Source organism: Malaclemys terrapin, chromosome 17 (genome assembly GCF_027887155.1).
Source record: "Malaclemys terrapin pileata isolate rMalTer1 chromosome 17, rMalTer1.hap1, whole genome shotgun sequence".
NCBI lineage: Eukaryota > Metazoa > Chordata > Testudines > Emydidae > Malaclemys > Malaclemys terrapin.
This window is the reverse complement of record NC_071521.1, coordinates 5,997,929-6,142,107: the sequence shown is the minus strand read 5'-3', so window position 1 is coordinate 6,142,107 and position 144,179 is coordinate 5,997,929. Positions and strand designations below refer to the sequence as shown.

The window sequence follows — 144,179 nt, the reverse complement described above, 5'->3', positions numbered from 1 at the left end:
CCCTAGGACATTATATTTATGAGGACACTCATTCGTTTAAACAGCAAAGTGGCCAAAATACCACAAGCAGAAAAGTGGATCCTACTGTCTGCTTTTTGTAACTGAGACCTGAAACATAAAAAGTGGCATTTAAAATACATCACTGATGTGGCTGCTGCCAGGAGTTACCCCTTCTGCTTTCATTCCATTTTGGTTCCTGTAGTTGCTCAGTAGAACTGGCTGAGGACTGGACATTTCTAGAACTTATCAAAGGCATTTCTTAATCAGTCAGAGGGGCTGCTATCTCCCACCCCCCTTACAGTACCCGGATTCAGCAGCAGCCCCAGCATTTTCCAAATCAGAAGATGGGAAACCAAGACTGGGATGGGACAAATCTATTTTCATCATTTTGTTGTTATGCACTAGCTTGACTGAATTTTACTTCTCTCGTTCCCTCACTGTGGGCTCCAGTTCCTGAGAGTTAATTCCAGGGAATGACCGAGGGAGATAAATTGAAGGCTGCTGTCTTGCAAATCTTAGTCATTGAGCAGATGTTTCCAGTTTTGTGCTATTGGGAAAATCTATGGACTTTTCACCTCCTCTTCTCCCTCCCACCAGAAGGTATGTGGGAGAAATAGAAAGGGCAATTTGCTAAGAGTATAAGGCTGTCCTATTACCCTTGCTATAATTTTCTCCACAGCATACATCAGGAAGCCTTCTCTCTCTTCCTATATGCAGAATAAAAATACTCTCCAGTGCAGACATAAGCTAGAGAGAATATTGCAATAACCCATAAGACAGTATGTGCATTAGTAAGTTATTGTACACTGCTACAAAGGGTACAGTCCTGTGCTTTCAAAGCCCATGTAGTGTGGCTGTAACCTCTGATGACTGGCCTGGCTTATTGGTATTATCGGGTGGCTCAAACTTTTCTTGTTCTTTGCCTTGTCCCATTAATTGGGGTCAGTGGCCGTTGTTCTTTGTCTCCAGATGTTCTTGTTGTGTGTATCTTCCAAGCTGACACCAACCTTCTTCATGTACTCCTTCACCATCTCAAACCACCTTTTTCTTGGTCTTCCCATGACTACTAGATCTTGTACTCTCTGGCCAACATGTCTGCATCTCATTGTCTCACGTGACCCGGCCATCTTACTGGAAAGTAGTTCCTTTTTCAAGACTAGAGAAAATAGTAGGAAAGACATTTCCTTTTCCTACTGTTTTTAATATAGAAACTTCTTCTGAGCATTCCAATTGCATACAGACACCATGTGGAACCAGGCCAAGGCACAGCCCTACTTCTGAAGGCCTTCTTCCAGGCCACAGCACGTTGGTCAGTTCTTGAAATCACAGAATGAACTGTACTGAATCTGTGCTTAAATGTATTGTGGTTTAGGGTAGGTCAAATCTTGGGCCTAATCTACTAGAAAATGGCTTTTCAATCATGATCTTTGTAATGCTTGACCTTTCTGAGTGGCTCTATATGCTAGGACAACTTAAGCAGTAGCATCCTACTTAATATTCTATCTAGTTTGCTCCTGATAGAACTGTGCTTGGTGGTTGTTACAAGGAGGAGGGAGAAAAACTGTTCTCCTTAATCTCTGAGGATAGGACAAGAAGCAATGGGCTTAAATTGCAGCAAAGGCAGTTTAGGTTGGACATTAGGAAAAACCTCCTAACTGTCAGGGTGGTTAAGCACTGGAATAAATTGCCTAGGGAAATTACGGAATCTCCATCATTGGAGATTTTTAAGAGCAGGTTAGACAAACACCTGTCAGGGATGGTCTAGATCAGGGGTCGGCAACGTTCGGCACGCGGCTCGCCAGGGTAAGCACCCTAGCGGGCCGGTCCAGTTTATTTACCTGCTGACGTGGTAGGTTCGGCCGATCGTGGCCCCCACTCGCCGCGGTTCGCCGTCCCGGGCCAATGGGGGCAGCAGGAAGCCGCGGCCAGCACATCCCTCGGCCCGCGCCGCTTCCTGCCGTCCCCATTGGACCGGGACGGCCAACCACGGCGAGTGGGGGCCACGATCGGCCGAACCTGCCGCGTCAGCAGGTAAATAAACTGGCCCGGCCCGCTAGGGTGCTTACCCTGGCGAGCCGCGTGCTGAACGTTGCCGACCCCTGGTCTAGATAATACTTAGTATTGCTATGAGTGCAGGGGACTAGACTAGATGACCTCTCAAAGTCCCTTCCAGTCCTATGATTCGAAGGGGCCAGGCGAATATCAATTCACTGGAAAGGTTACACCTATTGCTCTCTTTGAACGTGGGCAATTCCCCCTCTGCCCCTTCTCCCTCCGACAGCACTACATGTTAGAAACTCCATTCATTTAAATTTGAGTTATCTGTTGCCTCTTACGGGTTGTCACAGGGCACATCATGTCTACATTTTCCCCCCTAAAAATGTCATGGGGTTGCTACCACTGGTACAGAATCATCCAAGACAGCAACAGTGGGAGTGCTAATGTATTATTATTACAGTACTACTATTTATTTGTATTGCAGTAACACCTAGTAGCTCCAGTCATGAACCAAGACCCCACTGTGCTGGGTGCTGTACAAACACAGACAATGAGATGATCCCTGCCCCAAAGCATTGGCATCCACTATCATTTTAACCACCATGTTGTGCAGACATGCACTGAGCAGCTTGAACACAACACATTGCTTAAAATGGCAGCAGTCTACGGAGCATTGCCTACAGTAGCACTCCCACCACTGTTATGGCAGCAATAGTAACTGTAGCAACATTGTGAAACTTTAATTTAAAAAATATTGTGGCATAGACAGCTGAAGAGCATGATCTGGCCCTTTCATACTAAGAGGAGGAATGTGTTTTCCCCATTTCCATACATTAATTTTAAAACTCCTAATTGTAAGAAGTGTTATACAGTGGGGGAGGGAAAGGGGGGGGGACTTATAGCAGGCACCCTTTGGCCCTCTACAAGTTGTATTGTGAATACAAAGACCTATTTGTGAGAGTATGAAAGGTCAGAATAGAGCCCATAGGACAGAGTTCCACCAGTCTTTGAAAAATCAAATCTACCTGTTTTGGTTGGGTAGGAATATATTTTTGCTATCATGCTGTGGTATTGTATGTTTTAAGAAATTACATTTTATTTAATCTAAATTTAGCCAAATATGTTGTCCAGTGGAACCACTCTAGAAAAAAATGTTTTGCTGTTGTTTGACAAATACAATAAATCTGATGAAGTGGGTTTTAGCCCACAAAAGCTTATGTCCAAATAAATCTGTTAGTCTCTAAGGTGCCACAAGTACTCCTGTTCTTTTTGCTGATACAGACTAACACGGCTGCTACTCTGAAACAAACTTTACTTTTTTTCTTGTCCCTGCTCCACCAAACGCCTACACAAACACATGAGAAATGCAAGCATGATAAGGAAAGATCCTGGGAAGCCAAAATACATTTTATTCTAGTAGTCACTGATGAGGTACATACTTTTATCTATGCCAGAATGGGGTCTGAAAGAGCATTGCATATATCTTGTTTTGAGCAGGAGTCTGGGTATTTTTATTTAAAAGAACTTCCAAATTAACACTGCACACAAATCCATACTAGGAAACATATTATAATTATTGTTGAAATTTCATTTAACAATTTTCCACAGTATGGTTTTGACTAAATAAGAATTTAGTAATGAAACATTTCAAATGTGAATGTATAGAAAACTGAAAGTTCATTTCAAATTGTTCACTGAATGAGGTGGAAAGGCTGGGGTGTATGAAACTGAAAAAAGGTAACGAGCTAAATGCATCCCTGGTGTAACTTCACTGATTTAAATGGGAAAAATGCAGCTCATTATTTTTGTATATATGTATTTGTAAATATATGTATATATTTATGAAAATACAAAAACTAACAAACAATTCCAAAGATTGGGAAAAGTCCGCTTTCTCTGCGGATTTCTAAAAAGACCACTAAATTAGTGACTTCACCTACTGACTCTTTCCTTGTAAGGTGTCAAGTATCAGGGGGTAGCCCTGTTAGTCTGTGTATCTTCGGATGTTAGTTGCATCCGAAGAAGTGAGGTTTTTACTCACGAAAGCTTATGCCCAAATAAATCTGTTAGTCTTTAAGGTGCCACCAGACTCCTTGTTGTTTTTCCTTGTAAGCGGTGCCATTCCAGTTCTTACAAATGGGAATTTACAAAACATGAACACCGCTTGTACGTTTCAAACGGTTCTGTTCCTGTAACAACTGCGCCAGGCTTGGAGAGGATGCAGTGCGCTGTGGGGGGGCCCAGCAGGTGGTGCCGACGAGCTTCCCAGGCGCTGTCCCCCAACGGGAAGAGAGCCCGGGAAAAGGGAGGCGAGCCTGGCTGGGCTGCGCTTTGCTCGCTCGGTCGGTCCAGGGTGCAGCCCGAAACGCTGCAGCTCTGGGCGGCCGTTCATTAACCCTCGCCTGCTGTGGAGGGAACCAACTGTGCTCTGCCCAGGGGAAACGGAGGGGCAGCCCCGGAATCAGATAGCGAGAAACGGGGGGCAATAGAACTAGCACCCCCGCTGGCGCCAGCACTGCCCCCACTTCCCTTGTTCCCCCAATTCTTACCCTCCCCTCGTTATTGCCCCCCATTCCCCTCACTCTTACCCCCTCCCCATTGCCCCCAGCCCCCTCGTTATTGCCCCCATTCCCCTCGCTCTTACCCCCTCCCCATTGCCCCCAGCCCCCTCGTTATTGCCCCCACTCCCCTCGCTCTTACCCCCTCCCCATTGCCCCCAGCCCCCTCGTTATTGCCCCCACTCCCCTCGCTCTTACCCCCTCCCCATTGCCCCCAGCCCCCTCGTTATTGCCCCCACTCCCCTCGCTCTTACCCCCTCCCCATTGCCCCCAGCCCCCTCGTTATTGCCCCCACTCCCCTCGCTCTTACCCCCTCCCCTCCCCATTGCCCCCAGCCCCCTCGTTATTGCCCCCACTCCCCTCGCTCTTACCCCCTCCCCATTGTCCCCCAGCCCCCTCGTTATTGCCCCCACTCCCCTCGCTCTTACCCCCTCCCCATTGCCCCCCAGCCCCCTCGTTATTGCCCCCACTCCCCTCGCTCTTACCCCCTCCCCTCCCCATTGCCCCCAGCCCCCTCGTTATTGCCCCCACTCTCCTCGCTCTTACCCCCTCCCCTCCCCATTGCCCCCAGCCCCCTCGTTATTGCCCCCACTCCCCTCGCTCTTACCCCCTCCCCATTGCCCCCAGCCCCCTCGTTATTGCCCCCACTCCCCTCGCTCTTACCCCCTCCCCATTGCCCCCAGCCCCCTCGTTATTGCCCCCACTCCCCTCGCTCTTACCCCCTCCCCATTGCCCCCAGCCCCCTCGTTATTGCCCCCATTCCCCTCGCTCTTACCCCCTCCCCATTGTCCCCAGCCCCCTCGTTATTGCCCCCACTCCCCTCGCTCTTACCCCCTCCCCATTGCCCCCAGCCCCCTCGTTATTGCCCCCACTCCCCTCGCTCTTACCCACTCCCCTCCCCATTGCCCCCCAGCCCCCTCGCTCTTACCCATTCTCCTCCCCCCTCCCCTGCCTGAAACCCCCTCGCCGCCTGTTCTTGTCCCTCCCCCGTTACCCGGGCGACAGGCTCCTCCCACCCTCGCGGCTCCTCTTTTGCTGTCTCAGGGGAGGCGAGGCGCTCGATGATGACATCATCATTCCGCGCCCACCCCCACCCCCTCCTCAGTCGCTTCTGCCGGTACCGGTTGGAGCCCGAGCGCCGCTGGCCCGCACATGCGCATAGCAGCGCTTGACCTCAGGCCCGGGCCCCTCCCGGGCCCGGGACACCTAGCGGCGGCCACTCGGCCCGGGACCATGGGCAGCGCGGTGAGTGTCAGCCCCGGTGGGCGGCTGCTGGCGGGGGGGGGGGCGAGCGCTGTGGCCGGTGCCCCCGAGGGAGGGAAGAGGGTGATCGCCCAGTGACCCACCCCCTGCCCCGCTTGGCTAATAGCCCCGGATGGGCCTTGGCAGTGTTGTTAACTGACCACTCCGCCTTGAACGGCCCGTGGAGTGTGCGTTACCCCTAACGCGAAACCGCCTCGTCCGCCGGGGTTGAGCTGGGACAGGCCCAGGACCTTCCCCAGACCCGAAGAAGAGCTCTGCGTGTCTCTGTCACCAAGGGAAGTTGGGCCCATAAAAGATATTATCTCACCTACCTTGTGTCTCATTTGTGGACCAGTCCTCTATGCATGCAGTGTTGTTGTAGCTGTGTCCGGCTCAGGATATCAGCGAGACACAGTGGGGGAAGTAATCTCTCTTATTGGCCCAACCGCTCATAGCCCTGGTCTACACTGGGGGGGATCGATCTAAGTTACGTAACTTCCGCTGAATAATGTAGCGGAAGTCAACGTACTTAGATCGACTTACCTTCACCACGGTGAGTCGACTGCTGCCGCTCCCCCGTCGACTCTGCTTGCGCCTCTCGCGGCGGTGGAGTACAGGAGTCAAAGGGAGAGGGCTCGGGGGTCGATCCGGCAGGTAGTGTAGACATACCCTTAGTCAGAGAGGTAGGCTCTCAAGCTACACACAACTCCCTTTCATTAATTTATCAAATTCTCTTTTTGAACCCAGTTATGCTTTTGGCCTTCACAATGTCCCCTGGCAGGGAGTTCCACAGGTTGACTGTGCATTGTGTAAAGAAGTACTTCCTTATGTTTGTTTTAAACCTGTGGCCTCTTAATTTCATCTGGTTCTTATGTTACGTGAAGGGGTAAATAATACTTCCCTATTCACTTTCTCCACCCCACTCACAGTTTTATAGACCTCAGTCATATCTCCCCATAGTTGGGAGGAGGGCAAGGGCCACAGAAAGAATGGAAAAGAGTGGGGAGGAAGGTAATGGGTAGGGCCTTGAGGTAGTAAATTTGGCAAGGTGTGTGGGGGGGAGGAGAGGTATTGTGTGTTAACCTTCTCTAAGGGAGGTGGCCCTGCCCACATCTGCTTGTTCTCTGGATGGATATCGCAGTAGCTTATTGCTCCTGTGCCACTCTGATATCAGGCTACTGCTAGGAAATGTCGTTCTGTCCAGTGCTATGTTGTGGTTTGTGGCTGCACCAAACTGTTTGCTCATCTCGCAAAACCTTCTTTGATGGTGTGAGTGTGCTCTGCCAAATATGTGTGTGCGTATAACGTGTTCTTTGGTGTCCGTGTGTACATAGAATGGTGTATGTCTGTATATGTATATATTTATAGGACTATACGCATTGCCAGACTGGATCACCCACAGCCCATCTAGTCTAGTATCCTATCTGATAGTGGCCAGCAGCAGTTGCTTCAGAGGAAGGTGCAAGAAACCTCATATTAGGTACATGTGGGAATATCTGCCCCTCCCCTGCCATTAGATCTCCTAATCTCTTAAATTAGAAAAAGCATGAGGTTTAATTTCTCTGCAAAATGTTGTTAACTCCTGATCTACCGTCATTATTTTATACAGTTTTATCATGTCCCCTCTTTATTTGTAAGGTACATAATCCAAGTCTTGTTAATCTCTTTTCAGTTGAGAGTTTTTCCAGGCCACTGATCATTCTCATCACTCTTATCTGAACTCCTTCCAATTCTGGATTAGCCCCCTTTTTTTTTTTTTTTTTTTTTTGCGGGGGATGTTACCAATACTGCACATGGTATTATAGATGAGACCACATCATTGATTTACAGAATGACATTGTAATACTCTCTGGATTCTCCATCTCAATCCTTATGCATCCTAACATAGTGTTTGATTTTTTTGGCCATAGCTGCACACCGAGCCAAGGTCTTCATTGGCCACAGTGTCACCCAGATCTCTTTCCTGAATTGATGGTCTAATTTAGAATCTTGCAAGGTGTATGAGGAGTATAATTTTTCCCTCCAATGTGCATTACTTTTCATTTATCTACATTGAACTTTGTTTGCCGTTGTGTTGCCCATTCACCAAGCTTGTTTGGGTCCCTCCTAAGTCCCTCACAAGCCTCTCTGGACCTGACTAACTTAAATAATTGTGTGTCGTCTGCAAATTTTGCTATCTCATTGTTTACCTCCCTTTCCAGATCACAAATAAATATATTAAACAACACTGGACCTAATCTAGTGTGATTCTAGTAGAATTGGTGTTATAGGAGGTAATTACAGCATTTTCATCATGAGCACCCTTTATATAGAGAGAGAATAAAATGTGCCAGCTTGATTGCCTTGGAGACTGATGCCTCCATTTACCCACAGAATGGGATCATCATGGGCAGCACTTTATATATGTGCACATGCATTCCCCCATCTACCTTAGCTAGCAGGGAAATGTCTGAAAGGGACTCAATTTTCAATGACATTCAGATCTTTAGCCTGACACCATGCTAAAGGGTGCCAATGGTGGTGAGGGTTTTTGTGTTGTGAGAGCCTGGATCCAGACTGGCACTGAGCCAGCCAGATGGGATGGTCTTCTAAGCCTCTGAGTTGAAATTCCTAGAACCACGGTATCAAATCCAGAAAGGGTTGACTCAGCTTTTCATCCTTCCTTGCAGCAACAGATCCTTTTTTTTTGTTTTTGTTAAAGGCCAAAATCTTCAAAATACGGTGCATAAAGTTAGGTATCCAAATTCATAGTTAGGAACTTAAACTTTCAGGTGAAGGTGCCTAAATACAGATTTAAGTGCTTAGCATTAAACACTGAGATTAACAATTTTCACTCTATGTCCTGTAGGGTCTGTAATGTGTAATAAACGTACTATAGTAAGAGGGGGAAGTTGCCTAACAGTTCCTGGGGAAAATTTCCATTCTCCCTCTTTTGTGCAAGGTACTGTGCATCAGCTGGTTGATCGTTTCTGTCCCTGTGGCAGTTGTAATTTCTGGAGGTGGATGAATTTAGGCCCATATTAGTTAGATCCGTGTGAATAGAACCTTGCACCTGTTCTGAACTTTAATGATTTCAGTGGGCCTTCCTCCACACAGATCCAGCACCTTTTGGGAAGAAAGGTGCTATAGATATGTGAAACATAATTTGTTATATCCTTGCGGAAAACTAGCATTAATACCATGTTAAGGCTGAGGCCAGGTCTCCACTATAAACTTACATCTTTATAACTATGTCATTCAGGGATGAGAAAAATCTAAACCATGGTGTAGACAGTGCTATGTTGACGGGAGGGCTTCTCCCGTTGACATAGCTACAGCCTCTTGCACAGGTTGATAGACTATGGCGACGGGAGACGCTCTCCCACTGGCATAGTAGTGTCTTCACTGAAGCGCTACAGCAGCACAGCTGCACCATTGCCGTGTTTTAAGTGTAGACCTTCCCTGAGAGATCAAGCACCTAAAACTCTACAATTTCAGAGTTAGGCCCTAGTCATGAAATCACTTATGCACTTGCTGAACTTTAAGAGTGAGTAGTTCCTTTGAAGCTACAGCTGGAAGCCTGACATTAACTCCGTTCCTTGAGCTTATACCTTAATAGAGGTCTCTTCATAACATTATAAATTATTTTTCAAATTGCTACCATGTACAGTATAATATAAGACAGCCATGTATGCAATAAACTACAATATATATGTGCTTCAGACTTGGCTTGATATTTTTTGAAGTCTCAGTGAGATAAATAAAAAGATAGTTGTTTCAGTAGTTTGGAAGTTTCAGGTCAGAAAGATGAAACTTATTTTTTTATTTTTTAGATCAGCTCAAACCTAGAAAGTTGTGGAGCTGTAAAACACCCTCGCAACCTTTTTCACTGTACCTAGCAAGTTAGGTGGCACTGGAAAATATCAAATATTGTTTCATTGCAAGAGTTAAATGGCATCCAGAAAAACCAACGGATTATCGACCTTTTGCTGAATGGATGGTTATGCCATTAAAAATGTAATACTCTTAAAAGTTTACATTTCATCTTACAACACCCCCTCCCACAGCTGCTCCAGTGTCAGTGTTAATCTTATCTAAGAGCATAGACCCATTAAAAGTCATTTATGTTTACATGATGGGCACAGCAGCATGCAAATGAGAACAAGCTGTTGCTGTTAAATGACCCAGTCAGCTCAGCTGTTGAAGCATATCTCAGATTAACCTGCTGATTGTTTCATGGGAGAGGATAACAACTCTTCCTCTATGACAAGGCTCAGACATAAAGCCAGTATCTTAATTACACCCCAGCATAATACCATGAAAAGGGAGAGTATTCATGGGCAGGGCAGGGTAGAGTAGATTCAGAAATCAGGTTTTAATGCTCTGACACTTAAACTTACGAATGTACTTACTCTTAAGTAGGTAAAAAGAACAGGAGTACTTGTGGCACCTTAGAGACTAACACATTTATTTGAGCATAAACTTTCGTGGGCTACAGCCCACTTCATCGGATGCATGTAGTGGAAAATACAGTAGGAAGATATAGTTCAGTAGGTAAGTAGTTCAGTTGACTTCAGTGGGGCTACTCCTCTGATTAAAATTAAGTAGGTGCATAAGAGTTTGCAGGAACAGGGCCTTCGGGAAAGATTTTAGAATATTCAGTAATGTTCTAATTCAAGATATTCAAGAAGAGATCGTATTTTTAAAAATGCAATCAAAAATAATATATAGAATGTTGTTGATACTGCAGTATCTAATACATGGATATACCAAGTTCTATGTTTTGTAATTTGTCCATTCACAATATTTTTATTTAAAAAAATCACTTAAAAGCAGTATAGTATGTGGAAGCACATTGTTACATATACTGCCATGTGTATGTATGTATCTAGAACTTCATCTGTTAGAAAGATACTTCATTTTCTTAATCACAAGATTAAGACTAATTCATAATAAGATTAGAATAATAATGCTTTGCATCTATGTATTGTCTTTCACCCAAGGATCTCAAAGCACTTTAGAAACTTGAATTAATTGTATATAGGCTTTTTCTGTAATGTTTGTCATGATAGTACCTGAGTACTTTACTAAATTTGTTCCTATAACACTCTTGTGAAGTAGGGAATTATTATTCCCATTTTACAGATGGGAAGCTATAGCAAAGACTGGGGAGGTGACTTGTTTAGGGTCAGATAGGATGCCCCTGATAGACCCAGGAGCAGACCCCCAGGTCTCTCAAATAACTTAATCACAACACCATTAATTTTCCTCTCTGTTAAGCCTCTGGGTCATCCTGTGCATTGGTTATTGGGCAGAATTTACTTGGGGATTTCACCTTAAACAGTGCACCAATACATGGCCCTATGCAATAGATCAGGATTATTATCTCTACACAGTTAACTGAGACAGAGAGTGGTTGTAACTTGCCCAAAGTCACACATTGAGTTAATGAGGCTGTTGTGAGGTTTGTAAAGTACTTTAATATCCTGGCATATAAAGTATTATAACCTTATAATTAACTAATAGTAGCCTTAGTAATAATAGGAATTAGTTTCAAAGAATGCTCTAATAATAAAGTGAAATTTCTTGTTAGTCCTAGCAATGATAGTATTTCTCCTTCAGCAAAAGAAAGAACTTTCCAGGCCTGTGTGCCTGAACTTTCTCCAGCTGTGAGATGCAAAGTAATAACAAGAAGCAATGTTATGGGGTGTGGAAGGAGGCTAGGGAAGTTCCCCATTATTTAATAGCATTGTCTGATTAGTGTATTGTCATCTGATAATTCCTGGAAGTTGGCACATTAGAAGCATGAGGTGAAACAGAAAGTAGCTAACAGACTAATGCTCATCACTGTCAAATAATAACAAAGGTTACATGGAAACATGTTAAGATTATAAATCATAAACACTGTGTAAGACTAAGGATATTTCATTTATCTTTGTAGAAAATGAAGGGAGAAATAAGGTAGGTAAATACCTTTAAAACTATGGAGCACAGGGAATTGTGATGACAGTGAGCCCTCAAGGCTCATCCAAGTGAAGGGAGGTACATCCTGTACAGTGTGAAAAAAACACATTGCTTTGTTTTTCTTGCAAAATGTTCCATTGTTTTCATTTTGTTTGTTGGAAACATCATTCTGGGATGTATTAGCAGGAGTTTTGTAAGCAAGACACAAGAAGTAATTCCTCCATTCTACTCCACGTTGATTAGGGCTCATCTGGAGTATTGTGTCCAGTTCTGGACACCACATTGCGGGAAAGATATGGACGAATTGGAGAGAATACAGAGAAAAGCAACAAAAATGATTAAAGCGCTAGTAAACATGACCTGTGAGGGAAGATTGGGGGGGAAAAAAAGGGGGGGGGGTTGTTTAGTTTGGAGAAGAGAAGACCTAGGGGGGCATGATAACAGTTTTCAAGTACATAAAAGATTGTTATAAGGAGTAGGGAGAAAAACTGTTCTCATTAACCTCTGAGGATAAGCCAAGAAGCAATGGGCTTAAATTGCAGCAAGTTTAGCAGTTTAGGTTGGACATTAGGAGAAACTTCCTAATTGTCAGGGTAGTTAAGCACTGAAATAAATTGCCTAGGGATGTTGTGGAATCTCCATCATTGGAGATTTTTAAGAGCAGGTTAGACAAACACCTGTCAGGGATGGTCTAGAGAATATTTAGTCTTCCCTTGAATGCAGGGGACTGGACTAGAAAACATCTCGAGGTCCCTTCTAGTCCTTCAATTCTGTGATTCTGTGATGCTTAGCAAAGTTTAAAAATTAGCAGGAGCCCAGAATTGCTATTGTCTGTATTATGCCCTGTATTTATTTGCACAGTACATTGAAAGCCTCACTTGAATAGAGTGTTACTTATAAGTGAATAAGGATCAAATGAAAACCCATGCATCAGTGGGATTACTGACATGGGTAAGGACTGCTCATTTTGCAGTATCATGCCCTGTTGATTAAGGGGATGTGCTATATGTTAATCAACCTTGCAAAATTATCATGAAAATATACCAGCTCAGAGACACAGTCCTCTTGTTTCCACTCCATTACCATAGTGAGATTGATGATAGGTTAATATTATAACCTAGATACCACGCTGATTGGGTGTTTTGTAATCATCTAGTTAGGCAGCAATGGAAAAAAATATATTTTACTTGCCCATCAAAAAATACATTACTCCAAGCAAGTGAGTGAGTAGAGTTTTGCAAGGTGGCTGTAAATAGCAGCCAGGTTGGAATAGATCCACCAGACTCTCTTTATCTCCCTCTGGAGTTTTTTAAACGTGTTTTCCTTCTGTTCCTTCCTGCAGGCCTGTTCCTTCCTGGAAATTCAGCAGAAAGTTTGCATTCATAGGTTGCTGAATCTTTTCCATATTAATGGATGACATTTGGTATGCGCACTGCAAATCCTGCTTTGGGACTCTGTGAACTGTGGGGTGCCTGATGCCTGTAATCCCCATTCCCCGCCGTGTCCGTTCTTTCCACGGCCCCCACACAACATGTCTGCATTCAGCCTGTGGCCCAGTAAGGACCACTCACTTGGTGCGCACCAAGTACAACAACTTCGACATCTATCTGAAATCCCGATGGATGTACGGATTCATTCGTTTCCTGCTGTACTTCAGCTGCAGCCTGTTTACCTCCATCCTCTGGGTGGCGCTCTCTATCTTGTTTTGCCTTCAGTACCTGGGCATCCGGATCTTTCTGCGTTTCCAGTACAAACTCTCCATCATCCTCCTCTTGTTGGGGCGAAGGCGGGTGGACTTCAGCCTCATGAATGAACTGCTCATCTATGGAATTCACGTGACCATGCTGCTAGTGGGGGGGCTGGGCTGGTGTTTCATGGTGTTTGTGGATATGTAAATAAAGTGAGTGCATGTGGGCTCAGGAGGCGACTTACTCTACCCCAAAACCTATGGATATCTCCTTTGCCTTTTTTTTAAATATAAATTTATTTATCAGTGCTAGTATTTTGATAAATTCATGTACCTGTCTCTGGAATTGGGTTTATTTTTATTTTTTTGAGGGCTGGGGTGCTGCTTAATTCCAATCCCTGATTGCAAGTGGGCTACATTCAATTTTTGTTTGCAGAGTGAAAGCTACATAAATTTCCTTTCAGTCCATAGGAGTCTAGCCTGCTGAACTATTCCAGTGGGCATGGAAAGGGCAGTGATTTAACTGGAGGAGGGAAGCCAAATAATTTGCACCCAGCCCCTTTAATCCATCTGTATCCTCTTTCCAAAATGTTCAGTGATGTCCTACGCAAGTAATATATTCCTATCTACCCAGTCTTCTCCCTCTGTGTATTCTGGATTTGCATTATCCTTTGCTAAACATATTGGGCCAAATTCATCAATGATTTCCGTAGACTTACACCAGCGATGTGTTTGGACCATTTTGATATTGTATTTACCACAGTTTGCAGTTTTGATAGCTTTGAATGGCTTACCCCTCTTTAGGCATTTAGGGTGGGATCTTCCAGGATCACTTGGCATTGACATATCATTCCCATTTGAAGTAATGGAAGCAGAGTTAGGCCCAGTGCTAAGTGCTTTTGAAAATTCCACCCTCAGCAAATAAACCACTGGAAAATGATAGGCCTAGAGTAACTCATCTCCATCTCTTCCTTAATGCCTAACCTATCTGGACCTGATTCTGATCTTTCTTACTTTGAGTTTACTCTAGTGCAGGGGAAGGCAACCTATGGCACGCGTGCCGAAGGCGGCACACGAGCTGATTTTCAGTGGCACTTGCACTGCCTGGGTCCTGGCCACCAGTCCGGGGGGCTCTGCATTTTAATTTAATTTTAAAAGAAGCTTCTTAAACATTTTTAAAACCTTATTTACTTTACATACAACAATAGTTTTGTCAAGGTTCCTTCTCCACTCTGAACTTTAGGGTACAGATGTGGGGATCTGCATGAAAACTTCTAAGCTTAACTACCAGCTTAGATCTGGTTTTGCTGCCACCACTCCCAAGTGCTAACTTTCCCTTTCCTGGGTAGCCTTGAGAGACTCCTCCTCCTCCAATTCCCTGGTGAACACCGATCCAAACTCCTTGGATCTTAAAATAAGGAGGAATTAATCATCTCCCCCCCCCACCCTTTCCCCCCAACAATTCCTGGTGAGTCCAGATCCAATCCCCTTGGATCTTAAAACAAGGAAGAATCAATAAGGTTCTTAAAAAGACGGCTTTTAATTAAAGAAAGAAAGAGGTAAAAATCATCTCTGTAAAATCAGGATGTAAAATAACTTTACAGGGTAATCAAATTCAAAGAGCCCAGAGGAATCCCCTCTAGCCTTAGGTTCAAAGTTACAGCAAACAGAGGTAAACACTCTAGCAAAAGGAACATTTACAAGTTGAGAAAACAAAGACAAAACTAACACGCCTTGCCTGGCTGTTACTTACAAGTTTGAAATATGAGAGACTTGTTCAGAAAGATTTGGAGAGCATGGATTGATGTCTGTTCGCTCTTGGGACTAAGAGGGACCAGACAACGCCCAAAACAAAGAGCACAAACAAAAGCCTTCCCCCCACCAAGATTTGAAAGTATCTTGTCCCCTTATTGGTCCTTTGGGTCAGGTGTCAGCCAGGTTACCTGAGTTTCTTAACCCTATACAGGTAAAAGGATTTTGGTGTCTCTGGCCAGGAGGGATTTTATAGTATTGTTACCCTTCCCTTTATAGTTATGACAAGTTTAGTTATATATTATAGACTTACATTTTAACGTTTTTAGAAGGTCTCTTTCTATATTACTGGCACGCGAAACCTTAAATTAGAGTGAATAAAGGAAGACTCGGCACATCACTTCTGAAAGGTTGCCGACCCCTGCTCTAGTGTCTTCACGGAAGTTACTCCTGAATTGCACCAGTGCAAGTGAGATCAGACTATGGTGTCCTTCATCTAGGGGAACTTGAAAACTAACCAAAATCGGAAAGTGCAGCATTGTGAATTCTTAAATATTATAGAGGAAATATTCTGGCTTTGCCACCAGTTGTGGTAGAGGAAGATCAAGTCATTAGAAACTTTTTCTGATGATTTAATAACCGAGACACAAGTTCTGATCTCAGTCACACCAATCTTAATCTGGGGTGATTCCCCTGAAATCAATTTACGCATAACTGCAACTGAGTTCAGAGCCTGGCCCAAAGTGTCTGTTCAGAGTTACCAGCATTTACTCAAAACAAACTTAGAATGTTGTCCCTTTCCCCATTTTTCTGTAAGGAATTGCAGATTGATTTCTTACAAGAAGGTTGGCTACAAAGACCAAGACCTGTTTCTGTTTTCAAACCATTGTAATTCAGTCCACTGAAGTCAATGGAGTCATGCTGATATAAAGTTAGTGTAAGTGAGATGAGAATTAGGTCACTAATGTATTGAAAACATTTTTGTGGTCCAGTATTTGTATTGCCTTCAGTAGGGTTACTTCATAGGGTCCAATACATACTCATATGGAGAGGGAAAGGGTGCTTTTACATTGCAGCTTGTGGGGACAGTACCTTTTGGTGGTAGACATTTGGTTTTGCAGATGCAGAGGGGGGATGCTTCTGGCTGAAGCCTTAATCTAGAGCAAAACCAGAAATTATCTATACAGTCTGATAATCCAATAATACAGACTGACCACAGGTGCTGATTAAGGCAGGATCCTGGCAGAATAAATCTTAGATCAGCACTGCAGGAGCTGAGAGATGTTTCTATGGGAGCAAAGTGGTTTATCGGTGTTGTGCCATGAGCCATGTTCTCTTGATGCTCCTTGGTAGTTGCCAGAACTCTGCATGTAACTGCTCCCCTTGGGCTTTGTTCTAGAAGAGTTCACCCAGCTGCTCTGTTTATTACATCTGCCTACCCAACCTTCACTCATCACCCTTGCGTCTGAGCACCTTACACATTCTTACTTTGTTTTACCTAATATCTTAGGTTTAAGGCTAAGATTTTGTCATGAGTATTTTTAGTAAAAGTCACAGAAGGCCACGACACACAATGCTGTTGGGATTTGTAGCTGCTCCAGCTCTGCCACTGCTCTTGGGGGGCTGACCCAACTCCGGCTGGCTGCCGGTCAGCTGTTCCGGCGGCCCTGGGGTTAGCCACTGGTCAACTGTTCCTGCAGCTGCGGTTTGAGCAGCCCCAAGGCTCACAGCTGCTCCAGCCCTGCCCCAGAAGAAGTCCTAGAGGTCCCGGAAAGTAATGGAATCTGTGACCTCCATGACAGTATCACTGCCTTACTTATGTTTCTTATAGACGAGTTTCCAGAATTGCTGGGAGGGAGGGAGATCCTCTGTGATACTTCCATTCCCCAATCTTCCCACCCAAAACTGTGAGGCCCAGATTCTGGGCTCCAGTGCGCAGACCCTTTCTAGCAAAGCTCCATTGGGTCTCTGGGGAGGGTGGTTCCCCAAATGAGAGAACAATGCCGTTATCTCCATTCTCCATGCAGCTCCCAGCCTAAGGGAGTAGGAAGGATTAGAGATGGAGCACTCTGGGCACTGACTATCCTAGCCTCCCTGACAATTCATAGGGAGCCACTGCAGGCAATGTAAGTTACAGCAGTCATGGAGCTGCTCTGATTTGCAGCAGCCCCCAAACCATCCAAAATCCCAGAGGTGCAAAAGTCAGGTAAAGCCACTTGTGCTCCTCCCCACTATGCCTGCTGACACATCACAGAATCTGGCTTTAAGTCAGGTGGAAACTCTTGGCAGAGGGGATCTCTTTCAGTGCTTATTTAAATAACAGCCAAAAGAGGGGTCAATGGAGAGTGTGGTGGTGTGCGCTCTCGATTTCCCCTCACCTGTTCCAACTTCCGCATGAGCTATCTACAGCGGTCCCAGTCCTTGTTGATCCAGGGAGTCAGGCACCAAACATGCACCCCTGTGTTTCAGTGCATTGCAGTGTTCCTAAAGCACCACGCTGGCCCTCTGTGACCAAAATTGGATATTACGTATCAAGTGAATGTCCTTCTAAAGTCAAGTAAAAAGGTAATGTTTATCAAATCAAGGAAAGGAACAGGCCAACCAAGGATAAAAGGTCACATAAAAGATTAAATGTAGATGAAAATGGTGCCCTATATATAAAAATGATCCCCCAAATTGTTTCCTACACCCAAATGTCTGCTGTCACAATGCACTAAAGCTTCACTTACCAAGACCTGACTTCAGGACTCTGTGATTCTCCTGGAAAGGTGGATCACTTGGAAGGCTGTAAATGCATGGTGTGATTACAGCAGGCGAACAAGTAGCAAGATTCCTAGGTTCTGTTCCCAGATGTGTCACTGTATTGCTGTGAGCTTGGGTAAGTCACTTAAACCGACTCATTTTCCATATCTGTAAAATGGGGATAATACCCACCTTCCTTTGTAAAGTGCTAGTGATCTTTGGTTGAAAGGTACGAAATACACAAAGGGAAAAATATTATGTCACAGGCACTAAGCCAGTGCAAGACTTTGTATTCCTTACAATGCATAGGTGATAGTGACGTTATCAGCTGCAGCTGGGGAAGCAATGACCTTTGAACACCAATGTTGGCAGGTAAGAGGAAGAGGGAGTGGTTTTCAAATAATTTGTTTTAAAATGTGTCAATTTGAACATTTTAGGTGTACATGAATAGAATAATATTTAGCACCTATATAGCACTTTTCATCTTCAAAGTGTTTTACAAACACTAGCTAATTAATCCTCACAACATCCCTAGGAGGTTGCTGAATAAGTAAGATCTTGATAACGATTTGGGATTGTAATCCGTTTTTTTTAATACAGGAATTTTGTTTTTTAGCATTTAAGTTTACTTTTAATTAAAGGTTTTTCTCAAGGAGTTGAGATGTTCAAGGTGACCTACAAGTTCAAGGAGGTGAAGGCGGGCTGTGAGGGAGAAACCTGTTAACCAAGCCAGAGCTATATGATGGACAGAGTAAATGACACAGTAAAGCAATTTTTTTTCATAAAGCTTTCTTCATTGCAAAAGTCCTTTTAAAAAAAAAAAAAAAAATTGTCAGAACAGACCAAATAATGAAACGGGTAAAAGCTGGAATTTATTCATATGTCTTTAGGAGGGTCAGACAAATAGCCAATTAATGTTAGTTGCCAGAAATATTTTAGCCTGAGCAGGTATGTGCAAATCCTACTCCACTGTGGAAATCAATTTTCCCTTGGATTTATTCCCATTTCCCAAACTCACTCAGACATGAGAGAGACGTGGTCAGATTAAAAATAATTAGACAAAAATAGTTCATCATTATATTACAAATAACACTATAGATAATTAAAACTGAAATGATTTGAAAAATTTAATCAACTTTTCACCATTGGTGCTGTTTGCTTCACTTTTCCAATTTCATCTTGAACAATGAGAATAAACTGGTCACTTTCACTTTTGTTTTTAGTTAGTTTTTTGTTAATCCTGTCATGCTGCTGCTTTGGGCTATAAATACTGCAGATTAATGTTTATTTGGTTTTAAAAATGCTTCCAGGGGAATTTTAAAAGAAACCATAGAAGAAAGACGAATAGAAATAAGTTTTGAGAGAGATTATTTTTACCAGACCTACACATTGGGCTGTATTTGATCTGACAATGTCCCTTTGGGGCCCAATCCTGCAGTCTTTGCACATCCCAAACTCCCTTTGATATCTCCTTTTCAGGTCATTGAAGGTTTCAGATATGCAGGGAATGGAAGACCTTTATGTTTTTGAAGCAAGAACTCCCAATCTGTTACAATCATCCTTGCCCTTAAGTCTGCTGTATGTGTGGTAACAAAGTCGCATTAGCTCTGCCCTTTAACTAATGAATGTACAAACTACAATGCAAAGTGTTTGATTTGCACCATGTTAACCTTTTGAAACATGGATACAACTCAGTGTCTTGAGTGCCTGTTGAGTTCTTTATGAAACATGCCACCTTCATTAAACATTTTTTCTAAATGTCTGAACGGATTGGTTGTTTAAACCAATGGGAAAATGTTAGAGATACCGTTTTACAAAGATGCTACCACTCTGCTCTGGTATTGTTTGACACCCACATTGCACAGATGTAAATTATTACAGCAGGTGCGAGCTGTAGAGAATCAGGCCCAATGTAATTAAGCCTCATAGACATCCTTGTGCGGTGAGTGTAATTATATTGATTTTTATAGCTGGGTAAATTAACGATTAGGAAGGTTAGTCACCAAGGAGTTCCTGGGAGAGCCAGGAGCCTTGACTCCCAGTCCCTTGCTCTAACATGACATGTCTTGCCATATCCCCTTGCAGGTGTGGAGCTGTCTGCTGTCCCTCTCCTGTGTGGAGATGAGACTGCACTGCAGCATTGTGATCATGATTCAGCAGTCAGTGAAGGCCGTGACCAATTGTGGGGTTAATCTCAGTTGATGCAAAAAGTGAGAAGTGCCAGAGACTCGATATCATCTACTAGGGATGTTGTTATTGCTACTGATTTTACATAGAAGGTACTCAGATGGTAGGGTGATTGCCAGCAGCATACACAGATCCAAAATAGATGCTGAACATGATTTGTCTTGGTCTACACTGATTGGTCCGTTTTGTGGAATGTTTTATAGCCAATGAAGCCATGGGCTCCAGAGAGGCCAAGCATGGAGAGAGCAATTGCAAGCAGGAAAAGATAAACTTCTGAAGCAGCATTTATGTGGCTCCAGAAACCCAAAACCTTCCCATAAGAGGCACAAAGAGGCCATAGCCACTGCTACTGCCCAAAGGCTAGAATATCAGCCACAGACTTGGGGGAGAGGAGGTTTCCGACGCAAAGCCAGATTACTTAGGTTTAGTGCAAGGATGAGTGGATTTTACCCTTAATAATAAATTAAACTACAAAAACAGCCTTGCATGCATGACTATTTGACTCATTGCCGTACACCTACTTCGCAGAATGGTAAACGAGTACACCAGCTGCAAGACCTAGAGAATGTGGCCAAAAGGTTGTAAAGGGCTTTGAAAGCTACTGTATTAAGTGCAAGTCATGGATTTTTTTTATTTTATTTATTTTGAGCCTCTCTTATTTCAAGAGGCGGTAGGAACTCATTTGCCCCACTCCCAAAACCAGCTCAAGCCACCCCACCAATTTTGGCTACAAGAACATAGGTTTGGAGAAACTGAATGAGAATGATGGAAGCAAAATGGTGTACTGGCATCAGAGTGGTGTGTGTGAGCGTGACCCATTCCGAGTCATGTACTGTGCAGGAAGACTAATTTAAGCAAAATTAACGTGTGCTCTCTGAGCATATACCATGAAGCTGAGCATTTCACTTCTCAATTGGTACATTTTTAGAGTCATGCTGCTTTAATCGGCGATAATGTGCTATTTGTGTAAGAGAGCAAGCTCAGGCCAGATTCGGGTTGAGTTACACCAGTGGAAATCCACAGTAACTCCACTGAAGGCATTGGAAATATACCAGTGGAAGTAAAATCAGTATATGAGCCCTTTGTTAAGTGCATTAGTTGGTGAAAAGCTAATTTAATTCTGCCCCATGTTCTTAGACAAGTCATAACTTGTGTTTATACAGCATCTATCATCCTAAAGCATTTGACAAACTTAACTAGTTGATATTCAAACTGTACACAGGGGACCATGTCCTCTGCTGGTGTAAATTGGTGTAGCTCAAATGAAGTAAGTGGAGCTAAACCAATTTGCACCAGTGGAGGATCTAGCCCTGGGATTACTTCAATCATCTCCTTGCTGTATCCAGCTGCTACATTGTATTAAAAGACAGCTAAAAATACATGAACTATTTTCCTAATGTTATTCATCTATGCAAGCAAGCGGTGTAGTTGCCATAGCTTAGTTACATGATGACAGATGGAAGAGCGGGTGTCCTGCCCAGTCATTAATGGCTGGGGAGGTGCCACAGTGGCTTCTATTGAGACATGGTCCACACTGTGAAAAAGTTTGAGAATCCCTTCTCTGAAGCATCAGGTGTTGGCCACTTCTGGAGGCAGGATACTGGAGTTGGTGGATCTTGTGTCTGATTTGGTACAGTAAATCCTTTCGTTTCTAGTTAGTAGATAGGGCAAGATGTAGTGTGGTGCAAGCCATACAATGGGATAGATAAAAGGAGGCATTTGATCGACTAATGAGTTTGGAGCCCTGTGGGTGTGCTATATTTATAAGACTACCTGTGCTTGAAAGCATGTTACCCATGGTCTTGTGACTCCCAAAGCACTTGAGAGATGCAACAGTCTTAGTAACAACCCACTCCTTGTCATGTGGGATTGCTTACAAAAGCCCCGTATATGCTAAGGAAATTCAAACCATTGCAACCATGTTGATGTTAAGTTTACATGTTGCAAGATCAAGCAGCACTTGTGCAAGCCGTGCCTTGCAATAGTGTCTACATTACGGATTTGCACTGGGGTAATTACATCAGTGTATGAATTTCCTTTTTGTAGACTCAGCCCGAGAGCCAGATTTATCTTTTAGGCCTATACCCGAGTCAGGGGCTGAGTTGATCCATGCCAATCAAGCAGAAGCACTAGGAGGTATTGCCACAACTGCTTCTGGAGCGATTCAGCATGTAGTCGGGGGGGAGCGGAAGGGGGTGTTTCTATTGCACATTCCCTTAGAAAGGTGCAGTGTGGATGGTGCACGGCAAAGCTCTGCTTTCTCCCTGCCATGTTATGGGTGGTGGAGCCCTTGGGAGTGCTAACAGGGAACAGGCCCTGTGCTTAGAAGAGCTGTGATTGGGGTTGACCCCTGTGCCAGGAAATGCAAGGGGGATAAGGTTCCTTGTGCTCTCTCCTACTTGTTCATCCCAAGCAGGGACAGTCTGGCCTGTAGCTCACCTCTGAGCTATCATTCCCAATGCAATTAACCCCTGGGGAGCTGCAAGGTTTTGGGGTATTTTTTTCCTGGAAGCTGTTAAAAGTAACAAAGTGTGTTTACTCCCAGGAAAGCTTTTAGGGAGGCTTTTGCACACTGAGGCAGCAGTTAGAGTGAAGACACTGCTGGGAAAAATGAAGCCTTGTTATCTTTTAACATCTTTGTTTAGCCAAACAAAGTTTCCATAACCCCTGGACAGCTATGTTGCCAGGGGGAAAAAAACCCTCTCATCTCATTTCTTCACCAGCCAACTCACCGTGTTAATTTTCTCTTCCTGCATCAAAGCAGTCCTCATTCCCAGAAAATGTCAGTTCAAAGCAAAGTTTTTGTCCAGTAATAAGCCAATGAAAATTGCGAAATACAAGATATTTATTCAGCTACTAAAAACTGTGCTTAAGGGATATCAAGGGCTGGGGTTGTCAGGGTTTGCTCTGAATTTTTGCTGCTTTGGTGGCTCTAAATCAGAGTTTAATCCCCGATGCACACTAATTTGGGGCTCATCTCCATGCAAAATTGTACCAATTTAACTAAAGGTGTGGTTTTAAAGTAATTTAGATAAACTGGTGCAAACCCCTGTGCGGACACTCTTAAATCAATATAAATCTGACATGTCAATTTATCTTAAATTCTACCCAGGGGTTTATCAACTAAATTGATTTAAAAACCGTTTTAACTTAAACTAGTGCAGCTTTCTTGAGTAGAGAAGGCATGAGTCAAACCAATGCAACCTCTGCATGTAAACAAGGCCTTATCTCCGAGTTTGTCTAGTGTCTGACAGAGTAGGGGTGGCCTCTCAATGTTTAACTTGTAACCTTCCTTCCGTTCTAAACAGTCATGGTGCTACTACTCTGGAATCCTCAGACAAGACCTTTGTGGTGAAGGGAGCAGGGGAGAAGTGGGGGTGATTCAGAGCGGATAAGGAGAGCCGAATAAATAGTTGAACTGAACTAGCCTGGATAGATACCACATAAACCACTGGAGACAAGTACTGAAGTCTTTGCCCAGTTCTTACTCAGGCAAATCTCCCATTGGCTCCAGTGAGAGTTTTTCCTGAGGAAGGTTGTCAAGGTTGTACATGTTAATGAAATGAACCACTCTGCCCTTCAGATTTCCTGCTCTTTTTGGGAATGTTCCTACTGAGTAAATTGCTCTCAAGGAGTGAAGACATTTTTATGAAAATTTTGCCAAAAATTAAGAAATTGAAGAAAATCACAATCTGTTTGCGGCCATCTAAAAACGAGGTGACGGTTATGAAATAAATGATTTGTTACAAATTAGTTGCTCAGCAAGAGGGAAAATTTGCAGTTAGGTGGGCAGGGGCTTCCTTGTTATTTGCCAAAAGCAAAAGAACAAAATCAGTACAAAATGGAATTTTATTTCCAAGCTTCTAAAACTATTTAAAAAAAGCTTTACGGTGCCCCTCAAATATGGTATCACAATCATTTATTCCAATATCAAAAATACATGAAACCTCATCGGAGGAGACAGTAGTTACACACTCGGGCCCTTAAAGGATCCATCATTGCTTCTATCCTAAGCCTATATTTTGCCCCTTTGTATCTAGCAATTGCAGCATATATACACCTTCAATCCTGCTCCCGTTGAAGTTTATGGCAAAACTCCTGCTGATGTCCGTATAAGCGAGATCGGGTCTATGCTGGTCTTGGACCCGTGCTGTAGGAAAGCACACAGGCACCAACCAATAGCAGAGGTGGAAAATGAGACTTGTAGAGCCTATGGATGAAATCCTAGTTCTGTTGAAGTCAATGGCAAAACTCTCTCCGACTTCAATGAACCCAGGATTTCATCCTATGTTTCTCTCCAACAAAACGCTTGTTCTCTGGAAAATGAAACTGCTCACAAGGTCAGATTACAGCATGCATATATTCATAGCCATCTCTTTTCGTCAGTATATAGCATAAAAAAAGAAATATTGGGCCAAATCTTGGAGTCCTTACTCCATTTTTACCCAGGCCAAACTCCCACTGACTTCACCACTGGTATTACTTGCAAATTATTTCAGTGCACCCTGGTGATTCTTCATGTGTTTGGGGCAGAAAAGCCAGTGGTGTTGTCCTTTATACACTCTCGCAAATGGACGCTGGAAGGGCTGGACAAAAACATTAGAAAGACGCTTTAATCTGAGATGGAAACGTTATTGGGAGACATCTAGGGGACTGGATAATCTGCTGCACATACACTGGGCCTTCAGTGGGGAAACAGTTTTGCTATTCAAAGTGAAAAATGAACCCACAGGGTTGAATTCAACTCTTGTGTACACAAATGCAATTCCACTGTGGAGACCAAAGGCAAGATGTAATAAAAGGCAGGTGTGACCCAAACCTTCAAGAATCAGCCCCAGTGCCCCACCATGGAGAAATGAAAAGTAAAGCTCCCATCTTCTCCTCCCCTTTATTATTTGGCACAATATAAGGAAGTTACTGAGGAGAGAGAGAGAGATGGGGAAATGTAGGGCTCATTCACAATTTGATGTTGATGCATTTGTGACCTTAAGCATCTTTTGTGTCCCTTGTAGCACATGTTCCAGGGGAGTAAGTAGGAGATGGTTCAGTATTTAAATGTTTATTCAGCATTTGCCGCAGAGAGAAAACTTGCTTCAATCTGCAGAGATGCCAATTGATTTTTTTTTTATATATTTTATTTTGGAAGCAAGCCAAATACTGGATGTTATGAAGTCTTTGGTGGCTGCTGACTGCTTGTTCCATACCAAGCATAACTTTGTATATATTTTTATCATCAAACTCGGTCCCATGCATCTGAATGTGCAAACAGGGACTGTGGCTACAGTGCTACTCCTCCAAGGGGAAACTTGTTCATTTTCCTTGGCCATTTTGTTTTACAGATTTTCACAAGCTAAGATGCCCTTGCAGTGAGAACGAGACAGCAAGGCATGCAGTCAGCTCATAACAAGAATAACAAGTTTATTTGATGGGAACGGCAAAGTGGAACAAATTCAGGCTCCTTTAGTCCCTAATAATGGATCTTAACATAACAGTATTTGTCTATCTTAAAAGGTTACGATGAATATGGGATATTAAATTAGTTTTTCTTCTTTTGTGGCCATGGGACACATTGAATATTTGTCAGTGAAAGGGTTAACGCACTTCCCAGCACAACAGAAAGCCATTGGGCATGAATGTCTATCACAAGTGTAACTCCATTGACTTTAATGGGATTGCTCCTGATTTAAGCCCTGCTACAGAAAACTCTATTCAAGAAAGCACTTCAGTGCATGTTGTACTTCTGTTGAAGTCAATTGGAGTTAACCATGTGTTTAAATGATTTCCTGAATAGGGATGCACTTAACTCAGTGCTTTAGTGCTTGTCTGAATTGAGGCCTTATGCTAGTGCAAGTGAGAGGAGAATCAGGCCCATTATCTCGGTTTAACTGCTACCCTCACAAAGCCAAGGATCAGTGCTAAAGAAAAGGAAGATATCTTAGGAATATCTGACAAATATATGTACATTTGGGGACTGCAAGCCTTGAATTCATAATATGGTGCAATGTATTGAACATGACAGCGCTCTGTGGAGGATAGAATAGATTAACTACCCTTGCTGAGTCAGCAGATAGGACAAGGATTGAGTGGATGGCAAAGGCCAAACTAGCCTTCCAGGTCAGGAAAGCAGCCAATTGGTGGAGCTATTTGCATGTGTGGGTAGGAGAAACTTGTTCTGCAGCTGTGAATTCAGTACATTCAAATCGCAATCAATGGACTTGGAAAATGAAAAGAAAAAAAAATATAGGTTGAGATTTTCAATGCAAGCTCCTGTCAATTTCATGAGGGGCTATGTGGCTAAATCCCTTTGCCAGCATTGCAAATTTGAACCACAGGATTTGGCTTCATGTAGGTTCAGCCAAAAGCACGATATACAGTAGTAGTAATAATTAATGTGGGTACAGTGTCTTCCACTGAAGGGTCTCAAAATGCTTCACCCTCAATTATTATTGAATTGAACCTCACGACTTCCCATTTGAAATAGGTATTGTTAGCCTCATTTTACAGATGGGGAAGAGAGGCACGAGGAAGAAGGTGATTGATTGGTTAAGGCTTTAGCCTGGGGCATAAGACACCTGGATGTAATTCATGGCTCTGCCGCAGACAACTTGGATGGATAAGAATATTTCCTGTGCTCCACCCTTAGTCTGTCTTGTCTATTTACACTGTTAGCTCTTCAGGGCAGGGGCTGTCTCTTACTATGTGGTTGTACAATGCTGAGCACAATGGGCTCCAAATATCAGGTATGGTCTCTAGGTGCTACTGTAATAAAAATAAATAACTAAATGACTTGGCTAAGGTCACACAGGAAATCCTTGGCAGAGCTGGGAATAAAATTCAGACATCCTAGTTCCCAGCCCTGTGCCCTAACCACAAGAGATTCTAGTTGTGTAGTGACCGGGAAGGCAAAATCACCAGTCGTTGTGCATGTAGGAGTAGCAAATTCCTATCTTTTTCAGTTCCAAATTTTGCTCTCTTTCTGCATCCCGGTTTCTTCTTTTCTTTGTTTCTAATAAAAGCATCAAAAGTGACTATGGATGTCTTTTTAAATGTTTATGGTCATGTTATCCATCAGATACATATTTACAATCATTCATTAAATTAGGATGTACGTTTCATTCCTCTTTCTTAGAATATTAATGCCTACTCGTGGCTGAAATACCATATGAATATTCATTAACAAATCAATCAATTCCTCTGCCAGGAATGATGTCATCTGAGCAATAACTGGAGCAGTAATCGAGCGCACTATGAAAAAGCAATGAATGCCATCAGATCTAATGTTTATTGAACTGCTTGTGGGTAAATCACAGTAGGGTTTTTGTCTGCTTTTCTGTGTATTAACTGGTACTCTAATTCCTAACTATCCACAGCTACGGCATGCCCGTTCCATCCTTACTAGGAGCATGTAACACTGTGGAGCTGCCAGGTGTTAAGGATTTGCTCAGCTACAATGAATTGATCTGCAATGATTCCAGGGACTACTTGGCTAAAAATCTACCTTACAACAACATGGGCACTAAAGGAGAACTTGCATTGCTATCAAAGCTGTTATATAGTAGGAAAGGGTTAGCATTTTCTTGAAATTAAATGGGCCTATGTATCCTTACACTGGCATAACTCCATGCATTTCTTTGGACTTGCTCGTGGTTTATAATAAAAAGAGAATCAGGCCCAGCGCCACCTTAGTGTTCTCTTGTCTCTTCTCGAGAGTAAAACTGTTGTGTCAAATACAGAATGAATACAACAAAGTCATGTGCTTTGACTGGACATTGTTATTCAAAATTTTATTGTAACAGAGTCATAATCAGGACGCTAGTGTAAATATGCAGAATGCCTTTGGCCACAGCCTACAGTGGAGTTATGCCACTAATCGGCTGAGGATATGGCCCTAAATAATTAAAAGCATCCCCCTGCTCATGTTGAAATCAATGAGAGTTTTTCCTTGACTTTGAAGTCAGCAGGGTTGGAAACTAAAATTATGTGTGTCAGGGATCCCTTTAGAAACCTTTTCTTTTAAGGGTTTTTGAATCAATTTTTAAAAAGAAATGTTATCCTTAATATCTTCCTCTTGACCAGTGCATTTAAAATCCCTCAGTTCCATAAAACCAAACAGAAAAAGTGAGTCTGATTTTAGCTAAATGTTTTTTCTGAAATGATTTTGATATGAAAGTTTTTCATTGAAAAGGGCTATTTTTTTCCTGGACAAAGTACAAGGTCACAAGAGGGAAATCAAAATGAATCTTTAGTATTTTGGCTTTTTTTTTTTAAAGATTTCCTTTTTTATTTTCCTCTTGTTTTCTGCTTGTTGAAAGAAACAAATAACCTGACTTTAAAAATGAACAAAACTTTGGCTGGTATTGCATGTGCCACATACATCTGGTCTTATTGGTTTTCCTGTATTGAGAAAAACACTTTTAGCCTGACTGAGAAAGTAGTATTTTAAAAAGACTGCATTCTGATCATTCTTTTCTGGGGTGCTCAGATACTGTAGGGATGGGGATTGGGAACAATATAGGATCCATCCTAAATAGAAGGGCATTCTTAGAATGTTTTTATCAAAGACGCTAAAGTCAATAGAGGCTTGACTGGATTTGTTATCAGCTTGATGGGATCCCACTTTTACAAAGGAATAGGACTCAGGAGAGAGAGAACTCTCACGGCTGAATTTCTTATATAGGAGGGTCCATTCCATGCATCTAGATTAGCTTCTTTGGAATTGTATTTGGGTGTTTCTAATTTGAAGACACATTAGCTTGAACCAAGTCTTTACTGCTACCAATATTAAATCTTAGCCTTTTATATCTTTAGAGCACTGTACAAATGTTAACAAATTCTCACAATACTCCTTCTCTAAGGTATCACAGAAACTAGGGAAACTGAGGCAGCAAGGCAAATCACTTCCCCAAAACTACACGAAAATTAACTGCCAGAGACCAGATAGGAGTTAGGAACTTCCTGGCTCCCAGACCCAGGTTCATTCCTGTAGCGATCATGCTGTCTTTCTGTGTTCAATGCACCTCTAGTGTTGTTTCAATGTGCTTGGTACACCACAACCTTCCCTTATGATTTCAATGGGACACTGAAACAGGAAGTTAGGCAGAAGCGATGTTGTCTCAGCCCAATAGGTGGTCTTGGAGCACAACAGCTGAATAAAAACACGAGCAATGAAATGACTGGCGGCACTTGTTATTTTCTGAACATTAGAGGGTCTGTGTCAGATCCAAATGTTAATTAAATGTGGCTTTTTGCAAAATACATTGTTTATCAGAGTACAGACAGAACAGGAATGTGAATTGATTGTACTGTTTGTTTTTCTAAACTGAACAATGTAACCCTGTCAGTTCCCTCAGATATCTCTATGCATAAACGCCTCCTTAATGAATATGATTGTCTTTGTTAACGCTTCTGAGCACAGCCACAAAGAGCTGCAGAAGCGAGAGCCGGCCCCTGCGGAAAGCCATCTACCTGTATCATTACACAAAGCTAGGGAAGGCGCTCTTTTTCCCACTGATCATTTCTTTGTACTGGTTGTCTCGCTACTAAAATATATCTATTTGGCCTGATCTTGTGAATTGCAGAGCACCCTTAGTCTCCCATAAAGTCAGTGGGAATTGAGGGTGCTTTTGGAGAGACAAGGTGGGTGATATATCATCTTTTATTGGATCTTTTTGTTGGGGAAAGAGACAAACTTTTGTGCTTACACAGAGCTCTTCTTCAGGTCTCTTGGAGGCAGTCTTTACCTTATGTGATCAGGCTCTCTGTTTCCTTGGCTTTTTGCAGCTATTTAGGAACCAGGGAAAGAATGCTTGTTTTTAAACAAATATTTCTCCCCAATGTACAGACTGGTTAGGCTAGATAGGCCCTGTTGAAATGGATTAACTTGGACAGAAGCTTGTTGTTCTTTGAATTGTGTCCATTGGAGTAAATGGACTTGCACATACTTAAATCAGGTCTGAATCTGACCCATTAACTAATTAAGCCTCACAATAGCAAATATTACTATCTCTAACAAATTTATTAGAGCATAAGCTTTCGTGGACTACAGCCCGTAGTCCACGAAAGCTTATGCTCTAATAAATTTGTTAGTCTCTAAGGTGCCACAAGTACTCCTGTTCTTCTTTTTGCGGATACAGACTAACACGGCTGTTACTCTGAAACTTATTACTATCTCTGTTTTACAGAGGCATAACCTGAAAACCAGAGAGGTCAAAAGACTTATTTTCACACAGTGAACCAGTAGCAGAGTTGTGAAAAAAGTCAGGAGTCCTGATCCCCTGGCTTTTGCTCTAATAACTAGACCTCAATCACTACAACTCTGTGTAAGGATCCCTGGGACTGGAACCAGGTCTGTGGAGCCTGGGACAGCTGGTATTCCCACATTGCTACTTGGAGGGCATGCAGCGCTATATCCAGGGAGGACTGTGGAAATTAGGTGCTGCAGGAAGATCTGCCCAAAGGATCCAGAGTGACATTGTGGCCCTCTGATTGGCCCATGATCACTATTTAGCCCTGAAGGGTGGCCCAGGAAGTTGTCTGGACAGTCACATAGACTTCTGGCTTGCTGTGACTTCAGACCAATCTTTGGCTTCTGATCTCCAGTCTCTGATCCCATCCAACTCTGACCCTGGCTGTTGCCTCCTGATTCCAGCTTGGAACTACCTCTGATCTCTGACTCTGGCTTATTGATCCCTGCTCACTGACTACCGTCTTTTGGCCATCCTTGATGTGTGGATGCCAGCCCAGCTGAGACCGCTAGGCCAAACTGCCTTTGCCATGGTCCCTTACACTCTGACAGTGTCCCCTTCATTTATTGTAAGAAATAGTCTTACCTGTTCAACACTTCAGGGAATTCAAGATTAGCACTTTTCACCTCCAGTACTTACCCTGGAAGTGAAATGATCAAAGCATGTATCGTTCTTCTGACAACAGCGATTTACTGCATCATCAGATGATAAATGTTTTGAACGAACAATGTTCTTTTAATGCAGCTCAATAAAGTTAAAGGGTAACACAGGGCTGATTATTTCGGTCTTTAATTTATGTGATAAGAGTGGAAAAATTAAGTGTGTGGTTTCCTTTCAGGAATTTTACATTAGCATGTGCTGGTGGCACTTAGCATTGTTGTCACCAAGACTGGAATATCAAGGTAAATTACAACTGAAGTGCACACATGCACACAGAGTCACACTGACACACCTCTCCCATGGTTTCTTTTGTCCTTAAGAACAGGAGAGCTTGCTACATTTGAGAAACCCATTTATATTATTGTCCAGTATTGGAGCTGATGGACAGAATTCACACCCTAGAGCTGAAGACACTCCAGCTATGGAGTTGATAGTATTTGAAGGGCTAGTTTCAAAAGAATACACAGTAGAAGGGGAATCTGAAGGGGGAGAAGGAAATATATTCTTCAAAAACGCTGTGGGTAGTTTACAGCTCTCTGGGAAATCTATAGCTAATTGCCTCTTTAAAGGTGACTTGAGCTGCCTGAAATAAGGCTTTGTAACCATGTTTCCATGTATCTAAATCACAGGATGGTAAAGGGTTAAAAAGAATCAGCAGGGAGAGACTGAGCACTATTTATGAAGTGGTCTCTTTTGAGGTACAGGAGAACTATTACCCCGGGTAGGAAAAAGACTGGAAGAGTGATGGCTGAAGGGGTCCTAGTGTATCAAGATAATTGGGTGTAATAGCAGAAGAACCTTGTGATTTTTTTTAATTAAAGTTCTGATTTGAGTGACTATGGTAAATATTCTGATCTCAGTCAATGCCTAAAAACCCCCATAAAAGTCATACCTGAGCTGGCAGGAAACAAAGGTTTAGATACTGCCCAATTACATGCCGATGTAATGCTACGTATCTGAGTTTCAAAATCCCCAAACTCTTTGAAATGTATGATCTCAATTACAACCTAATGCGGTAGAAGCTGAAATTGATGAGAATCGTTGCCTGGTCATTGTAATGTGAATTAACATTATCAAAATGAACATATTTCCTTAGGGATTTTGTTTATGGTTTCAAAGTCTGCATCAAGTTATGTAATAAACAACTTTTCTAAACTGCCAACATTATTCATTTTGCTGGCTGAATGAAGCCACTCAGATTAACCCCACATTTCGATTTCTTGGGAGATGTGCAAGGTATTGTTTATTTCCACTGCCTTTCTACAGTAGTTCTCATCCAAGGATCTCAAAGCACTTTACAAACATTAACTAAGGCCTTGTCTAAACACAAACTCGCACCAGTTTAGTTAAACCAGTGCAAACCTCTCTGTGGACACGTATTTCAGTTTAACTGTGGCTTCATTTCAGTTTCATTAATCTGTTCCTAATCAATTTAATGTGAAGCAAAATAAGAGCATCTAAGACTTCCTTTTGCACCAGTTTAACTAAATGACAATTTAATTTAAACTGGTGAAACTTTGCATGTAGACATGCACTAAGCCTCACACACTTCTACTGTAAGGACTTCAGGACTTGACTCATTAATAATTAATACTTAATGAATAAGTATTAGATCAGATTCTATCACCCATACTCATGCTATGTAGTATCTTATTCTGTGAGTAGTTTTATTGAAATCAGTAGGGATTTGCATGGAGTAAGGTGTTACTCAGGAAGTAAGGATGGTAGAATTTGACTCTTGGTGTTTTTCATTTTCAAATTTAGTACTAATTAGCTGGACCAGGCCAAAGATTAGTATCGCTGGGGCTTTTGCACCAAAATCTACATAATAAGAGATGATATTTTTTATCTTATTTGCTGTTGTAACTGACATAAAAAACATTAGAGACTGCAAATAAAAGGCCTCCTTACATAAAAATCTCCATTGCATTCTGTGGGAATTTTTATTGAGTAAATACTTCAGGGTTTGTCCAAATGTAGTGATTTTTACTTCATTGGAGATGATCTGTTTAAAAACAAAAAAACCCACAAACAAACAGTTTGTACTCCATTTAGTGTCCTATTGTGGCTGATTGCGTCTGATAATAGCACTTAACCACCATTTCAACAGACTTGTAACATGAGTAATCTCCATAGGAATGTCCCTAGCCTCTGTTTGCCAAAAGCTGGGAATGGGTGGCAGGGGATGGATCACTTGATGATTACCTGTTCTGTTCATTCCCTTTGGGACACCTGGCATGGGCCACTGTCAGTAGACAGGATACTGGGCTACATAGACCATTGGTCTGACCTAGTATGGCCATTCTTATGTTCTAAGGTCATGGTCTGGCTCAAAGAACTGAGACACCATCATAATGCCAATTCTGAATCTTGGACCTCCTGAGGGAATTCTGAAAGGCTGACCAACCCCCCCCCCGCCCAAAACAAAAAACATTTCTGGACCTAGACCTTCTGTGACCCAAGACAGCTGAAGGCCCAGCTCTGCAGACAGCAGCGCAGAAGGAAGGGTGGCAATACCAGACCAGGCCATTCTTACTTCTGCACTGCTGCTGGTGGCGGCTCTGCCCTTCAGAGCTGGGCTCCCGGCCAACAGCCTCTGCTCTCCAGCTGCCCAGCTCTGAAGGCAGCGCTGTTCCCAGTACCACAACACCTCCTACCATAACCTTGCGGCCCTCCTCCCACAACTCCTCAGGGCCGCCTGGGGAGGGGGGCAAATGGGGCAATTTGCCCCGGGCCCTGCAGAGGCCCCCACAATTATATAGTATTCTATAGTATTGCAACTTTTTTTTATGGAAGGGGCCCCCGAAATTGCTTTGCCCCAGGCCCCCTGAATCCTCTGGGCGGCCCTGCAACTCCCTTTTGGGTCAGGTCCCCAACAATTACAACACTGTGAAATTTCAGTTTTAAATAGCAGAAATCATGACATTTACAACTTTTAAAATCCTATGACTGTGAAAAAAGGAGTACTTGTGGCACCTTAGAGACTAACAAATTTATTAGAGCATAAGCTTTCGTGGACTACAGCCCACTTCTTCGGATGCATAAGAAGTGGGCTGTAGTCCACGAAAGCTTATGCTCTAATAAATTTGTTAGTCTCTAAGGTGCCACAAGTACTCCTGTTCTTCTTTTTGCGGATACAGACTAACACGGCTGTTACTCTGAAATATGACTGTGAAATTTACCAAAATGGACTGTGAATTTGTTAAGGCCCCAGCCATACAAGAGGTCAGACTAGATGATCTAATGGTCCCATCTAACCTTAAACATTAGGTTAAAAAGAGAACCAGTTCTAGGGAATCAGGGATAATTATGGGCCATCCATTTGTTGGCCGCTGCTGAAATGGTGTGCCAAGGTGACAGGAATTGCCAATTGCTGGTTTATGAATAATGTCTGTTAGAATCTGAATAAAGATAATTGCTGCTGAGCTCATCAAAGCATTTAACACCGGCCTCCAAGCAGTCTGATGGAAACAACTGTCATTAAAAATGTGGGCTGGATTTGAATGAAGGGTCCCACCACTAAGGCTCTGGATATCACAGTCCCCTGAGGCACCAACTCCTCCCCCCTGGAAGGGATTTTCGTTTTGTAGGAGGACCTTAGAGGTTATTTCTACTCTTTGAAGATGAAAAGTACCATATTGCATTTATAACACACCAAGAAACTCATTATCTGGGCCAAGGTAGCCAAAATTTTTCTGCATGTATGACTAAGGAGAAAACAAGTTTGTTTGGGGGGTTTTTTGTTATGCAAGTATAAGAGGATGAAGACCAGAGGGTTTCTAATAAATACTCTACTATCTCATTTGCTGCTGATGGGGCCCTGATCCTAATTAATTGTACATGGTCATAACATAGATGAGATGTCCTCTCCACTTTCATATGAATGCCAGTTATTGTTATGCAGCACTAATTAAATGTTCCATCAACATAAAGGTTTATCTTCGGGGGTAATCTTCTTTCCTTGCCAGATTGCATTGCAGCTCAATACCAACCTTGGCTATACAATGTAGAGTGCTGGCCTGTTTCTCCAGCCTAGGAAGGACTGACACTACACTCAAAATCTGGTTCAGGTTCTTTTTCTTAGGACTTCACATTTATTTCTTCCATATAAAACTAGTACAGCACATCAGTTGCCCATCCCCTTAAACTGGGGTCTTCTGCAGGAGCTTCTTTATTCCTTATAGGTTTCCACTCTGCAGGCCACTTGCCTTAGAATCACACTCTGTTCCAGGGCTTGCCACAGGAGTCATCTTACTGCCTATAGCTTTTTCCCAAGGTCTCCTGGAAGAACTTTCCTGCTCCCTGCAGCTTTCTCCCCAAGTGGCTTACTTGTTGGCTTTGATAATTACCTGATCCCTAGCTGAGTAATCTCAGCTAGGAGGTAGCTGATCTGTCACAGATGAGGCTGGGCCCAGCTCCCCTTAAAGGGACAGCAATCCTGTGACATGTATATCAAGCTAAGGAAGCAATATATTAACTACTTTCAGGGAGAATTTAGATCCCAAGTAACAAATGTGTCCTAACTTGGCAATTAGTCCGTCTTCCAAATTCCTCTGAAGAATTGCTTATGAAACATTAAATTATTCTGACAGACACCTTGTCTTTCTTATAGCATTCTATTCCCTAGCTACTTTGGTAGCCTGGAGCCATACTGCTATCTTCACAACACATTTCTCACAATTGCACAGTTTCTAGCGAAGAGTAGAGTGCTGATATACCACGTAACTTGCTAATAGATGAAAGAGATCGTCATGACCGGCTCTGTTCAATATCTTCATTAACGACTTAGATATTGGCATAGAAAGTACGCTTATTAAGTTTGCGGATGATACCAAACTGGGAGGGATTGCAACTGCTTTGGAGGACAGGGTCATAATTCAAAATGATCTGGACAAATTGGAGAAATGGTCTGAGTTAAACAGGATGAAGTTTAACAAAGACAAATGCAAAGTGCTCCACTTAGGAAGAAAAAATCAGTTTCACACATACAGAATGGGAAGAGACTGTCTAGGAAGGAGTACAGCAGAAAGGGATCTAGGGGTTATAGTGGACCACAAGCTAAATATGAGTCAACAGTGTGATGCTGTTGCAAAAAAAGCAAACATGATTCTGGGATGTATTAACAGGTGTGTTGTGAGCAAGACACGAGAAGTCATTCTTCCGCTCTACTCTGCTCTGGTTAGGCCTCAGCTGGAGTATTGTGTCAAGTTCTGGGCACTGCATTTCAAGAAAGATGTGGAGAAATTGGAAAGGGTCCAGAGAAGAGCAACAAGAATGATTGAAAGTCTTGAGAACATGACCTATGAAGGAAGGCTGAAGGAATTGGGTTTGTTTAGTTTGGAAAAAAGAAGGCTGAGAGGGGACATGATAGCAGTTTTCAGGTATCTAAAAGGGTGTCATAAGGAGGAGGGAGATAACTTGTTCACCTTAGCCTCTAAGGATAGAACCAGAAGCAATGGGCTTAATCTGCAGCAAGGGAGGTCTAGGTTGGACATTAGGAAAAAGTTCCTAACTGTCAGGGTGGTTAAACAGTGGAATAAATTGCCTGGGGAGGTTGTGGAATCTCCATCTCTGGAGATATTTAAGAGTAGGTTAGATAAATGTCTATCCGGGATGGTCTAGACAGTATTTGGTCCTGCCATGCAGGCAGGGGACTGGACTCGATGACCTCTCGAGGTCCCTTCCAGTCCTAGAATCTATGAATCTATGACTGTACCTCCTAAAATATAAGGACTGAGGAGAATTTGTAGGCCGCTTCACCAATTTGCTAAAAAGACACATCTTTGTACTGTTAAAACCATGCCTTCAAGTACTTCCTTAACATCATTATTCACTTGGGTCACAGCATATCATTAACAGTTCTGGAATGCTCCTAGTAGAATATTTTCCAGTAGTACAGCCATATCTACTCCACAGGATACCGGCCAGCTGGAATTTTGGTGTCTATCCCTTGCTAAGACTGGGCACCAAGGGTAAGAATGTATTGTACATTGAACCTGTAGGTCTCCTATTGAACACTAAGGGATGGTGCTTCAGGTACCTTCCTTGGAAAGTCATTCCACTGTCTAGTCAACCTCACAGTTAGAAATGCTGTCAATGTCTATCAAAGTTTCCCTTTAAGTAAGTTAAACCAGTCTCAGGTCATTACTCCTCATATCCCCTGTAGTGTGCCTCAGACATAGCCTTCCACTATGGTGTTAATATTCACGAGAGTGTAGACAAAGAACTGAACCAGAACTCCAGATCTGAACTCCCAGATCTATAGACCCAAAGTTTGGACCCAGATCTGAACTTCACAGCTGGTCTCTATATACTTAGATTGTAAGATCCTTGGGACATGGACTGTCTTTTTGCTCTGTTTGGACAGTGCCTTGCACAATGGGGTCCTGGTCCAGGACTTGGTCTCCTAGGTTCTTTGGTAATACAAATAATAGATAACAACAAATACATAATGAGCTGAAACAAACCCCAGCTCCAAAATACCCTGGCATTTGAGAACATTCAGATCCACACCCAGACTCTGAGGCAGAGTCCATCTTTTTTGGCATTCATACTGTAGTTAGTATTGCTTTGAAACGTTACTTGTCTGTACTCTATGTTCCAAGCTAATTCCTGGTGAAATTGTATGGTTATTGTAGAGTTACACCAGCCATGAATCTTTCTGGAGAAGCCCATAGAATTCATAAAATATATGTCTGCTGTGAGCAGTGACAGGGATTGAGAATTTTAATTTGGTTGTAATTTTTTTAATGTGCTTTCTCATTGCTTTTTTACAGACTACATAATCTATTTAGACCATTGTCTAGAAACAGTAGTTCTTCCATCAGGCAGCTTTACATTCTCTTTGGAAATAAAAGTAGGAAACAAGATGTAAAACATCTTAACCATGTTAATGTCTTCAGGACTACTGATAACTTGGGGAAGGAATATAGATCTTCCTAATGTTTTGCAGTGAGTTGCTGACACTGAAGAAGTTGTACCCACAAAGGGGTTAATAATGGATGGTATAACTGCAAGATTATTTCTTTTGCTTCACTAAACTACGGTTCAGATGAGAAAAGTTAGCTTTTCCACTGCAAGAATATAAATGTTGGTATTTTATCAAATTTCTTCAGCCCTCAAACCGTTGCTCAATTTGAAATGCTAGATTAAAAACAAACACACAAAGGCAACCAAGAAAGAAAAAGAAAGAAAATATTTTTCTTCTGCCCCGGACCACTTTGTGAACATTACAGAAAATGTTGCCTATTTTGTTTCCTCTTGTCTCTGAATCAATCTTTTGCATTAAGTTCAGCGCAGCAGTAAATAACCATTTCTTTGTCAGCCATAAAAGATTATTAAAATGTTCAGGGTTGAATGGAACGAAGATTTTTTTTTTTGTTGAGGCACAGGACTGGGAGTCAGGAGAGCTGGTTTTTGTTCCCGGACACAGTAGACAGACCTCTGTGAGACCTTGGGCAAGTCACGTAGGATCAGATGTTCCAGTGCTGAGCATCCAGTGCAAATGTTCCAGTGCTGAGTTGGGGCTAGGCTTTCAAAGGTTCCCATTTAGGCACCTAAATAAGGACCCGATTTTTCAAGAGTGCTCAGATCCTAGCAGATCCCATCGTGACACTTGTGGCCAGATTTTCAAAGGAGCTCAACACAGCAGATGTCTAGCTCTGTTGAAAACATAGCCACTTATTCTGGTGCCTAAACAGGAGCTGAGCTCTTCTGAAAATCTGGCCCTTAGGGCTTGATTATCAGAGTTGTGAGCACTTACAGCTTTGTTGCAAGTCAAGGTAAGATACAAGTAGCTCAGCACCTCTGAAAGTCAGATCCTTAATCTCTCTGGGGCAAACCCTCTTCATAAATTAATAGATTCAGAGGCCAGAATGGACCATTGTGATAATCTATTCTGACCTTCTGTGTAACATAGGCCACATGGAATTTCCCCAAAATAATTCCTAGAGCAGATCTTTTAGAAAAACATCCAACCTTGATTTAAAAATTGTCCGTGATGGAGAATCACCACTGCCCTTAGTAAATTGTTCTAATGGTTAATTACTCTCACTGTTAAAAATGTACTCCTTATTTCCCGTCTGAATTTGTCTAGCTTCAACTTCCAACCACTGGATCACGTTGTATCTTTCTCTATTAGATTGAAGAACATATTATTAAATACTTGTTCCCCATGTAGATATTTATAGACTGTAATCAAGTCCTTCTCCTTGTTAAGCTAGATAGATTGAGTTCTTTGGGTATGTCTACACTGCAATTAAAAACTTGCAGCTGGCACATGCTGGCCAATTCAGGCTTGGGTTGTGGGGCTGTTTAATTGCAATATAGATTTCCGGGCTCAGACTGCAGTCCGGGCTCTAGGACCCTGCAAGGTGGGAGAGTCCCAGAGCTTGGGCTGCAGCCAGAGCCAAAATGTCTGCACTGCAATTAAACAATCCCACATCCTGCAAGCCTGAGTCAGCACAGGTCAGCTGCAGGTGTCTAATTGCAGTGTAGACGTACCCTTTGAGTCTATCACTAAAAGGCAGGTTTTTTAATCCATTAATCATTCTCGTGGCTCTTCTATGAACCCTCTCCAAGTTATCAACATCCTTCTTGAATTGTGGACACCAGAACTGGACACACTATTCCAGCAGCAGTTGCACCCCAGTGCCAAATATAGAAGTAAAAGAATTTATCTTTCTTACTTGAGATTCCTGTTTAAGCATTCCAGGATCACATTAGCTCTTTTGGCCACAGCATCCCACTGAGAGCTCATGTTCACTGATTATCCATCACAACCCCCAAATCTTTTTCAGGGTCACTGCTTCCCAGGAAAGCGTCTCACATTCTATAAGTATGGTCTACATTCTTTGTTCCGAAATGTATATATTTACATTTAGCTGTATTTAAATGCATATTGTTGCGTTTCCCCACCTCTGCAGCTCAGAGGTATGATGCAACAGACTGATGTAGCTCTATTGCTTGGGGGGAACGGGGTGGTATTTGTGGATCCCCTACAGGTAAACCACACCTCCTTTTTGCCATGGAGCATAGGGATTCCTGTATGACCCCCCACAAGTGAGCAGGACTGGTGGATCTGCTGCTACGTGGATTCACTTCCAATCCATCCATCCATCCACCCTCCCCCAGCAGAAGTGGTTGAAGCTTCCTCAAGAATTCATCCCCTTGCACCACTGGCCAACCCTCCTTGCATTAAGCTTAGCTTCTTTGCCAGGGTTAAAGGCAGAGAAATTAGTCATCGGTGCCTCAGTTTCTTCATCAATAAAATGGGGATAATACTTACCTCACAGGGGTTGTATGGCTACATTAATAATAATAATTAATAATGTATTCATATCTATTGAGATCCTTGGATGGAATGTATTATGGGAGGACAAAATATTATTATATTTTGAAGGCAATGCACAAAAGGAACATTCCACTAATTGGCTTATCTTAGAACGAGATTCTGGGGCATACTTCCTATGTACCTTTTAAAAATACAACAACAGTTTTATCTTGCATGCCAAAGAAAGTGTGTTTGTCCTTGCCTGACACTGTTTTTTAAAGTGTTGGGTGTTAATGAAATTCCTTAGCCCTAAGCCCTTCTGAAACATCAAATGTTGATTTAAAAAATATTTTTTCTCCAGTCTTTAAAGCAGCATCAAAACTGTAAAGGTTTAAAAACAAGAGAGAGAAAGAAAAGAAACTTCCAGGTGCAAAAATGCTTTAACATGATCTCATATGCAAAATGGGGTGGGAGGAAGGATTATACTTTATTTACGTATGTATTTACATTTGGAACTCATTGTAATCATAATACTTTTGGCCAAAACCTGTTCACATTATTCACACGAGAAGGCTAACTGATTTTAAAATTCTTTCAGTTTCAGTAATATAGGGAAGCAAATCTAAATATTTTAAAATATGGAGTTAAATTCTGGCTCTGCTGAAATCAGTGACAAAACTCCCATAGAGGTTACAGATCCTGGGTGAAATCCTGGTCCTATTGAAGTCAGTCTTTCTTACAACTATTTTATGTGCTATTAACTTTGTTAGAGTTGCTACATAGATGGAAAATAAATGACATATTTTAGGCCTGATCTACGCTACACAGTTAGGTTGACGTAAGCTGCCTTGCATCGACCTAGCTGTGGAAAAGTCTTCACTTAAATTTGGCTCCTGCCGAACATAAGTGCCTTTTTATGCTGATTTAGTCACACCACCTCCCCAAGCTGCCTCATGGTTGGTGTAATTAGGTCGACACACTGTCAGTGTAGATACTGCATTGCTTATGTCCACTGTTGCTGGCTTTCAGGAGCCATCCCACAATCCCCTACACTGACAATGCAATTGAAACAAGTGCTCCTGGTGAAGACGCTCACCACTGACACAGGGAGCTTGGCTTAACAGAAAAACCTTCAGTGAGCTTAAACACAAAAAGGAAGCTTACAAGGATTGGAAACTTGGACAGATGACTAGGGAGGAGTATAAAAATATTGCTCGAGCATGCAGGGGTGTAATCAGGAAGGCCAAAGCACAATTGGAGTTGCAGCTAGCAAGGGATGTGAAGGGTAACAAGAAGGGTTTCTACAGGTATGTGAGCAACAAGAAGACGGTCAGGGAAAGTCTGGGACCCTTACTGAAAGGGGGAGGCAGCCTAATGACATGATGTGGAAAAAGCTGAAGTATTCAATGCTTTTTTTGCCTCGGTCTTCACAGACAAGGTCAGCTCCCAGACTGCTGCACTGGGCAGCACAGTGTGGTGAGAAGTTGACCAGCCCTCTGTGGTGAAAGAGCAGGTTAAGGACTGTTTAGAAAAGTTGGACATGCACAAGTCCCTGGGGCCGGATCTAATGCTTCCGAGGGTGCTGAGGGATTTGGCTGATGTGATTGCAGAGCCATTGGCCATTATCTTTGAAAACTTGTGGCAATTGGGGGAGGTCCCAGACGACTGGAAAAAGGCGAATGTAGTGCTCATCTTTAAAAAGGGGAAGGAGGAGAATCTGGGGAACTAGAGACTGGTCAGCCTCACCTCAGTCCCTAGAAAAATCATGGAGCAGGTCCTCAAGGAATCCATTTTGAAGCACTTGGAGGAGAGGAAGGTGATCAGGAACAGTCAACACGGATTCACCAAGGGCAAGTCATGCCTGACCAACCTGATTGCCTTCTATGATGAGATAACTGGCTCTGTGGATATGGGGAAAGCAGTGGATGTGATAAATCTTGACTTTAGCAAAGCTTTTGATACGGTCTCCCACAGTATTCTTGCCAGCAAGTTAAAAAAGTATGGATTGGATGAATGGACTACAAGGTGGATAGAAAGCTGGCTAGATCGTTGGGCTCAACGGGTAGTGATCAATGGCTCAATGTCTAGTTGGCTGCCGGTATCAAGCCAAGTGCCTCAGGGGTCAGTTCTGGGGCTGGTTTTGTTCAACATCTTCATTAATGATCTGGATGAAGGGATGGATTGCACCCTCAGCAAGTTTGTGGATGACACTAAGCTGGGGGGGGAGAGGTAGATACGCTGGAGGGTAGGGATAGAGTCCAGAGGGACCTAGACAAATTAGAGGATTGGGCCAAAAGAAACCTGATGAGGTTCAACAAGGACAAGAGGATGAAGCTAGGTTGTTTTCAGTGGTGGCAGATGACAGCACAAGGAGCAATGGTCTCAAGTTGCAGTGGGGGAGGTCTAGGTTGGATATTAGGGAAAACTATTTCAGTAGGAGGGTGGTGAAGCACTGGAATGGGTTATCTAGGGAAGTGGTGGAATCCATCCTTAGCGGTTTTTAAGGTCCAGCTTGACAAAGCCCTGGCTGGGATGCTTTAGTTGGGGTTGGTCCTGCTTTGAGCAGGGGGGTTGGACTAGATGACCTCCTGAGGTCTCTTCCAACCCTAATCTTCTATGATTCTAAGTGTGCACACACACACAAGCAATTTAATATGTGCAGTGGCTGTATGCTGATGTAAATTTAAGTTGACTTAATTTTGTAGTGTAGACATGGCCTTAGCGTCGGCTAGTTTAAAGCAGTTCTATGACCTGGAGAATTTTGCTTATGTATATAAAACTTAAAATATACTTATGTCTGGGAAAATATTATGGAAAGATAAAATTATAGCTGACTTGTAAGATTAGCAGAGTCCTACATCTGGTGGCTATGTTCACTGGGCTAACTGCTATATTGTTTTACACCTTGTCCAACCCCACATACAACAACAATTGACTTCCCAATGGGTTTGTACAGGTATAACTCTGCAGATGTTTGCCTACTTTGTGGGGGGCATCCTCCCTTGAGACTGAAACCTAGATCTTAAGAAATTGTAGACAATTTATCTATCAAGGTCTTCGTCAATGGCAAAACTGCCATTCACTTTAATGGGAGCAGGAATTTTCTATGACTCAGAAAGGGTCTTTCCTCTGTACTAAGCTTGTCTCCACTGGAAGGCACTCTTTGCATGTTACAGAGTATGTTATATCATTCATACCTCCCTCTTTTTTAATTGCTTTAGAGTTATTTCACAATGTGATTTAGAGTTACTTACCAGACTCTAAGAGAGAGCAAATCTTGCAAATTCTTACTCATGTGAGTAACCCCTACTGATGCAAGTCAACGGAACTAACAAAGGTCCTGGTCTTGCAAAACATGCATGTGAGTAGTCCCCTCTCAAGTGTGGAAAGCTAAGCATATTCAGAAAATTTTCTCAAATGGGGGCCCAAATGTCATACATCACCTCCATATTGGTGCACATACAAAATTCATTCCCCACATGGGTGGGAAAAGTTAGAGGAAACACTGATCAGGACCCCACTGTACAAACACAGAACAAAAAGATTGTGCCTGCCTTAAAGATCTGACAATCTGAATCTAAGACAAGAGACAACCAGTAGTTATAGACAGGAGGGTACAAGGAAACAATCTTTTGCTTGGATTACTCTAATAGGAACCTTTAACAATCAAAAATTTTCTTTTAAAAGATGAGGCTAAGACAAAGAGTTACACAGAAAATGTTCTCTTTAGTTACTGTAAACACAATAAGGTTGGGGGGTTGATTTTTTTAGGATTATTATTATTATTTTAGATTTAGTAATTTTCTTTATCTTAGCTTTCAGATCATAATTGAGTTCTGGTGGAAAGCTTCATCTGGCCAAGATAATAGACTAACGGGAATGTTCTTATAATATGAAATATTCCCATGCCTTTGGTGATCCTTGTAGTTCTTCCTTGAAATTAATATTTTGAATGAAATTTCTCTTTTTTGAGAGATGGGCAATTAAGAATTTGAAAATCTTGTGATGCAGCTGTCAGCAGGATTTCACACTTTTAGATAAAAAGATTCAGAAATATTTTAAATTAAGAAAGAAAAAATATTAATTAGGCCTTGATATCATAAACATTTATGCATATGTATTACTTTATGCATGTGTCAAGGGAGGTTACTCAGTTAAGCATGTCCCTAAGCATTTGCAGAATTGGAGCCTTAGTGAAGGGACGTTTTAAGTCCAGGATAAAAAAAACACTGAGAACATTTGCAAGTTTTGGTTCAAAATATTTTTCTGGATATTTTAAAAAATAAAACAAATCCTGAATCAGCAAAAAGCTTCACTTATTATAGATAACTGTTATGTGCAGTCCAAGGGGTAGATCTAGGAGCAATGACATGAACTTGAGCAAAGGAAAATTCAGGCTTGATACAGGAATGCATTTCCAAACAGAATAACCGTATTAGACTGTGGGCCAATCTTCCAAGAGATGTGGTAGAAACCTCATCGCCTAGGACATTTAAAACTGGACTGTAGAGAATAGGTAAGAATACACCATTGAACCAATTCTGTACTGGCTAGGGGAATTGACTAGCTGAGCTTTCAGGTATTTTTCCACTTCTGATTTATGAGATTCTATGAAAATGCTATTGTGGTAGGTGCACTACAAACACAGAACAAAAAGACACTCCCTGCCCCCAAGGAGTTTACAATCTAAGTAAAAGACAAGGGACAAGAAATGGATACAGACGGGGGGCACAAGAAACAATGAGACAATATTGGTGGTAGGTAATAGTCTCAGCACACCAGCAGCCTAACTTGTCAAGTTTTTATAGGCATACTGGCAAAGCAGAGTTCTGAGTGGGGATTTGAAGTTGGATTATGAGGTTTCTTTGCAGATGTTTCTGGGGAGTGCCTCCCCAGCAAAACAGGCAGCACGGTAGAAAGAACCCAGGTGCTTTTTAAAAACTTAAGTTTTCATCAACCCCAATTTTTTTTTAAATATGATATGACTAAACAGCATAATTAATACATGCAATGATAATGAGCACATTGTGCATTAGGGCCCAGTTTAGGGATGGTCAGGGAGTGGAAAGCCTGTTGACTTCAATGGAAGTTCCCGGCCCACAGGGCTTGCAGAATAGGGTCCAATACTGCAGCGTGGGTTCCTACCCTGAGTAGGCGCAGGGACCCTTTGAATACTGGGAAGCCGAGGTGTACATACATATTTGACATCCTCTTTCCCCTCCCCTTTTAATTCCCCTGAAAAATAATAAGCGCTACATTTAAAGATCAACCCCCTGTGATCCCCGCCCGGCATGTCTCCATGTGCCGCACAGACACAGACCCCCAGCGCCCGCTGCCCCCAGCCTGACACTCTCTGTGGGCTTCGTGGGGGACACGCGTGACGGGGATCTGGCAGCTGCATCCCCTGTGCATGGCATGTCACAGCAGAGTGAACGGGCGATGCTAGCCCAAGCCCCAGGGGCAGGGAGTCCCTGGCTCGGGGGAGGCAGCTCCCCGCTGGGGGCCGGGAGCCGGGGAAAGCCGTGGCGCCAGCAGGGCCAGGGCTCCGCCAGCCGGCTCCAGCCCCGCGGCCCTTGGTGCTGAGGGTCCGGCGGGCCGGGGCCCGCGATCAGCCCCGCTCCCCCGCCCGCCGGCCCGCCCGGCCCGGCCCGGCCCTTCCCTGCCCGCGGGCTGCGGCGCTCGGCGCTGCTGGGCGAGGTCAGGGAAAGTCCATGTGAGGAGCCGCTGGAATCACTTCCTGCCGCCGAGCCGGCCGCCGCCGCTAGGCCCGAGGGAGCCGCCGCGCGTCCATGGGCAGCGAGCCCCGCAGGTAACCGCCCGCCGGGAGCCCCCTGCCCGCCGGGAGCCGGCCCCGGCCCCGGGCTTCGCTCCCCTCCCCTCACCCCGGGCTTCGCTCCCCCCCCCTCCACCCCCCCCCCCCGTCCCAACCTATCCCCCTCGTCCCCCCCCGGGCTTCGCTCCCCCTAACCCCCCCCCCGTCCCAACCTATCCCCCTCGTCCCCCCCCCCCGGGCTTCGCTCCCCCCCCCTCCACCCCCCCCCCCCGTCCCAACCTATCCCCCTCGTCCCCCCCCGGGCTTCGCTCCCCCTAACCCCCCCCCCGTCCCAACCTATCCCCCTCGTCCCCCCCCCCCGGGCTTCGCTCCCCTCCCCTCCACCCCCCCCCGTCCCAACCTATCCCCCTCGTCCCGTCCCATCCCCCCGGGCTTCGCTCCCGCTAACCCCCCCCGTCCCAACCTATCCCCCTCGTCCCGTCCCCCCGGGCTTCGCTCCCCCTAACCCCCCCCCGTCCCAACCTATCCCTCTCGTTCCCCCCCCCGGGCTTCGCTCCCCCTAACCCCCCCCCGTCCCAACCTATCCCCCTCGTCCCGTCCCCCCCCCCCGGGCTTCGCTCCCCCTAACCCCCCCGTCCCAACCTATCCCCCTCGTCCCGTCCCGTCCCCCCCCCGGGCTTCGCTCCCCCTAACCCCCCCCCGTCCCAACCTATCCCCCTCGTCCCGTCCCCCCGGGCTTCGCTCCCCCTAACCCCCCCCCGTCCCAACCTATCCCCCTCGTCCCGTCCCCCCCCGGGCTTCGCTCCCCCTAACCGCCCCGTCCCAACCTATCCCCCTCGTCCCGTCCCCCCCCGGGCTTCGCTCCCCCTAACCCCCCCCCCGTCCCAACCTATCCCCCTTGTCCCGTCCCCCCCCGGGCTTCGCTCCCCCTAACCCCCCCCGTCCCAACCTATCCCCCTCGTCCCGTCCCGTCCCCCCCCGGGCTTCGCTCCCCCTAACCCCCCCCGTCCCAACCTATCCCCCTCGTCCCGTCCCCCCCCCGGGCTTCGCTCCCCCTAACCCCCCCCGTCCCAACCTATCCCCCTCGTCCCCCCCCCCCCCCCGGGCTTCGCTCCCCCTAACCCCCCCCGTCCCAACCTATCCCCCTCGTCCCGTCCCCCCCCCCCCCCCCGGGCTTCGCTCCCCCTAACCCCCCCCGTCCCAACCTATCCCCCTCGTCCCGTCCCGTCCCCCCAGGCTTCGCTCCCGCTAACCCCCCCCGTCCCAACCTATCCCCCTCGTCCCGTCCCCCCGGGCTTCGCTCCCCCTAACCCCCCCCCGTCCCAACCTATCCCCCTCGTCCCGTCCCCCCCCGGGCTTCGCTCCCCCTAACCGCCCCGTCCCAACCTATCCCCCTCGTCCCGTCCCCCCCCGGGCTTCGCTCCCCCTAACCCCCCCCCCGTCCCAACCTATCCCCCTTGTCCCGTCCCCCCCCGGGCTTCGCTCCCCCTAACCCCCCCCGTCCCAACCTATCCCCCTCGTCCCGTCCCCCCCCCCCGGGCTTCGCTCCCCCTAACCCCCCCCGTCCCAACCTATCCCCCTTGTCCCGTCCCCCCCCGGGCTTCGCTCCCCCTAACCCTCGTCCCGTCCCCCCCCGGGCTTCGCTCCCCCTAACCCCCCCCCCCCGTCCCAACCTATCCCCCTCGTCCCGTCCCGTCCCCCCCCGGGCTTCGCTCCCCCTAACCCCCCCCCGTCCCAACCTATCCCCCTCGTCCCGTCCCCCCCCGGGCTTCGCTCCCCCTAACCCCCCCCGTCCCAACCTATCCCCCTCGTCCCGTCCCCCCCCGGGCTTCGCTCCCCCTAACCCCCCCCGTCCCAACCTATCCCCCTCGTCCCGTCCCGTCCCCCCCCCGGGCTTCGCTCCCCCTAACCCCCCCCGTCCCAACCTATCCCCCTCGTCCCGTCCCGTCCCCCCGGACTTCGCTCCCGCTAACCCCCCCCGTCCCAACCTATCCCCCTCGTCCCGTCCCCCCGGGCTTCGCTCCCCCTAACCCCCCCCCGTCCCAACCTATCCCCCTCGTCCCGTCCCCCCCCGGGCTTCGCTCCCCCTAACCGCCCCGTCCCAACCTATCCCCCTCGTCCCGTCCCCCCCCGGGCTTCGCTCCCCCTAACCCCCCCCCGTCCCAACCTATCCCCCTTGTCCCGTCCCCCCCCGGGCTTCGCTCCCCCTAACCCCCCCCGTCCCAACCTATCCCCCTCATCCCGTCCCCCCCCCCCGGGCTTCGCTCCCCCTAACCCCCCCCGTCCCAACCTATCCCCCTCGTCCCGTCCCGTCCCCCCCCCCGGGCTTCGCTCCCCCTAACCCTCGTCCCGTCCCCCCCCGGGCTTCGCTCCCCCTAACCCCCCCCCCGTCCCAACCTATCCCCCTCGTCCCGTCCCGTCCCCCCCCGGGCTTCGCTCCCCCTAACCCCCCCCCGTCCCAACCTATCCCCCTCGTCCCGTCCCCCCCCGGGCTTCGCTCCCCCTAACCCCCCCCCGTCCCAACCTATCCCCCTCGTCCCGTCCCCCCCCGGGCTTCGCTCCCCCTAACCCCCCCCGTCCCAACCTATCCCCCTCGTCCCGTCCCGTCCCCCCCCGGGCTTCGCTCCCCCTAACCCCCCCCGTCCCAACCTATCCCCCTCGTCCCGTCCCCCCCCGGGCTTCGCTCCCCCTAACCCCCCCCCGTCCCAACCTATCCCTCTCGTTCCCCCCCCCGGGCTTCGCTCCCCCTATCCCCCCCCCCGCCCCGGGCTTCGCTCCCTTCCCCTAACCCCCCCCCGTCCCAACCTATCCCTCTCGTTCCCCCCCCGGGCTTCGCTCCCCCTATCCCCCCCCCCGCCCCGGGCTTCGCTCCCTTCCCCTAACCCCCCCCCCGTCCCAACCTATCCCTGTCGTCCCCCCCCCCTCGGGCTTCGCTCCCCCTAACCCCCCCCCGTCCCAACCTATCCCTCTCGTTCCCCCCCCCCTCGGGCTTCGCTCCCCCTAACCCCCCCGTCCCAACCTATCCCTCTCGTCCCCCCCCCCCGGGCTTCGCTCCCCCTAACCCCCCCCGTCCCAACCTATCCCTCTCGTCCCCCCCCCTCGGGCTTCGCTCCCCCTAACCCCCCCCATCCCAACCTATCCCTCTCGTTCCCCCCCCCGGGCTTCGCTCCCCCTAACCCCCCCCGTCCCAACCTATCCCTCTCGTTCCCTCCCCCCGGGCTTCGCTCCCCCTAACCCCCCCCCCGTCCCAACCTATCCCTCTCGTTCCCCCCCCCGGGCTTCGCTCCCCCTAACCCCCCCGTCCCAACCTATTCCCCTCGTCCCCCCGCCCGGGCTTCGCTCCCCTCTACCCCCCTGCCACGGGTTTGGCTTCGCTCCCCCTAACCCCCCCCCAACCTATCCCCCTCGTCCCCCCCCCAGGTTCGCTCCCCTCTACCCCCCTGTCCCGGGCTTCGCCCCCTCCTTATCCCCCCACCCTCGGGCTTGGCTTCGCTCCCCCTAACCCTCCCCGCCCCCCTTTCCCAACCTACCCCCCTTCACCTCCCCCGCTTGGTTTCGCTCTAGCCCCACCTGAGTCACCCCCGTGCTGCACCCGAACCTACCTCTCTCTGCCCCCCCCCGAGTCACCCCCCCGCTCCAACCTACCCCAGTCACCCCTCGCTCCCTTGGGCTTCAATTCGCTCTCCCTAACCCCCCCCCCCCCGTCACCCGCCCCAACCTACCCGCCTCGCCGCACCGGGTGTCACTCCCCTACCCCCCCGTGTCATCCCCCTGCCCTGCCCCAACCTACCCCCAGTCACCTCTGCCCCCCCCCGGTGTCACCTCCCCACCACCCCAGTCACCTCCTCGCCCCACAAGTGTTTGCTCCCAACTCCTCCCTTCCCCCACCGTATCCCCCAGTCACCCCCTTGGCCTACCGGTGTTCGCTCCCCTACCCCCTGAGTCACTCCTGTCGTCACCCCCTTGCCCCATCGAGGTTTGCTCTCCTACCCCCCTGAGTCACCCCCCCTCCTTCCCCCCTGGAGTCATCCTCCTCCCCCCAGTTCTTGCCCCAACCTCCCCCCATCATCCTTCTCCCCAGCTTACCGCCCTAGTCACCCTGCTCACCCCACTGGTGTTTCCCCCCCCCCACTTCCCTCTGAGTCATCCTTCCCCAGGGCTTGCCCCAGGCTATCCCTCCCCCAGAGTCACCCTCCCTCCTCTGGGGCTCACCTCCCCATGAGTCACCCCCACCCTTAGGGCTAGGCCTGTCTCGCCCCCCCATGAGTCACCCCCACCCCTAGGGCTAGGCCCACTTCCCATGGGGCTCGCCCCAACCCCCCCCATCATCCCCCTTGCCCTACCGGTGTTCACCCCCTCCTACTCCTCCCCCAGAGTCATCCTCCCCCGGTGCTTGTCCCAACCTACCCCCTGAGTCACCCTCCTCCGCTTCTCCCCAATCTACCCCCCCAGTCACCCTGCTTGCCCCCCACTGTTCACTCCATCCTACTCCCCCCATGGAGTCATCCTCCCCTGGGGCTCACCCCCTCCATAAGTCAGCCCCACTCCTAGGGCTCCATCTTTCCCTGGGGCTCTTGCACCCTGCTTTGCCCCACCAGTGTTTAACCCCCCTCCCCTGGGGATTGCCCCCCCAGTCACCCCCACCCCTAAGGCTAGGGCCACCTCCCCTGGGGCTCGCACCCTATGCTACACCCTCCCCCCCCGTCACCCCCTTGCCTGAGGTTGGCTTTCATCCTCTCCCCTGAAGAATCAACCCCTTTTTCCTCAAGGGAGACTTGTCCCCTAGCCTATTAGGGGTGGGCAGTTCCTGCAACTAACTTACACCTGCCCCCAGAGAGTCACCCCCTCAAAGGGTGTGTGTGTCATATTCCTACCGCTGCTAAGGGGAGACTCATCCCTCCCCTGCTCACCCTATTCAGCAGACTTGGTTCCTCTATCCTCCCCCCTAAGAGGGCAGCCATCCCACACCTATTCCCTGGTCCCTCTCTCTCGAGAGGGGACTCACCCCCCAGCCGGGTGCTCTCTTCCTAACCTACATCCCAGAGGGGATTCACCCACCTCCTCACCTCCCCGCTCCCAATCTACAGCAGACTCATCATGAACCCTTCCCCACCATCATCCAGAGGATTTGCCTCTTCCCCCTCTGATGTTCTCTCCCACCCACAGGGGCCTCGCCCCTGCTTGTCCCCCAACACGGGGATCACCCCTCCTCATTCTGCCCCTTCTGACAGGGAGCTTGCCCCACCCAGCCCTCTCCTGCACCAGAGGGTCTCCCCCCACCTCCTATGCTACCTCCGGGGGGGGGGGGAGAGCTCCCTCCCAAACGGGACTCAACCCCAACATATTCAGTCCACAAACCGGGGAATTGGCCCCACCGATTGCATGCGAGTGCAGTCCTTTAACAGCAGACTAACCCCTACCTGTCCCCACACAGTCACTTCTACCAGTCACCTCAGGGATTAACCACCTCAGAGGGGACTCTGCCTGCCCCTCCAGCTGGGACAGTAACCCTTCCATTGCCCAAGAAGGGATTCCTCCTTACCTCTCCCCCCAACATGGGGGTAGCGCTTGCCTAGGCCCTCTCACCCTCCATCCATGGACTCAGTCCCAACCTACTCCCCCATATGGCTGTCACCCCTTACTCCTCCTCATCCAATGGAGTCACCTGCCCAGCATACTCCCTTACACACAGCGGAGTCATCCTAATATCCTTATTCCAGGAGACTCGTCCCAATTCTCCTGACACCCTATCTTATTGGAGTCGTCTTACCCCCCCCCCCCGATCTCATTGGAGTTGCCTCTGTCCTAACCCTAGGAATTTTCCCTCCCACACCCTTTACCCGGAGAATGCATCTCCTGTCATCTCCCACACCCTACCCCTGAAAAGCCGCTTTCCAGTACTACAGCTGAGGCACCCCTGCATGCTCCAATCCTCTCACTGTTGTAGGGGATTTCTCCCCACCTCTGCCTCCCATCTGTTTCACCTGCCCTCCCCAGGGGAATAAACCCAGTCTGAATCCTCATCTTCCCCCACGTCCTCCCTGGGGAATTCCTCCTGCCCAAGAAACCGCACAGAGACTTTTTTTTCTTCACCCTGTCCATTGGGAGTGATTTATTTTTTTCTCTTCACACCACATTCCTCTTCTCCAGGGGTATTGTCTTCTCCTTCCTTCCGCCCTGCCCTCAAAAGAACTGATAGTCCTCTGGTGCATTTGATAAAAGGATTGTGTCCAGTTGCACATAGTAATTCATTGTTCAGTACAATGCCCAGCACTCTGCTAATGTTTAACAAATAGTTAAGAGAGGTACTGTATTTTAATCCACTCTGTAATTTGGGGGAAACATATTCTGGACTTTGTCTCTCAACCTCCCCAAAAAATGCCTTTGAGGTTTTACTGCTGTTTCCTGCTGCTGGCAGGTCCTGCTTTTAATCCAGTTAGTTTATTGATTCAATAAAATATAAAACAGTCTTCTGCCCCATGTCGCTAATTCAGTGAGCATTCAGTAAACAGGTTTTTCTTTCCCATTTTTTTTTAATATAACACATACAATAGATTTTAACCCTGATACTGAAGGAACAGGCACAGTAAATATTCTAACAAACCCCTTAGCCTTTCATGGAGTCAGGGACACAAACATACATTAATTACTTCAAATAACATGATGAGCTGTGCTGTCTTTTTTAATGTCAAATTGCAGTTATTTGGGGATCTAGGTAAGGAAGTGTTTTGTGTAACAAGGGGTAAACATCCATTAGTATAAGAAGGTGATATTTATTTTTTCTTTTCTTTTGTTTGCTTGGGAATGGGGGGAGAAGTTACTTCCCAAAGCACCCCTCCTCTCCTAGTATTAGAGCTTTCCTGGAAAAGATGCTGAATATTCTGGTAGAATTTGATTAGATCCTATGGTCTTTCCAAGTCCTATTCACCTAGCAAAATGGATTTGAGAAATAGGTTATAATTAGAAACATGTTAATGAAGTGGCTGCAGTGCTTAGTTGATTTTAATTTCTAAGTGTTTGTATAGATGTTTGCACTCCTTCTTGGTACTGAAGGATTGTATGGTCTGAAGGAAAGGGATTTTTAAAAAAACCCCACCCAAATGCATAGTTTATGAATAATGGTATAACATTTTTGCAAAGGATGCTATCATTCAAATGACTGCAGTTGTGGTTTTTTGGGGGATGTGTGGAGCAGACATGTATTATAATATTCCAGTATTATTTTATGCTATATCACGTGATCAGCAAGATGCAGGATGTTAAGCAGCTTGTTGATTTATAAGTGTGGAAAAAATAGTGGTACTTTATTGGGTTGGGATTTGTTTTGGATAAGTGCCTTTCTGAATGCTGGTGTGTTATGGTACATACTGCAGTAGGCAGCATGTTGTAGTTAAAGTACATTTGCTCTGTTCAAGGACTTCTCCAAACATCGCCACTGCTATAGGAAAATAAAATGACAGCCGTACATTCTGTACTTCAGTATGTGAGACTCACCCATATGTATTAACAGGAAAAGTACAGGAACACTTAAAATGAAGTCTCCATTACATACTGCTTCATTAATTTGAATATTTACTTGTGTGTTTCCTCCTTTCAAAAGGCATTTGTGAGATTGTGAGTAGCTTGATGCACTTCATGCTTGCCAAGTGTTTGTCTTGTGTCCTGAGTAATTGATGAGCTGGCACGCTGTGTTACCTTTTCAAACTAAAATATTAAACAGTAGTAGAAGTTGAAATCGGTAAACAAAACTGAATTATTGCTGTCCTCTCAGTTGCATATTGGCTTCTAGAAGTTAATAGTCCAGTGCATGAAGAGTGGGTTTCTGGAATCATGTATCTAATGTGATTCTTGAAACAATCTAGTCATACTTCATACAAAGCGTTAGGATCCTGATGCTGTGAGATGCTGAGCACCCTCCAGGCCTATTAGATTTCAGTAAGAGCGAACAATGCGCAGCACTATCCGGAAGCAGTGCTAAAATGTATAGATGAGTATAGTTAAAATGAAACACAAATACAAGCCCATTCAACTGCTGAATATCTACTTTTCAATAGCTTTAAACAGACTAAGGCTAAACCTTTTGTCCTTTACTTGAATATACGTTGTTAGCCAGGCCTAAGACAGTCAGCACATATCTTCAAGCTATGAACAGTAGAGGTAATAATAGCTCAGACTCTAGTGAGAGGCAAATACAAGATAATTAGGGATCTTGCCCTTATTTTCCTGGGAATAAATGTCATTCCGTGGTCCACTGAAGATTTCATGCCATTGTGTAAAAACAACAAATATTCTCAGAATCGAGGTTTCATACGGGGTTATGTGAAAGAGGGGTGGTGGAATCGGAATGCCCAAGGGAAAGAGTGAACTTATGGGAGTTGAAATCTTTCTTCCTTGCAAATTTTAGCAACTTTTTAAAGTAATGCATTTTCTTTAATGAAATGTGAATTTTTTTCTTAGTTCAAAAATAGACAAAAGGGCATAGAACAGTATTAAAGGGACATTCAGGTTAAATATATAATATATATTTCAGGTAAACATAATTTTATAAAACAAATTTAATTATCCTAGTTTATAAAACACTGTGGATTCTAAAATCTCACTTAATTTTGCACAATTAATGTTTATGCTTTGAACTTCTCTTAAATTGGACCGTTGCAATAAACAAACAACTGACCCAGTCTATAGGAAGTTTAGTCTTCTGGTTCTCCTGCCCTTGCACAATACTACAGTGTTTGTTTTGCAAACACTATAAAGGAGCACTGAAAACTTTTCCATTAGAATTTAAAGAAGAAAATGCCAGACCTATAGACATTTCTATTCATTGTACCTTTTGAGAAACATTGTTTCTATAAGACTTAAATTGGTGGCATAAATTCACTTGATGGCAGCTTTTTAATGGATCTTGAATTGTGATGCATTAGAATGAAATGTAAGATCTTGCTGTGCATAAGAGATGAGTGAAAACTTTCAGTACTAGAGTCCAATTTAAAGTTGTCTTAATAATTTTGTTCATAGAGTTTAAGCTCAGTTGTTCCAGCTTCCCAAAGTTTGATCTTGGAAGAAGCCTTTCTATGATTGTGTTGCTTATTACTAGCTACACTAATTCTCTCTCTCTCTCCCTCCCTCTCCTTTTAAGGGTATAGAAGACATGTAAGATAAAACCATATTTAGCATGTTGACAACATGTGTGTATATATATGTGTGTGTGTGTATGTCTGTGTGTGTATATATATATATATATATATATAAGTACTCCTGCAAGTGATGGTGACCACTTCACACTTACATATTTTTTAGGCTATGACAATGCCTTTCTGCAAAATGAAAGCAATTTCACTCCACTATTTAATAATAAATCTGATCTGCCTGGATTTTCCTTACCCTGGGAATCTTTTAGGCCTCCGACAGATTTCAGTTTATATGAAATGGTGCCATTAGCACCAACTTCACGTCGGGCTCTAATTCTGTAAACTCTGTCAGCCCAAAGATGTGAAGAGCACTGTCTTATTGCATTAATTAGCCTTTTCATGTGGACTCTAATCATGGATGTTCAAACTGGTTTGGAGAAGATAAGAATGCTCCTTCCCTCCGAATCTTTGTCCATTTCGAGGCCTGGACTCAAAACAAACCTCTCTGTAAAGTTCAGATTTTAGCACGAGGTTTCAGTTAGGATCAGGCAGCAGTGCCGAGAGACAAGATGCTGTTTTGTGGTATATCCAATTGGTTTTCTGAGAAGTGCCAGAAATAGCACAAGAGCACTTGTTCAACTCAGCGTTGCACCCCCAAAGAAATCTGGGTTAGCTTCAGAGAAACTTCCACACTTCTGTCTGCTTAGTCCAATCAGATTGTAAACCATCATCACTGTGTGGAATGGAAATATTTATTTTAGACCATCTTCTTATAAAGTACGATTTCCCTGCCAGGTCTCCTGGATGGTTTCTGCTCTGCTGTGTACGTCTGCAGATATGTACTTTTTGGAAGCTGGCTTTATTGACACAATAGTACTTAAATTGGTACATGGCTCTCTGACACAATAGGCTGGTGTGTTGCTAAGTATTCATAGATTCTAGCCCTGTAAGGGACCTCGAGAGGTCATCGAGTCCAGTCCCCTGCCCTCATGGCAGGACCAAATACTGTCTAGACCATCCCTGATAGACATTTATCTAACCTACTCTTAAATATCTCCAGAGATGGAGATTCCACAACCTCCCTAGGCAATTTATTCCAGTGTTCAACCACCCTGATAGTTAGGAACTTTTTCCTGATGTCCAACCTAAACCTCCCTTGCTGCAGTTTAAGCCCATTGCTTCTTGCTCTATCCTTAGAGGCTAAGGTGAACAAGTTTTCTCCCTCCTCCTTATGACACCCTTTTAGATACCTGAAAACTGCTATCATGTCCCCTCACAGTCTTCTCTTTTCCAAACTAAACAAACCCAATTCTTTCAGCCTTCCTTCATAGGTCATGTTCTCAAGACCTTTAATCATTCTTGTTGCTCTTCTCTGGATCCTCTCCAATTTCTCCACATCTTTCTTGAAATGCGGTGCCCAGAACTGGACACAATACTCCAGTTGAGGCCTAACCAGCGCAGAGTAGAGCGGAAGAATGACTTCCCGTGTCTTGCTCACAACATACCTGTTAATACATCCCAGAGTCATGTTTGCTTTTTTTGCAACAGCATCACACTGTTGACTCATATTTAGCTTGTGGTCCACTATAACCCCTAGATCCCTTTCTGCTGTACTCCTTCCTAGACAGTCTCTTCCCATTCTGTATGTGTGAAACTGATTTTTCCTTCCTAAGTGGAGCACTTTGCATTTGTCTTTGTTGGAGCCATTGGATTGCGGATAAACTTAGCAAAGCAATCTTACAAAATGATGTGACTTTACCATTGGCTATCTCCCTACAGTTCTTGTATTTAAAAATACCCAGGTCTGACAAAATGAGGTTAGAATGGAGATTCAGCCATAACTTTGAATTTTCCCAGATTTTGAATTTAAGCTGAGGCAACCTGTTAGCAGTAGCTTTCTGTGAAAATAGAGGGGTTTAGTGAGGTAGAAAGCAATAATAGCTTCAGAGAGCTCTAGTGATTATATAAGTCACAAACCACTTCAAGGGACAGTTAAACTGTTTAACATTTTAGATTGATTTGACAAAACTCACGCAGACATAGAAGAAAATGGAAAGTTAAAGGCACGTCATTTCTTCTACCCAAACCCTGATCTCTTTATTATTTATTGTTTCTTTTGGTTATTTAAGCTTTCTGTAACACCTGATGGCCAGGGAAAGTGCTGTGCATTGCAGTTGTTCAGTCCCTTAGGGCTTGGCTACACTCCGTGGCAGCGCTGTGAAGCGCGAGTGTAGTCGCGCCGCCAGTGCTGCGTGAGAGCTCTTGCAGCGCTGTAAGTACTCCACCTCTCCGAGGGGAATAGCTTGCAGCGCTGTGAGCGAGCGTGCAGCGCTGCAGGCACTGATTACACTGGTGCTTTACAGCGCTGCACTCGCTGCGCTCAGGGGGGTGTTTTTTCACACCCCTGAGCGCAGCAAGTTGCAGCGCTGTACAGCGCCAGTGTAGCCAAAGCCTCAGGGCTTGTCTACACTTACATTTTATAGAGCTCTAACTTGCTGGCTCAGCGGGGTGAAAAATCACCCCCCTGAGCGCAGCAAGTCTGAGCGCTTTAAAGCGCTAGTGTAGACAGACTCCCAGCACTCGGAGCTAATCCCCTCGTGGAGGTGGATTACCAGGAGTGCTGGGAGAGCTCTCTCCTTGTGCTCACACACGACCACACTCACACTTCAAAGCGCTGCCATGGGAGCGTTTCCGTGCCAGTGCATTGAAGTTTCCAGTGTAGACATACCCTAAATCTCCGCTGGTGTCTATAGTATGATGCCAGCCGAGCAACTCTTGTGAATTGCAGCCTTACAGTCACTCAGGGGCCATCTCTTCTGCATTGCTTAGGGCAGTTCTGTGAAGTCTTAGCAGTTCAGTTAACCTTTGCTCTTTATCAGAACTTCACTAACTAGGTTTGATGGAAACACCTAAAGTTTTTCTTTCTCAAGCACATTGAGAAATAGGTTAACCATGCTAAAGAGGGCGAGGCTCTTCATTTTCTTTCTACCTGACTTTATTTGCAAAGTGACAGGAATTTTGACAACCTTGTGTCTTTTTTAGCAAATCAAGTGTCATGCCACATTTGCCTGTGGATGAGATCATTTGCAAAATATGTTTCCCAGCTTGCTTCAGGCATAATTCATTGTCAACTGTAATTGCTCATTTGCTCAGAACTGTGATTTGTTAGCAAGTTTTAAGTTCAACTTGTTTTTATTTTAAAAAAAAATTAAGCAAATGTTTGAAGGCAGAGATTTAAAAAATATTAATTTGTGCACTGTATTTATCCACAGCTGCTGTTCTTAACTTGTTAAATGACATGATCTTACAGAGGGGTAAAGAATCATGCCAAGACTTGTGATTTCTCTTAAATAGGGACAGAGGTAATAAAATTTCCTACTACTTGGCCAGAATATGTGACATAGATCAGTGCACATAGGGAACTCTCTGAGCTTGGGTCTCCCCCTTCCTTATGGCGGGAGACTGTGGGCATGTCTACACATACGTGCTGCAGCACGGTGAAGACGCTCTGTGCTGACGGGAAAGAACTCTTCCGTCGGCATAATAAAACCACCTCCACAAGCGGCAGTAGGTGTGCTTCTCTTGCTATCATAGCGCTGTCCACACTGGTGCTTATGTCAGTGTAACTTACGTCGCTCGGGGGATGGTTTATTCACACCCCTGAGCAACATAAATTATGCCTACATAAGCTGTAGTGTGCCTCAGACATAGCCTCAGCCACCTCTGTGAGATCATGCCCTTTCTCACCCTCCCCCATCATTGCAGACTGGGTGGAGGTTTCTTCCCAGAACACAGGGTCTGTGTGAAGGGAAGGGTGGAAACTTGAAGGCCTGATGTGAGGCATGGAGGAAGGGCTGTGTGGGAAGTTGGGGAGCGTGCACATTTTCTCCCCCAACCCCTCATAGGCCAGGAGGAGTCATCATGATCATATAGTGTGACCTGCACGTTGCAGGTCACAGAACCTCACCCACCCACTCCTGTAATAGATCCATAACCTCTGGCTGAGTTATTGAAGTCCTCAAATCTTGATTTAAAGACTTCAAGTTACAAAGAATCCACCATTTACTCTCATGCGGACCAGCAAGTGACCCATGTCCCACGCTTCAGAGGAAGGCGAAAAACCCCAGGGTCTCTGCCAATCTGACCTGGGGGGAAAGTCTTTCCTGACCACAAATACTAGACCCTGGGCTCTCCAGTTTCTTGGAAATTAGGAAAGATAATGCAGCCTAGAACTGTTATCTTTTCCATGTGGCTTACCTATTTGGGGGTTCTAGTGACAGGGCAGGCAGAGAGGAGGCACTGGCAATGTGCCTGCAAAGGAGTTACACTGCTTGGGGGTGCTTGGGGTAGGATATGGTATGGAAGTACAGGACCTCTATGTCAAAGGCCCTAGCTTCCCATATATTTCTGGCAATCTGCAGGGGAATTCCCCTAGTACCACACTGCTGCCTCACATGGTTTTCACCATAGAGGGATATGATTTGGGACAGTGATGGGCTGTCAGTGACTCTGATTCATGGGAGGAAACAGGTTTTTTGGTACACTTACTGAGACTTAAAATACCTTGCAACCTTATTGAAATACTGTGTCAGTAATAGTACTTGGCATGTATTTTGTGCTTTCCATGTTCAGAGTACTGTCCAAAGAAATAATCATTTTCTTAATCCTCTAAATGGTCTGGAAATTTTACTTTTTAGAAACTTGCACGCAAAGTAAATTTTTGTTTCCCTTCCTAACCGGAGAAAAATGTTTCAGTGCATTTTTTCCCCGGGTTTGTGGGGATCACTGACACCAGTCCAGGAGTCACAAGCAACCCTATAATAACAAACCAGTATGCAGGCTCAATAAATTAACACATTTTTCAGCAGCAAGAGAGGCTGATTTTAAACTTCCAAGCGATAATTATAAAATCTACATTTAAACAAAAGTAACTTGACACTTTTTTCTTTTATGAAATGACTTCAAAATATTTTTAAAAAGTTTTTCTTTGTGTATCTTTTCAAAATCTTTCCAGCTTTAAGTGGTGTTTAAAAGCATTAACTGGAAAAGGGGGGAGTTCATAGTAACATTGGGAGTCTGCTGACTTCTGGATTAGTGGCACAGTTCCCAAATACTGCCAGTTTGCTTTGGAAGTAAGTGCCAGGAGTTAAGGGCAGCAGAATGTAGGGGGAGGGGGTGACTCCATCAAAGTGACCATATATAGTCATTGGGATGAGATTAAATACTTTACCTCACAGTGACATCCTAACAGCAATAAAGCCAATATGGGGACCTATTAATCATTTGTAAAAACAGCAAAAAATTCACCTCACTTTGTAGCAACTAATTTGTAGCAATCAGAGCTCTTTGAGGATTCTATTGATTTAGGGAGAGGAGCCAGATGTTTTCCATCCTTGGAAGTCTGGAGGCAAAAATTCAGCAGCAAACTGAAGAATAGCATGTGCAAAGAATTGTAAGTTAAATATGACAGAGCCTGTGCTCTCTCAAGATAGTGGGTTTGAACACTTGTATGGAAAGGGATCGTGTCATCCAGCGCCAGCAATGATTTCTTTCCATAAATGCTTTAACACCACAATATTTTATTAGCGAGACACGTGGCAGCCTAAAGCTACGTACTTTGTGTGTGGATATGTGTTTCGCATGCCAGTTCCCTATGTCACAGGATACTATAGCTATGTGATGCACTAGAGAAACCAGAGTTAGGCTTGAAAATATAGCCCCTTGTAGAGGAGTCAAAAAGAACATATTGTAGTGTCAATGTAACAATGCCAAAGTTACGGTGGGGATAGCATTTCTCTTCTGAGTTCCTGTCCCTGCAAGGTGCTGAGACCCATATTCAAATTATGATATGACAGATACAATACCACACAGGTGCATTAATACATTATTGGAATTACAGAAATTTCTGGTTTCAGAGTAACAGCCGTGTTAGTCTGTATCCACAAAAAGAACAGGAGTACTTGTGGCACCTTAGAGACTAACAAATTTATTAGAGCCTAAGCTTTCGTGGACTACAGCCCACTTCTGAAATTTCTGTTTGAAAGACAACATCTGTGTGCTGGAAAGACTTGGTGGGTTATGTTGGTTTGATAATTCTTAACATCACTTGGTTTTGAAAGCTAGACATAACTAGGTTTGGCAAGTAGTTGGATTAAATACCTCCAAGGGAAAAAGGTCTATGGAGCATTGTGTGCCAGCCTGCTGTCTACAGGGTGCGGCTAGTCATTTTAGGGAGAGAACAAGCAGATTCTCCTTTCTGTCGGATGCAGACGTTCGTGGTTCAGTTCCTTGATGGAATGGAATCCTCACAAATAAGGATAATCCTTCTTTAGATGTTTGCTTACTTGGAAACCTTTCTGTATTTTACACTGAGCACATCAAGCTGTATTTATTCCTGTGTAATGAACTTATGCATACCTGTTTTTATTATAGTTATGGTTGAGATGGCACTTTTATTGAAAACCTGCGTTTTCACAGCTTGCATACAATTATAGTTTGTGCTGAAATTTCTCATGCTGGTTCTCATCCTAGATGACTTTTGTTCTGGGGACTGGACATTCAGGTAAAGATGCATATCTGAAAGTTTTACACCATTTCTGATGCTCTAGTGTAGCTCCATTTGCACCATCAAACATTGGTATAAATACCTGTTCCTGCTCTACGCTACTGTATCATCTAACCTTGGTTGTTCAATGGAGAAAAGACCTAAGTGTGTGTGACTTTTATCTTTACATACTTATATGATCATACAACAGGGAGAAATACTAAATTTACTGAAAAGCATAATGTAATAGACAACAATAATAATAATAATAGAACTCTCATCCTAAGATGCTGCTCTGTAAATAAATTAAACTGTACAGTGCAATGTTTTAACTGTCCCTTTTTTTAACTTTAGGTGTACACATAATACTACGTGTTCTGTTGTCTTGTAATGAACAATCTTATTGTAGTGTGTCTGTGAAAGGGACAGACTTAAAGTTGCAACCTTAACTTCGTTTTCATGGAAGAGTCAAGAAATTCAATCTCTACTTTAATGCAACATTAACATAGTTTCCAACATCTAATTCATTTCCCGTTACAGCACTAAGTTCCTCCTGTTAAATTTTGCATGTTGATTTTTTGTTGTTGTCAGCAGTTTTTTTATTCTATGTTTCTTTTCTTTTCTCATATAAAACCATTAGTGTGAAAGAAGATTTAAAAGATATACATTACAATTAAAATGTTAATGAAATCTGCATTGTGCTACTTTTGAAACCCTGTAGACATTAATCTTTGTTGGTCTTGAGTATGTTAACTTTGTTGATTTTTATTCTATACTGACCCCTGCTGAGAAAGTTGTTCTATAATTGGTTTTTTTTTTTAAAAAAAAGAGCAAAGCTTTTAAGAAAGTAGTTGAGTGTATTACTCTGGCTTTCTATATTGCTTTCCATAGAAGGTAAACAAAGAGAAAACAGCGTCATAGCCAGTTATGTTACTAAAAAAAATATTTTGGAGGGCTGTCTTCTATTTCTGTCCCTTAACTCTTCCACAGCTCAGTGTTTTTCATTCTCTCCTTATGAATATAAGCTGTACCCACTACTTTACCAAGTTTGCTTTTGATGAATGGGGCTATTATGACTTCTTCCCTAACTTCTGATTAAGAGACAAAGCTTTGACTTTTGTTTTAATTCAGATAAAAAAAGACAGAAATAATCATGTTTTGAAATGTAGCAGAGGAAAGGAAAAACCTTGAAAATGTTGTATAGTTTGAGATAATACATTAAATTTTGTTTACTAATTACTTGAGCCTGATAGGCACTGCTCACCAGCAACTCCTGTTAATTGCAATTGGAGATGCAGATGGCAGGTGCTTCTTGGGCAAGGCCTAAGTATTCCACCAGTAAGTGGACAGCTCTTTCGGGGGGAGAGTGGTGTTCAGTGGCTAGAACAGAGGACTTGAAGTCAGAATCCTGTGGTTCTGTTCGTGTCTCTGTTGTTGACTCTCTGACAGGACATGGATCACTACTCCTGTTCTTCAGTTTACCCAAGTGTAAAATGAGAATAGTAATATGGGGTATTGTGCAGATTGTTTGTAAACTGTTTTAAGGTCTATGTGGGACGGTTATAATAGAATGGCAAAGAATTATTTGCAGTAATTACCTGATCTTTTCCTCCAAAATAGTGAGGAGTTTGTGTTTCTTGAGGTTTTTCAAGAGCAGTGTTAAGTGATTATTAGGGTTTCTTCAGAGTACACAGTATTTGGAATGGAGCCATCTTTTTTCCTGTTCTCCAGAATAGACTAAGGAATACGATTGACTAATATACAGGCTGTGTAACGAATCGAACCACAGAACTTCTTGACTTACCAGACAGTTCCTAGGAATCTTGCCATGTCCTCTTCAGTATAGCAGACTGTACTTGTTCAGTTTAACATTATCAAGCCTCTCGATCATCCAGAACACTCTATTGTTTAGTCCCAAATTTAAACATATTAAATTCTTAGAAGTTCTTTTGTGAAGTTTTGTTTTATATAATTAAGTCTTGAGTCATCTACACCTATTACAGGATATTAGAGAAGTAGTAAATACAGATCCTTTGCTAAAGAACTGAACTGTCATTCTCAGCATCAGGTCAGAGTATTGAATCAATAGGATGGGTGTGCTGCTTAATGAGGCAATAATGCAGTTCACGAGTGAATAAACAACAGAGTCAAAGGATGAATACATCCTGATGAGGGAGCTGGATTATTGCGGAGTAAAATGGAATACTCAGCCCTGTTACCATTTATGCTGCAAGCATGAGTAAAACATCCTAAGCCGAAATCTGCAAACTACCGAAGAGGAGAACTGGTTATCTCCCATCTGCTTTGGGTGAAGCAGCAGAATCTCCCTCACTGTGGTCTTCACAAGCTTGTTTTGCTGCGGAAATAAATCTGCATTGAAGACTTTAAAGTTGTGTATGTTACTGTGTAATCCTCCAAATTAGGTGAGCAGCCATCTTGGACTTGCATGAGGCCTGTGACATCTTCAGGCCTTCTGAAGAAAACTTCAGTGATTTCTTGGAGGAGCGATCGTGTCTTACCCATGTGTTGTAATGCAATGACCACGTTGTTGGCATTTAATCCCCAGTGCATTTCATTTGTTAGGTATGAGGTATTGGCAAGTTTGGGCAATCAAGTCTCTTTGCTGGAATCCAAAACCAACTCTTCAGATACAACATTTAGACATTTTTTAATCTGAAAAAGGGGGTAGAGAATTCATTCATGTTAATTGGTCTCAAGTGCCAAATAGAAAGTGTGGGGAATTTGCCTAGCAATCTGTAATTTAAGGATTATGGGTATAAAAGAGAATTTGGGATGCGGATCTTGAGGCTGCTTGTAGTTCTTGAATGTTTGAGACCTTAATGGAATAAGGGAAGTTGTTCACTTCATACCCACTAACAAGTGTGCAAAAAGGGGTAAGGAACAAGTACAGTTATTTGTTACATGTTCTCAGGGCCAGCGCAACCCATTAGGCGACCTAGACGGTCGCCTAGGGAGCTACAATTGGGGGGGGGGTGACCGCGGCGGTATTTCGGCGGCGGCCTCTGTGGGGGATGGCATTTCGGGGTTGGACCTTCCGCTGCCTAGGGCGGCAGAAAAGCTGGCGGCGCTCCTGCCTGTTCTGCATCAAGAGTGCAAAATATAATATGAAAAGCAACAGGAATTGCCAACAGAGTTTTGATACAAGAAATTCTCAGTTTGCATTGTGCCCAGGCTATGTAGCTCAGCTGTTTAATTTTAGGCTTGCCTTTATGAGTGGCCAAAAATGTTTATCAGGATTTGAAATTGGCTTATGCCTGTAGTACCTGCTAAGGTTCTGGGGGGATGGTTGATGGACAAGGGAATTTATTTCCCTGACTGATTCTGAAGATGATACAGGCAGGTTTGAGGACACTTGATTTCAAGATTATTTATTGGAATTGTATCATTTTAAATTCTGCAGAATACAGTCTTCGTAGTGAATTGAGTCTGAGGTCATTATATTGTACATACAGTTAGAAATATATTTGTCCTGCTTTGCTAATAGAAGTATGTGATTTTATGTGTGGGTTAGTCTGAGGTAAGATTTAGCTCTTGATGTCTTTGAGTGTGTATTTAGATTTTTACTCTTGACCAGGGAAGTTTAGTTCATTTTTAAATGACTGGTTATGGTTATTAAATCTTAGTCTCACATTACGCATTTAACATGAGACTGTATTAGATTCCTGTTGTTATGGGTTGACAGATATACTTGGTCTGTACTCACATCTGAATGGGACGTTTTCCTATATATTTGGTTAAAGAGCATACTTCTAGAACTCTTCTTTTTAGGTTAAGTTCCTAGCCTAATGAGGTACATAACCATGATGCTGGTAAGAAGTGTTGAGGTCTTTTGTGACCGGATAAGATACACTTAACCCTTACAAAGAAGTTTGTGAAGCTGTTTGCTGTCAGAGAGGATATCTTTTTTTCCTGCACACGTTGTTTGTAGTATGCAGTTACACGTGAGAACAGGTTCATTCAGTTGGAGGAAAGTGGTGGTGGTTGTGCAGTTTTAATTTCTTGTGCTCTGGAAACGGTTTCATGATCAATTATTCGGTGTCTGGTCACATTGTCCACTTTTACTAAAATGGTTTATTACACACGGAGAAATCTAAGGGACAGTGGTGAGCTAAAACAACCTGGCAGAGAGCAAGTAACATGGGTCTAGATTCTGGTTGAGGAGTAGCATGGTTTAGGAGCAGTCCCATTTAGATCAGTGGCAAGGTACTACTCAACTTGAGCAGGGATGGAAGAATCTGGGCCAGTTGGTATGGCCTTGTATTACAACTTAAATTCTTGATCTTCCCTTAATTTATACAGTACATCAGGAGCTCTTGTGAAATCTGATGTGCAGTAGCATCAACACAGGAAAAAGCTCTGCCTTCTGTGAAGCCAGACTGTTGCAGTATAATTTGTTTTGTAAGATTTTGAAAGCCAGTGTTGCAATATGTAACAGTAGAATAGTGGGAAGATGGTCAGGTGGTTCTTAGGGCTTCAACAGACAGATTTCATGTCTGTGTGTTTTTGCAACACCTTTCTATAAAGGGAAACATAATTTAAAATATGATTACTTAGTGTTGTAACAGTCTTCTCAAACGTTTTTGCATTATGCAGAGATCATTATCAGAGGCTGATATTAACTTGCAAAGAATATTATGCAAATCATTCTCCTGTTCTTCTAAAAAGAAATTTCCTTCATAATGCAAAGCGTGACACAAAAAATGTGCAGAAGCTTTTGGCAAAATTACATTTAGAAGATGTAACAGTTTTTCTGCTTACTAGCACAATCCATTTGTGCCTTTCTACTGGATTTTTTCAACCCCAGATGATAAAGTGTGAATTTTAAAATAGCGGGGGTTGGGATATTGCACATCTTGGAGCTGGTAATGGACGGGAAGTTTTTCCTTTCTAGGTGGTTCTGTATCCAGCCCAAGTTGGTTCTGACCAAAAGTTGTTGTCATTTAATGCAGTGGTGGGCAGCCCGCACGCGGCCCATCAGGGTGATCCGCTGATGGGCTGCGAGACAGTTTGTTTACATTGACCTTCCACAGGTACGGCCGCCCGCAGCTCCCAGTGGCCCCGGTTCACTGTTCCTGGCCAATGGGAGCTGCGGGAAGCGGCATGGGCCATAGGAATGTGCTGGCCACCGCTTCCTGCAGCTCCCATTGGCTGGGAATGGCAAACTGCGGCCACTAGGAGTTGCGGGCGGCCATGCCTACGGACGGTCAATGTAAACAAACTGTCTCGTGTCCCACCAGTGGATTACCCTGACAGGCTGCGTGCGGGCCACAGGTTGCCCACCACTGATTTAATGGCTGTTCATTGCTCTCTGAAGTGATTTGATGGTTTCGGTCCCATTCCTAATGGACAGATGCCTGTATCACGCCACTACCAATAGAGCATGTAATTGATCCATCTTTTTTTGTTAATGGTAAAATGTACTAGTACTATAAAATTAACACATTATTAGTAGCCAATATTATTGTTATAAACATAGCCAGTTTAAACTACTCTAAAGGGCGAGGGGTTGGTACAGTTTTAGTAGCTCCAGCACTGAAGCCCCAATACTGCCTTGAACTTTGCACAGTCACGTGCACAGAACTTGTTCCAAGATTGGGATCTTGGGTTGCTTATGTTCATTTCTCAAAGCATCAGCACGTTTTAGATGAAACCCTGGCCTCATTGAAGTCAATGGGAGTTTTTCTATTGATTTCAGTGGAGTCAGGTTTTCACACCTTATATTTTACTATAAATTAGCATTGTTCAGAGTTACTCCCTTTCATGGTATATGAACAAGTGTCTTTACTAAAATGAACGCAGAGGATCATTTTAGGAACCAGACACCAAGTTTGCCCCAACAATGGATTAATGGCTGATTAAAACAGACTCTTTTTAACAAACACTATGAACTACTTAAATAACTAAAATCTCTATATGCTCATGATTTACAATGGAGATTGAGAAGATATTTTCACTGTAAGATCCAATTTTTCAGGCACTTAAAACTGTTTTGAAAAACTCTCGCTTTTGGACTGAAATTTCACAGGCAATTTCTCAGCACATAAGTGACTGAGAAAGATCAGTAAAATTCTGATTGGCCATTGAAGTACCAAATCATGAAAAAAATGAGTGTTTTTTCAAGGGGGGAGGGATAGCTCAGTGGTTTGAGCATTGGCCTGCTAAAGCCAGGGTTGTGAGTTCAATCCTTGAGGGGGCCACTTGGGGATCTGGGGCAAAAATCAGTACTTGGTCCTGCTAGTGAAGGCAGGGGGCTGGACTTGATGACCTTTCAAGGTCCCTTCCAGTTCTAGGAGATGGGATATCTCCATTAAATAAATAAAAAAAAAATAAATAAAATAATCTGCCAAGAAACTTTTCGCCCTGTTTTTGTGTGTATAGCTAGATAACTTGATGTTTTAAAATCAAACTAACTTAAATAAATAGCCTGGAAATGATAACTTTCAGCAACTTCAGCTGAATGTTCGGACATTGACGGCGCTAACTCTAGCTGCAGAGTTTTTCTTGTTGTTAATGGATGAATACTAAACCTGGTTTATTTTCTGCTTTAATAGACAAAGAAATAGGCAGATACATCTGCATTTGTATGTTTAAAAGAAGCTCTTATTGAGAGAGCATCTGGATTGTCTGAGGGACATTCTGTATGAACCACAGAGCTTGGCTGGATATCTGCACTTATGCCTTTTGCCAACATGAAATACATATTTTGGTAGCACAGAAGAGAACTTTAATACCCTAAAAGTGGCCCCAGGGTGTCGATGTGATGTGATAATTATACTAGTGAGTGATTACAACAATTGGCTCTAACAATTGGCTCTGCCTCCTGCTTCCTATGGCCTGCCTTGGGCATCTCATGATAACAAATGCATCCCTTGTAATGCATCACTGATTGAATATTTAGATATACAGTGGGACCTACATAATTAATTACTGTGAAAGGAATAAATCCAGTTTAAAAAAAACTTTGTGTCGCAGAATGAATTAAGGTAGTGAGATGTTTTAACCTAAATACGGTAGCAGAGAGGAATTTTTTATCTTCTGGGTTTGTGTATTTCATAAATGTTTCCTTTTATAGACTTTAAGGGAACACTGTTAAGTATATTTTAAGAGTTGAACTTTAATTCTCTTGTGGCACGCTCATTGAAATGTTACATATACATTCCATTTTCAATATGACAAACTATAAATCTCCCCTCTTTCTCTGCTTCCAGTCACGCATTCGACTTTGCATTTGTTTACTTCATTAACACTGATAAGCAATCCTGGATATGACCGGCAGTCATACCATCAACTGCTTTTACCTTTCCAGATCATAACTTAAGTGAGGTTAGATGGAAGGCCTCCAAGGAACATCTGCAGCAGGTGCTAGAGGAAGTGGTGTTCATGATTCTTTAGATGGTGCGCTTTCCTCTGAATCAGTACTGAACCAGTGCAAAGTCACTGTGCAAGGATGTGCGGTGTGGTTGGAATTGCTGTCTCTCAGCTAATACATACAAACCGAGGACCTGACTGTTACATATCCTTTTGCATTTAGTTTAAAAGTATTAGGTGTTAACCTTGCTTTCCTGGCTAACTTCTCACTTAGGCAGATGATTTCTGCTTTCCTAAATTTCCTGTGCATTTTCAGTTGGATACAAAAGTCCCCTTTTTCATAAGCTGTTGCTGTACTTTTGCAGTGTGCCATTAAACAGCTGCTTGTGCTGCACCCCAGAGGTAGTTACATTTCAGTACTGGGTACTATGATCCCTGCATGTCCTTTAAATTTTGTTCCTTCTAACTCTGCTGAAGCACCAAATCACAAAATGCTGTTCCTTCATACAGTAGCTGTTTTTCTAATTTTCAAATGACATTCATTTAAAATAAGTTATTCAGAATTCTAGATTATAACAGATTTTGATGTGCAAGTTTGACCTAAAATACTGAACTTTTTTCACTTTTAGGGCAATCTGAAAATGTGCCAAAGTCCTCGACCTGTATGAGGAAAAAGTGACTGCTCAGTTGGTTTCATAGTGAGACATCACATTCTTTTACTCTAAATAATGTAGTCATATTATCAAATATGGGGATGAAGGAGAAGCAAAACACTCACCAAACCACCCTTGGTAGCCAAGGAAGATGTTTCAAAATTCTTTAAAAATACAGGTGGTATTTCCTAGACTCCAAATTACAGTTTTTATAGGTGAGGCAAATATCTGTACCCAAGTCTGCAGCATATAGAAATAAAGTTTAACTTGCAGTATTTCTGAGAAGGGCACTTGCAGTATTAATGATCAAACTCTCTCCCTTTGTTTTTCCCTATTTATGCTCCCCCATTACCCACTTTGCCAACACGCAGGCTAATAATGAGCCTAGTAGCCACACATACTTTGCTGCAGGTAAAATCGTCCCACACCTGAGAAAACACACTTCCAAGGAGGGGTTGTTACCATGCGTCCGAAGGCAGGTGATCCACAACAAAATATTTTGTTTGTGGATGCAAGATGCTTTAATGGTAAATATCTCAACTTGACCCACAACAAAACTGAAGTGTAGACAAGCCCTTGGCTGCTATACTGTAGATTATAAATCCCTACCACACCTGCATTACAACTGCATATTTTAGATGCAGTGCTATATATCATACATCTAAAAAAACTGAGGTTAAAATGAGAAAAAAACCATTCCTTTTGTGTGGGGAGGCAGGAAAAGGTTTTTCCTGACTAACAGAGTCCGAATCTCAATTGTTCATGCAAATTCTGAGCAGGATAAATAATTATTCCAGGCCAGTTTAATTTGTGAGTATGTGTAATAAAAGGTGTCTTGGAAATGAATTATAATAATGTTTAGCACAGGTTATTCTATAATGAATTACAGTATGATGCTTCTAGAAGAATGTAATTACTTTAGTAATTTTCGAGTACTTTTCCCCCTGCCTTTTGGAGTCCTCCTTTTTGGTCAGAGAAATCAAGAAAAATATATATATTTCACCATTGAAGTCAATGTGTTATTTGTAGTTGTATGAAAATTGCAGTTAAATTAACAGGACGACTACCATAGGTTCCATGTGAGATGATAATATGAGGGTTCCACAATCCATTATGAATGATTGTGACATGGAAAAATGGTTCTTTGCACAGATTCAGTGAAATTCTACAGTAGTGCCCCCACCCCACCCTGTGAGCTGTTCTCCAACTGGTCTTCTAATGGGAGTCATTACTCCCATTCTACTCCCTTGCTCTGAATCTAATGGACAGTATATACCAATTTGTTTCTAAACAGCATAGAAAAGTAGCTAGGAGTTCATAAATCTTTACTTAAGAATCTAACCTCCAAATGGACAATTAAAATTCAGCCCAAAGAAGGTATTAAAACCTTGAAGAATTTCCTATGACTTATAGAAAATAAAGTTTCAAGAAAAAAATGATCTCATGTCTGGCATGGTGGGGATATTTTGTTTAGTATAAAATGTCTTCATTTCTTTTGCAAAGAATTAGATGAAACCCTTGGTTGTGGGTTTTTTAATATTTATTCTTGAAGTTATTCTTGAAGCATTAGAAAATAATTGAGTAAAATAAAATCCACAAGGTTTAAAATTACCTCTAGCTTAATGTTTTATTTAAAAGATTTTCTAACTGACATTGTGTTTAATGAATTAGGTCACACAGCTCTGAAGAGTGTTGTTTTTTTTTCTTCTCTTTACATTTAAATTTGGGACTGCTTTCCTCAGCCTTCGAAATTCAGACGTTGCTCTTGTGAACCATTGTACAGTATTACCGTCTCCATTTGCTTTGTCACTCCTTGTCTCCGGAGCTCAGAGAATCTCACTCTAATTATTCTAAATCACACTAGTGCAAATGAATATCCATGTTTGGAGGATTGAGACTGTGTTGTCATGGCAATTGCTGTAAGGTCATGAGAAACTCATTGATATTGTTCACTGCCTCTCCCAGGAGACTTCTGATACACTTACAAAACTATGAATTCTGGTGTTTTGTGTAACTACTTTCAAGTAGTTTTGAGATAATTCTGCTCCAATGATTCTTCGATAAATAACATGCTTATCTCTTGAAATAATTTGTGTGAAACCAGTTCTAGTGTCTGGGACTGCGCTTACAGCAGTGTCCCCAAAACAATTGCCATGTTTCAACAATCAGGTGCCCAGTTATGTCTACTCAAGATTATGCAAATTGTGCTCTTTACTATTTGGTAACTGAAGGGTCTACAAGTTCAGGTGAAATTAATTTTTGGCTGGATATCGTATGTCATGTGCTGACTCGTGATCTTTCTTTGAAAAGTAGAACTGGCCAGAGGTTGATACAAGTAAATATTTTATACTTTGTATATTAAGTGACCTATTTTTCCAAAGGTGGGCTGTTTATACATCACAAATACTACTGATTGTAACAGTTTGGTAAGTGTTGGTATATTGTTGGCCTATAGGCCAGCTCTGTTTACTGTGGATTGTAAAAAGAATACACTGTGCTTTGTTTTGGTTGGGAGAGGCCTTGTTTAGGCACTTTTTTTTTTAATGAAACTTTTTAAATGACGCAAATCTATATATACCATTTTTTCATTAAATGCTTTTTGCCCAGTTTAAAAGCGCTTTAAAGGTGCTCCATGAACAGTAAGCTTTAAAATGACCTTTTTTAAAAAAATAGGTAGATAATGAGAGTGGGGGTTTGTAATGGACTTTACTGGACTAGAGGTCCAATCCTGAATGTACTATGATTATCAGACCACTGTTGTTTTTAAATTACTTATAATTAAGCTGCTGGCAAATGCAAGGAAACCAAAGGCTAAAACTCCAAGAGTTCGCTCCCCTGGCCCGAAGTTTACAATATTCCTAGATACCATTTGGAAGTTCTTGAATTCCCAAACACAATAAGGTGAATTAAGGTTAAAGTTTCAGCCTTGAATCCCAATTTCCTTATTTTTGTGCCTTTAAGACCCCTTCAAAGTTAGTTTGCGTAAGAAATGACACTGTTGAATAATGTAGCCATTATAGACTAATGCAAACAAGATTTTAGACAACATTAAATACATTTTATTATACTGGACTCCAATCATGTAGATGCTTCATACAGTTTTAACATGATACCTCAATGTAATAGTGGAGCTATTTAAACTTTTTTAATTGTGAAAGCTCAAAATACAGAAATAAATGGCAAGACAATTAAAAAATCCCTCACAATCTGTGGTTAGAGAGAGTCCTTCTCGTTGAAATCAGAGGGTGGTGAAGCCACAAAATGTTTGATATTGAATCATGTCCCAATAATAGAGCTAAAAGAGAAGAAAAATAGATGGAAGCAAAGAACAAGCAGGAATGCTGAACCAGGGTAAAAAAGGAGGTTCTGGAAAAGTGTGTACCAGTCTCCAAATCTGGGTGGACTTTATTAGTAAGAAAGGCTAGAGTTCAAAATTTCCCCCATTTCAAAATTTATTTTAAAATTTTTTTTTAATTGGTTGAGTCCAAAAAGATATTCAAAACAGGTTTACATTTTTATATACTCCACTAGTTATAAATCTTATGCAAACTTTTCTGTCAGATTTCAAAATGCTAAGAGCAGTAATGACTTTTTAAAATGTCTTTATAGTTATAAGACCGGAAGAAGATACTATGTTAAACGTACGAAACTAATCGAATCGTAAGCAGGTTCTTACACTTCATGAGCCATTCACCTAGCTCTCGCAGCAAAATGAGGATGCTGAAGAGGAGATAGTTCTAGTAGTCCAGCTTGCTGGCTGTGTCTGCAGCTTAATGGACAAGAGAACCAGGATCCGAAGCTAAAAGTACCACTTCAGCATTTATTCTGTCATGCTTGGAAGAGTGGAGGAAAGGTCAAGTTGAAAACTAAGCTTCCTTTCTCAACTGAACTTTTGACCTAAAAGGCTCTCTAATTTACTGCTGACCTTTGATACTGATACTAGACACAAACTCTGTGTTTTAAGGAGACCATGTCTGAAATGGCGCAGGTGGGAGTTCTAATAGCTAAAAGATGACTTCCCAAAGGGGAGGGTTCTTCGTCCTGGAACATGATTTAGTTTTTCCCTTCTGATGGCTACCTCCTCCCCCGCCCCTTTGTTTGTGTGGGAGGGTTTTTAAATTGTAGATCGAAGTCCTCCTCCAAACCTTGGGAAGAAGCTGCCTCTGACGTTGTTTTCCGATGCAAAAAATTACTTTTATGCAGGGAGCTGATTCAGAGCTGCAGAATCTATTGGGATGACAGTGGCAGCCTAATCCTACAATATTGAAGAACTAGTTAACTGACCATGTTCCACATAGGGACCTATCTGTGTCAGGACCTCTGGAAAGTCTGAGATCAGTCCCCCAGTTTGAGCCCTCCATAACTTCACACCCATGTGTCCACTTATACTTCCAGGTCACTCAGCAAAAGTGCAGCATAGGCTGTTGAGGAGAGCTCCTAGCTGGAATGAATTCTGTGTCATAAACTTTATCCCCTTCTCCATTTGATCTTATTCCCCTTCTCACAGTGAAGTACTTTTCTTTTTAAATGCAGAGAATGAGTTGCTATATTATATAAGGAGATCATTGCCTCTTTCTAGGTAAGAGAAATAATGGAGCCCTTGATCCTGGAAAAACAATTAATTGCATCTTCTGTAATGTCTGCATTTCTTTGCAAACCTCAAATTATTCCTTGCATTGTCTTTTGTTGATCATTTGATTGACTAATATGTTCCTTTCTGCTTTAGTGAAAATAACATGTGAGTAAGCAGAATGCCCAAATTTCTGAGCTATGTCTTGTGGTGATTTCCTAATTTCCTGAGTTGAGTGCAAGGTTCTTGGGGTTTTCAGTCCTGTGCCAGAAAGACTATTTGCTCATATAAAGTTCTTCATTGTAACGGGGAAAAAATCAGCTTGATTACTTCCATGTCAGCATGCATGTCTAATGGCTTAGAAGTTATTGCAGCCATAAAATATACAGTATAGTTTCTCCCTCTCTCTCTCTCTCTCTCTCTCTCTCTCTCTCTGAAATTTGACAGGATTAATATACTGAGCATGAAATCTTAGTCAGAAAGTTGACCGTAAGTGATAGTAAAATTAGCTGCTGAAATTCTCTGCTTATGGAAAGCATCTTCTGTTTTTCCTTCTGGGAAAAAATATCAAGGGAATGGCATGAGAATTGGAATGGTAGCTTTCTGCATTTCAAACTCTAATACAGATATGTCTGTTTCATCTCCCTCTAGAAATGAGAAAGATGTCAAATGCTTTTAAGCTCTGTGATGTATAGAATAGCCTGGAATACAATGGGTTTCTATAATAGTTCGGATTGTATAGATTTATCCAATGAAATGAACAGTGGTGCTGGTGCTGGTCTAATTCCATTTTCATTGGCCGGCTGGAGTCTGTAATGTCAAGTGTAGCGATACTGCTAAGATCTTGATTCTCTTCTACCCCTGCTTTCCCCCGTGTAAATCATTCTAATGCTTCTCTGTAACAGCATAAGAGAGGTTGTCAGGCTAAATTGGAATGTATAAAAACATATCCCCCTTCAAAGGTAAACTGCATTTGGTATTAGAAAATCTGAGTCTACCGGCTGAAGCTCTGAAAAAATTCAGTGTACAGTAGCAATGATATTTTGCTGTATGGAGATCCTCTCCTGGAGTGAATGATGCTCCAATTTACCTCCTGGCATGCTGGTTCTTCTTTCTCAAAAACAGTGTCTTTCCAAGCACTAGAGGGTGTGGTGATGAGGTTGAAAGGAGTTGAGATCCAAGTGAGTGGAGATGTGAAAAAACCCTCTTGAAAGTTAACTTAATCGCCATTTTCATGGTGGTTTGTAGAAGTGTTGTTCTCCCTACTGTAAAGGGAAGCCTTCTGCTTTTGATTCAGCAACTTATTCTACCGTTCTCTTCCACCTTTTCGGGACGCATCATGACCAGATTTATCAGGCATGAAGATGCAGCAGAAAATTGGAGTAGAGAACAGCGTTCCTCCCAGCTGAGATGCAGAAATTCTCTGAAGTTGAATTTCCTTCTGAGTGGGTGCACTTACAAAAAGGTCACAGTGCCATGCTAAGTAGCTGATCTTACAAGCCAGTCCAGCTTCCTTTTGGTCCCCCTTCCATCAGACTTGTTCTGGGAAGCTAAGGTACGTTGCCCAGTTTGAACAGTTCAGAATCTGACTATACAAAGAGATGTAATCTTTTACCGTCTCAACTTTAAAACTCCTCACCAATGTTTTTGTTTAATAGTTTCTTATGTAATACCGAACATTTTATATCAATTGTAACTAGTTTTTCCTCTGCATAGGTCTATTTCTGTAAATAATATAAATGTTTCTTGGAAACCAGTAAGAAACTAGGGGACTTTAACATCTTTGTTATAAATCATAAAGTTAAAAGCAGCTAAGAGAGAGACTCTAGGTGACCTAGTATGCCCCCTGCCCTGTAGTAAATTTTCCAATGCTCTGTCCCATCTGTTAAATGCTGTAGGGTTTTCATCACTGTTGGAGACTATTCCACAATCAAATAGATCTTAACCTAAGGATGTTTTTCCTGAAATTCTTCTATTTCAGTGAATTAATGCACCCATATTACTCCTGTTCTGGGCTGAACTTTGTCATAGGAACATTATTTTTTAAACGAAATTTCAAAATTCTACTACTTACAACTGGGATCAGCAACCTTTGGCATGCGGCTCGCCAGGGTAAGCGCCTTGGCAGGCTGGAACGGTTTGTTTACCTGCCGCGTCCTCCGGTTCAGCCGATCGCGGCTCCCACTGGCCGCAGTTCGCCGTCCCAGGCCAATGGGAGCTGCGGGAAGCGGCGTGGGCCGAGGGATGTGCTGGCCGCTGCTTCCTGCTGCCCCCATTGGCCTGGAGCAGCGAACCGCGGCCAGTGGGAGCCGTGATCGGCCGAACCTGCGGATGCGGCAGGTAAACAAAGCGCATTCCAAAGGTTGCCGATCCCAACTTATAAGCATTGCCTTTTTAAATAGATTTGCATTGCATACAAGCTGGTTGAGTGTTCTATTTTCCTTAAAGAAACATGTAGAGAAGATAGTCCATAATGTGCTCAGTTAGTGCTTTGTGTGTGAGAACTGCAGGATGGAGCCTTTAGTAGATTAAATGTGTAGCCTCATAATATTGCTGTGGGTCCTTTTAAGCAGTTCCTGATAATCACTGATGCAACTAAATTTTTTATACATGTTTGTAAGATATGGATTTATAACATACCCTCCAGAGGCTCCTTTTGATTCCTAACAAAAGATGGGAAAAATAATCCATACCATACGCTGTGTTGTTTATTTCTATTGCAGCGGCACCTAAGGACTCCAATTTGTAATGGTTGCCAGGAAAGGTCCCAGGATATCTTTCAATCTGGTCATTTCCAGGCTAGCCACCCAGTCAATCCAGAACCTTCTCTCTTTGTGAGAAGATTTGACCATGGGAGGAAAAACCGATGCGTTCAAATCTGAATCTTTTAAAAATCTTTTAAAAACGGGTTCTGCTAGCATCAATACCTTGGTTCCTTGTCCTCCTGTTCAGGGATTTTCCACTCTTCTGACCCCAGCCCTGCGCGCAAAACTTGATTGAACTGGTTTCCCACCAAAGGCAAAACTCCTTAGCATACCCATTGTCCTGTGGTCAGAGTTCAGTCATTAACCTTGATGACACTCTATTTTCCCTGGTCTGGGGAATGCAAGGCACAACCTTGACAGCACATCGCTGATTTCACATTTACCGAGGTATTCTGGGATACATCAATTACATTAAACAGAATTTGTAAGTTATGCATAGAGCAAGACAAGGTAGGTGAGGTAATATCTTATATTAGACCAACTTCTGTTGTTAGAAGGTACAAGCATTTGAGTTACTCAAAGTTCTTCTTCAAGTCTGGGGAAGGAAGCAGAGTGTACCTTCCACCAACAGAAGTTGTTCCGATAAAAGATATTACCTCACCTACCTCGTCTTTTTCATAGTCTGGGACCAACACGGCTACAACAATACTGCAAATAAGTTGGACATAAGAATGACCATATTGGGCACTCGGACCAATTGTCCTTCTAGCCCAGTATCCTGTCTTCTGACAATGGCCGGTGCCATAGGCTTCAGAGGGAACGAACATACCAGTTATCAAGTGATCCAACCCCTGTCATCCAGTCCCAGCTTCTGGCTAATAGCCATTGATGGACCTATCCTCCATGAATTTATCTACTTCTTTTTTGAATCCAGTTATACTTTTGGCCTTCACAACATCCCCTAGGAATGAGTTCCATAGGTTGACTGTGCATTGTGTGAGACATACTTTCTTATGTTTTAAACCTGCTGCCTGTTAATTTCATTGTGTGACCCCTGGTTTTTGCGTTATGTGAAGAGATAAATAACACTTCGCTATTCACTTTCTCCACCCTATTCATGAGTTTTTAGACCTCTATCATATCCTCCCTTAGTCTTCTCTTTTCTAAGCTGAACGGTCCAAGTCTTTTTAATTTCTCCCCGTATGGAAACTGTTCCATACCCCTAATAATTTTTGTTGCTCTTCTCTGTAGTTTTTCTAATTCTATATATCTCTTTGAGATGGAGCGACCAGAACTTTATGCAGTATTCATGGGTATACCATGGATTTATAGAGAGGCATTATGATATTTTCTGTCTTATCCCTTTCCTAATGATTCCTGACTCATAGACTCATAGACTTTAAGGTCAGAAGGGACCATTATGATCATCTGGTCTGACCCCCTGCATGCTGCAGGCCACAAAACCGTCCCTACCCCTTCCCTGGACTCTGCTGTTGAAGTCCCCAATCCTGTGTTTTAGTGACTTCAATCGGCAGAGACCCTCCTGCTAGTGATCCCTGCCCCATGCTGCGGAGGAAGGCGAAAAACCTCCAAAGGCTCAGCCAATCTACCCTGGAGGAAAATTCCTTCCCGACCCCAAATATGGCGATCAGTAAGACCCCGAGCATGTAGGCAAGAGTCTCTTGCCTGACCCCTGTTAGCCATTATATTATTTACCTACCACTGCTTGGTATTCCTTGGCTACTATGTTTTACCATTAAACCATTCCCTCCATAAACTTATCTAACTTAATCTTAAAACCAGACAGGTCCGTCGCCCCCACCGTTTCCCTTGGAAGGCCGTTCCAATATTTCACCCCTCTGACGGTCAGAAACCTTCGTCTAATTTCAAGCCTGAACTTCCCCACGGCCAGTTTATATCCATTCGTTCTCGTGTCCACATTAGTACTAAGCTGGAATAATTCCTCTCCCTCCCTTGTATTTATCCCTCTGATATATTTAAAGATAGCAATCATATCCCCCCTCAGCCTTCGTTTTGTCAGACTAAACAACCCAAGCGCCTCTAGTCTGTTTGCTCTTTTGACTGCCCCTGCACATCGAACAGATGTTTTCAGAGAACTTTCCCAGTGACTCCAAGATCTTTCTTGAATGGTGATAGCTAACTTAGACCCCATCATTTTGTATGTACAGTTGTGATTGTTTTCCAGTAGGCATAGACAGATTCCCAAGATCATGACACTAGCTATTATAAAATTTATTAATGTGATATTTCTGTATCTTTCAGGTAATGTACTTGACTGCAATTTTATATATCTGACATAGAAATTTGGTACTACTTCTCCTATAACCTTTGAAGTGAACCCCTCTTCTATAGTTCTTTGACACCTGAAGTCTATTTCCCCAGATTTGTAAGTAGACTAGCATACATCAGTGGACACCAGAGGCACTTAAGAGAGAGAGAGTGGTAGATGTTTCTGTGGCTCCATCTATACAGTAAGCAATGATGGGCATATCAATAGTAAAAAGATGCCACTTGAACTGAGAAGTACTGCAGAGAAGAATAACAAAATGGGTTGAGGGTCTGGAAACCACTGACTTACAAGAAAAGATTAAAGAACTGAATATATATAACTTAGTGTCACATTGTGGGGGTGACATAACAATCTATTAGTATTGGAAAGGGTCTTACACCAAGTAGGGCAAGAAATTCCTTGGGGTGGTCCAAGGCAGATAAAGGAAGGAGTAACATGATAACATTTAATAAAATCAAAAATGTAGGCAGGAAAATAGGAAGAATTTCCAAATAATGAGGTCTGTTGGACTATGGAATGGTGCATCCACTGCTACCTGTGGGAGACTATCGCTCAAGTTACTGAGTTTTTAGATAATGTCTTATTTTGGAGGTTGGTGATGGTGGTTGAGTTTTTTAAGTGGTATCAGGCACCTAGTACTAGGGTGACCAGATGTCCTGATTTTATAGGGACAGTCCTGATTTTGGGGGCTTTGTCTTAAATAGGCACCTATTACCCCCCACCTCCATCCCGATTTTTTACACTTGCTATCTGGTCACCCTACCTAGTACCAGCATATCATGTTAATCTCTAAACTGAACTGGAAAAAGCACTAAAGAGCATGCTGTAGAGTGCGATCCTGCATTGGCCAGGATGCGTGATGTCACTTCCTTCTCTGATTTCTGTCCTCCTTTGAACTTAGTTGAGATATCAAAAAAGTGAGTATCTTCACTGAAAGAATTCAAGGGTCTGATAGCTCTTAAAACAATGTGAGAAATACAAATTTGTAGCACTGTTGATTTTTCTGCTTCCTAATCCATGTTGGGAAATACATTTCCTTGAAATATCAGTCTATGAACTGTATTGTGACTACGAACTTCATTTGAAACCAAGGCAATTTTTCTGTCCGGGTACTATGTAATAAACAGGTGGACATGGCTCCTCACTGTAGCTATCATAGAAATGGTGGTGTACTTGGGAAGAGTTAATTACAGAATTATCAAAGAATAAGGTTTTCCAGAAGAATGTGTTGTATAGCTCTAGTAAATGGTTACTGTCTGTAGACTGTATAAAACCTGTGGTATCTCAGACTTCAGTCCTACAAATGTTCCCTTCCCTCTTAAAAGAAGAAAAATTGCGGTAGGACTCTTTTTGAAATGTGGCTGCTATAATTTTTAAATGTTAATAATAAATTACCATTAGTATGAGGCTTATATAATACACACCTCATTATTGCTTACTCAGAATAATTTCACAGCCTCCTTATAGAACCTTGGAACTTTATTTGCTGAGTATAAAATATGCAGAAATGCATGAATAGTTTTAAGACTTGGTACCCTAAACTAATACAGTGTGCTTTTTTTCCCTAAACCATGATTGAAGTCAAATTAACATATTTACCTTCAGTGCTCCCAGGAGTAGCATTAAAAAATTCAAGAGGTGATTCAGAATACTTTCCCATTTACTATATTTAAAGCTGGATTCATTTCTCAATTAAAACCATGCAAACACTTGACTCCCTTTCAACTTGGCAGTCCGTTTTCTTCTTTTGTAATTCTTTGGACACTTGTAGCATTATTGGTAGCCTTATTATTACCCCCCAAGTTCCCAAAAGGTGATGTGTGTGGGTGGGGGGAGTGATTTAATGGAAATATTATTTGAAACCTTTATTATTAATGTATGTATTTATTTATTAACTCAGAACAAGGGAATGAGAGTCAGGGCCACCTGGGTTTCAATCATGACTCTGATTCAGGGTGTGACCTTGGATAAATTACTTAACCACTCTCTGCCTCGATTTTATCCTTAGGTGGATACCTACTTCCCAGAGGGTTAGTGGGGCTTAATTATTGTTTCTAAACCACTTTGACATCCTCAAAAGAAACGTGCTGCGTAAATGAAACATAAGGGGATGCAAGTTTATAACATTAAAACAATTTTTACTTGTTTTACAACTAAATATGGAATCTAATAGTTCCATTATTCTTCCTAAACATTGCCCAGAAGACACTAGTTGTCGTCTTGCTTTTGCTGTGACTTATTTAGAAAGCTACAGAGTCAAGTGCTACAAGTGTCAAGTTTAGTGGTGGAAGTTGACACATCTTCGTGGAAACTCTGCCTTAGAAGCTTTTAAGAAAGATGTTGGGGGAACGAGAGTTGAAAAGGTCGCCTGCACCAGCAAGACAATTCAAGGTCCATGCCTGAGAGATTAAAAAGGCAGAAGGGACCAGGGAAATCATCAGTGTCTCTTACCGTTGCTGGAGAAGATTGTGAGGAGCTGACCTACATTACAGCCATCTCCTTAGCTGTTGTAAATTAATGGAGCTAGGCTGAAAGAAGCTATTGTGATGTACACCAGCTGAGGATCTTTCTCACCATATGCTAGAAATGCTGCTATTTCTTTTTTCCATTCCTTCTGCCAAGCTGACATGCCTCAGCTTTGGAACCTATTTCAGCAGCCTTTCTTAAGAATTGGGTTAATAATAAGTGGTAAGAATTGTGTGGCAAAAAAGAACTTATTTTTGTGGGTTGGTGTGTTTTTTTTGGCTAATCGCCTTGTAAGTATTACACAGTGTTGCAGCAAACTTTCCTGGATTTCACAATTGCAATGGGTCTTGTCTAACTGGCCAGGAAGATTTAAAAAAAAAAAAAAATAAGAGAGACAAATCACTCCTACTTCTGTTTTTTTGCAGTGATAATGGTTTCTTTTGTGGTGAAAGGCTCTTTGCATCCAGGCTTTACCCTTCCTTCATTGGCCCACATTAAAATTCTTTGCCTCTTGATCTAAGGATCTCAAAATGTGTCATCACCTTTAATAAATTAAAGCCAAGCAGCCCACTGAGGTAGGTCACTATTTTAGAAATGGGTAAATTGAGGCACAGTGAAGTGATTTGCATAAGGTCACGCAGGATGCACTCCAATGCTTGTTGAAGTCAGAGAGTCCGTGTCAGCAGGGGGTTGAACACAGGAGTCTGCTACAACCACTAGACTAGACTCCCTGGTACACTTATGAAATGATCAATGTTAAAATAGGCTGCCCTTGCATAAATGAAAGTGCCCATAAGAAAATCCCAGTATAGGAGTAATTGCATACTACTAGGAATATATATTCTTTTTTCTGACAGTTAAGAGGAAATGAGAACATCTTCATAAAGAAAAGCCCTGGTCATGCCATAGGAGAAGTTAAGATTAAAATGGATGTCATCTCAACCCTGTCTTAGAAGTTGTGCTCTTTCTAGGGATGCAAAATAATTTAGGCCAAGTGTCCTGAGCGTATGTTTTTCTCATGAAGTGAATATTCAGAATCTGTCTGAGCTTGTTCCAATTGTATTGAATTTTGTGCTGAGGACCATTTTGTACTAAAGAGTTAGAAGCAGCATCTGCTTAGCAGCTTCAAGTCTGATTCTAATCAGTCAGTCCAATGGCATGACATATTCCAGATCAAAAGTACATTTGTCATTGTTCAGTCTCCCCCTTTCAGACTGTCCCATAATAAAAGACCAAGATTTACTCTAAGTTAATGGGCAGTAAATAAAAATCAAATTAAAGGAAAAATAATGTTTTCATGCACAGGTACTGTATTTGTGGAACTCACTGGTGCAGGTAATCGGAGTCAGTGGTTGAACTGAAAAGGGATAGGATAATTTTATGATCAATAATATTTGTATTGCTATTCTTCCTACTATATAATAGGATAGTAAAATTGCATGCCTTATAGCATACTCTGATCTCTCAGATTTCAAAAGTAACTATGCCTACTGCCAGTATACTACATCCTAACAAATAGCCATAGCCATTAGGATTGCTTTTTCACCTTCTTTGGAAGCTTCTATTATTGATTGCTGTTGAACATAGGATTACTGGGCTTGGACAACCAGTGGTCTGCTCCAGTAGGAAAATAGGATTTGTCATGTGCGCCAGCAATTCGACAAGCAAGGCATACATTCTAGCAAATGGGAAACAAGGCCTTTTTTGGTGTTAATAATATGGGCATAGTAAGATGTTACAGTGCTGAAATACAATAATTTGAGTATTGGCTACTAAAAGCTGTTGATTGGATGACGAATGAAAGATCTTTGAATTTTTACTGAATACCTTTATACTCTCTTGCTTTGAAATGAGCTGTCAGTTTCATGGTTCTATCAAATTTAAGACTGTTATGGGGAGAAAAATGGGTTCAAACAGCTGATGTTTGGCTTTTGCGTTTTGTTCTTAGCAATCCCATTTGTCCAACACATAGTTCAGAGAAAGCACTTAGTTCTGAGGCATGCCACACACCGTTCCTTCTTACTTTTGAGGCTGGTTGCCCTATCGGAATGAGGACCTAAAAATGTATGTTTGAGAAAGGGCAGGGAATAGAGGTCTACCACTGTCTTGTGTTATCTGCTTGGATAATTTGTATTCCAAATAAACGGGATAATGGCTGGAAGATCAGTAAGCTAGAACAAAATTGCTTGTTTGTTCACTTGAGACACACATTGGTCTAGCTAAAATTTGGTGGGCTGTGTTGCTGACCGGCATTGAATTTTTACTCCACTGTTTAAATTGCTCATTAGATTCCATCTGAGAAGCAACATAAAATAGGAGTAAACGGACTTGGCTTCACAAGTTTAGTGGTTTAAATATTTTCCCAGGCAGGAAAAAACATTTGCTGTTCAAGCAAAACCTATAAATCTTGGAAAGGGTCCCAGAGTGACACGTTTACCTGTTTAGATTGGTGCGTTTTGTAGAGTAGAAAAACTCTTTAATCCCCTGCGTAATTATTTTACTATTTTTAAGGGAAGTTTAAATGAATGTAAGGGAGACCTAGTAAGTGACGGTTGGGGACGAACCACAGTGAAGAGGGATCCATGTGTAATGATGATTGCTTCATTTTGTATCCTATTTATTTGAAAAACAGCCCCTTTACTTATTCCCACAGTCTAGGGGAGCTAACCACAATTATAGCTTTTGCTGACACATGTAGCTGGTTGCTAATCTCTCCTTAAAACTTACCAAAACTTACCAACTTTAGGTATTGCTCAGTTGATTTGATAGGATCGTTGAATATTTTAAAACTATGGCCATTGTGTTAAAATATATTTCTAAAGTCCCTGGTGCAAATGTTTATTGTAATTTACTTATCAGGGAGTTGCAGCCATCTTTATTTTATGAGAAACAGTAAGAAGGGATAACTCCATACTGAAGATTCCTTGATGTGGATGTGGTTAAAGCTTTGAAAATAGTGTCCTTGGAACTGCCACCCTGCTAGAATGTGTCATGGAATGCAAGACTCCTCTGTGGAGCTGAAGGACTAGAGCTCAGTTGACTTACTGGTAGGTAGATCTTGTAAGAGTGGTTGGGGACTCCGCCTTAAACAGAGGGAATGAGGGACTGGGATGGAGGAGGTCCTGGACGAATTCCTTAGGAGCAGCCAAGCATCAGGAAAAGACTTAGTCTGGGGTTTGTTTTGTTTGGTTACAAACAAGTAAAGCCCAACCCAGTAGGTGATAAGTTTGGACTTATTACGAGGTATACTGGGTTTGAAGCAGGATCAGAACTCGCCTGACTTGCACGTGTGCATTACAAACTGAAGCAACCATGTGACCTTACTACTATTCCCCTCCTCTCTTGTCAAGATATGTCTTAAATTAGAGCAGTATCCTGGTCACTTACTCAACTAGTCAGTGGGTGTGTCTACACTGCTATGTAAGCCCAACCTTGAGCTCGGGCTCAAGACTAACCCACCTTACGTCTACATTGCAATTGTGCTAACCCAGGGCTTGGGCCCAGAGTCCCAGGACTCTGCAGAAGTGGAGGATCTGAGCTCGAGTTAAGCTGGGACGCAGGCTCCAAGCCCTATTGCTTTGCAGCAGAGATGCAGCCTCACTAGACTCAGGTCCCAGGCGACAGCAGGAAATATCCCACAATTCCTTGGGACAGCTTCCTTAGTCCTGTTTATTCCAATAATCTGCAATCTATTCTATTGAAAATGGAAGTCATGCCCGCCCTTTGCAAATGCCAGCAGCTGAGATCAGCGTTAACTCGTTCTCTTCTGATCATCAATCTGCAAACACACTGTCAAGAGAGCCTCCTGGACAGCAAAGGACAGCAAACTGTCAAGCCTTTTGCAAAGCAAGCTGCTTTCTGGTAATGTGCAGGGTGGGCAGCAAAGTTTTCCCACAGTGCACCATGGTCCTAGGGCTAGAGAGGCCATGTTTAAGGGGAACTTTGGGATATGGTTACTTTGACTCAGGTCTGCACACTGCAGGGCGGACACCAGAGCCCTAGGTTCAGGCATGGGTTAGGAAAAGTCTTAACATAGGGTTAAAATACAATGTAGATGCTCAAGCCCAGAGTTCCATAACACGGTCAACTGACTCGAGTCACACTAATCCTGGGCTTATGTTGCAGAGTAGACATTCCCAGTGAGACTATTCACATGAATAAGGCAAGAAGAGTGTGGCCTACATAGACCACCTTTTCAAAAGGCAAAAGCGGGACACATGCAGGAGCCCTGCCCTTTGGCCAGGCTGGAAGCCAGAGCTGGGCCGTGATAAGAGCCACTCAGGGAGCCCAGGCCGCTCCACCTGCCCTGTGCGGCTCCTGGCCCACTTGCTGTGCAGCTCTTACTAGTGCCTGGCTCCGGCTTCTGGCCTGGCCAGGAGGCGAGATCTTGGGGGAGGGGAGTCTTGTGGAAAAGGGGGGGGGGGCCTAAGGCCCACCTCAGCCCCCACCCACCCACACCGGGAAGAGGCTTGCCACTGCTCCTGAGCCTCGGGCCGGTGCGGCACGGTACCACAGGGAATCTGGCACAAATGCTGTCCTGGAGTCATTCAGCCTGGGGCCGAGACGTGAACTCTGCATTTTGGGACTGCCCCCCCCAATTCGGAACGGGTGCGTCACCCTAGGCCTATAAGTTAGTCTGAAAATCCTTTGGGGCAGAGACCATGTTTGAACACACATGGGGCTCTACACAGATATCATTAAGCTGTTTTGCAACTGCTCCAAATGTTTCTGTGCCTCCTTGTATATGTTTATCTCCTACTAGAGTCACAAGGTTCAGTTCTACTGTTTTATTATACATATGGATACGATTTTGTCACAGTAAAATTAGGCAAATTTCACAGGGCAGTCATGGTAAAAACGTACAAAATCAGGGTATGGTCACGGCAGGGCTGAAGCTGGTTCCTGCTCACAGCAGGGCTGAAGCCGGTGCCCAGTCATGGAGATCTGTTAAAGTTATGGAATCCGTGACCAGATCATATCCTTAATTAAACACATGCCAGCCCTGGCCAATTCTTGCTTAGAATGTAGTATAATGGTATTTAGACTGGTGGTCGTTTCTTATCACTGGACTATCATGTGCTAGAGATTCAAAGGGTGGGTTTTTTTATAGAACTAATAGAATTATTTTTCTTAATGCAGTATCAGACTTATGTTAGTGACTAATAAAGTTTTATCTCTTACATAAAGATGTGAAGAAGAGCTCTGTGTAAGCTCGAAAGCTTGTCTCTCTCACCAACAGAAGTTGGTCCAGTAAAAGATATTACCTCACCCACTTTGTGTGTTTCATACCCTGGGACCAACACAGCTACAACAACACCGCCTACATCCAAATGAGGGCACTTTGTAGAAATTGGGGTGGGGAGCACCAGGAACTGGCCTCTCTTGCAGATAAGTTCTTCAGATCGTTTTTGTTTTTTCTCCATGTTCTTTTTACTGCATCCAGTCACAGCACGATGATGCAATGACACATCACTGTATGACATCTAGACTTGTCATAATAGCCACCATTGTGCACAGTTCTCCTTTTATATTTTACTATAACTGCTGCTTGTGGATGAGTGTCTTCAGTTGACTGCGAGGCAAGTAGTGGCAGTGAACCAAGCCCCAACACTATGACATAGACCCAGTAAGGAGGTGGCAGGTATTATGGTGTAGCTACTGGGAAGAAACAAAAGAGGTCATTGGTACAACCCAGTATTCACTTAATGAACTAGTTGATGCAAGAGGTTCCGTCAGAGAGGTGCCTGACTTAAAACCCTGGTTTTATGTACAAGTGAAATGAATTTAGTGGTCTCATGATTTGCCATGTGGGTAGAAAGTCAAAACAGAAGAATATTTGGTACAATTTTTTTCATGTTTTCTCAGTGCTGGAATAGCAAGGACTATGCTGAGCAGTATGAATGTTGTTGCGCCATTGCAGACTTTAACTAGTGCTTGTTGGGCTTTTATGAACAATTTTAACTTACATTTTGAAAGAAACTAGAAAATAAAAATACGTGGCAATCTCCTGTGTAGAGGAAAATACTGCAATAACTAGTTTAAAGCTTCTCGGTATGAGCCCATTCTGCATGTCTCGCTGTCATTAACAATAACCGTTCATGAGTTATAGATATTTAGCTTGTTTGTGTTCTCTTAACACCTTTCTGTTTCATAACAGTAATTACCTTTTACAGTTTTAGCTTAAAGGCATATTGAACTAAGCAGTGGTGTCTGCCATCATTCCTTGTAATCCTGTAGCGAATCAAAGCAACTTTTTACAAAACAAGATTCTCTCACTGTTGCAAAAGAGCTTTGGGGAAATCTGGTTTTTGTGGTTAAGGATCTTACTCTGATGCACAAGGAAAATTATGTGTAGCTTTTATTTGGCCCAAAGGATTCTTACAACATTATCCGTATTTCCTTTAATTTGTGGGATTTCTAGTAAATGGGCTTAAAAATAGGTCTGGGCAAAATGCCAGGGTACATATGAACAGCAAAAAAGCTTTGTACACTCTGAGCAGCTTGCTTTCACTTCTCTCTACATGCAGATTGTATTAACTGTGAAAAAAGGGGTCAATGGTCACCTTTTGGAGTGACTTGTGATTTCTCTTCTGCAACTCCTTTAAGGTAGAAACTACGAAAAAGATGTTCTGACTCTGATAAAATCTGTACTGTTTTTTACTATACTTCAGTTGAAATGGAAACAGAAGTTCCAAAAGGAGGCAGGAGGAGGTTACTAGTAATAATCATAACACAAGAACTTTGGGATCAAAGTCTAACACCGCCACTATTGATGAGGTTTCTTTGCCCTGGAAACAACATAAAATTGAGAAAATAGAAGAAAAATGTAATGAGTTTTTTTTTCATCTGTTCATTCTCAGCAGTGTCTTCTAAGGGTTTGTCTACACAAGCATTTAGTTCATGGCAAGCTGGGGTGGTATGAATCTAGTCTGCCGTGCATTAACTGTCGGTGGGAAGCCTGGTCATGCGCACTAACTGTGGTGCGCTTTTATCTACTCCTGGTTCAAATCAGGTAACGCATTGACAAACTACTGTTGTGCATTGGCAGGGTCCACAAGGATAGATAGCATTTGGCAGGCTAACGCAGAGTAGTTTTACACTGCAGCTTGCTGAGAACTAAATGTTTGTGTAAACAAGCCTTAAGACAGGGGAACATAGTGATGGTGTGATTATATTGCATAGATTCAATAGTAGTCTGACTTGAAAATCCGATTACCTTTCTCCCTTTGGTGATATTTAGCTTACTCTTTGCTTAGAATCAGTTAGTTGAGTTCAGATGATTGCAAAATGCTTGCTTTCTTGAGGACAGCCACCCAAAAAGCCTAAAATAATGGCATGGTGCACCAGTGAGTGGAGTCCCAGTGGTAAAATAAAGAAAAGTGAAAAAGTTACAAAGAATGTAGATAACAGTAAACCATCTTTCCTTCACCTTGATCTGTCATGTAGCTCACGCGTTCTGCTGTTTCCTAAAATTTGTCTTGCTGGAAGTTATTTTTGTCCTAGTTACTGAGATTTGGTTGATTTGATTTTTTAACTGGAGCTTTGAACATAGCTCTGTAAAAACATATTTTACTGTGCGCGCCCTGGATGCTTTCCTCTCCTATCACTACTTACTTTTGTGGACACTGAGGAGGAAGGTTTTGAGCTTTTTCAGAGCAGAAACGTGCTATTAGAGTGGCCCCATCAGAGGAGCATTATGTGCCCCTGCCTAGTAGCAAAGCTAAAAATGTTCCTGTGGGGTCAAGTCTGTGGAGATAGGATTATGTCTTTGTTTTATGGGGCCCAGTTGCCAAGGAACTCTGCTTCTGGTGCTTTACATGGAGAAGAGTGTGGGCAAAAAGCCTAGATATCTGGGTCCTTGAGGTCACTGTTGTGCTAAAATCCATGCTTTTGACAATGATGGTCTTGGCCTTCCATAAAATCAAGACCTACTTGTGCCTGATAAAGGAGTAAGCTTGTAAAGAGAAATTATTTAGGCCATCGACAGTAATGTAGTAATAATACTTTCTATCCAAGGATCTTGAATTGCTTTACGGATATTAGGCCTCACCGCATGCCTGTGAGGTAGGAAAGTATTGTTAATTCTGTTTTACAGACAGGCAAATCACTTCACCTCTCTTAGACTATGTCTACGCTACACAGTTAAGTCAACTTAAGTTATGTCGATGTACAGCCACCGCTGTAATTAAACCGCTGTTGCATGTCCACACTATGCTCCTTGTAGCAGCTCTTGCATCTACACAGAGAGCAGTGCACCCACTGTACAACTGGCCTCATGGTGTTTTGGGAAGGGTTTGCAGTGCCTCCTGTGGGAAAGGTTCAGCATCAGGTGATGCAGGTTTCTCAATCCCATCATTCCATAGGCATCCCTACTAGGTTTTAGCTGCTTTTCAACTGCCCTGGTAACCTGTGAGCCAGCCATCTCTGTCAGAAAGCCTGGATCCTGCACTGCTCTTCAGTATTGTCTATAAGAGGAGCTCAATGCGGGGGTTATTCGGCTGAGGGAGGCCTTGAAGGAACATTTTAACACAGAGCCACAGTAATGTGGGTTGCTGTCGTGTGCTGAGCCTGGCATTGTTTGTTTGTACCATGCTCTGAACCTGGTAATGATTGCTGTGTGTGTCCAACGATAACAACGCACAGGCACCTATTACTGTTGTCTTGATTGTTAGCAGCAGCCGCCATGTGATGGAGAATAATAAAGATAAATTCAGTTTCCATAAGTAGATTTTTATTCCACTTCCATGCAAACGTACCTATGTAAAGCTGAGGTAAATGTCATACATGCAGAGGAAAGTATCTTTAAAGGGGATGGAACAGGGAATTCAAAAGCACATACACCCAGCTGTGAGAGCATCGTTAGTGTATGTGCGGCTGTCATGTTTAATCACCCACGGGATGGAGTTTGGGTTGCCAGGCGTCCAGTTTTCAACTGGAACGTGCAGTCGAAAAGGGACCATGACGGCTCTGGTCGACACCGGCAACCGGGCCGTTAAAAGTCTGGTCGGTGGTGCAGCGGGGGCCTGGGGCTAAGGCAGGCTCCCTGCCTGCCCTGACTACACGCGGCTCCAAGAAATGGCTGCCGCCAGGTCCTTGCGGCCCCATGGCACATGGGCAGCCAAGGAGGCTCTGCATGCTGCCCTCACCCCAGTGCTGGCTCCGCAGCTCCCATTGGCTGTGAACCGCAACCAATCTGAGCTGTGGGGGTCGACCCTTTCCATTAAACAGCATACTTACCCAGCTAGATACTCATATTTAACTTGTCTTGAAAGACTTTGCCATGTCTTTTACCATTGGTGAGCACCTGCAACATCCATTTGTGTTAACTGAGCTCTGCAGCTTCAGAACTCCATACAGGAGCACTGGATTGACCTGATCCCACGTGAGTGAGAGGCTAGAGCACTAGTTGTATCCAATCCAATTTTAAAGAATCCTTATTGAGGTTGCAGGAACAAACCATCCCGATGTGTAGAAAGAATAGTAAATATGGCAGGCGACCAGCTTGGCTAAACAGTGAAATCCTTGCTGATCTTAAACGCAAAAAAGAGGCTTATAAGGAGTGGAAGATTGGACAAATGACCAGGGAGGAGTATAAAAATATTGCTCAGGCGTGCAGGAGTGAAATCAGGAAGGCCAAATCACACTTGGAGTTGCAGTTAGCAAGAGATGTTAAGAGTAACAAGAAGGGTTTCTTCAGGTATGTTAGCAACAAGAAGAAAATCAAGGAAAGTGTGGGCCCCTTACTGAATGAGGGAGGCAACCTAGTGACCGAGGATGTGGAAAAAGCTAATGTACTCAATGATTTTTTTGCCTCTGTCTTCACGCACAAGGTCAGCTCCCAGATTGCTGCACTGGGCAGTACAGCATGGGGAGAAGGTGGCCAACCCTCTGTGGAGAAAGAAGTGGTTCGGGACTATTTAGAAAAACTGGACGTGCACAAGTCCATGGGGCCAGATGCGCTGCATCCGAGGGTGCTAAAGGAGTTGGCGGGTGAGATTGCAGAGCCATTAGCCATTATTTTTGAAAACTCATGGCGATCGGGGGAGGTCCCAGATGACTGGAAAAAGGCTAATGTAGTGCCCATCTTTAAAAAAGGGAAGAAGGAGGATCCGGGGAACTACAGGCCAGTCAGCCTCACCTCAGTCCCTGGAAAAATCATGGAGCAGGTCCTCAAGGAATCAATTATGAAACATTTAGAGGAGAGGAAAGTGATCAGGAACAGTCAGCATGGATTCACGAAGGGGAAGTCGTGCCTGACTAACCTAATTGCCTTCTATGATGAGATAACTGGCTCTGTGGATGAGGGGAAAGCAGTGGATGTGTTATTTCTTGACTTTAGCAAAGCTTTTGATACTGTCTCCCACAGTATTCTTGCCACCAAGTTAAAGAAGTATGGGCTGGATGAATGGACTGTAAGGTGGATAGAAAGCTGGCTAGATCGTCGGGCTCAACGGGTAGTGATCAATGGCTCCATGTCTAGTTGGCAGCCGGTTTCAAGTGGAGTGCCCCAAGGGTCGGTCCTGGGGCCGGTTTTGTTTAATATCTTTATTAATGATCTGGAGGATGGTGTGGACTGCACTCTCAGCAAGTTTGCAGATGACACTAAACTAGGAGGCGTGGTAGATACACTAGAGGGTAGGGATCGGATACAGAGGGACCTAGACAAATTAGAGGATTGGGCAGAAAAAGACCTGATGAGGTTCAACAAGGACAAGTGCAGAGTCCTGCACTTAGGACGGAAGAATCCCATGCACTGCTACAGACTAGGGACCGAATGGCTAGGTAGCAGTTCTGCTGAAAAGGACCTAGGGGTCACAGTGGACGAGAAGCTGGATATGAGTCAACAGTGTGCTCTTGTTGCCAAGAAGGCTAACGGCATTTTGGGCTGTATAAGTAGGGGCATTGCCAGCAGATCGAGGAACGTGATCGTTCCCCTTTATTCGACATTGGTGAGGCCTCATCTGGAATACTGTGTCCAGTTTTGGTCCCCACACTACAAGAAGGATGTGGAAAAATTGGAAAGAGTCCAGCGGAGGGCAACAAAAATGATTAGGGGTCTGGAGCACATGACTTATGAGGAGAGGCTGAGAGAACTGGGATTGTTTAGTCTCCAGAAGAGAAGAATGAGGGGGGATTTGATAGCAGCCTTCAACTACCTGAAGGGGGGTTCCAAAGAGGATGGAGCTCGGCTGTTCTCAGTGGTGGCAGATGACAGAACAAGGAGCAATGGTCTCAAGTTGCAGTGGGGGAGGTCCAGGTTGGATATCAGGAAAAACTATTTCACTAGGAGGGTGGTGAAACACTGGAATGCGTTACCTAGGGAGGTGGTGGAGTCTCCTTCCTTGGAGGTTTTTAAGGCCCGGCTTGACAAAGCCCTGGCTGGGATGATTTAGCTGGGAATTGGTCCTGCTTTGAGCAGGGGGTTGGACTAGATGACCTCTTGAGGTCCCTTCCAACTCTGATATTCTATGATTCTATGATTCTATGATTCAATCCCCTCATCTCTATCTGGAATTCCCAGTCTCTCTTTCTGGCGATGGACTGAATCACAGGAGCACATTCCTCCTGCTCAGTGACAAGAAGAAAAATTTGAAATTAAATGTTTTGTGTAAAATACAGGAAAAAATAGAGACGAAAAATGGAACATGTTGTATCTGCAGAGTCTCAGTAACTTAGCGGAAGCAGAGTTTTTCCTCTCGGTCTTGCAGAGCTGAGAACCATCGAATCTAGCAATCTAGGATACCTGTTTTCCCCTGAATCTCTTGCCTCTTTTGGTTTCAGTGAACGTGACTTAGCAGCTTCAAAGATCTTGGAGGTAGAAAATTCTTCCATTTCTGGGACTAACTTTTCAGTCAGTGATTTCTTTCCACACAGTCCTGTAATGCCGAACTGGCAACCTTCAAAGCTCTAAAGCTTTAGTTGAATCCCAAATTCTAGCTGTTCTTCAAATTTACCTCCCTCACTTAAGATCTAGTTCCCAGCTGCCCTGAAGAAAAAGGCTCCTGTTGTTTCATCCTAGCCCAGGGTTAAATTAGCAACTGCAGCTCACTGTAGTAGTGATAATCAACTCATTTTTTTTTTAATAGTTAACATGATGATCTGCTTGTCCTGGCGTTGGCTGCTGGTAGATGAAGGAAATCCTTAACTGTTTTAACACCACTGAGTACGAACTGTTACAGCAGTGAAGGACCATCCTAGGTGCATCTGGGGCTACTCTGTCCAGGTTCAGGTCTGTCTTGGAAGAGGGTACCACAGAGATGCCATGTGGTGACGACGCAGGAAAGGAAACAGAACGCCAGGTCTGTGGTAGCTAGAGAGCTTTACAAGCCTCTTGCAAAAAGCCTCCCAGGAAAACTTTTCCTGGGGTTTTTATTTCTCTCCTTACTTTGTTTACAACTCTTCTTAGTGGTTACATTCTTGCGCATAGAAGAGCCAGGCAGTATACATGCACATAAGATAACGAACCCATCTCTTGAGCGCGTGAACACCAGCTGCGAGGGTACAATCAAATCAGCCAAATAAGTTTCCCAAACACAAACGCTGGATTGAAGGTCACTCCTGCCTCGTAGCCATGGGAGCAGTTTGCCGCGCCTGTGGACTGGCGATTCGGGAGCTATGCATCTCTACATCTCCCCCTGTTTTATATTATAAATGCGGTGTTTAAACAAAACACTCTCGCAGGGTAGCATACACAATGCCACTAGATTGGGTATACATTAAACAAAGCAGCAAAGTAAAACGCCAAACATCAAAACTAGGACCCCATACTATAAAAGGGTCTTCATCCACTCTAAGGGTGGCTATAACTAAATATAATCCTACCAAGGAAGAAAAACGTCTTGGCGGATGACTTAAGCATAGCATTTCAGCATATCAATTTGCTATTGCATACAAAACTATTATCAGCAAGCTTAAAACAGCACATTTCTTTCACTGTCTCACACCCCAGATGTTGCTGGGTGGTTTACAGACAGGAACAAGGCAGGTACTTAACAGACCTTGCATTTCCGGGGCAACGGCCAGGCAGAAATCAGATTGATTTAATACTTCTGCCAGGTGGACCCAGGTGTTAAACTGCAGCCGCTGCTCCATCTGGGGTTCGCCTTGGCAGCTAGGGGCCAACAGGAAACTCCCCAATACACACAAAATAAGGAGTGAATTAGCATTAAGGCAAGCTAACAATGTCACAAGGTAATTTTCTGCGGTAGGTTCTAGCTGCTGCTGCACTCGCAGCTGCTCGGCCTGCAATGAAAGGGCTTTAACTTGTCCCCAGGTTATGCGCTGCGGGGGCCCCCGCGGGGGGCGCTGGCGAGGACGCTCGGGATCCTGCAGATGTAGGTTGAACTGTGGAATGGGGTTCGATAGTCCCTGGTGCCAGGCCATCGCCGTGCCACGGGCGGACGTTACGCGCCGGGACCCACAACGGACCTGTAGGAAGAGAAACGGCAGCATGCCCTCGTCCCCACGTTATAAGGGGCACTGGGCCATGCCACTGAGGGTCTGGGGCCTTGCGATATTTAACAAAGGGGCGGGGCAAGGCCTGGTAGCTGCGAAAATGACATTCTGCTGCAGAGTAGTTGTCAGTCAAATTCAAATGATTCAGGGTAAAAAGCACTGCAGCCAGCCATTCCTGGCGGGGAGGAAGGCCTACGGGAATCCCCCCTTTCTGTTTTTGGCGGACCAGGGCTTGTTTGAGCGCACGATTGGCTCGTTCCACAATGGCCTGGCCTGTGGGGTTATACGGGATACCAAACGTGTGGACAATGTCCCACGTGGTACAGAAGGAGGCAAAGGCCGAGCTACAGTAGGCGGGGCCGTTGTCGGTCTTAAGATGGGATGGGTGACCCATGATTGCCATAGCGCGAATCATGTGATTAATAACATGACGAGAGGCCTCACCCTTCTGGGGGGTGACCCACACATAATGGGAAAAGGTATCTACACACACGTGAAGATACTGCCAGGGGGCAAAGGGAGGGAAATGTGTAACATCCATTTGCCAGAGCTGGTTGGCCGAGGTTCCACGAGGGTTAACCCCTACCTCCGGGCTATTGGAGAGAGAAGCGCAAAGGTCACACTGGCGAACAATGGCCTGCGCCTGATACAATGGGAGAGTGAACTGCTTGGCAAGGGCCTTGGCGGATTGATGAAAAAAGGCGTGGCTTTCGATTGGGGAGGAAAAAATTGAGGCCACCGATTTGACCGCCTGGTCGGCCACCGTGTTGCCTTCTGTTAATAGGCCCGGTAGTGTGGTGTGACTGCGAATGTGTGCCACAAACAGTGGGCTAGAGCGGGAGGAAAGGAGCTGTTGCAGGGTAAGAAAAAGGGCCAACAAATTGTCATCACAGGAGGGCGACACATAGGAACCTGGAAGAGACTTAAGAACATTAGTAACATAAAGACTGTCAGTAATCAAATTAAAAGGGTCATCCTGGAAGCATCGGCAGGCCAGGATGACAGCAGCCAACTCTGCGCGCTGTGGGGAGCGCTGAGGCAGGGTAAAGCGGACTTGCCAAGTGCCTTGCACCTGCCAACTGACCGCACCTCGTGTTGGGCCGCCGTCCGTAAAAAGGGTAAGTGCATCCTTAATGGGGACGGTTGACAAGGACGGCCGGAGGTGAAGGCAACGTTGTTGTAGGAATGAAAGACGGGGGTCAGGGGGAATGTGATATTTAACTTCCCCAACATAGTCAGCAAGAGACAATTGGAGGGTGGCACTGCAAGAGACAGTGCGTTCCCAGTCTTTAGCCGGGATGGGGACAATAATGGCAACGGGGTCCCAACCCAAGAGGGTACGGGACCGTTCTCGCACTTTAAAAATCAGCTCTGCGGCCTGTTGAGGGAGTGTCTGAATAGTATGCGGAGGGGAGTGGGTCAAATAAATCCATTCAATTAAACGAAGACGCGCTGCCGCCCCCTCCTGGGCGAGGACAGCTGTCGGTTGTGAGAGTGTGGGAAGCAAAATGGCAAAAAGGGGCTGTTCCCTTTCTCGGCGGTCGACCCACACCTGGGCCAGGGTCTGGTTAATGAGGGTGACCGCTTGGCGCTGTTCCTGGGAAACGGGAATGATATCTCCGGGGAGACGGCCCTGCCGAAGGCCAGAAAAAAGAGGGGACAGCATGGAGGTAGTCAGAGGGCAAAAAGGACGAATCCAATTAAGGGACCCCAATAACTGTTGAAGCTGTACAAACGTAAGAGGGTTGGGCAATACCAACTCGGGACAAACTGGACGGGCATATGACTGGAGCATGCGGTGACCAAGATACAAAAAGGGTGGCTGACGCTGGATCTTGTCCGGTGCCACAACCAGGCCACACGCCGCAAGCTGGTGGCGCAGTTCGTCCAGCCAGTCATCAGGGAGGACGGGGTGAGCCACCAGGATGTCATCCATGTAGTGGTAAATTAAGGCATCTGGGTGTGCTGCGCGGAAGGGCCGTAGGGCCTGCGCAACAAAATGCTGACACAAGGTGGGGCTATTCAACATGCCTTGAGGGAGCACATTCCACTGATAGCGTGGAGTGGGCTGGGAGTGATTCAAAACCGGAACAGTGAAGGCAAAACGCACCCGGTCCTCAGGGTGCAGGGGGATGGTAAAAAAACAATCCTTTAAATCTATTACAAATAACCGGTAATCACAGGGGATAAGGTTGGGATTAGGGGTACCACACTGCAGGGGACCCATAGGCTGTATAATTTTGTTAATGGCGCGAAGGTCCTGCAGGAGGCGCCACTTGCCAGATTTCTTTTTAATCACAAACACGGGGGTATTAAAGGGGCTAGTGGACTCCTCCAAACGTCCTGCCTTCAGCTGGTCATTAACCAAGTGCTGGAGGGCCTCCAGCTTTTCTAAAGGAAGCGGCCACTGCGCAACCCATACGGGTTCGTCAGTGAGCCAACGGAGGGGGAGGGCCGTATGCCTAATCATTGATATGGATGGTGGCAGTGAACTGTGTCAATAAATCACGGCCCCACAGGTTGAGGTGGACGGGGAGAATGATAGGCCGGATACGGGCGCGGCGGATGCCTTGGGGCGCCCTAACCTCCAACCATCGGGCACTTCGTTGTGAGTCCTGTGCCCCGCCCACACCCCAAACTGCCGGAGCCTGCTCTGTGGGCCAATGGGCGGGCCACTGCGCAGCGGCAATGACGGTAATGTCTGCCCCAGAGTCGATAACACCCTCGAACGGCTGATCGTTGAGGCAGTAAATGCGTTTGGGTTGGGGTGCTCCAATGTCTTTAACAACTGCTGCCACTTGTGGGTGAATAGTGCGCTGGTCGGTGGACCCGAAGCCTCCGGTTCGGGGAACGTTTCTTCCCCCTGCCGGAAGGGAGTAGGGCACAAGTATGAGTTGCGCCCAGGCATCTCCCTGAAACAGCCGTTTCGGGAGATGACTCCACAGTTGAACATGGATAATTCCACCATAGTCCGAATCCACCACCCCAGGCACCACAAACAGGCCCTGCTTGCTGGCGGACGAGCGGGGTAGGACAAGGCCCACCATGCCCTCCGGCAGCGGGCCCTGAATCTGGGACGGCATGAGGAGGACCTCCCCGGGGAGAGTGATATCCATATTTTCCTGATTAACAAGGTCAATCCCCGCACTGCCCCTTGTGGCGGCGGGGGCGTCGTGCACGGAGAGGGGCGCGGCCTTGGGTCTCGGGCTGGTCGCAGGCCCGCCTACTAGTTTCCCGGGGGGTTGTCTCGGTTAGCAGCCAAGACCCGGCTGTCACCCCCGGCCAAGCGACACTGCGCAGCCCAATGGTAGCCCTTTTTGCATTTCGGACACAGCGTGCGGGGCCTCTGGTCTGTCCGGGGCTTGGGTTTGTTTTTACACATGCCCCCCGCAGGGGCCCGACACTCCCGCCAAAAATGTCCGGGCTTCTGGCAGTTAAAGCAGTTCCCCTGAGGCTTCTGCCCCTTGTGCAGGGCAGCTGCCAGCAGGGCCATCTGATGGGTCTGAGTGCCTACGTCAGCACACGCCTGCAGCAATTCTGCCAGGGTATACCCGGGGCGCCCGACCACTGCCTGCATGGCACGGCGGCAGTCTGCATTGGCATTTTCGTAAGCCAATTTTATCATTAGTTCAGTCTGGGCTTGCGGGTTATCAATCTGCCTCTGGACTGCCTCTTGGAGGCGGTCAATAAACTGGTGGAATGGTTCGGTGGCACCCTGCCGAGTAACCGCAAAGGACTTAGAGGACTCGCCTGCAGCGGGGACCCTGCGGAACGCGCGACGGACACACTGGCCAATGATGGGAAAAGCTACCCGGGGCGTGCCCGCCGCCTGCTCGGGGATGCTCGAAAACTGCCCTGTGCCATATAACTGCTCAGCAAGATAAGCCCCCCCACCTTGCGCTGCTGCTGCAAGCGCCTCTCGCTGGTACTCGCTATCCCACACAACGTATTGCGCCGGAGACAGCACCATGCGACACATGTCTTTCCAATCTTGGGGGAGCAAGAAGTAACCGTTTGACACACCTTCCAAGATCCCCAGGGTGAAAGTGGACCGCACCCCGGTCTCACGAACTGCCTTGCGGAGCTCGCGCAGAACTGAGTAGGGGAGAGCCTCCCAGTCCACTATCTGCCCCCCATTTCCATTATCCCGCCAAGAGACGGGAAACGCCTCGAACCCACACTTGGATTCCTCATCGGTCAAGAGACCGGCCTCACGCGCTTGCCGCACCGCCGCGGCGACAGCGCCCCCCTGCCCGACCGGTAGGCAGGGGGGCGCCGCCACGGGCGGCGGCGCAGGGAGGGTCAGCTGTGGGCAGGAGGGGGGTGGCCCATCACCTGGGGGCAAAAGGGGGACCGGCTTGGGGCTGTTGGGGCCGATCCCCTCCAGTGCCTCCTTACAACGCTGCCAGAGCAGCAGGCACTGAACTGGGGCACGGGGTTTACTATACAAGGTGATCCCAATCTGTATCCAATCAAAAAGCTGCAATGACCCGCAGTCTGGATACCAGGGGCACTGGCGATCTATTTCCCTTAGGAGGTCCTCAATATGAGCGACCGGGACAGCGACACATGATCGCTGTCGTATAATCTCTTGTAACTCTCTTGCGTGCTCCTTCTGGGCACTGGAAAGTTTCCCCCCCATACTCACGAATAAGGGGCGGCAAACAGCCGCGGGCGCGCTCGGCGTATCCAGCCGGTGAGTAGAGGGGTATCACGTTGGGGTCACCAGCTGTGGTGACGACGCAGGAAAGGAAACAGAACGCCAGGTCTGTGGTAGCTAGAGAGCTTTACAAGCCTCTTGCAAAAAGCCTCCCAGGAAAACTTTTCCTGGGGTTTTTATTTCTCTCCTTACTTTGTTTACAACTCTTCTTAGTGGTTACATTCTTGCGCATAGAAGAGCCAGGCAGTATACATGCACATAAGATAACGAACCCATCTCTTGAGCGCGTGAACACCAGCTGCGAGGGTACAATCAAATCAGCCAAATAAGTTTCCCAAACACAAACGCTGGATTGAAGGTCACTCCTGCCTCGTAGCCATGGGAGCAGTTTGCCGCGCCTGTGGACTGGCGATTCGGGAGCTATGCATCTCTACAATGCCAGTTTGAAGAGAAACTCAGGCTCCAATGTTGTGGCATACACAGATGCCATTGTTCTCCTCCCTCCCCAACTCCAGAGTTCAGTGTGGACACGAACCCTCTCAGCAAAATCACAGAAAATCCTGGGTTGAAATTTCAGTGTCGTAGCTGGTTCTTGGCTGTATGTTTCCTGTCCTTTGGGCCCTGCTCTGTTGGACGCCAATCTGGAAGCTGGCTAGATGCGTGAGTTGCTACTGTCAATTTACTGTGTTTCCCTAAACTTGCTCTCCTCAGCAAGCTACATCTTAGTTATCATCATCTTAGTTGTCAGCAGGTGAGTACGTGAGTTAGCAATCTGTCTTTAGTGGAGATGAGGAAGAGGTTGGCACAGATCCCTTTTGGAACTAAGAAGAGAGATTTATGGTTCTTCTATAATTAAACAGACTCAGTTTTACTTTCCAGCTAGCAGTGTCAGTGCAGTAAACCACTGGTTTTCAAACGGCGGGTCGCGACCTGTACTGAGTGGTGGAATGTAAGGCACTGGGTCACGGTGGCTCTGGTCAGCACTGCTGACCGAGCTGTTAAAAGTCCCGTCGGCGGTGCTGCCCAGCTAAGGCAGGCTAGTTCCTACCTTTTCTGACATCACACTGCGTCCTGGAAGCGGCCAGCAGCAGGTCTGGCTCCTAGGCGTTGGGGATATGGGGCTCCACGTGCTGCCCCCCCCCCCAGCACCGGCTCCGCACTGGGGGGGGCTGTGCCTGCGGGCGAGAGCTGCGCGGAGCCACTTGCGTGCCTCCGCCTAGGAGCCGGACCTGCTGCTGGCCACTTCTGCGGTGCCAGGACAGGCAAGGAAGCCTGCCTTAGCACCCCCGCTGCGCTGCTGACTGGGAGCCACCTGAGGTAAGTCTGTGCCCCAATCCCCAGACTCGGAGCCCCCTCCTGCACCACTAACCCCTCATCCATGGCCCCAGCCCAGAGCCCTGCCCCCCTCCCGCATCCCTGCCCCAGCCCAGAGCCCCCTCTCACACCATGAACCTCTTATTCCCGGCCACAGCCCGCACCCCAACCCTCATACCCAGCTCCGTTGGGTCACGGGTATCAACAGTTTTCTTCAACTGGGTCACCAGAAAAAAAGTTTGAAAACCACTGCAGTAGACGGATAAGGCCACGTTGGGTGATGGGAGAAGATGCAAGTAGCTAACACAGTGGTTCTCAAACTTTTGTACTGGTGACCCCTTTCACATAGCAAGCCTCTTAGTGGACCCCCTTTTATAAATTTTAAAAACACTTTTTTATATATTTAACACCATTATAAATGCTGGAGGCAAAGCAGGGTTTGGGGTGACCCCCCATGTAATAACCTCGCGATCCCCTGAGGGGTCCTGCCCCCCAGTTTGAGAATCCCTGAGCTGACAAATGGCACCAATAGTCTCCACTTTCCAATTCTCCTGTTTTTGGCAGCAGGTACAAATCATTGGGTCTTTCTCCTGCTTTGGTGACTACTGATGTGGAACATTGTGAGATAACCAGAGAAAATATCTAAAAAACAGAAAAGGGGAAACATCTTTTGTTTTTCCAAGTAGACTGATGAAATTTGGCAAGGACACAGCAATATTGTTTATAGAAAAGAGTAGTACCTTAAATATGAACATAACTTCCTTTATTCTCCCCTTGCAAACAATCAGCCGATTAGCAGCAAGCATTATAAATGGCAATAGCAAAGGTTGCTTGACAATGGAAGGTTTGGCACCTTGGTAACCTTCAGCCTGAAGAATTGACAGTAACTACTAGGTAATTGAGTCCAACTATGTAGTTGCACGTCTTTTTCCTCTTCCTCCCAAGGTTCTAGCGTGAACATATTAACTGGCAACGTAACCCAATACAATCCCTCGTACACATACATAGAACCCTCTTTGAGTCTTCCTTTTACAGATAATTGGTTTTTTTTAAAAAAGACTTTAACTGCAAGACAGCAAATTTAATATTTTCAGTATCTTGGATGTGTTATGATTTACATTTGATTTTAGGCATAATTAGAAATGCAAGTAGAGCGCTTTGTGTTTTACCTCTGCTTCAACTATTTATGGCATGATATGCAAATTAACCAAGCTATGAATATTAAAGATTAGAGTATGTTACAAAGTCTCACTGTCTTTAATGAGTTCAGTAATGGGCACGGGGCTCTGCACACATTTTAATATGGGCGTATTTTATCTTTGTACTGTATTCTCTGCTCTGCAGCTATTCATTCCATGTTTGGTTACATCCCAAGAGACCATGACCATTATTTAAAACATCTCAAGCCCTGTATCAGCTGCAGTAGGTAGGTACTATTTTCAAATGTGCCCGTGACAAACACTACCGCAGCTACAAAAGAGTTTAGATAGATTATTTCATAGAGGCTGTTTCAGTTCTTGTATAGGTCAATCCGTTTCATCTACTGCAGGGTTGTAGATGGATCTCCGAGAATATAAAAGTGCTTGCTGACCTTTCAAGGTGCTTTGCAGTACTGGAAGGGAATCTTAAACATGTTTCAGCAAAAATGGAACTGCTTCATACAAAAATCACACTTATCAGAAAAAAATAATTAGCAGTTTTTCGCCAATCTGACTCATCTACATCAAATTCTTATGGTCTCATACACACACTATAGTCATTTGAGAGAAAGTCTTGTCTAGTGGTTAGTGCGGGACTAGGAGCCAGGACTGATGGGGTTTAACTCTTGGTTTAACCATTTGCTCGCTAAATGGCCTTGGACAACTCAGTTAACATCTTTTTGTCTTGAAAATGGGTATCAGAGTTAAACCAAAGGAGTTCTGTGAGGCTTCATTAATCTCTACGGGCTTTGAGATCCTCAGATGAAACATGTGATATGTAGATGAAAATTATTAACTGCAAACACAGGAAGTGCCCTTTGGAGAACAAATTTAGGAACATTTAAAGTGTAAACATTTTGGCCCTGATTCTGCAAGCTCTTTTGCTTGGACAGTCTGCTCTGTGATGTGGTGTATCATTGATCCATGTGGACACAAAGGTCCAGCCACATACAGCAGTTTTCAGGATTGGGTTCTTAATAAGGAAGGGCTAGGAAAATACTGAGATACTCAGAAAAGCTTAATTTTTCATGAAGAATGGGAGGGGGGAGTTAAGTATGCCACAGGGAGAGTGCTTTTCAAATTTAAGGTATTTAAATTACAAATTTGGGTGAGGAAGATTGTCAGCAGTATTCAAAACAGCACTTAAATTCTTTTGAAATATTGTTGAGCAGTACTGTAGTAGTTAAGAAGTTTGGCACACAAGGATTTGGCCCAGAGGCAATTTACATTTTAAAAAAATCAATTCATCTGTATTTGAATAATCGCACATGTTTTTGGGGGGGAAAAAACCCACTAGGATTATACTGTTTTAAGATACTTTTATGTTTAGGTAAAATTGGACCATAACATTTTTTTGGGTTGTTGACATTCAATTAATAGCTATTTGGCTTTTCCTACAAAAGTGTAATAGGAATCTATAGTGCTTTAACTTGCACCTGCTCTTAAAACAATAAAAACCTGATTTAGAACCTTATGATTATTAATCCATGTTCAATCATCTATAAACCAAACATTTTTTTTAATAGGAGGTCAAATTAGTGCGTGATGGTAATCTACTTACAACGTGAAATTGAAAGCCCAGAGATTTCCTTACCATTCTCCCTCCAATCTCCAGGTTTTTCTCTGCTATTTAGGGATAAAAAATAAAAAGTGTACCAATCTGATTTCAAAAAAATTAGGAAAATTTATCTCGCGCTTTAAGTAAATCTGGGTGGTTGTAGGGATTGCTGTGTCATTGTGTAGTTTTTCTCCTTCCCCCTTTATAATATTCACTGGCACTTTTCATGGTGACAGGGCTTGTGATCTTGGCATCTGTGGCACACCACGAAAAGTTCTCAGACTCTAGGATTACCTCCGAAATCCTGTAATTTCCCTGTGCCTCTTGGTAGTTACCCTGTGGACTGTAATTGTTGTTTCAAGGCTGCCTATGGGGTGCATTGCAGGTATGTGTCTTGAAACTTAGTGCACTGAAATTCTGAAGGAGCCAATATGTTCTCTTGGGTCAGTAGAATGTAGATAACAAAGGCCAATGCATATTCAAAACCTGTAATTGTTGTATACTCAAAACACAGAGGGTTGTAACATGAACAGAAAAGTCAGAAATTGAAAGTTAAAGGTGACTCTCCCACCCTAGTCCTTGCCACTTTTACCTTGAGCTTGCAGCTCACGTGATTCAAAACCACACTGTGGTGATCCTTACAGTAACTAGACACAGTAGATGGGAATATTAATCTTACTTCTCCTAGCTTTTGTGTGCGGCATATATACATATGTACCTCTCGACCCGTCTTTAACAGAGGCAATGTTTGTTTGTTACCAGAGTATCAGGGCTCTTGGGTTCTGTTACTCATGTAACTGGCAAATGACCTAACTTCTCTTCACCTGTTTTGCCATCTAGTGGATGTAGATCATGTGAATGGCGCAATAATGTACAAAGGCTTTTTAAAACTCTTTGAGATCATCTGGCTAAATGCAGTACATGATGTGTGAGGTTTTTGGTTGGATCTCCGCTCCAAAAATCAGTACATAGGGATCCAGGAGAGCTGAACTTTTGTACTCTAGCACCAATATTTCATCCCACATTCAGTTAAAAATACAATCCTTGGAGGCAAACATTTGGATGTGTATAAAAAAGGTGTTGTAATTAACACTGTTCTAATAAGCTTTTCATGTGGTGGTTTGCCAACTTTGCTGTAATTTTGTACACAAGGTGTGTCCTAAAAAAGTTTTCATAACATGGGTGGAAAGCACTGTATGTTGATCAGGTGCTTAGTACCTCACCTAAAATCTGGCACAGGTTTCACCATGTTTGCTATCAATTTAAATGCCTTTGATCAACAACCAGATGCACAAACAGTCTTTGAAATAGCTCTCATCTGACCATGGAGGCTAGCTATGCAGTTAAATTCCTGTAGAATTTAACTTCCCTTATGTGAACCTTTAAAGGCAAGCTTATATTTCCATTAATGATCAAGCTCATATGCAGTTGTAGCTTCACTTTATAGAGCATATTAAAAGTTTAATGTATAAATGCCTTCATTGGCCAAAACTTTTTGGCAGTGTTGTCTGCTTACACTGGAAATGTTACAAAAAGAGACCGTCTTAATAGCTTCAAAGAGATTTCTGCCCTTGAAGGGTTAATTATATTATGCATGTTGTTGTAGTTTTTTAGCACAAGAAAATAAACTGTAGCCAGAAGTAAGAAGTGATTAATTTCAGACACATATGTAAGCAAAGTTCCCTTCTTTTATGTAGTTTGGTAACAGTAGACTATGCAGTAATTGAAAAGTAAAGGCAATTGAATTACAGGCTCCTGTCCAAACGGAGTGCGCCTTTTTTTTTTTATACAACCTCCATTGCATCAGAACTAGGCAGTATTCCTGATGTTCTCATGTGTGTTAATGCTGACTCACAGACTAACTTGCACAAGAAAAAAAAACACACAGGCAGCTCCACCATACTAGGTAATGAGCTCAAGCAAGAAGCAGCGTCTGATGTTTTGTAAGCTCTCTTAATTGACCTTTTAAGACATGTACTTATTTTAAGGTTTTTTGTTCTGTATTGCCATGATGGTAGAACTGAGTCATGCAAGATATATACTGCTAGCAAATGCTGTTGTGTAGAAGGAGTGAGGGTAATAAAATTCAGCATGACACTTGTCTTTGATGTGTTATGGATATGAATTAATGTCTGTAATGGAATGCAGGAAAGGCACACTTTTGCAGAAAGCTTGATAATAGTAGACCGTGTTCTCTCTGGAGATGCTTATGTTTGTGAGTTAGCCTGGGACTTCAGAAGCTTTTATTAGATTGTTAAAATTAAATTTTGCAAAATAATTTTATTTATTTTATATCTATGCCTCACCCTCTCCCTTGTAGCAACCTGCAAAAATTAAATGTTTTGTTCTCCAGATTTGCTTGTCCTTGATTTGATAAGGTCTTAAAATCTGCGATGACTAAGAAAAAAAATAATTACAAAATAATTGAAATAGCATGCTTTGCCTTGATGAAATTACTGTACTTTTTGAGACAGAATTCAGTGTGACTGTATGACCTCAAGCGCTAGTGTTTCATTGAGGCTGTGTAAGTGACTCACCTTGCAGTATGACAGATCTCTTCGTAAATCTAATGCATGGGTGTCCGAGGCTGCTGCTGGAGTGCTTTGTAATTTCAGGAGGAAAGCTCCAAGTAACTCTTATGTTGGGCTTCTTTAATAAAGGATTTGTGCCCACTTTGTTAGGCTAGATTACCAGCATTAATTTAATTAACTTCATCTTTTCCCCTCTTCCCTTGAGGTATGTGAACATCTAATGCATTCCTTTCTGTGCTCATTTTTTAAAATCATAAACCAAGTATATCTGTCCTGTGTGTTGCATATCTATTCTGCATGCGCTGTTTGTATGCTACTTATTAATATTTGCAAAATTAGTTTCCACTATCTTAATAAACCAGAATTAATCCTATTCACCAATTGTCACTTGCTGCTACACTAAAAATAGGGTGGATTAGCACTGGGTACTGCTTCCAACTCAGCATTTCAAAATAAATCATTACTCCTTTTTAATGCTTTGAAGCTACAGAAACAAATGCAGCCAAAAAAAAAAAAAAAAAAAGATTCTCAATATGACTGTCAGTTGATTACTGAAGATAACCTTGTTTTCCTTCTCCTGACAGGGACTGGCATTAAATTATACTGGCATTTGCACAATTTCATGTTTGTGATTGAGTTCCTCGCACCCTCTTCGCTGAAAAGACAGTGACTTGTAATTCATGTTCTTTGGGGGAGACAAACAAAAACATGCAATGCTGTTTTATTTCCTTATTGTGGAGAATGGTATCCTTGACCCTCTTTTGTATCCCTACTGCCCCCGCCTACACGATACTTTTGATATTGGTATTCCCTTTTTGGTGGAGTTACAATAATTAGGCACTGAGAGACTATAATTCAGCCACCAAGTGTTGTAGTGAACTGTTGCATATTTTTCCTTAGTCCTGTATGGAAGGTGTATTTCCTCAGAAACGGTGGGGAGAAGGGTCCATGCTTCTGTTAACCATAAGTACCCCTCCAATTCCCTTGTGGATTTCCTAAGGAATTTAGGAGTAAGGGAACCTTACACAGTTAATTGGTTGAGGATGAGCCAAAGGAGAAGCATGTATTTTGGTGACCAAGTTTTAAAAGGGAATTAGGCATCCTGCTTCACTCCTGCACCATTATGTTCTCAGCAGAGAAAATTCTGTTCATTTTTTTCCTTCTGAAGCTGGTTCTATTGTTCCTTTCAAATGTGCCTCTTCCATGCTAGAAATCCCCTAGCAGCCTTAAATTGAAGGGTGTGATTTTCTTTCTCTCTCCTCATTTACAGAAGAAAGGGAAGTTTCTTTTGACCCATTGGGGCCTTCAAGGGCAGGACTTTTCAGCTATTTTCTTTTGATGAGAGTTTTGGCTGGGGATAGCTGTGAAAGCTTTTCTGTAGAGTTTTGTTTACAGCCCTCTGAGGGTCACTGAATCTTTTATTTTTCTGACGTCCAGCTGCTTTTCAGTACACCTTACTTTTAAGAAAGCAATTATGACAAGGACCTTTCTTTTAAAATAAATAAGTTGTGCTTTGGTTGTCTCTGAGCTTTATATGTTGTCTAAGGAAAAGACCATTTAATTACATTATTTCATTACTTCTGCTTCCTAAAGGAGCTGTGATGGTAGCATCTTGTTCTAGGTAGCTAACTTTTTTTTCCCTCAGGGAAAGTTAGTGTGGTCCAGACCACTTGGGCATTTAAACAAACAAGTCATTTAGAAGAAGCAAACCTTCAGCATCCAAAGTGCGTGTGTAGCTGCAACAGAGCAGTATTGGGATATTCACAAAACTGTAACATGCCTTATGGCAAATAATGCCTAAACTTTTTAGGAATGTGTTAAGACTAGGGCTATGGCTTTCCTAAAAATATGTTTTAATGTAAACTTGTTTTGATAGATGCCTAAAAGTTCCCAACAAGGGGTTTTCAGCAAGAAAAGAAAATTATCTTTTTTTCAGTTGACTTTCAATGCATCTTAATTCTTTATTTTTTAAAAAACTCCAAATTTAGTTACAATTTTTTTCCCATTTGAGCTAAAGTGTTGTGCAGAGGAGGTGGGGAGACTTTCTTGGTCTGATTGTCTTTTATTTAAAAAAAAGTTGAATCTAAAAGAGATAAAACTGACCACGGGAAGAAGAAACTGTATTGCCCTATACAGTGACTAGGACTTGGTTACGCAGAAGTAGCTCCATTTGGTGCAGTATTGTGAACCAGTAATTGGCATTTTCCTTCTATTTCAGCACAGGGAACTCACAAGGTTAATCCAGTAAAAAACAAATTTTAAACACTTCAAAGGACTTATTGGTCCTCTTTTTCTGAACAAAGAGTTTGGAGAAAGACTAGCATTACTTTGGAAACATTAGGTCAAGACCTGTCAGGTATAAGACAATGTTACCATTATCAGAAACTCTCAGCAATTTCTTCAGGCGTGTACAGTGACAAATAGCATTTGTGGTTTTTATTCAGTCTTCCAAGATTACTTTATGTTAGCTCTCTGTCCACCAGTTGGATTCACCATGGTAGAACATGGGCCATAAAAGGGTGGAAGAAAGATAGCCAAGGACCAGAAAACATTTTTCTGAACACTGGGCCAGGACTAGTGCTTTGAAAAGCTTACTGGTCCTAGGGTGACCAGATAAAAAGGGTGAAAAATCGGGACAGGAGTCCGGGGTAACTGGCACCTATATAAGACAAAGCCCCAAATATCGGGACTGTCCCTATAAAATCGGGACATCTGGCTACCCTAACTGGTCCTGACAGCGTTTGCTTTAGTTTTCTCATAGTGTTTCTAGACCTGGCAGGTCATGAAATAACAGAAATTAAAATTGTCATTTTAATTTGATTACTATCTTGCCTTTTTTCCACTTCAGTTTGAATTTGATTTCAGAAGCTTTTATCTCCTGAAAATCTAGAAGTAGAAACTATTATTTTATACTATATGAAAGACTGAGTCCTAACTCTAGTGGTTTGTGAGAGTTGTAGCTGCTACAAGAGGTAGACGGGGAGAAAAGGCAAGATGGTAATCGGAATGGTGCGATTTTTAAATTTGAATCCTTCATGAAACATCATAGCAACAAATGAATACTATATATGGAATGCCACTGGAAGTCCACGTTCTTCTCTATATTGCCCGACAGTTTGGACAATGGAGGTGTGAATGTCCGTGCTCATCAAAGTGCTGCGCTGCAGTTCCCTCTCGTGAACACTGCAGGTGCAAACAAAAACCACCCACAGCATGTACACAAGAAAATTACAGCACAGCACTTTGGTGTGTACTGATTTCACAACCCCATAGTCTGAACTGCTGGGCAGTGTAGACATGCCTTTAAAACCGTTTCAAGCTCTGGCAATTCATGGTGGTTTAAGGTGAAGTCTTTTGTCTAGTTGTGTTCTTTTGGTACTTATTAAGGAGTGTATCCTGGACCATTGTGACCCTAATTTCCGGGGGTAACAATGTGGTGGTATCTTCTTGGCACGACTTCTTTCTTTTAAGGGAAAATACAAACGAAATCCTACTCCATCATAGCTAAACCCACCCAGCATTTCTAAGAGGTAACAAATATATTTTGAATTAAAATGGGGAGCAGACAGTAGGTTGAAGACTTTAACAGGCTTGTCATAGAAGATGATATTCTAGAATTTCATTGGAAGAGTGCCAATTTTAACTTCTTTTATTTTGCACTGCTAAAAGAAGTTACTTCTAGCTGATGTTATGGTAGATACAAAAGGTGGGTAGGCAACTGGGTGAGGTGGCAGATGAGGAAAGTTGCATGTAAATGTGAAGCTTTCAATGCTATACTCCAAATCTGACTTAATGTTTTTTTGTTTTGTTTGCTGTATGTTTCCCCATAAGATGTTTTTGTGTGTTCATTCCATTTTCCATGCAAAATAATCTGTTTGTCTGATATCCCCATTGACTCCATTAATTGATTAATCTGTAGGGTTAAAGGAAAACAACGCTTATCTACTCTATAGTACCTTTTGTTGGCTACTTCTGTTTGTGAAGATCAGCCATCTTTAGCTCTTTCCATTCATGTGACATTGTCTAATTTTCAGAAGCAGGGGGATTGTGATTGAGTACAAAAAATAAAAAAGATACCATCTGATACTTCCCTAATCTCTCCTATCTCTCTAAGGGAGCTCTTACTATAAGAAAAGAGAGCTCATTCTTGACCCAGGATTGGCTTTCCATATAGCCGTGGCTTCCTTCGTAGAAGGTTGAGTGGTAAACTTTTTTGCTTTTCGTTTTCCATTGCATGAGGACCCTGGGTTTGATACCATCCACTGAGATGCAGTTCTGCTGAGGTTTCTTCTAGCAAGTGGGCAACAACATCAAGAGCAGCTGTGTTGCTTCCCTGGGTTAAGGTTGCTGTATAGTAATGAAATCTCGTATGAGACCATGATCCCAAACGTTTCCTTTTCTCCTTTAGTCCAAGTAGAAGTGATGACAAGTGAGAACCTGAAATACAATCAGAAATTTAGAGAGAATAACTGGTGTGGGGACAATCTCAGTTTTTTCAAATAGAATTGTTTTACTTTTAAAGCGATGGGCAATTCTTGGAAGGGAAGATGGGGACAGTGTGGTTAGCGCATGAGACTAGGAGCCAGGAGATGTGGTGTCTGCTCCCATCTGTGCACAGAATTGTTGTGTGACCTTGGGCACCACTCTGTGCCTTAGTTTCCTGATCCACAAAATAGGAAAAACTTGGCTCATGGTGTGTTTGGATTAAATTGTTAATGTCTTCTCCATGCGCTCTGAGATCCTTGGTTGGAAGGCTTTAGAGGACTGCCAAGTCTTGTTATGAGGCCGCTGGTCCTGTAAATGTGTTAGTGTCTTTTGCTGGAAGGAAAAGAAAAGCCAGGCTTGCTTCCAACCTCTGTAATCTCAAAAGTGGCAGTGTTTTGCTTTGATTCTGGAGAGTTGAATTTAATGCACCAAGTATACATATGAACTGTAAACACCAGGCATGCACACACTAAATAGGTGACTGTGGAGAGCCCCACATATTTGCATTATCTATAGCTACTTTTGACTAAACGTGGCCTGATTTAATCTTTATTTTTTTTAAATTTTGAATTTTATCTGTGGCACTATATGAGCAGAGGAATTGGAACCAACCACAGAGCATTAATTGAAATAAAAAAACGTTCCATGCAGGAAACAAGTAAGAAAAGCAAGACCCCACCCCCTTTCCCAGAAAAAGCACCAGCATGCTCAATAAATGTTAAGGTAATTTAAAATTTGAATCTGGGAGACAATGTGACTAGGATTTCATTACTTAAGCAAATGGATTTGCTTTTAGTGGATGCAGCCACAGACTGAGAAGCTTTCCCAAGGGGTAAACGTTTTCCTGTGTTTGAAAAGCTTTCTTGTGTGTTAAGGAAGGGGGAGGGTGGCCATGAATGTTGCTCCAAATGCACTTAGGACTCTCGAGCATCTTTATTTAGTACTGATTTGGGCACCCCCAATATACATTTTTAGATGCTTGTTGCAGGGAGGTTCTTGTCTAGGTTTTAAACCTTTCATCTGTTGTCGTGGGGCAGAGAGATTTGAGCCAGAGTGAAGGACTGAGCAGCCCCCTTAGTGGGATGGGCAGTTTTTTCTGGAGCAGATGTGCTTCCTTTGACTAATTTCTTCCTCAGGCTGGAGGAGTTAAACAGCAGCAGTGCCAGCTCTGCAGACTGTTTGGAATAGTTTAAATGCTTTGACACTCTGGATGTACTAGATGGCAGAGGAGGCAGTTTACAGCGTAATTCATATGCAAAACTGCACTATAAATTTAAAACCTGTCTCAGTTGCCGTGGCACCACTAAGCATTTCATCAGCATACAGTACAGTATTTCTGCCATCTTTGTTTGCATTGCAGTGACTCATCAAAAGTCTGTCTTGTACCAACACTGAGAGCATTCCTCTGGCACTGATATTTCTCTGTTTTTAAAGCTTCGGTTTGAAACTGGCATTTACTTCAGGTCCCTAATCAAAGGGCTCTATTCATTGCAGAGAGCAGCCTGAATGTTAATCTGCATCCGGCCTATTCATTTAGATGCTATGCACTGCCGTGGAGATTTGACTTGGTAAAAGCTTGAGCTACAGCAGATACAAACGGAGGTTTTGATACTATTTTTTTTCCCCCTGAACGATCTTCGTTGCTGCAGTTAGTGTAGCAGACGGAGGCGATAAAAAGGGACTTAAGAGATCCTTCACTGAGCAGCAGTACCTTGGATCATTCGTTGTTTAAGGTATGTTCGCGTGGTATCAGATGCAGGGGCACAGAAGTTCCTTGCTTTGAAGAATTCTCTTTTAAACCATGCAGATACAATTAAATGGGCTTTGAGCATGTTCTCTTTTCTTCCTGTTCCTCAGTGGCTTTCCAGATAGCACTTTTTTTTCCAGCAGTGTGAACAGAGAAGTTCTTTGTAGGTTATTTTTCTTTTCAGAGGAGATTTAAAAAAAAAAAAATTACCAGGTAAACTTCTTTTTATGCCATTGTCATGAGGATTTGGTGCTAGTTAAACACAGTTTATTCAGTACCATCAAGTGCAAATAATTTGAGATCTTCTGTTCTCTTAAAGGGGGGGGGGGCGGCTGGGTGATGGTGGGCAGGAGATTCTTGGGGTGTAGCCTTTATTTGGGCTAATAAGCACTGACTGGCTTTTCTGGAATTTTATGCACTAAAATTACCTAATTTAATCTTACTGCTCCTATAGGGCTTGTTTCAGAGCTTGCCTCTTTCTGTACCGAAAAGGAGAAATTATTCTCATCCCCAAACGGTGCTGATATCCTAAAACAGCACACTCTGTGCTGTTATTTGATGCAAAGTCGAAAGTCGGATAGGCTGAAGATGTATTTTTTTTTTTACTTGAGATTGTTCAGAGGCATTCTTGATAGTTCTGTTTCTGATTTCAGAAGATGGGGTTGTTCCTATTACGGGGTGCATGTCTTGCCTTGGATTAGACTTGCATTATGTTACCTACAGAATCCCTTTTTAATATGACCAGGAACAGAACATAGGGCACTTGCCGGAGGGGGACGTATGTGGAGACTCTCTTGCCCTAGTCTGTATTTAAAGAAAAAACAAATGACTCGATGTGAAGTTTGCTGCAGTACCTTGGTTTTGTTTGTTTGGGCTCAATTGCCTGGCTTCATTTTCATATCCTTTAAATGAAATGGCGCTTATAATTCCACTCAGAAGTAGTTTAACTCTGAATATTTTCTTTTTTAAAACAAGGTTAGAGGAATCGTCTAGGATCGTTGAAATAGGTTTTCATTACAGTAACTGCTTAGATAGAATGCTAGATTTATTTCAGACAAAATGGCACATTGTTTTGTAACTATTTCATCTTGAGTTTCAGCAGGTATTTTTATCCATTTCCAAAGGTCTGTTGAATATTAATAGGGCTACTTTACTATTCATTCTTACTCTGTTACCATCCGTATTATCCTGTTTACTTTAAACTCCAGAGGAAAGAACCAATGATAAATTTAAAAAAAATCTTTGAGAATATTTGAATATTTAAAAACGTTTTAAAAAGTTGTTTAAAAACAGCAATAAGTAATTTTATAAACAGTTGGTGTTATACTTCAACCCTTAGGTTTAGTTTTGAGTCTCCGGTTGTGTTAAGTTGTTTGTTTTTGTTTTTATTTGTTTGTTGCAGAGACCGGTCTAAAAATGCTGGGTTTTTTTCTCCCTGCCTTCTTCATTTTTCAGATGTGCCCTACTTTGGATACTTCTGCATTGCATGTCTAAGGAGCTCCAACTAATCCTGAGCCATGTCACAGATGTTGCACATAGAAATTCCCAACTTTGGGAACACCGTCTTGGGCTGCCTGAATGAGCAGAGGCTGCTGGGGCTTTACTGTGATGTCTCCATAGTTGTCAAAGGCCAAGCCTTCAAGGCACATCGTGCGGTGTTAGCAGCCAGCAGCCTGTACTTCAGAGACTTGTTTAGCGGGAACAGCAAAAGTGCATTTGAGCTCCCAGGTACCGTGCCACCAGCCTGCTTCCAGCAAATCCTTTCATTTTGTTACACTGGGAAACTCACAATGGCCGCAAGTGAACAGCTGGTAGTGATGTACACTGCAGGTTTCCTACAGATCCAACATATCGTAGAAAAAGGGACAGACTTGATGTTCAAAGTGAGTTCTCCCCACTGTGACTCTCAAACCACCATGATAGAAGATCCTAGTTCGGAACCTCAGAGCCCTTGTAACCAATTGCAGTCTGCTTCTGTGCCCTACGTCATGTCCCCTTCCATGCCCATCCCGCTCCTCACCCGGGTGAAACACGAAAATCTCGAGCTGCAACCCACAGCTGTGTCAGGCCTTCCTGCCAAGCGACCCTTGGAAGCCAGCACTCGGGATAGTACAGGAGGGAGCGTTTCTAATGCTGCTCCGCTCAAGTTGTCTCGTGTTTCATACTATGGAATGCCCAGTTTAGCTACTCTCATCCCAAACATACAGCAAGTGCAGTACTCCCAAGGGGAGCGGACGAGCCCAGGAGCCAGCAGCCTTCCAACTACTGATAGTCCCACTTCCTACCACAATGAGGAGGATGAAGAAGATGATGAGGCTTATGATACCATGGTCGAAGAACAGTATGGTCAGATGTACATCAAATCCTCAGGAGGATATTCAGGTAATAAACCAAAACATTCCCTTTCCCTAACCCCTTTGTTTTTCTCTTCCTCTTTAAGTTGCCACTTGGTCCTTTTCTCCTTTGTCCAGAATATATTTTTTGGACTGTTCATCAGGGTTTATTTTTTATATCCTGCTTGTTTACACATGAAGATTTGTGTTCGTGAATTTAATGCTGTTGAAAACTGCTGGCCTGACAGTCCAGGAAACTTGAATTCCTTATCCACAGAACAGGTACAACATCGGCAGAGGACAGTACAAACTCCACCACCACCACTCCACTAATGTGCCTCTTCTCGGAAATGGAGAGACCACATGTAGGGGTGAGAGTGTAGTGCAGTGACCATAGTCTATTTAATCCTTAGCCTCCTCCTGTTGGCAGTCTCAGCCAGGGACTCCATTTGTTTTGTGCTTTTGCAACATGGACACCTATCCATTAACTGCGGAACTGAGAGTGCCAACTAATTTCACATACAGTACGTCATCGAAGAGCTACCTCAGCCACTACCCATCTTGGTTTGGATTTGAACCGGCAATCTGAAGGTGAAAGGCTTTGTACCCAATTGCAAATCACCTCATCCATTTATTTCCCCCCTACTCCCTCCCTTTTTTACAAAAATCAATTACAATGTATGTTTACTCTCTCCATCCAAATACCTCAAGTAAATCAGATTTCTGGTACATCAGAAAGAATTTAAACAAACCTTTCTCCCCCTATACCTAACACATATATCCTAGCCAAGATTTTTATCTTGTATGTTGTCAGTTAAGTTCCCTTTTTCCCTTCAGAAATAATTGATAGGACTAGTTAAAAGTCTTCATTAACCTAACTCAGGGGTCGGCAACGTTCGGCACGCAGCTCGCCAGGGTAAGCACCCTAGTGGGCTGGGCCAGTTTATTTACCTGCTGACACGGCAGGTTTGGCCAATCGTGGCCCCCACTCGCCGCGGTTCGCTGTCCCAGTCCAATGGGGGCGGCGGGAAGCGGCGCGGGCCGAGGGATGTGCTGGCCGCGGCTTCCCGCTGCCCCCATTGGCCCGGGACGGCAAACCGCGGCCAGTGGGGGCCGCGATCGGCCAAACCGGCTGCATCAGCAGGTAAATAAACTGGCCCAGCCCGCTAGGGTGCTTACCCTGGCGAGCCGCGTGCCGAACATTGCCGACCCCTGACCTAACTTATCACCTGGTAGTATTGCACTGTGAAAGCATTAGCTAAAGGAGAACATTGTCTCAGCAATGAATTGCTAGACAAGGAACTACTGGGTTCTGCCACCAAGGAGACACAGGTGTTTTGATTTTGCAGTATGAGTATATGAGGGGACATTCTCTTTTCTGCTTCCCTCTCAAGCGATCAACTTTTCTGAAAAATAACCGTATTGGCCTTGTTCATCTTCAAGATCTTGAACTGACGTTTAGAAATGTCTCTGGTGCCTGTTTTGTTTTGGCTTTTTTGGAGGGCTAGAGAGGAGGATAGAGGCTATGTGGTAGCAAACACGTGGGGAATCTAATCTCCACAGCTAGCATTTCTCTCTGAGGCCTTTCAAAAGAACATATTGGGAGATGTACGTTCTTTCTGCATTCCAAAAAGAGGCTCCTGGATGAACACAGTGGACTCTTAATTGGTGCTGCAGGTGTTTGAGAATGCAGCTTTGATTTGTATTCAGTTCCTGGGTGGAAACATATTTCATGGTTTTCTTGAGATTTGTCAAGCTGGCAACGCAGAATTTTCTTTAGTCTGTGCTTAGTTTTCACTGTTACTATTTCCCGTTGTAATTGCTGGATCAAAAATGACTAATTTGAAAATATTAACTCTCTCACATATGCTGAAAAGTTGGCTTCCTTTCCTTGGAACCATTTTATTTTTAGAGATGGGTAGAAAATGTTGCATTGACAACCTCTGTTTGATCCAGTTATGTAATTCATGGTGGTGGTAATTCTCAGCACCAAGACACTCCCAGGTGTGGCTTTCCAACCCTCTCCATAAAAACAGACCCCCCCCAAAACAGTAATGTCCTTGCTGTACAAATCTGTAAATGGATAGCTGAGAAGAAATCATTGCCATGTGTTTTACTGGAGGGGTAGGGGAAACTGTATCTTGTTTAAACTAGCCTTTCCACTCTCACAGCAAATACTGCTACTGGCAAATTTTGAGGGTTTTTTTTTTTTTTTTTTAATATTAGAACAGTCTCTAAAAAGCCAGTCTGCTTTTTCAGTTGCCGTTCCTGAGGAAAGAATCCAATTCCTCGTACTGACAGTAAACTTTCAGAAAGGAGTAGACTAATGTATTCTAGGGAATGGTGTGTGCGCTGTATACTTGGTGGGCTGGAGTGTGATGCATAGGATGTGTTTTAGAATTTCCATCTAACCGGACAGAGCTGAGGCTGTTTGCATGGATGTTTGTTCCCCCCGCAGAGCATTATGACTGAGTAGTGTTTTGTCTTCACAATGTTGAGCATTTCTAACATTGTTCTTTAGAGAAACAGGATTATACCCTTGTATACAATATTTTGTTTCTCAGTCATGGGGCCTATTTATATAATAGCAGAACAGAACAAATTCAATAGAAACACAGAAGACGATCATAGGAAAAACTACAGGATGGTACAGTAGGCAACTACTAAGCCAGCAGGCTATTGCATATAACTCTTATTACTGTGTAACATTAAAACAGAGCTGCTCCACTCAGAAAATAGAAAACTTGAAAAGCCGACTTGCTGGCTTTGATCATTTTCCAGTTGTCCAGCCTTTAGGTTGGATCTGATGGTCCAGAAGAGGAGTAATATTTTCTTTCTCCCTATGCAGATTGTGAGTAGGCTTCTGAATTGCTGGGTGAGGCATAGCCATGGGTAGTTTGTCTGGGGAGGTACAGGGGAATGACAGAGGAGCTCACACCAAGTAGGCGCTTGCATTGTCACCATTCTGTCCAACTTGAAGGCCAGGCAATGCCCCCTCCCCCAGGGTTATAATCTATACAATTCTAGCTAAAACATGTCTCTCCTGCTCAAGCACATTGAAAAAGGATTTTCTGTTTTAACCACAGCTGTAGTCCCAGGCTGCCCCGAAATCTGGGGATGAGAGAGGGAAAGATTTAAAAAAGGAAATAAAAATTGAGGCTGTTCCATCCGATTATGGACTTGTGTAACTCTCGCTGTGTTTTAATGACTCCGAATAAAAACCTTCCTTCAAAGGACACACAACAAAAAACCCTACAACATGGAAGAGCGAGGAAAAGCTAATCCTGCTCCCGGCACGTAGATCTTGACAATCTCACAAAAGACAGGGGGAAACAGTGTAAAATAGTGATTGCCAAAGTTTCCAAGAGCCTTTTGAGTCTACACAAAAACAAAGCCAAAAAAAGAGCACTCAGCCAGATCATGCATTGAATCTCATGGGAAGCTTCCCCCCGCCCCCCTTCCCCTTTTTTCTCTCTCCTAGCACAGCTTAGTGTCATTCAGAATGGTGCCAGGTATCCATTGTTAGGGACATTTGTCTGCTTCCTTGTAAGGGGACATTTAAAGCTGAAACTCAAGTTTTTGTTCCGTGTCCTCTGTCGTCTTTCATCCCCATGTTGGGGCCTGGCTCTGCAAGGTGCTGAATGCCAGCGAAGAAGGCTCGTAGGATGGTCCCGGCCATTGTTCATTAGGTCTGTTCTGAAAGCAGTTGGGTATTGTAGAGTCTTGTTTATTTTCTCCTATATAAAAGCCTTTCTGAAAAAACAGGCTGAATCTCTGAAACTCGGCACAAACCAAAGAAACAACATACAAATTCATGACCTTGGCAAAGGGCTTTGATGGTAGAAAGTCAGAGTAAAGCTTAAGCGTCATTAAGTAGCTGACTTAGAAACCAATGGCACGGTGTGGTGAACCATAAGGAATGCTGAAGTGCAAAAGAAACTGAAAATAAATCCAGGGGAAGGCTAACTCCCCTTCTAAAAAACATTGCAGATGTAAGAATTAAAGTTTAGCTGTCATGAAAGAAGTCCCTAATTTTCAGAGGGAAATATAGGAATTGCCATTCTGCATCAGACCAGACTTCAGAAACTGGCCATTCCTCACATCACATTCCAGTATAGAGTCGGAGGATGTTAGAATTGTGTGTGTGTGTGTGTGTGTGTGTGTGTGTGTGTGTTTGGCTTTGGCTATTATTATTATTATTTATCAGGATTTGCATAACTTTTGTGTGTGCATTAATAGCATTTCCATATAATGGCTTTTTATTCTGTAAATAGGTCTAGACTTGAAGAACATTTAGGCCTTAAAGAAACTAGTTAGACATTATATGGGCTCTAGCATTTGATTTGAGAAGTATGCAGCTAGGTAGGATATTAAACAAAACCAAAGTACTTATCGCTTTAACTATAGCACCATGGGCCTGATCCTGAAAGGATTTCAATGGAACTTCAGATGCTCATCATCTTTCAGTATCAAACCATATTCTTTTCAGTCACCTTACTGTTTAGCAGATGTATTTGATTTTATTCAGTTTCAACAGACACAAGTGAAATTGCACCAAGTGTCTTTAAATCCTCACACAACGAATTGCTAGAGTATAAGGGATGGACCTGAAAGTTATGAAATACCAAACTGACATATGCATATTTCATTGAAAATTCATCTAAAATAGCTGTTCTAGAATAAAATTGCAGTAATTAGCTAAGAGAATAGTTTTCTCTCCTGGCCCTCTGATTCCTTGACAGTAAGTAAAGAGGGCAAGAAACAATCCAAAATCTTTAGTGAGAGGATACATAGCATACTGTATCAAGATGATCCCAGACCAAGCTTAAAAAATAAATGTTACAATTTAAACCACAGCCAGTAACAATGATGCCGTGAACATCTTGAAACCAAATAATTGCAATCTTCATAAAACTGCTTGTTTTAACTGCAGTCATGGTTCTTTGAATCAATTGCCTCCAATACAGATCAATGAGTAGTCTGACCCTTAGGATCAGGCAGGAGGCAGTCAACAGAAGAACAGAATTAATCTATTTTCCAGGAAATATAAAAGAACACCAAACTAGGTACAAACATAGAGGAGATGGAGAAAAATGGGTCTCTGAAATGAACAGGGCATCACACTCATCAGACAGAGTTGGTCTTATCTGCTTCTTATTGTAAAAGTGGGAATACTCTAATGGCTGTGAGGGGAAAAAGGGGGAAGGTGTAATGCTGACTAGAGGGTGTGGAAAATCTTTGGCTTCATTGGCTGCCTCCTGTCTAATCAATGTGAATTGTTCTGAACTTGTATCAACCAAATCACAGAAAACAACTTGCAGGCAAGAAATTCTCCCTCTTATTAAGGACTCGGCAGCCCGAGGAAACTTAAGATCCACATGGGTGTCGTTCTGCATCAGACCTTTTTTGGCATTAAACTTCTAGTCCCTGTTTCTTCACAGTAAAACACAGATGTTTAATTTTAGACTGGCAGATGTTTCACTCCTGTCTGAGATCTGAAATAAAGGCAAGATATGGGCATTTATAAACCAGTAATATTGTTCCTGTTCTTCCAGATGAACTCTGTGTATAAATAGGGCACACATCATATCTCTACAGTTGAGTATACTGTTGCAAAAGGCACTATTAGTAAAATATGTATAGTTCTATGGTGGACTATATTATCATTTTTTCTTCTTGTGTGCACGCACACGTGCGTGTATTTATCTATAAACATACATACCGCTTGCCTGTAAATCTTCTAAGAATCTGTGAAAATAGCTACAGATGTTGGCTACTGTTTTCATGTCCGCTACCTAGCAAGTGTGACTTAGGGATTCTTGTAAACTCTTTGTTTGAAAGGCAACTTCTGATTCTGTGGGGAAGGGAGGGCAACTAGGTGTGTGCTTCAAAATTCCAGTCATCCATGGTAGGTGAGAAGAGGATGGTTTTGTGGACAAGGCAGTGGACTAGGCCCCAAGACTTCTGGGTTCACACTTCCTGTGTAACAAGGATCAAGTAACTTCAGCTGCTCTCTCTGTTCTCTGTCTGTAAAATAGGAACAATAATACTTTCCTACCCTGAAGAAAAGTGAATGAGAAGAATAAGAAGAGAATCCAGACGAAAACCTCTGGAGTTGTGAACCTCCAAGGGGGAATTGGTATTTCTGCTCTTTGAGTTGGCAAGAGCCAAGAAGATATTAAAGTAACTGGTCTTTAGGAAATAGTCAACCATTTCAAATTTGGATGCCTGAAATTAGACATCAAAATCTCAGCACTGATATTCAGAGGTGCTGGGCACTTGCAATGCTCATTTGTCAGCGGGAGACACGGGTGCTGAGCACCTCTGAAAATGAGGTCACCTACTTAGGTACCCAAGTAGGCGTCTAACTGCATGATTTGGGCATCCAGGTGTGAAAATGTTGGACTCTAACATATTACTGTCATTCTTTCTGAACTGATGCATGTCCACTAGGCCCATTAACAGCCTGCCAAGAGAAATTTGAGGCCATGGTACATTGTTTGCTGGGGCCGCAGCCCCTCCCTTTTCACCCAGTTACAGATATGGGGAGGGGGCTGAGCTCGGGGTTCAGCTACAGTTGTCCCCCTTTTACCTTTCTTGTCAGCCCTGCCAGTTAACCTATTCTTCATTGTCTAGGTCATCAGAATTTCATTTTTGCTTATAACTTCTACTTTTTTAAAGGTTTTTATAAGTACAGTAATTAATTTGTATTAGTTTTTTAACATGACACGAATAATATTTACAAATGTATAGCCAGTTGGATTATTGTTTCTTACAACTCTGTAATAAAAGGTAATAATAAAATACTTCTAAAGATCTAATGGTTTGTAACAGCCCATTGTCAACTAAAACAGTGATGCTTAGAAATGGAAGACCTTACGTAACAGACCTCTGCGAAGCAGAGTGCATCTTAAGGGCCTGTGGAACAAAGGCATTCAGCACCACCAAGGAGGTGCTGGAAGGGTCCAATGCCGCAAGTTGTTGAGTGCCAGTAATTCCTATTAATTTCAGCACTTCCCGGGATTTGGCACAAAGTTTTCACCCAACCAAGTAGCTTTAAGGTAATTTTCTATACTCAAATCCTGGATGTGTCCTCTTGTAGTTCAGTTGCCGCATGTTATCAAACCCTTCCACGTTTCAGACCCAAATATATATTTGTGTAAATAAAATATATTGGTGCTGCTTCATAGCTACCACTGCCTTTTTAATTGTTCTTGTTTTCCTCTGCATTAGCTGGTAAGCTTCTTTCTTAGTCTAGTACAAAACTATATTAGACAATACTTCACATTGTTTGCCATTTCATTCAGAGGAAGAGGAGCAGCTGCCCTCTGAAGATACAAATTAATTAGACACGAATACTATCCTGTTCTGTAGAGCATAAAGGCCAAACAGACTTGCTTTCTTTGAAAACATGGGACCAAAGTGATTTGTACCCTGCTTTTTTATGCTACCATTCTGTGTGCAGTGATTAATATACGTTGAATTGAAGTACAGTAGCATTAAAAAAGACCTAAATCTTTGGTAAAGTTTGTTTAATCTTGTTTGAGTTGTACTAATTCTTTAACCAAAACAAAATCCACAAATGAGGTAAGTGTCCATATATAAATGAGATTTTTTTATAGACAGGCAATAAGCAAGAGAAACAGTATTGAATTATATTAGAATGGATTAATCTGGATTGCACTGTGTGGGGTTTTTTCTAGCACAAATTTTGGCTGAGGTCTCGTGACATTTAGCTTCAGAAAAGAGAATGTCAAGTCACCTATGGCCTTGTTGTTGGTTCTTATGTTTAAACACAGGGCACTTGTAAATAAATCAGAAGAATATTTTTTTCTGCCAAAATATCACTGACATTTCCCAATATTGTGTGTGCGTGTATCTCCAAAACCACAATTTGGGTAGGTCAGTGTTGTCTGTACTATTAGTTAAAGTTGTTTTTCAGACCAAGTAGCTGGTTTTCAGGAAATGGGACTGACACCAGCTTCAGCTGGAATTAGTTACTCTAGGAAGTTAACTAATACCAGCGCAGTACAGTCTCTTGACTGCGTTATATTGCTTTCTTTGCATTATTTATTATTGCAGTATCAAGACTGGCCGGCCCAAAAATTGATGTACCTTCAGAGTCACTCTGTGTGACATGCACAGAAATTTACAATCCACTGTCTGTCATCTGGTGCAGTTTGCTGGTCTGAATGTTGTGTACATTGTTTAACTTCCTGAAATTACAACAGTTAGTTTGAAAAAGAAATGCATAAAGAGTTGGAGAAAGAGGGCCTGGGTTCTATTCCCGGACTTGTTGTATGACTTTAGGAAAGTCACTTAACCATCGTATTCCTCAGTTTTCCATGTTACCAACCTTTGTAAAGTGCTTTGAAATACATGGATTAAAAGCATTCTATACATGCAAATACTTATTGTTGTTTGTTACTTCATTCATGGGGAGGATCATCTTTTAGCTCTGCCTACTTTTAAAGCTGCTAACAAACTTTATCTAGCAAGATAAATTAAAATCACATCTATGTGATTATGGAAAATAGCAATTAACCACAATCTCAGTCTAAATGTATTTGTTTAGAATATGTAAATATGATAGAAACCAAAGGGTCTGCATCTGTTGTGAAATGTTTGTATTTTTGCTCTGTTGGCTGCAACTTTTCAAGGATACTTTCTCTGCAATTACACCAGCTCTTTAACCTGACTTTAATTTTATTTTTTATAAAGACACTAACATAGAACCATTTTAACAGCCCTTGTGAAAATTAATGTCACTATGTTCTTACCCTTTTAACAGCTTACGATCTGCCAGTTTTTAAAGTGGCAATAAATAGTTTTTGCATTTTTCACCCAAAGCCATTAATTAAAATAAAAATTGCAGCTTTAAATAAATAGTGCAGGGAGTTTTGTTTTTGTCTGTGTGGTACTTTATGCCTTTGCTCAGCAGTATAAGCCATGACTGTGTCGAAAAAAATGACAAGCTGCTAGAACACTTCTCTGGCAAGCTTGCCCACAATTAACACAAGCAATATGAAATAATAGGCCTAATCTTTATCCCTTGCTGTGGCTCTTGCATTTCAAAAACATTGTGGCTTCACTAAAAAATAAAAACTGCTGCCTGATTTTGATATCTGTTGACTCCTAAATGTATGCTCTCCTTTTCCTGAACAGCAGCTGTTAAGGACATCAGACATCTAACCTAAATGACCCACGTATCCCCTAATGTTGTGTATGGTATTTGTGCTATACCTGAATACTTCCCTGTCATAGGGAGTCATGCAAAGGTGTACAGTATATAGTGTTCTCTCATGGGCTCTAAATGGGAGAGAAGAACTGGACCCTTCTGTCCCCAGGATATATTTTTGCAGTGGCGGTTGTGATATTGGCATGTGTTTATCTGAGCAATTTTGGCAAAACCAAAGGGACTGAAAGGAGACTAGAGGAGCTTTTGTCTGAATATTAGTGCTGGATAAAATGCTCTCCAATTCTTGATTTATTTAAATTTAAATACTTTTAATACTTTTCAGTTAATATTCTTCCCTTCTCAATGTCCAAAAGCCTCTTTAGATACTTCCACTGCAAGAACCAGCAATTTCATTCTAAAATCGTACATCTGAATATTTATTTGGAAATTCTCCTCATAAGAGCTTTGAAACAGAAAATTATTTCTGTTGGTGAAAATTTTTTATGTAAGTGAACTGCACATCATCATTACAAAGTACTTCTACTTTGCATAGAAAATCAGGCCATAGTGGTCGGAGAAATTATGCTTTAAAATATCCATCTGGATTGTTTTTCCACTTAGGGTGACCAGGTGTCCCAATTTTATAGGGACACTCCCGATTTTTGGGTCTTTTTCTTATATAGGCTCCTATTACCCCCCACCCCATCCCGATTTTCCACATTTGCTTTCTGGTCACCCTACTTCCACTATTAGTTCCTCATCCATTCCTGGTAATGCCAGGCTGTTGTTCTGGGTGCACTGGTCCATTGAGATGATCTTTTTTAGGAGATACATCCTGATGCCATGATTCTTAAAACAAAACCACACACCTCATATAAACAAAAACTTTCCATTTTAAACGGCTTCTCACCTAAGAATAATATTGCAATACATTGGTACTTCGTATAGCCTTACATTTTGTTGGCTTTTACAACTTTTTGTTCTATAATGTGCTGTCACATAATAGAACATTGCAGGATATGTCCTAGTTAGAACACTAATTTCTTTGTAAAAGAGACCTTTCTGTTGTGGTAACTGTAGCAACAACTACACAAAAGTCCTCAGATTTGCTATTCTACCTGAGGCTAAGTGATTGCATGTTTGATCCAATGCTCTTGTCTATCTATTTTTTTTTTAAAGAATCATAAATCTACACCCAATTGTACTAAGGGTGTATTTATCCTTTCCAAGGAGCAGTCCTGATCATATGTATAGAGTTTGACATATGTTATCAAAACCTGTTGATCAAGGTGTAGACCATTAAACAGTTGGATGTATTTTTATAATTTATAAATGCTTAAAATATATTGTAGATGATGCAGTTGGCACCTGTGCACATCTGTATGAGTCCTGTTTTGCTGTGATAGGTAATTTTAAGCATGATAATGGACTTCCATTATAAACACGTTTTAGAAAGCTAATCCTCTGTATGTTCACAAAAGCTAGCATTGTGCAGTGTTTGTTCGTAGTAAAACTCGTTTGTTTGATCTTTTCAGTATTAACATCTGCTAAAAGGCAGTGGTGGGCCCCATCAATTGTATGTAAAGAAATGTTTTAAAGGAAACCACAGCAATATCCTAGTATTTCAGTGTAATTTCTTTTTAAAGCCAAAGCTTAATAAAACTTGGATTTTTTGGTGGTGATGAGATAAAATTTTAGACACTTAGAAGTGGGAATGGGAGAGGAAAGGAAACCTAGGAATCACGTTTTGATTTAGGAAAAGTGAGTGCTGACGGATAATATTGAGTTGCTAAGATTAACTTTTGTTGGTTCAGCGTGTATATAAAGTTTTTCAGCAGCAGAAGATTCAAGAAAAGTAGTTATAATAGGGAAGTAGCTACTAACCTGATTGGACAATTTATGGCCTATTTGGGAAATGTCTAATACATTTGCATAACATTTTATTTTTGGTTAGTTGCATACAATAGTTTGTGTCTTCTCTTTAGAAAGCTGATTCTGTATACTGTCCACATTTAGAGAGTGATCTCAGATGTTCAGAAATAGCAATTTTTCTAAATGATTAAAAAAATAAATGAAAGCACAATTAGGTTACATTAATCCCTCTCTCAGAATCCATTCAAGGCAAGGCTCCTGCAGGAGCTATTCTTTCCGAAAGCGATCAGGAAAAAAGGAAGGCCTTGGGTTTAAACTTAAGGACAAGAGAAGCTTCATTCTGAAGATCACAGATATTAGCCCTGCTCCAGCATAATGGTGCCCATTGCCTCCACGTATAAAATGATCATTCTTGTTGAGTAGATGACTGTTTTCAAGCATAATTTTGTGAAAAAGATCTTGAATCATCAAAATCTAGCTGTGTTCATTTGGAAACCTGCACCTTAAAAGCATTTAACGGTTCTCCCTGTTAATTCTTTTTCAAGTGGCTCAAGAGAAGCCAGAGCAGATCCCACTAGAGAGTCGTTCCTGTGTCCTCATTCGACGTGATTTAGTTGCTCTCCCAGCAAGTCTGATCAGTCAAATTGGATATCGGTGCCACCCAAAACTCTACTCAGAGGGAGATCCCGGAGAAAAACTTGAACTTGTTGCAGGTAATAACTTTTTTTTTTTTTACATTAGAATGATTGAAGATTAGACATTTTTCTTTTTAGAATTTACCCCTCATCTCCCTTGAACCTTAGTTGCAATCAGACATATTGTATGCAAATTTTCCCTTTTTGTGTATTACTATGAACAAATGTACCCATCACTAATCAGTAGGAAAAAAAACATAGAACATCTTAAATTTCCTTTAATTCACTGTTAGAAGAATGTGTCATTAGCAGGAGTTATTCAATTGAATTAATTTAGCATTTAATTGAATTCCCTAAGCTTGTATTCTTCCTGATTGGTATGGGCTGCATCACAACTGTATTTTAATTTCGCTTCACAGATGAAAAAAAATTAGTCTTTTTTTACCTGTCAAATGTTAAGATTTACAGAGCAGTGGAAGTAGGATTTATAGAAATGAACACACATTTAGACATTTTGGATTTTAATTAAAACAACAAAAACTTTAATAGTGGGTAAAAAATTACACTGTTGGGCTTGTGGGTTTCTCCCTAGATATGAATTGCAAGAATCGATCCTAGGGACACATTTGGTGTATCTGTGGCAAGGATGAGGCTGTAATCTTCCGGCTAGTCACAGATGGAATTGGTCACTTTTTGCAACCAGTAAGGCAATAGGACCCCAAGGCTGGAAACCAATGTAACATTGTAAGGACAGATACCCCGGATAGTGGAGGATGTTCAAGAAGAGGCAAGGTTTTTTGAAGCATTTCCCTCTTTCCACCACATTCTTCTCAGTCTTCTCTAGGTTCAGCCAAATCGAGCTACTGTTTATCTGGATGCATATTTTGGCTAGGCATTCAGAAAGCTGAGACATGGTACTGTTCAGGTTTGATATATTGGAGTTGTAGAGCTGGATGCAGATATAAAATATGCAAGACTTAAAACTGTCGTCCTGTCCTTTAGTGGCCATTAAACATCCCATGGCACTGTTATGTAAGAGGGATGTGTTGACCTTGATGTCCAGACCAAATTCCAATTTGGGTAATTACAGTTTACCTCCCTAAATGCCCATTGCAGTTTCAGTTGGATATGGTATTCTTTTCCACTTCCTGCCTCCACTGTTGTGTTATGAACTGCTGTCTTCTACCCCAGAAGTGACTCCATTCGGGTGATGTGGTTCCTATGTAATAGCCCTTACTAACTTCACAGGTTGTTGTGAGGATTAATTAATACCTGTCAAGTGCATTGAGTTCCTCTGACGGAAAACGTCACAGAAGGGAAAAGTGAGTTAGTACTAGTGATCCAAACCAGTTGTCCTTTCTTTCTGACCATTTTATATCTTGGATACAATACTATGAGTAGCGCACATTTATTTTCAGCCTGTTGTAGGAATGTTAATTTCAAAAATTAGCTAGCCAGATTTCTCTCTTCAAGGACATATATTTTCTTCAATGGAAGGCAGAAATAAAATGCACCCACTGTACAATAGCATAAAACCCCAAGTATTTATTTTGTAGCTGGAATATTCATTTTGTATCTGCTTGCATTTTATGTAAGACTTAAAGCCATCAAGTGATGCAGGTTATTTTCACAGTGAGAACTGCAAATTGGCTCGGGGCATCTTAGCTTGATTTACATTTTTCAATCTGGAAAAAAGTAGATTCATATCTCAGATAGCGGCTGCCTGGGTTATTTTTTATTTATTAAAGTGAAGTTACCCTTGGTAGCATCTGGCTTTCTCTCTGACGGCTTCTCTTTTAAAATACTGTAACGAATAAAGGCTCAGCGGCTAATTACGGTTTCAAACTTAGCAAAAACAGATGGGGGTGGTTCTGACCAAAGTACATAAGAAAAATCTTTCAAAAATTTTAGTAACCGCCATAGACTAAATATTTTCTTTCATCTCCGATTTTTCTTGCCATAATTGATTCTGAAAACTTCGCCAGATTTCTCTAGAAATGATCATAGTAAAACTGATTGATAGCGAGAGTGCACTGAGCATGGTCAGAAGCTGCAAGGTTCAGAAATCCCACAGTACCACTTGCTCTTCTCCCCTCCTTACCCTTATATTCAAAAAACCGTGTGTAAGAGGAAAGGAGCTAACCATCACCTGGTGAAAGATCAAGCAGTCATCTTACCGCCTGCGCTAGGACAGCACAGATGTTGTTTAGTTCTCCATTTCACCACAGAGGAAAAGGGTCAAACGCTGATCTTCTACACTGTTACTCTATTGAGCTCAATGCAGTTGCTCCAGGTTTACTCAGAGTCTGTCCCACTAGTTTTTTAAATATTCGTTTATTCTTAATTTTAAAGGTAAGTACAGAACTAATCATGCATAGGCTTTCCTGGAAATGCAAGAAGTAATTTTATTTCTCCCGTATATCTCGGCTTCTGCAAGAACTTAGTCTGTTCCAGCTCTAGATGTGACCTATATTTAAGCTTTATTTTAAAAAAAAATAACTTTTATATTGTAACTGTGTGCGTGAAAAGAAAATCTGCACTTCCCCATCTTTGTGTAAGCAGGCAGATTCTGAGGCACACCGTAAGCTTGCTTTTGCAAGCTATGTGCTATATAAAAGTGTTTGCTAATGAAAGGGTAAGAGACCTGCTATAAAACACTGACAGTCTGGTTCCAAACCTCTGGATATGTAAAGCTTCCTTAGCAAGGTTGATTTCTCACCTACAAACATACTTTAAGCCAATATATTTGAGACCCAGCAATTCCTAGGCACTAGAAACTAAATTCCCAGCTCACCAAAACTACCAGCGAGGGTTGTGCTGTGTTTCTTGGAAATAAATGGATTTGTAAAATAAATCTCTCTCTCTTCCATGCCAGCCTCCTTTTTTAGTCTAAATTTATTTATCTAGTTGTCTTTTGAACCCTGTGATAGTCTTGGCCTTCACAACATCCTCTGGCAAGGAGTTCCACAGGTTGGCTGCATTGTGTTAAAAAATACTTTCTCTTGTTTGTTTTAAACCTGCTGCCTATTCATTTCATTTGGTGAGCCGTAGTTCTTGTATTATGAGATGGGGTAAATAACACTTCCTTATTTACTTTCTCCACACCAATCATGATTTTATAGACCTCAATCATATCCCCCCTGAGTCGTCTCTTTTCCAAGCTGAAAAGTCCCAGTTTTATTAATCTCTTCTCATACAGAAGCCATTCTATACCCCTAATAATTTTTGTTGGCCTTTTCTGAGCCTTTTCCAATTCCAATATATCTTTTTTGAGATGGGGCAACTATATCTGCAAGCAGTATTCAAGATGTGCATGTACCATGGATTTATATAGAGGCATTATGATATTTTCTGTCTTATTATCTATCCCTTTCTTAAGGATGCCCAACATTCTGTTCGCTTTTTTTGACTGCCGCTGCACATTGAGTGGATGTTTTCAGAGAACTATCCACAATGACTCCAAGATCTTTCCTGAGTGGTAACAGCTAATTTAGACCCCATTATTGTATATGTATAACTGGGATTATATTTTCCAATGTGCATTACTTTGCATTTATCAACATTGACTTTCATCTGCCATTTTGTTGCCCAGTCACGTAGTTGTGTGAGATTCTTTTGTAGCCCTTCGCAGTCTGCCTGGGACTTAACTATCTGGAGTAGTTTTGTATCATCGGCAAATTTTGCCACCTCACTATTTACCCCTTTTCCCAGATCATTTATAAACACATACTAGGAGACCAACTCTCCCCTGAAGAGTTTGCAATCTAAATAGGAAAACAGAAATATTTTGTGTTGCATTCTGTAGTGGGATTTACACCTTTAGGGAAAATAAGGGTGTGGATTTTAAACTCTGTACACTTTAACTCTTGCAGGCTCAGGTGTTTATATCACCCGGGGGCAGCTCATGAACTGTCATCTATGCGCAGGTGTCAAACATAAGGTTCTTCTGAGACGTCTTCTAGCCACTTTCTTTGACCGGTATGTTCCTTTTTGACAAAAAAAATTAATTTGAGCCTTTTTTCCCCATACTTGTTTTTGCTTTTCTTCTTTACGATGGGTTAATCTGGAGCATGGGCGCTGACTTTTGTTTTTGAAGAGGTGTGTGTGTGTGGGGGGGGGGGCTCTGCTAGTTTTGTGGGTAAGTTTATTATGAGCATATTTATACACTTCTTTCATATTCCAGTTATTGAGTATGTGTCTATCATTGGTATCTTAACAATTTAATCATTATTAAAATAGTAATGAACTACATAATTACATTATCATGAATTACAGTATATTAAAATCATTGCACTCACCTCCGAGATGTCTTCACTAACGTCCCGGTTTAAAGACATTACGTCTCACTGTAGCTTTTTGGATGGGAAAGTGTCAACAACACTGTGGCTCATGGATGCCCAGTACTGGGTTTACAGTGGCGCTGTGGCACCAGACCCACACGGAGAAGGGGCCCCGGCTTACTCCTCTCCACCCCTTCCTTCCTTCCCCTCGCATGCGGGGGCCTTAGGGGGAAGAGGTTCAGCAGGGGTTGGGCGGAGCCAGGAGCGGTGCCAACAAAACATTAATCTGGCCCTGCACATGCTAAGCACCCCCTGGTTTTTTTTGGTGGGTGCTTGAGTCTGAGAGCAACCAAGGTGTCAGCGCCTCTGATCTGAAGTGCCAGCTTTTCTGATTCCGCAACTGAAAAATATACCGTTTGGTTGCTATCTGAAAGAGAATAAACTCAATAGGACAGTATCTCTCTGCATCACTTTAAGCTTTCACTCTTCCCTGAAGTCCTGGGTATAAAATCTGCATTTCTCTCCCTTTCTTGCAGGAACACACTTGCCAATAGCTGTGGAACTGGAATTCGGTCCTCCACGAGTGATCCCAGCAGGAAGCCCCTGGACAGCAGGGTTCTTAATGCAGTGAAATGTAAGGGAGAGAGATTTACTGCTGCCGGGTTAGAACCATCTGACAAAAACAAAGGCCTAGGAAAAAGCTGCCGTTTAAACAGGGGAAGGCCATCAAGAGTGTATAATAATTGTGACTATATACATTGAAATTGGTAATGTGAAAATTCAAATCTTTTCACTGTTTTTAAAAAAAATACTTTAAATTATTTGTCCAAAGTTAGTATTTTGTGTTTGACAATATCACAGTGTGAAACTGAACATTATTGTTCACATGATCTTGAATTGTGTTTGGTATTTTTTTAAATCGCTAATTTTGCAGTACAATACTTTTATTAATAGATGGGATTTTTTTAAAAGGGGGGTTATTTTTTCATTGGCTTAAATGCTTGATAACTGAAACAGTCCGTTTCACAAAGTGTGAAATAACTGTACTAAACTAGGGCTCTGAGCCTGCAGCCAGATTCATGTAGATGCAGGGATCCACCCGTGCGGATCAGAGCCAAACCATATTTGAAGGGAAGATTTTCCATATGTGCCCTCGGTGCTTCTCTGTCTGCCCCTCCTTGATCCTGCCCATAGCTGTGCCTGAAAGTTGCAGTGCTTTATGGCCGTGGTGCTCAGCCTTTCCAGACAACTGTCCCCTTTCCAGGAGTCTGATTTGTCTTGCGTACCCCCAGTTCCACCTCGCTTAAAAACTACTTGTTTACAAAATCAGACATAGAAATAGAAAAGTGTCCCAGCTCCCTGTTACTGACAAATGGCTGACGTTCTCATTTTTTCCATAGAATTGTAAAAGAAAACCATTGGCTAGAAGTATCATTTCAGTGTGATACTGAGGCTGTTTTTCACTTGTGAGCCTTGTTTGAAGCCCAAGACCTGCCGCCAGGGCTGAAGCACGTAACTTAGGTTTGCAGGGGCCCCATATGGCGTGGGGCCTGGGGCAGTTGCCCTACTTGCCACCTCTTAATGCCAGCCCTGCATTTGTGAGCTGTCCCAGAGGACCTCTGAGTACCCCCAGGGATACACGTACCCCTGCTTCAGAACCACTGCTTTATGGCACACAATTTTTTGTTGTGAATGAGTAAATTGGCCACTGAGAATTAGAAATTCTGCAGTCTGCATCAGAACTTGTTAATGTGGATTAATCTATTTCATCATCTGGGTATAAGCATTTGTGTTTCACAGCCTATTTCCCTGAAAATGCTTGTTTATAAATCTTTTTTTTATTTTGTAAGTAAAAAAGGGAGTCTTTCTGCAAATAATTACATTTTTAAAAGGTATCAGGGGGTAGCCGTGTTAGTCTGTATCTACAAAAACAACAAAGAGTCTGGTGGCACCTTAAAGACTAACAGATTTATTTGGGCATAAGCTTTCGTGAGTAAAAACCTCACTTCTTCGGATGCAACATCCGAAGAAGTGAGGTTTTTACTCACGAAAGCTTATGCCCAAATAAATCTGTTAGTCTTTAAGGTGCCACCAGACTCTTTGTTATTTTTAAAAGGGATATACGTAAACAATAATAGCGTCTTTTTTTTTAATCATTTTTAAACTTGGAAACTGACCAAGGTTCTGTATAATATCAAGCCATTTATCCAGTCTGTACATAGAGGATCTAAAATCCATTTTAGAGCTGATAATGTAATAGGATTTAACTGTTTTAAAAAACTGAAACTGTCCCAAAAGGCCATAAGGTAAGACTCTATACATTTTAACTAATAAATAATGTTCTTTAACTTCAGTGATTCAATGTCTGAGATGCTAAGAACTAATTCCTGTATTTGTGATATCTAAACGTGGAGCGCCAGCCAGTGAAGATATGCTGATTGATACTAACTGAGGATCTGGCCCATTGTCTATGCTCTGAATATGGGAAAACTGATGATCACAATATAGAAATCCTAATAGTCATCCTAAAAAAAAGAAGTTTTATACTTAAAAATATGTGCCTACAAGGCACAAAACAAGTGGTTAAAAATTTGCCTATTACAGTAATTCTTTTGAATACAAGAAGCACATTAGTAGAGCAAATGGTGCTTGATGTCGACTGCAAGTGAGGAACTCTGTGGTTTAGAAAAAGCTGGCCTTTTAGTACAGTGAAGCTCATTTAATATATGCTTGATGTACAGCGCAAGCCAGTGTCCTCTCATCCTTTCCCCTCAATAGATTCTGTCTGGATAGTAAATCTTTATGTAAATATCTCACTACAAAATGGACGTGGAGTGAATTTTTTTTTTTTTTTTTAGATTTGTTAAATAAATCTTTCCTCGCCCTAATTGTTGTTCTGCTGCAGAACTCTGAGGGCCTTCGAGCCCCAACTGCAGATCTGTAGGGCGTGGAGGGAGGCGAAGAGGTAGCAAAAGACATTGATTGATATGTAAAAGTCAGAAATATTGGGCTGCATTAATTATTTCCTGAGCCACAGATTGTTTGTGGCGCTTTACAAAGCAAAGCCCGAGTCCCTGAGAAGGAAGAACTTTCCAACTAAAGGCTCAGTCTTGCAAAGTTCTGAGCACCTCCCAAGAAGCGCTGGGCACCCTCCACTACTGCTGTAGGAGATGACAACACTTTCCAGGGGAATTTTGATAAATAGCCATGGATGCCCTGAAATCATAGTACAGTCCCAAATGGATTCTGGACAATACGGCAAGACCCTATGTCCAGAAAAATCCTGGGGTTTTTAATTGTTTGTTACCCATTTAATTACCCATTATAGTTAAATGAAGGAATGAGTTGAATACTCCAAATATACAGTAAGATCTGAATGAAGTGATCACCAAGAAGTACAGGAGTACTTCTGGCACCTTAGAGACTAACACATTTATTTGAGCATAAGCTTTCGTGGGCTACAGCCCACTTCATCAGATGCATAGAATGGAACATACAGAAAGAAGATGTGTATACATACAGAGAACATGAAAAGGTGGGAGTTGCCATACCAACTCTAAGAGGCTAATTAATTAAGATGAGCAATTATCAGCAGGAGAAAAAAACCTTTTGTAGTGATGATCAAGATGGCCCATTTCAGACAAAAAGGTGTGAGGATACTTAGCATGAGGAAATAGATTCAATTTGTGTGATGACCCAGCCACTCCCAGTTCTGATACAGACACTGGTGGTGTACTTTTACTGTCTTGATAATATCCCATTCAGCACTGCTGCAGAACTCTCTCCTTCTCCCCACAACAGGTTTAGTGATGATTTACCTCTAAATAAACGTCTAGTAAAATCCTATTAGAACATTTGGGAGCAATTTAAGGCATGGACTTGCCTACTGGACAGTAGTGATACCATCTGGAATACAAACTCCCATGTTTCAGTGTGTAAGCCAGCTGGTAACTGCCTGGGTTTTAGCAATAAACTTCCCCTATGGATAAGTTGTCCCATAATTGTCTATAAAGGGATTTCTTGTACCTTCCTCTATAGCATCTGGTACAAGTACTGGAAACAGGCTATTGGATTAGATGAACCAGTGGTCTCATCTAGTATAACAATTATGTTCTTGTGATTAAAACCGTATGTTTTCTGTCAGATATAACCATAGCTGCATGTTATTAATGTCTTGTGGTACAGTGCTGAGATGGGACAAAGGTCCTGATCACACAAACTTCTTTGTGTTGCTTATGTAGTAGTCCTCAGTGAAATGTATCCCTGTCTTTGCAGTGTATTGTCAGAATTTTGCCCCAAGCTTTAAGGAAAGCGAGATGAATGTTATTGCAGCTGATATGTGCACCAATGCCCGACGAGTCCGCAAGCGCTGGCTTCCGAAGATTAAGTCCATGTTGCCAGAAGGGATGGAGATGTACCGCACGGTCATGGGCTCCACAACAAACAGTGTCCCCCTGGATCCAGAATTCCAACCCAGCACCGCTCAAGTCTTTGAGCAGCGAATCTATGCAGAAAGGAGGAGTGATTCGGGAACTATAGTAGCTTTGAGAACTAACACAGTAAATGTCGATCTAAGCAATGGATCCAACCAATCGTTTGAACAGAGTGAGGATGCCGAAGGGGCTGGCTCTGTTATACAGGAGGCAGCTGGAACAGATGCCGTGGCGTCAGATACCCAAAGCACTCCACAACCTTTTGAACAAGGGGCTGGCTCCACTAGCCGGCCAGAAACTCCAGTGAGAAGACAAGATGGTACTTATGGAGGGACTTTATAAAAGAGAGAAAACATTTTGTGACCTATAAGGGATCCGTAATACTAAAGCTGCTTGCATGCATTACTAATACAAAAAAAATGTGATCAAGCCACTTACCTACTGAACTGCTACTGTTGCCTGAAAAAAATGTGATTTTTATTCTGCTTGTATTTAAAATTTATGAAGGAAATAATTGCATTCGTTACACTGTAAATGACTAGGTCTATGGCGACCTACTGAAAACAAATATTGGGCTCCTTTTTGATATTCCTGAGATTAGCCTATAAGATTGTAGCTTTTTTTTTTTTTTTTTTTAAAGAAGGGGAGGAAAAAAGCTTGACACTCCCCGCTGCTGCGCCGCATCATCACCACCCCATGCATTATTCAGCTCCGAAGTAAAGCCATCATTACCTTCTTCCTCTAGAGAAAGTTTTACCGTCACTTAACAGGAAAGAAAGCTGTGTTAAGGTAGAAGTCATGTGACTTAGTCATTTTTGTCTGTACGATTGGCTCTAACAAGGCAGGGTGGGGTGGGGAATTGCTAAAAAAAACTTCTGTTGTTAAATGATCAGAGAACAGATCCTTAACATTGGTGTTACTAAGTGTGAGGCTGTAACCAAGGTCAGAGGGCTCTTCAGTGTCTGTCCGCTGATTTGTTGTTGTTTTTAGTTGCTATAGGATAGGGGTGGCCACACCTTTTATTTTATATTTGTATGAGTCAGGAGGACTGCGTGGTAATTGCAGACTGAGACCCTGGGTGTGATATTCTCCTGCAGTATGACTCCTGTCTGACTCTCCGGGAGCTACTCCTTCTTTCCCCCCCTTGCCAACACGTGGTGTAGCTTTATACCACTGACCTTCTTGATTTAATCAGCTTCTACAACCTCACCTCCTCCTGCCACCTCTTTTACCTTGTGGCAGTGCTGAGAGCAAACAGTCACTCGACTGGCCCACTTGCCGGGCAACCCCCTGGCCACCTCTTTACTAGGCTGATACTCCTTAATATTTAATTTCAGTCCAATCGCTGAGACAGGTTGTAGTTTCAGAGAGAAACTGGACTGCAGAAATGGGAAAACAGATCTAGATATAGATAGATACGTTGTTTTTTTCCTTTAAAAAGGTGTAGACAAAGGTTGTAGGGGAATGATACTTGGAAGTAAGTGTAGCAGGCAGATGGAGTGAGTCTCAGTGAGAATTCGGCTATACCTGGTAATGGTTTGAATGAACTTCGTTTCCAGTGGTGTGTTTGTTACATGGCTTGGAGTGAGGGAGCGGTCTGATTTAACTTGTAGGCATGCACTAATAACAGCTATCCACTGCTTGGAATGCACCATTGATCACACCCTCCCTCGCATTGAGGTGCACATGATGGGGTAGAAGAAGATTAAGATTCCCCACCCACCCATCACCCCTTTTAAAATTTAACTGGGCCCTGCAGGAGACAAAAGTCCTAGCTTTCAGGAACTAGTTTTCCCCAAGCCACACAGCAGAATGTAGTTGTCAGCTTGCGAGGATGCATTCAGCCCCTCCAAACGCAGTATTACTGGCAACTGGAACAGAAAGCCACCTCACTCTTTTTACTCTAAACAGAAAACTTTGCTCCAAAGAGACCATACTTGCTTGAAATAGCAACTCTTCCTCCAAAGATGCCTGGCAAAGTCAGACTGGCCTAGGTTGAAACACTCGGTTTCCTTGACAGCTGCCGCAGTCTGTAAGCTCCTGAAGAGGCCTATAGCCTGCCCTGTGTTTCTAACATGTAAAGTATATTAAACACAAAGGGAAAAATCTGATTTGTTTTCATGATTTTTGGTTCTGTCCTTCCATGAAGTACTTTTTCCTTCTACCCTCTCACTCCAAATACCTCTTCATGGAAAGAGAATCCTGGGGAAATATTTGATCACTCATAAAAAGAAATTCTTTCGATGCCCTTCTGGGTACATTTTATGGCACTTTGCCTTCTTGGCCCTGTGTCTAACAGGACACTTTGGCATGCATTATTATGCAATAACACACACTGTGTTACATCTGACTGTTAGAGGCGTGTGCTAAGTGAAGGGGCAGCTGGTATGTATACAGGTATATGCGCAAGTTGTAATGGAAGTTTGTCCTCCAGAGCTATGTGCTCTCTCTATGTTGACTTCTTCTGAGTGCTTTCATTTTTGAAACCGAAGGTCAGACTAGATGAGAAAATCCCCAAAGTGACAGTAAACCTTTCCGGAAAGTAACGACATCCCCAGAACTTCTGAAAACATACAGAGTGCAAAGCATGGCACGCAGTTCCCGGATTGCGCTTCTCATTACCAGTGCTTCTTACGTGAGTTCCATTATTAAGTTTGTACTACTTGCAGAGGCGAGAGAGGATTGCAAGGTTACCTGGATGGGAGTCAGGGAGGCTGTGAGTATGTGCTGAGGGCCAGCATGGAGACAGTGGTGTATGTAGAAAAGGGAAATACCAGGTGCTCATCGGCATGAAGCTGGTGCTTGATAATGCCGAGTTTGGAATGCTTTTAAGATTCGGGGGGAGGGGGAGTGATATGAAAGCCAAATACGGCTTGTTTTTGTTTGTTTTCATTTGTTTTTACTGTGACTAAAATGCCGGCTTTAAAGTTATTTACAATTCCTTGTAAAAACAAAGTTTGAAACTATGAACAAGTGCTAAGTGCACGAATAGTCATCTGCGAAGGCGATTGATGGCTATTTAGAGTTGGTTTTGGTAACGGAATTCACAGACAGCGCTTTGCTCAGGGGTTTACTCCTCTCTCTCTGTAAAAGCGGGGAAAGGGGGTGACCCAGCCTTTGGCCATTTGTTTTCTTCAATACTTGAAGCTGTGTTTGCATCTTCCAAGCAAAGTTCTCCAACACTTAAGGTGTTCCAACCTCCTTCTCGATTTGCCCTGAATAAAATACACAGCGGGGTCTATTCTACCTTACATCTTGTGTAGCTCTAAATTTTGTATGATTTGAATCTGGCTCTCTTGAGATGTAACTGAGCTGGTATTCTGCCCTCCCCAGTCACATGGATTGGTGCCCTTAAGACCTATGCAAAGTTGTGTGGCTGAGTGGGTATTGTTTGTGTGTATTAAAGAGTAGGGCATTTGTGGATCATATTTTCACTTTGCCCACCTCTGCAAATGAAAATTTTCCTCTTGCTATGTTTGAAATGCCCATTCTCTCCTACATGCGGTGCCCAGAGCTCGCCCCGTGCTCTGTTTGCATGGTTTATCCAAGTGGCTGGCAGAATATCACACAGAGTATGCACCTTCTGAGCTGCATAGTAGATTGGTGCTTATGTGCCACTTGTCAAGATATGGCCCTAGGAACAAATCTTATTAGGGACCATAGAACTAGACTTGCCTGGGGCTGCTCTTTTCAGGGAATTGACTGGTCCAGTTCTTTAGCCATTTCACTGTCACCCCCGATAAATGCTGGGAATCTGCCTCGAATAGACTGACTCAAACCTCATGGTAGCACGTCCCATATGAAATGAGGCTTGGTGGGGCAGCAGTGTTCGCAGTGAGCCTCCGTTCTCACTGCAAATCCTTCAGCTACTTGGCAGAGTCCATTACAAGTCAGCAACTTTCCTAAGTCTGAGATTAAATGAGCTGGGAAATAGAGAGACAAGATTTAAGTCTCTGCTTTACATACCTGCCCCGAGGAGTTCAGTCCTATCATCAGAATGACAGTTTAAGTACTGACTGTCCCTTTATGTATTTTTCCAAAATGATACTAAAAATCCCACCCCCTTTTGTGTGGCACTTTTAGTGTTTGGTAAATTTACTGAACCCTCCAACTGAGATTCACAGTTGGCTAAAGCTTCTCTGGACCAACCTAACTGCAAAATAAATGCACCTAATGCCCTGAATGGGGAGACCCTAGACTGAGTTAGCAGCAGAAGTACTTGAATGATATAGAATGGCTTAGGACAGAGAATCTGAAGAGAGTCAAGTTGCACAGTGAAAAAATATATATTTTTATATCTAGCACAACTTCCTGTAATTTCTTTTATTTTTTATTTTTATTATTTTTTTTTAAAATTAGAAAGGCAAACTTTTAAAATGTGAAGGGTGGAGGTTTTTTTCCTTGTCTAGTAGATGAGGGCAAGCATTTTGCACTAATGTTTCCTGTGTGTGGAGGATTAATGATATGTTTGAAAATGTATATGGATGATGATTGTATTCTTTGGGGGAGAAATAATCCCTTTAAAATACTGAATGTAAAGTGATAACAGAGCAGTCCATTGATTGTATGGGGCTTTCCTGAGTGCCTTAGAATTTTTTGATCATTTTTTCCCAGGAAAACAGATGAAGAAAATCAGATCATAACCAAATCCTCCCTCCTCTTTGTTTACGACACCCTTTTAAATCATAGAATTTGGGGCTGCTTTATAATGTGAATATGAAACTGCATTCATCTAGATCCGGTAGTACAAATCGAAGCATCAGTATTTATGGTATGTCTGCACCTTTATTCATATGCTTGACTATTAGCAATATTACATGTATATTATATATCTAAAGTTATATCAAGCACCTTTTGAAAAAACTGAATGGCATTTAAGCTTACAAGTTATATGCAGTTGCCATATGGTGTAGAACCCGGACTCTCTCCTCCTCGCTAGCTCAAATTAAAGAACAATGTCCTGATTACAGTTGCTGTGTAGAAGGGTAGCATGACCTTCTACTGTATCTCTATCCATCCTGTGTTAATACTGTGCGATTCCAGTTTTAGCTAAGATTCGTAACGAAAATGTTACCAACATATGATGGGGTTTCACGGACTGATAGGCAGTCACACCGTGCACCTTCTTACTGCAGGGTTGAATCAATGCCAAGCCTTCAATTTATTGGAGGTTGCCCAGTCTTTCTGGACCTGATCTCCTCACATATGCCGGTGTAAATCAGTAGTAACTCCACTAAGGTCAATGGAGTTACACTGGTGGAAGTCCAATGAAATTGAGAAGAAAATCAGGCCCACTGTGTTTTCCTAAGAATGCTGCTCTTTACCTCCTGGAGGAGAGGGGGTGACTAGGAAAAACTCATGAAGAAATTCACCTTAGATTCTCAAAAACCGAAAAATGGGTCCATTTTGCCATGTGTTGTGGACTGTTTGCTTTGACACTTCCTTAGCGAGTGTAACCTTTTTGCAGTCTGTTCATACTGAAGACTCTCCTAAGGGGGCTAGAATTATTGCTGTCTAAATTCCCAATGGATTCACGCTCAATTGCATACACTTTAATCTTTCTCTTTCCTCTTATTCATTCTCTTGCATAGTGCAGTGCTTTAATATGGAAAGAGAAACAAAGGGTTAAGCTCATCTTATTACAGTCTTTTTTTAACAGCGACACAAAACTGGAATTGTTCCCTATTTAACACATGTTTAAAGGACCATAGCATTCTAGGCATGGTATTCTGCAAAGGACTGATGCATTTCCTCAGTCATTTTACTGCTAAGGTTTTGTTCAGATTGCTTATTTTTATGGAAATATCTTGCTGCAAGTGGAGAAGGGTGTATGGCCCATTAACCAACTGAAAACTTATAGACAACCCCTGTTTGCTTCTACTGGCAGTAAATTCTAAACAGAAAATTGAGAGTTCATAGCTGTCTTGGGCTTCAACTACTGTTTCAAAGTGTTCCTGCTGTATAAATTCGTCATTATGTCAACAAGCAAGCTCCAGACATGATTATTACCATGCCCAAGTTATTCAGGGCTTGCTATGAGATGGTTATAAAAATGAGGGTTTAAAAAAAAAGTAAATATAAAAAAACGTTGAAGTCTAAAGCACTCAAATTGGAAAACCTTCAAGTGTTCTGATCAGTTTCTTCCATTCTAAGCATTTTGCACAGGATTGTGATTTTTATGTCAAAATAAAAGCCAAAACTTGCAATACTATTTTTAGCAGACAAAAAACAAAACAAAAAAAAACCTGAGTATAAATGTATAAATATTTTTGACTTGAACATTTGGATGGCACTTGATTCAAATAGAACATTAATCCTTTGGACAGAATGTTTGGAAAAAAGACTTAAAGTACAAGGTTGTTTTTAAAGAGTCTGTATAGGGTATTAAGTAGTACTGTAATTCATGACTGTTAAAAAAAACAAAAACAAAAAAAAAACCTTGCTGTGCTGTAAGAAAAATTTCACAGTACCACTGAGTTATGTTTCTCAGCTGTCTCAGCCACGAAAGACGCTAGCTTTTTTAAATTGTGCATTATTCACTAGTATTTATGTGCGGTTACTCCGTAGAGTTAAGACTGTTATTTTGTAGCCATGGCTGACACAATATATCAGTAACTAAAAAAATAAATAAACCCCAAGAGTTCGGAGTGTGCTCATAGCTGTTTTCATATGATGAGAAATCCATTAAAAAAAAAGAACCAGATGTGATCATTAATTGTAAAATTCACATTTACAAAATAATAAAGTAAATTAAATTAAAAGCTCTTGTGTGCCTAATTTCCCCCGCCCCTTTTGGAATGTGGACACCGAGGACGGTTCGTAATCATGAGTGGGTAGCTTGGCGGTAGAGAGATGAGAAGTCTCTGGTGACTGGACGAGGCTGCACGATGGTCTTTTGTGAATTTTGGCTTTGAAAAAAATGACTGAGATCTTGCGCTGAGAGGCAGAGAAGGGGGTTAGAGCTAAGTACAAACAAACATAGCGGAAGAGCAGCAAAATGACTGCTGGTTTTCTATGCCTGGGTATAAGTGTCTGATGCAAATCCATTGAAGTCAATGGAAAGATTCCCATTGACTTTGTATCCATCCCATAAAACCTGCAGTAAGAAAAACAGTTCTACAGTCTAACCTCTGCCCGGTTTTTGTAATATGCCTAATACTCGTCTAAATGGTCCATTCTTAGAATAAAAAACAAAACAAAACTGTATGTCACTTTCACAAAGGCAATGACAGCTAATGGCATGAAGTTACAAAAATCCCAAATGTATACAATCTAGCATTGCTGTGGGTCCACAGGAATTTTATAGAGTTGTACATTTGAGTGGGTGTCTGAGACCTGCTTTGCATTATGCAGGCCTATGTGGATGGGTGTATGTAGGCTTGTTTAACTGTTTGTTTGCCAACAGGCAGGGTGTCAGAAGTTTCAAGTAGAGATGCCTAACGTTGCTCCGTAAAGGCCTGCGACAGTGGTGTATAGTGTTGACTGTGTGTTTTACTTTTTAAAATGGACATTACGATATCGAATTCAGCACAGCTGGTATGTAAATAGGTTCTATTGGTATAGTAGTAATAGAAAAAAACATGTGCAAAAAAGTTCCATAAAGAGTATTTATTACATGAATACTCTGAAATCCTAGCTAGACATTTCCAAAAGTAGCATGGTGTGAATCACATTTCTGGATACACTCCTGTGTTGTTAGTATTTATTATTTGTATTGTACAGTCTGGGAGCCCCAGTCATGTAGCAGGACCCCATTGTGCTCAGCGCTGTACACACTCCGTTTAAAAGGGCAGTTCATGCCCCAAAGTGATTACAAAGTATAGGACCAGATACAACAAATGGACACATGCAGGTGGGGGCAGGGAAGAGTACAAGAAAACAATGAGAAAATATAGGTCTGCACAATTGAGCGTGCACACAAACAGTCTACATGTCACGTTTGAAGTGGGCAACACAGCAAAGGGGGGAGTTTTAAGGTGCGATTTGAAGGTGAATGTCGAGGTAGCTTTCCCGAAGTTTACGAGGAGCTCCTCCCGAACATGAGGGGCATCGTGGGAGAAAGCACAAGGGAGCTTGTTTGTAACAAGTGGGCGATGGAGGCTAGGATTGTGGGCTGCTCTGCATTCCCAGTCAGTTTATATGGAGAGATTATCAATAAAGGGTCAATCTTTCCTTGCCTACGCACAAAGGAGTCAGACAATTCAGGTGCTTTTGCTTCATAGAGCCTCTCAGGCTTGTTTTTGTACTGCACAGACAGCTAAATGGATAACGTTAGCTGACCGCAAATCGGGCCCAGATCTTTCACCACGTCAGCAGCAGCTGAAGCTTCCATTGCCCCATGGGGTACAGGGCTCACAAGATGTCTAGAGCAGTGTACGCACACCCTGCTTCCTCGTACCAGTAAGTTGAACTCCATTGCACTTGTCCGACGTGTTGCTGGCTCTATCACAGATTTGTCTCCTCTCTCGTTCCAATGGCAAATTCAGATGAATATGCACATTGCATACCGTATCTGCCATTCCTTGTCCTGGAACGCTAATGAGGTATTAGAATAACGTATGAATGGTACCATCCATCTTCATTTGCCAAAGAATGAGCCAAAAGAAATCCCCAGCATACACAGAACTGAGAGTGTGCACAGTGAAGTCCCCCAACCAACCCAAAATGAATAAATTAAATTAAGGACATTAATATAATCTAAAAAATCAAAAAGAGACGTGCTACAGGCTTTGATAT

General features: G+C 43.1%; 2 protein-coding genes across 3 annotated transcripts; both read left to right on the top strand.

Annotated features, from left to right (window-relative positions):
- The first annotated feature begins 5,631 nt into the window (after positions 1 to 5,631).
- On the top strand, positions 5,632 to 13,689 carry TMEM250 (transmembrane protein 250). Its single transcript, XM_054007503.1, has 2 exons — positions 5,632 to 5,801; positions 13,084 to 13,689. Exon 2 carries the CDS (start codon positions 13,217 to 13,219, stop codon positions 13,634 to 13,636), a length of 420 nt encoding a protein of 139 aa, XP_053863478.1. The 5' UTR covers positions 5,632 to 5,801; positions 13,084 to 13,216; the 3' UTR covers positions 13,637 to 13,689.
- Positions 13,690 to 46,008: 32,319 nt separating this feature from the next.
- On the top strand, positions 46,009 to 137,054 carry NACC2 (NACC family member 2). 2 transcript variants are annotated; one of them, XM_054007359.1, is made up of 6 exons: positions 46,009 to 46,093; positions 114,168 to 115,094; positions 126,641 to 126,808; positions 130,603 to 130,708; positions 131,547 to 131,644; positions 135,286 to 137,054. In XM_054007359.1, exons 2-6 carry the CDS (start codon positions 114,230 to 114,232, stop codon positions 135,783 to 135,785), a joined length of 1,737 nt encoding a protein of 578 aa, XP_053863334.1. In that variant the 5' UTR covers positions 46,009 to 46,093; positions 114,168 to 114,229; the 3' UTR covers positions 135,786 to 137,054. The 2 variants fall into 2 exon arrangements, with proteins under 2 accessions (XP_053863334.1, XP_053863335.1); XM_054007360.1 differs by lacking the exon at positions 46,009 to 46,093 and adding an exon at positions 112,429 to 112,698.
- The last annotated feature ends 7,125 nt before the right edge of the window (positions 137,055 to 144,179 follow it).

What these genes read in the sequence shown, in the direction of transcription:
- TMEM250 (XM_054007503.1), top strand. Translation starts at nt 13,217, where the DNA reads ATGCCTGTAATCCCCATTCCCCGCCGTGTCCGTTCTTTCCACGGCCCC.
- NACC2 (XM_054007359.1), top strand. Translation starts at nt 114,230, where the DNA reads ATGTCACAGATGTTGCACATAGAAATTCCCAACTTTGGGAACACCGTC. An exon ending in CTAGCCACTTTCTTTGACCG is followed by an intron (nt 130,709 to 131,546) that starts GTATGTTCCTTT and finishes CCTTTCTTGCAG; the next exon opens with GAACACACTTGCCAATAGCT. An exon ending in GGTTCTTAATGCAGTGAAAT is followed by an intron (nt 131,645 to 135,285) that starts GTAAGGGAGAGA and finishes CTGTCTTTGCAG; the next exon opens with TGTATTGTCAGAATTTTGCC.